The sequence below is a fragment of the Arachis stenosperma genome, chromosome 1 (genome assembly GCF_014773155.1).
Source record: "Arachis stenosperma cultivar V10309 chromosome 1, arast.V10309.gnm1.PFL2, whole genome shotgun sequence".
NCBI classification, from domain to species: Eukaryota; Viridiplantae; Streptophyta; class Magnoliopsida; order Fabales; family Fabaceae; genus Arachis; species Arachis stenosperma.
The window spans coordinates 94001297-94145475 of record NC_080377.1 but is presented as its reverse complement, the minus strand read 5'-3'; the positions used below and the strand labels follow the sequence as shown (position 1 = coordinate 94145475).

The window sequence follows — 144179 nt, the reverse complement described above, 5'->3', positions numbered from 1 at the left end:
GACCCTTGAAGATGAAAGAATAGTTGAAAGGAGTTGTCATAGAAAGAAAAACATCGAGGATGAGTACGATTTTATACTTAAACAACTGGACAAAGCAGCAATTTTTAAAAAAGAAGAAGTGGTTGCAGACTTAAGAGATGCTGTACCTCCATTGGAAAGTCCAGTCACAGAGCCTCCTTCCACGGTGTTTGATGTTGATGTTGAGAAGAGCGTACAACCTCCAAGGCAAATCATGGTTGAAGATTTTGTAGAGGTTGATCAAGAGGTAGAAGATGTCAAAGAAGAGCACAAGGGAGTGGAGCTTGAAATTACCTTGCCAAAGTTGCTGGAAAGCCCTCCCCCTAAGTTGCCATCATCCTTCACAACATTCAAGTGGGTAAAATTCATATCCCTTAGCTTTCTAATTCCACTTGAATATGGGCTACTGGAGACGGATGGTCAACTTAGAGCTCTTTGTAACATTAAGAGTAAGAGGAAGATGGTCAGTGGTACGAATTGTCCTGCAAGGTTCATTATAATTGGAAGCTTCAAACGCAATGGTTGGTGTAGAGCTCAATTGAATGGGTCTAGGAAGTTGTTTGGCCACTTACGTGAGAATTCAGACTGCTTGCCACCCGGATGGAACAATATTGCTCAACCAAAAGACGGGTGCAAAGGCAAGGTCTGGGACCCCGGAATCCATTCTACCAGTTACCACTCTTGGGGCCTTGTCACTTGCTTTAACTTGCTTGAAGGCTTTCTGCGCCTTGTTTGGGATCCCAGAGGCTATTGGAAGTACAAACATTGGTGGAGATTCCTGGATCAATACAAGCACCACCCTAGCAGGAAGCTCATCAAATGTCCAACTTAAGGACTATAACTAAAAGTGCTAGGTGAGAGACAACCCACCATGGTATGATCGTTCCTTTTGTAATTTTAATTTTATTCAGTTTTATTTGTTTTTGAGTTTTATTTTATTTTATTGAACCTGGAATCATGCATAGCATTCACATTAAGCATTGCATTCTGCATACTGCATAAAAAAAAGATGCCACGTGACGCGATCGCATCAGCGACGCGTCCGCGTCGCAAGGAGAGGGGAGAAAATAAAAATGAACAGAGAGTCACGTTGGAGCGTGGCTGGAGGCGTGCCAGTGGCACAAATCGACCCACGCGACCGCGTCGCTGACGCGTCCGCGTCGCTGACGCGTCCGCGTCACATGGGCATAATGACCTCCCACGCGACCGCGTGCCCTGATTTTCGACGTCAAAAAGGTGCATGGCCGAAAGTTGTGCTGGAATTGGGCTGGACTCGTGCTAGAAGCCCAAGCCCTCCCACGTGACCGCGTGCCCCACGCGGCCGCATCGTTTTTCCAAAAATGGCCATCCACGCGATCGCGTCACCCCAATTTTGGCAAATAAATTAATTTGAACAGAGAGTTGTGCTGGTGCGAGGCTACACTCACGCCAGAAGCATAACATGGGTCACGCGACCGCGTGACCGACGCGACCGTGTCAATCAGTATCAGCGCAAGTCACGCGACCGCGTGCCCCACGCGTTCGCGTCGCTTGCGCCGCACAACATATCCCAATTTGCCAAATATCTTATCTTTTCTTCCCCAATCCTAATTTTTCCTCCCTCCTTTCTTCCTTACTTCTTCTTCCCTTCTTTCCCTTCTCATTCTTCTTATTTTTCTTTTTATTTTATTTTAATTTATTTGCATATCTCATTCATTGCATTTTAAATTTGTGCATATTTTTCTTTTCTTTTTTGAATTTTTTTTTATTTTTCCATTGGTGTTAAAAAAAATCTTTTCTTATTCAGCTGTTGCATCTTTTCTTGAATTTATTTTGGTAACTTGTTTTACACTGTTGAGCAATATTATTTAAGTCAATGTTAATCTTTTATATTTTTTGTATTAATTTTGCATTGACATGAATTTATATTGTCTTACACTCTCTTCCCCATTGTTGTACATTTTGTACTACTGGCATGCCATGGCTTTTATTGTTTTCTCACGTACATGTTGAAGCTTCCATGTAAATGAGACCCTTATTATCTGGCATTAACACCCATCTTTTAATTTCTATTTTTATTTTTGGGTTACTTTTCTTCCCTTTTTCTTTCAGGATGGCCACCAGGAAGAGAACCGGAAGACGATCACATGGGAGAGACAAACAAGTTCCTACGCACATTCCTTAATGAGAAAAGCGTCAGTTGAAGCAGCCCGTCCACCTGCACATCTCAGCATGCACCGAGGACAATGCAATCTTTAAGTGTGGGGAGGTCGATACCGACTTCCAGTGGTTAGTTACCTTCTTTTCAACACCAATACTCTATTTTCTTAATTTGTTAGTTGTTGCATTTACATGTTTGATTGCATATTTGTTTGATTTTTTGCATATTTTACCACTTGGTTAAAGTAATATTTTCTTTTTCAAGAAACCTTTTAAAAGTATTTCACTAATTTGAATAAAATTTTTGCTTACACTTGTTTGAAGAAATATTATATTAGAACATGGTTTAGAGCTCGAACACACATAACCTGTGAAATTTTTAAGCCTATTTGAATTGGTTGCATTTTTCAACCAATATTTTATTTTTGATGTGTGTATTTTTCTCTCTAAAATTGTGATCTTTGTCTTGCTTGATTCTATATTTCCATTGTTTAATGTATGCATGCACTTATATGATTGACGCCTTTGTTTCACTAAGCTTACATACTAATATGGCCTTAACCTTTTCATTATCTATTGCAAACTAATTTTGAGCCTATTTTACCCCTTTGTTCTTTATTTTAGCACATCATTAACTGTAAGCGGAAAACAATAATGTCCTTAATTTGAATCCTTGGTTAGCTTAGACTAGTGAGAATGCTTATGAATTAAGTGTGGGGAAGAGTGGGTTTGGAAACATCTGGTTTGAGAATTGAGTATGTTAGAATTTTCTGAAAATGTGAAAAAATGTTTAGGACATGTTCATGCATTCAATAAATTAATCATATGCATTGAAATATATATATATATATATATATATATAAAAGAGCAAATAAGAAAAAGGGGACAAAATGCCCCAAAGAAAGTAGTGAAGGCAATGCATATGTACTGCACTTAAAATTAGAATGCATGAATATGTGAAAAACATGGTTAATGGATGGCTAGATGTTGTATTATGATTACATGGATTGTTTAAGTTAGGTGGGAAAGTTTCAGTTAATTAAGGATTCAAATTTTAGTCCACTTGGCCAAATACAATCCTACCTTGACCCTAACCCCATTACAACCCTTAAAAGACCTCTTGATTTGTGTATTGGTGCATTAAATTTTTGTTGATTGTTAGATGAAGAGCAAGCTATAGAAAGCAAGATTAGTAGAGAATTGAGAGAATTGACCCTAGACACTTGAAAGTTAGAATGATATACACTACCAAGGGTTCAGTGCTCAATTCTATGTTCCCTGCTTTCATGAGCTATCTTCTTCTTGCAAGTTATTTGTATTGTATTTTGTGATTTGAATTAGTGAAATCCAGTTCATATTTGTCTTGAAGAACTTATTTATTTTTAACCAAGTAGGTAGAAACATTTTGCATTTAGTTGCATTGCATGACATTCCATCACTTTAACATTAATTATTTACCTTGGATTTAGCATGAGGACATGCTAGTGTTTAAGTGTGGGGAGGTTGATAAACCCATATTTCGTGAGTTCTTTTATGCTTAATTTGAGTGATTTATATAATTCTTCACCTACTTATTCACATTAATTGCATGGTTTTACTTTCCCTTCCTTATTATGTCGTATTGTGAAAAACATGTTTCCTAAGCTTTAAAAATTAATTATTTTAATTACCTTTATTTCCATTCGATGCTGTGATTAGTGTGTTGAGTAGTTTCAGATTTTCTAAGGCAGAATGACTTAGAGGATGGAAAAGGAAACATACAAAAATGGAAGGAGAAAGCAAAACGGAGCTTTAAGGAAACTGGTGTTCACACGATCGCATGGACGACGCGATCGCGTGCCAGAAGCGAAGATTCAGCGACGCGGCCGCATGACTGACGCGACCGCGCGCCTTAAGCAGAACGCATATGACGCGGTCGCATGACTGACGCGACCACGTGGCAAGGAAAAGCTCTGAATGACGCGACCGCGTGACCCACGCGGACGCGTGACAGAGGCCACGCACCAGAAAATTACAGAACACGCCCCAGCGAGTTCTAAAGCCCTTTTTGGCCCAAATCCAAGTCCAGAAAGCATAGACCAGAGGTTATAAAGTGGGGGAATGCATCCATTCATAACGAGGCTACTCATAATTCACTTCTCATGATTTAGATTAGTTTTGAGAGGGGTTCTCTCCTCTCTCTCTCTTAGGATTAAAAATTAGGATTTTTAGAAATTAGGATTTATGACTTCTCTTAGCTCTCTAGAGTGACTCTCGATCCAGGTTCAATATTCCTTTTTCTATTTAAATCTCTCTTTTATATTTTGATTACTCTGAAGCTTTTATTATGTTTGATTGATGTTGCCCAATTGGCTGTTGATATTTTCCGTGTTAGAATTGACATTTTTATTTAATGATATTTGAGGTATTTCAGTTTACTATTGCTCTCTTTCATTTATGTTATTGTTGCTTCCCATCTGAGGATATTTTTACTCTAACAATTTTACTTTTTCCCCTTTTGTCCTTGGTTAAATAATTGGTAACTCTTGATTTGTCAAACTCACTGTTGATTGAAAATTGGAATTAATTCATCCACTTAACTTGCCTCCATAGTTAGAGGTTAACAAAGTGGGATTAAAATCCAATCTTCATCACAACCGATAAATCTGCACTTCCAATTTATCATACCTTGCCCAAAAGTTTGCTTTATAGCATTTATTTATTTTAATTGCCATTTAATTTATTTGCTATATTTATTCCTCATTCTCAAAACCCCAATTTTACATTTTTCATAACCAATAATAAGAACATACCTCCCTGCAATTCCTTGAGAAGACGACCCGAGGTTTAAATATTCGGTTATCAATTTTAAAGGGGTTTTTTACTTGTGACAACCAAAACGTTTGTATGAAAGGACTTTTGAAGGTTTAGAAACTATACTTGCAACGAGGATTTATTCGCAAATTTCTAGACCACGCAAAAGTTCTCTCATCAGATTTTACCGGAGGGCTTTGAATTGCCGCCCCCCCCCCCCCCCGATCGTATTTCCACCCTTTCTGGGTCCCAACAAAACCATTTTTCAAACTCCTTTCAACTCAATTTCAAAATCAGAACAACTTCAATATCTTAAATCATTTTCAATTTAAATTTATTTTTCTACAAATCAAGCTCATTTCCAATATTATAACCCATTCCAAATTCCAATTCATTTCCAACAAAGTCAACTAACATTTTCTCAAACACTTTCCAACATTTTCAAACCCAAGTCATTCACAAATCTTAAATCATTTTCCGAAGTCAAACTAAATCTAACATCAAATCACTTTCCAATTCTCAAATTATACTTGATAAATATTCGAATCGAATTTTTTTCAAATTAATCTTTCATTCACTACCTCAATATTCAGAACAAGCCACAGGCAAGTAAGCAATCCCATTCATTCAAGGCAGTTTAGTTAACCTCATAAGACTCCATAATTACCAAAAATATTTACTCGCCTAAATATCAATTTATAACAACACTTAAGAACTAAAAATGAGTTTTAATAAACACGCCCCTACCTTGATTAACCGAGTTCGCACAAATTTATCATGATAATTCTCTCTCCTTTTGATTCATGGCAGCAGCTGCGACTCTCACGCAATTGGAAAGGCAGTGGCAGCAACCGGAACAGCGATAATGTTAGTCTTCACAACAGTGGCCATGGTTGCAGCAAAATAGAAGATTCAAATTGGATAGGAATTTAAAAGCAATTACAACCCTGGGGATTCAAGATAGAGTAAGGACTAGAATTAAAATCAAAACATGGGAACCATAGCAGTGATAAAACAGAACATACAAATTGACCAAACCTAAGGAGAAGATCAAACTAGTACCAAGATAACAAAATCAGAACTAGCAGCAGCTTCAGTAGTTTCCTGATGGCATCAACACTATCCCCTATGATGGTTCTAGCAACAAATAGGAAAAATAAAGTAACAGTACTAATCAGAGACATTGGTTTCCTTAGTTTGAACAGGAGAAAGACAAAGGAACAAGATGGAAGCAGAGCAAGGATTAAACCTTACAGTTTCAAGAACGGAGGAATTGGAACCAAAACAACAACTCCAACGTCGGCTCAATCAACAGGACAGGGCGCAACAGCAATGGTTTCAATCTAATCGATGGCAGCAGCAGTGACGGAGTAGGATGGCATGAGAACGGACCTCGTCCTTCTCCCCCTTGCGCATTTCTGCTCCTCTGTCTTTCATGCATCTCTCTTGCTTTCCACTCTCCTCTGCCCTAATCAACGATGACTGTGTCTATGGTGACGAAGGCTTCGGCGGTAACGATGAAGTATGGCGGCGCGTCGGTGGCCAGGGAAGCACCGCGACAACAAGGCATCACCTCCCTCTTGCGCGACGCTCCTCCTGGTTCCCCCACTCTCAGGCGCGACTCTTCCTCTCCAAACGACGCGATAGCAGCGGTGGCACCAAGTCTCGCGACACTGTTCCTCCCTTTCTCCTTTGAGCTTGACAACATCGGACCCACGGTGGCGGCGACAGTGAGGATGAACATGCAACCACAGTAGCGGCGGTGCTCCTTTCTCTCCTCTCCTTCTCTCCTTCGGCTCCCCACTCCTCTACCCTCTCAGTTTTCCCTCTTCTCTTTCTTTTTTTCTTTTTCCTTTCCTTTTTTTTCCTCTATCCGTAGGTGTTGTGGGTGTGTCTGTGTTAGAGAAAGGGAAAGGGGGAAATGACGACTAATTTAGTAGAAATTAGGGTTATGTTTGTTTTTGTTTTAGCAATTTAGGGTTTAATTTGGATTTTGGTTATTTTTAATCAAATCAGGATATAGTGTGTTAATTTGAAATCTAATTTAATATTTAAAATTATTTTAAAATATTATTTGTTGTATTAAAATATTAATTGGTTTGAAATCAAATTCTCTAATTGAATTTATAAGATAATAAGATTAATTTTCTTTATTCCTAAAATTTGAGTTATTAAATCATAGAAATATCAATTATTTGATTTAAGTCATATAAATATTCTTGTCATTCCCGTAACTACTAATTTTGTAATTTAAATATAGAAAATAATTCAAAAATTATAAATTTAGGTAAAATTCTAATTAATTATCAAAACCTGATTTAATTTTTGATTTAATTGGCTTTAATAAAATAATTTCTGAAAATAAAATTTCTAATGAATAAATGAATTGAAATTAATTCACAATAAGATTTATTTGAAAATTTTGGGTCTTACATTCTACCCACCTTATAAAAATTTTTGTCCTCGAAAATTGATACAAAATAAAAGAAATTTCATATTACTTCACTCTTGAACTTATTTAAAGAAAAGGCAAAAAGTTTTCAGTATATATATACATATAGTTTCAAATAAACAGGTTTTTCATATGGCACAAAGGTATAAAAGGTATAAGTGTTATGCGAAACAGAAGTTACAAGATAGGCTTGATGTATAAGGTGATATATTTCGAATATGTGATGGTAAAGCAAGATGGTAAAAAGTTATAAAAAAAGTCGGGGTTGAAACGATATGCTTAATGTCCATATATTAAACTCATACCAACTTCTGAGATTCAACTATTTAAACTTCAACATAACTTATCTCCACCATTCTTAACCGTACTTCATTGAGCAACCCATCCAAAGGTTCTCGATTTTGTCAAACACTTCGCAAACCTTACTACTGGTCATAAGGCCCACATCAACAAAACTCTTTCACATAAAACAAGGTTTCACAAGATACTAAAACTAATCACGAGTATACTCAGAAGGTTAATAGACCATAGAAAAGAAAGAAAAATGACAAGGACGTGTTCGCGAAAATTTGAAAGAATGAATGAAATTGCAGGTAAACAATGATGTTCAAACAATGAAGTTCACCAGAAAGAAATCAATTAAAAATTTCAAAGATAACTTTTGGATCAAAGAAATTCAATAGGATCATTAAGAAGGAAATTAGCGTATTAGTTTGAAACATATCCAAGCTGAGTTGAAGAAGTATAAGATTTCATAGAAAAGGAATGATTAAAGACTATGGTGACACATTACTGTAGAACAATTTCAAATGATCACGAGGTTTCATAGTTCATGAAGGAATATGGAATCAATAGCTGTGTTGCAAGAGTTTTAATATAGTCAGAAGTGTAAACAGTCAAGATATACGTAAGGTACAAATGGTAAAGCAAGGAAATTTAAATTACATTTCAAGAAAAAGAAGGAGGAACGACACCTCAAATTGAACGGTACAATTTAGAACACATGAGGTAATACAACATAATAAAAAAGAGCACTTTACCTTTCCAAAGATTCAAGGGTCAGCTTTGTACCCAAATCAATTTCAATGTTATGTTAAAGAATACAAGATTTCACAAAGAGAAGTATAATAACAAGGATAAATATTCTTAAAGATCCAAATAATAGTTTACAAATAAGAGGCTGACGTATGGGGAGATTAAAGAACTTCAATGGAGACGATGAGAAGAGAATGGTGCATTCGTTAGAATTGAATTTAAGCTGAATCAAAGTACAAGATTCACAAGAAAGTGACCAGAGTCAAGGACGTCATTTACCAAATCCAAGGGAAAGTGTAGGAGCGCAATTAATTGAAAGGTCCACAGGGAATAGATAAACTTAAGAGGAAGATTATCTTACCTAGTAAAAAGAGAAGATATGAAATAAGCAATTAAGGAAACTGAACAAGGTATAGATGTTTGCGTTACCTTGAAACTTTGCGATTCCTTACACTTACCAAGTTCACTTTCTGAGCGCACAAATCGTGTCCTTAAAAACTAACACATAAGAAATATTAAACTTGAGAAGATTACAAATGACACAAATAGTATTTGCAAGAAATTGGGAGAATACTCAAGCTCGTAGTTGAATAAGGATGATACTTTGCAAGAATTTAAAAGAACACGTGTGATTATCAACAGAGAAGGATGTATATAAGCAATGAAGTGTAGTATAAAGGGAGTTAATTCGAAAGCTTAAGAAAAAATTTTGAATCAAGAGTTTTGACATGGGCAATAATAGAAATGAGAGTACAACAATTTAGAACAACTTCAAATTGAACCTAAGGAAATTGGTTTATCTTTTTTAAAGAAAGTATATAATATTTTTTTCAAAAAGCTAAACAAAGGTCAATATTATGTTATGCTAGATCAAATTCAAATTAAGATGATTTGTGTGAAGTTTATTAAATGAAAATTAATTGGGATGAAAACAGAAATTTTCTTTTAGGAAATTTGAAGAGTTCGTAGATATATATATATAGGAAATTTGAAGAGTTCGTAGATATATATATATGTGTGTGTGTGTGCATAAAAATTCAAATAATGTTGCTAAAGAATAAAATTATGCTCAAATGAGAAAACCTAAGGTAAGGTATTCTTGTAAAAATAAATAGAAATAAGTAGTACTTTTAAATAGAAACATGCTTTAACTTTATATAGAAATTATTCATTTTTGCGAGGAAGTATTTATAAAATCAAAGGTTGCCGTATTTAGAATTCAAATAATAGTCACAATTAGAATCAAACAGAAAAAGGACCAATGTAGAACTATTTTCAAAAGAGATCCTAAAATAAAAGTTGTAGAAGAAAACTACTAGAATTGATACATTTTATTAAAATAAGGTTAATTTCTATCATTTTTACAAAGAAACATAAAACCAAAGATGGTAATCCGAGCAGGACACACAATAGATGCAGAACACAAAACAGGAGAACTAAATCGCATAATCAATTTACTACGAATCGCGACTCTTAAAATTTCGAATGATTTAGGAATCAAGGATTATGCATTGCACCAAAACTAATTTGAGAACAAATCAACAAATACCAAATTTATGAATAGTGTCAAGGTTAAATGTTGCTTAAAAATTCAAGCAACAATTAGGAACATGATTAAACAAGGATGTATATGGATAAGAGATATGGTAGAAAAATATTCAAAACACATTTCAAGAAAGAGATCAAGAACTAGAGATTCAAATAAAATTGATAAAGAAAAAGATAACGTCAAGCACGAATATAGATTATACGTCAAAACAGAGCTAATCTCTAGAACTTAGTTTCTAACGTTCTCAAAACTCGCGACTCGCGTTATCTATGACTCGCATATCGTCTATGATAACCCATTAGTACTTACATATACATAATTCACTAGTGTTAAGCCGGCCAAACTTAATACCAGAAAATTATGCAATGCAAGACTAATGGCATTAATCAATAAACCATCATGTACATAAAGCTCTAATTCTCATTATTCAAACAAGACCTACTACATGACAGACTCTCAGAGTATGCAATTGAAGCATAGTCGGTCCATTTCTCAGGCTCTACAAGAAAAACCGCTTTGATACCATAATTTAACACCCTCACTACCAGAATGCCACGCTTCTGGCTGCACCACTCTGATAGCAAGGAGTATTACGACTACTTTATATACTAAATATTAACATAGAAGCCTGTGACTCAACACCGTATCGCTGATTTCTTTGAAAACCGGAAATAAATACTTTATCTTAAAAAACACAAATAGGCATAGATACATATACAAGACTTCTTACATAATATATATATATATATATATATATATATATATATATATATATATATATATACATACAACTCATATCCCTCTTACAAAATTGTAATAACAAAGACGAGGGAAGAAAATAATCTAATTAATACAACAGCATATAACCAAATGCGGTACAACTCTCCTTAATGCTTCTTCATCCGGTTCCTGAAAAGGTAAAACTGTAAGGGGGTGAGAACCTAACCACACGGTCTCACCACGGAGTTTCAAAGTTGTCATAAGAATATATTTAATAAGAAAATTGTTTTCAAGCTTAGTGATTAACATTGCCTTATGAATCGTTTAAAACCAACAGGTAAGCGTTCAAAACCTTTTTAAAGAAATAATTGTTTAATCTTTCAGAAATCTGAAACCTTTCCTTTCTTATAAGAAAATCTCAAAAAGAAACCAACCACGCAATCAAACAACACAATCATTAATTCAGCACTAAAATTCATTCTCAAATATAGCACGTCAGGACAAACACAGGCAAGACAAACAAGGAAAGCACAAGTAGGTAGCAGTTACAGCAAATAGTTCAAGTAGCAGTTAAGAACAGTTTAGCAATTAGGCAAACCAAAACAAGTTCAAATCCAAGCAAAGCATACAAATGCATATGATGCATGCCTGTCCTATGGCTGATGAGGCTCATCTGTCGGTTATCCAGCCAACCCGACAAGTTTGGATTGTCCTTAGACTGTCCCCCGACGTACATCTCCAAGAGTCTATGCATAGATTTTTCTCAAATAATCAATATTGCTCAATGGGGGTAACATTCCCGGGAATTTATATAGTGCCCGGTCACACTTATGTCATAGGGTCAACAGAGTATCGAGTTTTCAACCTGGTACACGTGGTAGAAAGCCATGCTACTTTATCCAGGGAACCTCATATCTCAGACAATTCAAATTCATAAGCCATGTGAATGATTCAAAGTTCATATCTCAACATTCTCAACATTCTCAATGTCATAATCACTCATCAATCCAAATCTCCTTTTCAAATTTATTTTAAAACCATATTTCAAAGAAAATCCTCATTATCCTTCCTTTTATTCCATCCATTAATAAATCCCAACTCAAAACATATTTCTTTTTCTGATAAATGAATCAATCTTAAAAACATATAATGTTTAAGAACAAATCTTTTTAATTAAATACTTTAAATAAAACTTCTAATTTTATAAAATTTCGGCAGCATCTCCTCTAAAACTCGGACACTGCCACCCTTTCTAAGTCCCAACAAAACCATTTTTCAAACTCCTTTTAACTCAATTTCAAAATCAGAACAATTTCAATATCTTAAACCATTTTCAATTTAAATTCATTTTTCTACAAATCAAGCTCATTTCCAATATTATAACCTTTTCCAAATTCCAATTCATTTTCAACAAAGTCAACTAACATTTTTTCAAACACTTTCCAACATTTTCAAACCCAAGTCATTCACAAATCTCAAATCATTTTCCGAAGTCAAACTAAATCTAACCTCCAATCACTTTCCAATTCTCAAATTATACTTGATAAACATTCGAACCGAATTTTTTTCAAATTAATCTTTCATTCACTACCTCAATATCAACTCAATATTCAAAACTAGCCACAGGCAAGTAAGCAATCCCATTCATTCAAGGCAGTTCAGTTCAACTCATAAGACTCCATAATCACCAAAAATATTTACTCGCCTAAATATCAATTTATAACAACTCTTAAGAACAAAAATTAGTTTTAATAAACACGCCCCTACCTTGATTAACCGAGTTCGCACAAATTTATCTTGATAATTCCCTCTCCTTTTGATTCATGGCAGCAGCTGCGACTCTCACGCAATTGGAAAGGCAGTGGCAGCAACCGGAACAGCGATAATGTTAGTCTTCACAACAGTGGCCATGGTTGCAGCAAAATAGAAGATTCAAATTGGATAGGAATTTAAAAGCAACTACAACCCTGTGGATTCAAGATAGCGTAAGGACTAGAATTAAAATCAGAATATGGGAACCATAGCAGTGATAAAACAGAACATACAAATTGACCAAACCTAAGGGGAAGATCAGACCAGTACCAAGATAACAAAATCAAAACTAGCAGCAGCTTCAGTAGTTTCTTGATGGCATCAACACTATCCCCTACGATGGTTCTAGCTGCAAATAGGAAAAATAAAGTAACAGTAGTAATCAGAGACATTGGTTTCCTTAGTTTGAACAAGAGAAAGACAAAGGAACAAGATGGAAGCAGAGCAAGGATTAAACCTTACAGTTTCAAAAACGGAGGAATTGGAACTGAAATAACAACTCCAACGTTGGCTCAATCAACAGGACAGGGCGCAACAGCAATGGTTTCAATCTAATCGATGGCAGCAATGGTGGCGGAGTAGAATGGCATGAGAACGGATCTCGTCCTTCTCCCCCCTTGTCGCGTTTCTGCTCCTCTGTCTTTCATGCATCTCTCTTGCTTTCCACTCTCCTCTACCCTAATCAACGTTGACTGTGTCTGTGGTGACGAAGGCTTCGACGGTAACGATGAAGTACGGCGGAGCGTCGGTGGCCATGGAAGCACCGCGACAACAAGGCGTTACCTCCCTCTTGCGCGACGCTCCTCCTGGTTCCCCGTCTCTCAGGCGTGACTCTTCCTCTCCAAATGACGCGATGGCAGTGGCGGCACCAAGTCTCGCGGCACCGTTCCTCCCTTTCTCCTTTGAGCTTGACGGCATTGAACCCACGACGGTGGCGGCAGCGAGGATGAACATGTGATAAACCACTATTTCATGGTTTATATTGTATTTAATTGAGTGGTTTTATCAAGCTTTTCACCCACTTATTCATAGGATTTGCATGATTTTACAATTCCTTCCTAGTTTAGTTCTATGATTGAAAACATGCTTCTTTGATCTTAATTTAGCTAATCTTAATCCTCTCTTATTACCATTCGATGCCTTGATCTGCGTGTTAAGTGTTTCAGGCTTCATAGGGCAGGAATGGCTTAGAGAATGAAGAGGAAGCGTGCAAAAATGGAAGGAACACAAGGAATTGAGGAGATGACCAGCGAGAAGTCACGCGGTCGCATGGCTCACGTGACCGCGCGAAATAGAAGAAATCAAAGTGATGCGTTCGCATGCCTGACGCGACCGCGCGGATTGGAATCTGCACGGACGACGCGAATGCATGGACGACGCGCACGCGTGGTACGAAAAACGCTGAGTGAGGCGATCGCGTGGACGACGCGGACGCATGACGTGCGCAATCTGCAGAATTACAAAAGTCGTTGGCAGAGATTCTGGGCCGCATTTCAACCCAGTTTTCGGCCCAGAAACACAGATTAAAGTCAGGGAACATGCAGAGACTCAAGAGGCTACTCATAACTCACAATTTTAAGTTTTAGATGTAGTTTTTTAGAGAGAGAGGTTCTCTCCTCTCTCTTAGGATTTAGGATTAGGGTTCTTAAAGGATTTAGGGTTTCAACTCTTCATCAGGTTTAATATTCCTTTTTACTTTATATTCCTCTTTTACTTTCAGATACTTTAATGCTTGTATTAGTTATGTTGCCTATTTGGCTTATGAACTTTTCATGTTAGGATTTTCTTAATTAATATAATTTGAGGTATTTCAGACTTATGATTGTTTTCTCTAATTTATGTTATTGATGCTTGGGCTCTATCCAAATTATTTTCATTCAAGTAGATTTTATTCCCTTTTGGCTTTGGTTGATTAATTGGTAACTCTTGAGTTATCAAACTCATTGTTGACTGAAAATTGGAATTCTTTAAGAATTAATTCGAGTTCCACTAACTCTAGCCTTTCCCAAGGAAAGACTAGGACTTGAGGAATAAAAAATAATTCATCCACTTAACTTACCTTCATAGTTAGAGGTTGACTTAGTGGGAGAAAAATTCAATTCTCATCACAATTGATAAGGATAACTGTGATAGGACTTCCAGTTCTCACACCTTACTAAGAGCTTTACTAGTTATTATTTTGACGACTTGTTATTTTACATTACTTGTTCAACCCTTTTGAAAACCCCAAAATATACCTTTGCATAACCAATAATAAGAACATATCTCCCTGCAATTCCTTGAGAAGACGACCCGAGGTTTAAATACTTCAGTTATCAATTTATTTAGGGGTTTGTTACTTGTGACAACCAAAACGTTTGTAAGAAAGGACTTTTATTGGTTTAGAAGTTATACTTGCAACGAGAATTTATTCTGAATTATAGACCACACAAAAGTTCTTCTCTTCAAAATGGCATCGTTGCCGGAGAATTGCAAACGTGTGCCTTATTATTGGTTATTGTAAATATTTTTTCAAAAAAAAATCAGATTTTAAAAAAATTTTATCTTATCTTATCCTTTTTCAAAAATTATATCTTTTTCAAAATATTTTCTTTTTGTTAGTTTTTGTTTTTATTTTCTCTCACTACTATGAACTCTCACCCCTTTGGCTATGAGTCTGATTACAACTATGTTGCAGGAAGAGGAAGCTATAACAGGAATATGCATCAAGGTCAAAGCAATCAAAGATGGATGGAGCCAAGAGGATCTGATCAACCCTTTAGGCAACAACACCCTCCTAGATATTACAAACAAAGACCATTCTACAATGCATACCAAGCTGATAGATATGGTGGACCGCCTAGTAGCTACCAACAAGCCCCACCGTGTGCTCAGAGACCATCCTCACAACATAACTATGAACCACCACACTCACAAGCCCCTTTCCACCATTCACCTCTATATGACCCCAATCCTTATTCACCACACCAACCACCATATGAACCATACCCAGAACCACCACCTCAATATACACCATGTCCATATTCATCAAGCCAAGAATCACAGGCTCGCTTTGAAGAATCAGTAGATCAATTTTATGCAACTCTTCATCAACTGAAGCAAGTAATAAATCAATTATCTTCCAGACGTTCGGACACTTAGGAAATCCCCATGGCTTCATGTAGAGAATCTAATGAAGAATGTAGGATAGAGGAGAAGTTAGAAACTCTGGTGGACAGTGAGCAGCACAATTTTATATTGGAACAATTGGAAGAAGCTGCACCTGCCATTAAAGAGGAAGAAGTGGTTGAAAACTTAAGAGATGCAGAACCTCCATGGGAAAGTCAACTTATAGAGCCTCCTTCAAAGACGTTTGAAATTGATGTTGAGAAGGGTGTACAACCTCCAAGGCATCTCATGGTTGAAGACTTTGAAGGGGATGATCAAGAGATGAATTCAATCATTAATGAATTCTTATCTACATTTGAATCCTATCCCATTGGACTTGACATGGAGATTAAAGAAGAAGAAGCATAACCTCCCATGCCCTTGGTAAACAATGAAGAAGAGATTGAATTGGAAGAAAGCCACCAAGAGAAAGAGGTTGAAATTGAATAAGCTTACAAAGAGGTGGAAGCTGTCAGAGAAGAGCACAAGGGAGTGGAGCTTGCAAATTCATTAGAAATATCTCTCCCAAGACCATTACCATCCAACACAACATTCAAGTGGGTAAAATTCCTATCCTTATCCTTTACTTTCCCACTTGAATATGGGCTACTAGAGACGGATGGTTAGCTTAGAGCTCTTTTTGGCATTAAGAGTAAGCGGAAGATGCTCAGTGGTAAGAATTGTCCTGCAAGGTTCATTATGGTTGGAAGCTTTAAGTTTAAATACAAAGGTTGGTGTACAGCTCAATTGAATGAGTCTAAGAAGTTGTTTGGCCGCTTTAGTGAGAATTCAGACTGCTTGCCACCCGGATGGAATCATGAGAATCAACTTGAATATGGGTGTAGAAACAAGATTTAGGATCCAGGAATATATGAGGATCAATTTTGGGAGCTCAAAGCTTGTGAAGAACTCCATCAAAGCTTGAGGAATTTACTTAGTATGGATAAATCTTATTGGAAGACCAAGCATTGGTGGAAGTTTCAAGATGAGTTCAAGCATAAGCCACCATGACAAGGAGCTCGCCAAATGTCCAACTTAAGGACTTTAACTAAAAGTGCTAGGTGGGAGACAACCCATCATGGTATGATCGTTCCTTTTTCAATTTTAATTTTATTTAGTTTTGTTTGTTTTTGAGTTTTATTTTATTTTATTGAACCTGGAATCATGCATAGCATTCACATTAAGCATTGCATTCTGCATACTGCATAAAAAAATCGCACGCGACGTGACAGCGTCGCTGACACGTCCGCATCGCAGGTGCTTTAGGGAGAAACGAAAAGTGAACAGAGAGTCACGCGAGAGCGTGGCTGGAGGCGTGCCTCTGGCACAATTTGACCGACGCGACCGCGTCGCTGACGCGTCCGCGTCATGTGAGAAAAATGCCTCCCACGAGTCCACGTCACCCACGCGAACGCGTGCCCTAAAATCGACGTAAAAAGGGTGTATGGCCGAAAGTTGAGCTAGAATTAGGCTGGACTCATGCTAGCAGCACAAGCCCTACCACGCGAACGCGTGCCATACACGTCTGCGTCGTTTTTCAAAATAACCCATCCACACGATCGCGTCACCCACGCGACCGCGTCACCCTAAAATTTGGCAATATGAGTTTCAAACAGAGAGTTGCGCGGCCACGAGGCTGCACTCGTGCTAATAGCACAACGCGTCCACATCATTTCATAGAAGCGCTATCCGCGCGAACGTGTCACTCACGCGTCCGCGTCACAAGCGGCGCACAGCTTATCCAGATCAGCCAAATATCTTATCTTTTCTTCCCCATATCTAAATCTTTTCTTCCCTTCTTATTTCTTTCTTCCTCCTTTTCTTACTTTCTTTTTCTTCATCTCTTTAACTTCTCATCTCTCTTCACTTCCATTCATTCAATTTATTTGCATACTTTCATTCATTGCATTATTTTCATTGGTGTTGAAAATTAATTTGGGTCATTATTTCTTATATTTTGCTTGTGGATTGTTAAGAAATTATTTGATAATTATATATTATTTTTTTTAAGGGTGCTTGCATGTTCAATTTAATACTCTCTATACCTTATTAAACATGCATACTAAGTGTTTGTGAAAAAGCCCGTATGGCATTGTGCATTCTTCATTATTCTATCCTTCTACTCTAATGCCTGTTTTTCATAAAACCCTTTCCAATATTTTATTAATTAAATATGATTGTTAGTACAAACGTTATTGTTAGTTTCTCACGACTAATAATACATTATGGCTTTTAATGCTTGATTTATGCTACTCATGCCTTTGCCAGCATGCCAATAAACATCTTGCATCTAATTGCCTCAATTTATCATGCCCTATTTCCATTGTTGTCCTAATTTCATGGAGTCGCGACCATGTGTTAACGACATTCTTCTTTACTTTGGCATGATTATCACTCATACTGCCCTCCTCTCTGCTCTATCCCTTTGACTTCATGTCCCTTTCTCTTCTCCCTTTTCAGGATGGCCACCAGGAAGGGTAAAGAGAAAGCTACTCCCAAACCACCGGCAAGGAAAGGAACAAAAAGAGCACTAACTGCGGAGCCACCCATTCACCTGTACATCTTAGCACGCACCGAGGACGGTGTAATCTTTAAGTGTGGGGAGGTCGATACTGATCTCCATGGGTTAGTTACTCTTCTGTCTCAACACCAATGGTTTATTTTCCTTGTTAGTTGTTGCATTTGCATGTTTGTTTGATTTTGTGCATATTTTACCACTTGGTTGAAGTAATATTTTCTTTTTCAAGAAACTTTTTATAGTATTTCACTAATTTAAATTAAAAACTTTTTGAAAAACTTGTATGAAGAAATATTATTTTGGAACATAGTTTAGAGCTCGAACACACAAAACCAGTGAGATTTTGAGCCTATTTGATTGGTTACACTCTATCAACCAATATTTTATTTTTGGTGTGTGTTTTTCTCTCTAAAATTGTGATCTTTGTCTTGCTTAATTCTATATTTCCATCATTTGATGTATGCATGCACTTATATGATTGAAGCCTTGTTTCACTGAGCTTACATACCCATATGGCCTTACATTTTATTATCCTTTGCAAACCTATGTTAAGCCTATTTTACCCCTTGTTCTTTACTTTAGCTCATCACTAACTCTAAGCGGAAAACAATAATGTCCTTAATTTGAATCCTTGATTAGCTTAGACTAGTGAGAATCCTCATGAATTAAGTGTGGGGAAAAGTGGGTTTGGAAACGTTTGGTTTGGGAATTGAGTATGTTAGACTTTGTGTGAAAATATGAAAAATGTTAAGAACATGTTTATGAATTCAAAACCTTAATCATATGCATTGAAAAAAAAGAAGTGAAAAAGAAAAAAAAAATGCAAATAATAAAAGGGGACAAAATGCCCCAAAGTAAGTGTTGGTATCAATGCATATGTACTGAACTCAAATTTAGGATGCATGAATATATGGAAAACACAGTTAATGGGAAGTTAGATTTTGTATTTTAATTAAATGAATTCTTAAGTTAGGTGGAAAGTTTATGTTAATTAAGGATTCAGATTTTAGTCCACTTGGCCAAATACAATCCTACCTTGACCCTAACCCCATTACAACCCTTAAAAGACCTCTTGATTTGTGTATTGGTGCGTTAAATTTTTTGTTGATTGTTAGATGAAGAGCAAGCTATAGAAAGCAAGATTAGTAGAGAATTGAGAGAATTGACCCTAGACACTTGAGAGTTAGAGTGATATACACTACCAGTAAGGGTTCAGCGCTCAATTATATGTTCCCTGCTTTCATGAGCTATCTTTTTCTTGCAAGTTATTTGTATTGTATTTTGTGATTTGAATTAGTGAAATCTAGCTAATATTTATTCTTGAAAGATTTATTTACTTTTTCACCAAGTAGGTAGAATCATTTTAGCATGTAGTTGCATTCACATTCATATGTTGCATTGCATGAGTCTTGCCTTTTCCTACTCATTTATTTAGTCTCCTTGAGTTTAGCATGAGGACATGCTAATGATTAAGTGTGGGGAGGTTGATAAACCACTATTTCATGGTTTATATTGTATTTAATTGAGTGGTTTTATCAAGCTTTTCACCCATTTATTCATAGGATTTGCATGATTTTACAATTCCTTCCTAGTTTAGTTCTATGATTGAAAACATGCTTCTTTGGTCTTAATTTAGCTAATCTTAATCCTATCTTATTACTATTTGATGCCTTGATCTGTGTGTTAAGTGTTTCAGGCTTCATAGGACAGAAATGGCTTAGAGAATGAAGAGGAAGCATGCAAAAATGGAAGGAACACAAGGAATTGAGGAGATGACCAGCGAGAAGTCACGCGGTCGTATGGCTCACGTGACCGCGCGAAATGGAAGAAATCAGAGTGACGCGTTCGCATGCCTGACGCGACCACGCGGATTGAAAGCTGCACGGACGACGCGAATGCGTGGACGACGCGCACGCGTGGTACGAAAAATGCTGAGTGACGCAATCGCGTGGACGACGTAGACGCGTGACGTGCGCAATCTGCAGAATTACAAAAGTCGCTGGCAGAGATTCTGGGCCGCATTTCAACCCAGTTTTCGGCCCAGAAACACAGATTAAAGTTAGAGAACATGCAGAGACTCAAGAGGTTATTCATAACTCACACTTTTAGGTTTTAGATGTAGTTTTTTAGAGAGAGATGTTCTCTCCTCTCTCCTAGGATTTAGGATTAGGATTCCTCTTAAAGGATTTAGGATTTCAACTCTTCATTAGGTTCAATATTCCTTTTTACTTTATATTCCTCTTTTACTTTCAGATACTTTAATGCTTGTATTAGTTATGTTGCCTATTTGGCTTATGAACTTTTCATGTTAGGATTTTCTTAATTAATATTTGAGGTATTTCAGACTTATGATTGTTTTCTCTAATTTATGTTATTGATGCTTGGGCTCTATCCAAATTATTTTCATTCAAGTAGATTTTATTCCCTTTTGGCTTTGGTTGATTAATTGGTAACTCTTGAGTTATCAAACTCATTGTTGACTGAAAATTGGAATTCTTTAAGAATTAATTCGAGTTCCACTAACTCTAGCCTTTCCCAAGGAATGACTAGGACTTGAGGAATAAAAATTAATTCATCCACTTAACTTACCTTCATAGTTAGAGGTTGACTTAGTGGGAGAAAAATCCAATTCTCATTACAATTGATAAGGATAACTGTGATAGGACTTCCAGTTCTCACACCTTGTCAAGAGCTTTACTAGTTATTATTTTGACGACTTGTTATTTTACATTACTTGTTCAACCCTTTTGAAAACCCCAAAATATACCTTTGCATAATCAATAATAAGAACATATCTCCCTGCAATTCCTTGAGAAGACGACCCGAGGTTTAAATACTTCGGTTATCAATTTATTTAGGGGTTTGTTACTTGTGACAACCAAAACGTTTGTAAGAAAAGACTTTTGTTGGTTTAGAAGCTATACTTGCAACGGAAATTTATTCTGAATTCTAGACCACACAAAAGTTCTTCTCTTCTACATGCAACCACAGCAGCAGCGGCGCTCCTTTCTCTCCTCTTCTTCTCTCCTTCGGCTCCCCACTCCTCTACTCTCTCTGTTTTTTCTCTTCTCTTTCTTTTTTTCTTTTTTCTTTCCTTTTTTCTCCTCTATCCGTAGGTGTTGTGGGTATGTCTGTGTTAGAGAAAGGGAAAGGGGAGAAATGGTGGCTAATTTAGGGGAAATTAGGGTTAGGTTTTTTTTAGTAATTTAGAGTTTAATTTGGATTTTGGTTATTTTTAATCAAATCAGGATATAGAGTGTTAATTTGAAATCTAATTTAATCTTTAAAATTATTTTAAAATATTATTTGTTGTATTAAAATACTAATTGGTTTGAAATCAAATTCTCTAATTGAATTTATAAGATAATAAGATTAATTTTCTTTATTCCTAAAATTTGAGGTATTAAATCATAGAAATATCAATTATTTTATTTAAATCATATAAATATTCTTGTCATTCCATAACTACTAATTTTGTAATTTAAATATAGAAAATAATTCAAAATTTATAAAATTAGGTAAAATTCTAATTAATTATCAAAACCTAATTTAATTTTTTATTTAATTAGCTTTAATGAAATACTTTCTGAAAATAAAATTTCTAATGAATAAATGAATTGAAATTAATTCACAATAAGATTTATTTGAAAATTTTGGGTCTTACAAATATATCCATTGTAATTAATTTTCTTTGTCAATCTGTTATCTTTTACATAACAAACAATATCCATATTGAATATATTATTTTCATCATAAGTCATACATAATTGATTGATAATTCTATATATAAAAATACTCATATGGTAACTAAATACCATATTGTTATCTCGCTAAAGTTAATTCTCCTATGATTATGTGAATGTAATTCTCCTATCATTATGCGAATGTATAGCTCTATCAGATGAAAATTGATTGGATTCCATTTACGTTCGAGGTAGGTGATCTTTTAGGCATAATCACGATAGTTGAGAAAGGTTTGAAAAATGCTAACAATACAAATACTTTTATTTTTAATACCCAATAATAATATATAAATTAGAATTAATATTGTTCCGTACAAAATCATAAAATGTATAGCATACTCAACACATATTCAATCCGTATTAACTGTCATTGTTTATCAGTTACATTATGACAAATCTGGTTATTAAAAAAGATTAAAATTAACTTAAATATACACAATATTATTTTATGCTTTTCATTTTTATTTTATTATCATAAAAAGTCATACATATTATAAGAGAACCTCATCTTTTTACTAACGGTTCTTCCATTCAATGGTTTCTATAAAAAAAAAGGCATAATAATATTGTATTTGGCAAGAGTATATGGGATTTTGAAAGGTTGAAGCATAGGTTTAGTCCTAAACATATTCGTAAATAAAGTGCAGAGTAGATAAAACGATAGCTAATAAAAAAGAATAAATTATCTTTTGTATCCATGAAAGATACAAATGTTGACAAATGTATCCATATAAGAATAAAACGACAATTGTACCCACGGAAGATAGCTTCCATGTGCTAAGAATACCTAATGAACCAATTGTGTAGCCAACGTCCAGGTACTCTTGGCACACGGAAGCCATCTTTCGTGGTTATAATTGTCGTTTTATTCTTATATGGGTACATTTGTCAGCATCTGTATTTTTTATGGGTACAAATGGTAATTTATTCAATAAAAAAATAAATGGATAAAGCTTTCTCAATACTAACCGTCGTAGTGTATGACAAGTGTTCTATAATTTTTTTGGATTTAATTGTTTCTTTATTATTATATGTTGTTCTATTTAATTTATGTTTAAAAGACTTGTGATAATCATCTTATCATGGTAGTGTAAAACTTGAAAGTATTATATTTACTTTGTATACTCTTAAATCTCATGTCCTTGATGGATATTTGTGATTGAGTAATTATTAAAAGAAATAATTGGTTTAATATCTATTTTATATTCTATTTAAATTATAATAATGAGTAAATATTTTTTTCAAAATAAATAATGCGATTTTTTATAAAAACAACGTTTAAATAATTATAAAATTAGATTATATCACAGATGATGATAAATATTTTGATATTAGATATGCTATAAAATAAATTTTTAAGAATATTATGTTGTATTATATAATTTAGTTATACTTTTTTATCTTCAATCTATATTATTTAGATTGACATATTTTTTGTAATACCCTAACTTTTAGCACGTCATGATCATGCCAAAAATAAGGCATTACTAACCTGTTTTTCTTATTAACTATTTAATATTGAACCTTTAGTTCGATATCGCGTTTCAGTTTTTAAGAAAATTTCAGAAATTGATTTTAGTAATTAAAATCACATAACAAAAGATCTTCAAATAATAATAATCACATAATTATTAATAATAATAGATGCTATACAATTAAATTCAATATAAAACTCAAATACAATACCTATCCCTCTAGATAAAATAAAAACCCTGAAGCAACAAGGGCGAGGGAACTCTATAAAAACAACAGGAATCACAAATAAATCTACTAATCGTCCGCAGCTTCATACTGAATCTTCAGACCTGTCACTGAAAGGGTGGAAGATTTTGGAGTGAGAACAAACCACACATTCTCAGTAGGGAATGAGAATGCCGTAAAAGTAATGAATTTAATGCAAATAATCAATTTACTTAGTAAAACTATTTTGTTAAACCTTTGGAAATACTTTTATTTCTACTTTAGATAAATAATTACTTTTCTTTAAATTCCTAAACTCAAAACATATTTTAATTACAAAATTAGTCATACTAACCATCTCTCAGCCACATAACCATATTTCAACCACAACATCTCACCTCAATACATCTGATCAAATTAACATATCCAGTAACCAACAATTTCTCAAACAAGCTTGTAACAATATCCACTATCATTGAGTAAATCTCAATTCCACAACAATCACATTTTCACAACCTCAATCTAAGTTTAATTCCACCAATTAATCTCTCATAACAACCAAACCAGCCATATTCACAGTAATAATCCATACTCAATCACATTACTTTTTATATATATATATATATATATATATATATATATATATATATATATATATATATTACAATATCCAATTAACTTTGTAGGCATTTGATAAATCTCATTTGTAGGGCTTATCTTATGCTTGATTTAGGGGATTTTATAACCCTTTACCCACATTTATGCAATGAAATAGCATGGTTTTGTATATTCTCCTTTAATTGTGCTTAAGAGTGAAAACATGCTTTTTAGGTCTTAAAATAAATAAATTTAATTCACCTTGATTCCATTAGATGCCTTGATATGTTTGTTAAGTGATTTAAGGTTTAGGAGGCAAAGATTGGATCAAGGGAATGAAGAAAGAAGCATGAAAAGTTGGAGAACTCATGAAGAAATGAAAGAACCGGAAAGCTGTCAAGCCGACCTCTTCGCACTTAATCGACCATAACTTGAGCTACAAAGGTCCAAATGATGCGGTTTCAGTTGGGTTAGAAAGCTAACATCTGGGGCTTCGAAACGATATAAGATTTGCCATAGTTGCTACATGTATGGTGGCGCGCACGTGCATAGTACGCGCACACGCCATTCCTGCCACCTGGTTCACTTAAAGCAAAACGTGGCCAGCGAATTCTAAAGCCTTGTGGGCCCAATCCAACTCATTTCTGATGCTATTTAACCCAAGGAATGAAGAGGGAAACACATGTTAGTTACCATTATCATAGTTTAGTAGTTAGAGTTAGTTTCTAGAGAGAGAAGCTCTCACTTCTCTCTAGGATTAGGATTAGGATTAGTTCTTAGATCTAGGTTTTAATCCTTCCTTTCTTCCACTTCTATCTCTCAACTTTTTGTTGCTATATTCATCCTCTTCTACTCTTTTGTTGTAATTTCCTTTAGGTTGTTCTTATATTTTGTTGTAGATCTAGTATTGTTCCTTCTACTTTCTTTCAATTCAATCAAGGTAATTCATAATAAATGTGTTTCTTTTAATTGTTGTTATTAATTCATTGCAATAAATGTTGTTAGATTCTATTCATGTTGTCAATTTGCTTTGCTTTTCTTTTGTGCCTTCCAAGTGTTTGATGAATTGCTTGGTTGGATTTTAGTGTAGGTTTTGTTCCTCTTGGCCTAGGTAGAGTAATTAGTGACTCTTGAGTTATCTAATTCTTTTGTTGGTTGATAATTAGAAGTTGCTAATTGATTTGAATGCCTCTAAAGCTAGTCTTTCCTTTAGGAGTTGATTAGGACTTGAGGAATCAAATTGATTCATCCACTTGACTTTTCTCCATGGTTAGAGGTTAACTAAGTGGGAGCAATACACAATTCTCATCACAATTGAGAAGATAACTAGGATAGGACTTCTAGTTCTCATATCTTGCCAAGAGCTTTGTTAGTTGTTAGTTTATTGCCTTTGCCATTTATAATTCTTGTCTATAATCTCAAAAACCCTAAAATAACTCACAACCAATAACAAGACACTTCATTACAATTCCTAGGGAGAACGACCCGAGGTCCAATACTTCGGTTTATAAATTTAGGGGTTTGTTTTAGTGACAAACAACTTTTTGTATGAAAGGATTAGTGATTGGTTTAGAAACTATACTTGCAACGAGAATTCATTTGTGAATTCTAAACCGTCAAAAATCCAATCATCAGCATTCTAAATTAAAAACGTTTAACTTTAAAAAAAATAAATCTCCTACCTCCGTACAAAATCAAAGTCAACGAAGATTCTGGAGAAGTTTTCTGACCAAACTGCTGATGAAAAAAAATGTCAGAAATCGTTTGTGCCTCCTAGAACTCCAATTGGCTGAAGTCAAGAGGAAGGAGAACTACGTTACTGTCAGATTCCACTGAACAAAAATAACGTCAATGTGTAGAGGAGGACGATATAAACACTTTTACTAGATTAAATTTTTTATTGAAGTTACGGATTGCAAGAAATTAAAATCGGAAATTCACAGTTTCCGTGGAAGCATCACATTCTCTCTCGGCCTTTCTTTTTCTTTTCTTTGGGTTTATGTTATATATATTCATGCACCTAGTCCACGTTTCCTTCTTTTTCTTTTGCCTTTTGGTTTTCGGTAAAGTAAAGAGAAGGAAATGGAATTATATGATGATTAAGGTGCATGTGTCCTTATAAATATGCAGGCATGTAAATATCTACGTTTAACTTTTTTTTTTAACTTTAATAATAATAATAATAATAATAATAATAATAATAATAATAATAATAATAACTAAATAATTTAAATTTTGTCTAATCAAAATAATTTTTAATAAATAATTTAAATTTAATAAAATAATTAGTAATTAAATTAAACTTCAATAATCATAAAATTGTATTTAATTATTTTTGTTAAAATAATACTTTTCTTAAAAATTACATTTTAATATAATATAATAATTTACAAATAGTCAATTATTTAATTTTTAAAAATTTAGGTCTTACATCCTACCCCACTTATAAAAAATTTTCGTCCTTGAAAATTGATATAAAATGAAAGAAGTTCAAACTAACTTTACCTTTGAACACAATAGGGAAAAAAAAAAAGCAAAATATTTTGACATATATAAGATGTAACATATAAGGAAGAAGCTTTAAGGTCTCAACATCTAAATATACTTATACATTTTTCAAATCCAGGATATTCTTATGGCTTAAAAATATAGGAAAAAAGTCTGGCGGAAAGCGGAAGACACAAGATAGGCTCGATACAAGGCTGGTATTAGAATGATGGGTATATCGTTTGCACACTGAACTCATACCACCTTTAGAGTTTCAGCTGCCTAAACTTCAACATGACGTAACTTCACCATTTTCAACCATACCATATTAAACAGATTCTCCGTGAATTCTCAACCTCATCAAACATTTCACAACTTACTAACAGGAACAAGTCTAACATCAACAAAACTCCTTCACAAGAATCAAGCTCCTCAACATCCTGTGACATCACACACTTACAAACTCCACCTTCCGCATCCGCACAACGTATCCTAAAGAACTAACATATCGCTTGCCATATCTAACGATCGCACGTGTCACCAAAACAAGTCTCAAGTCACTCAAAAGGATACAAGACCTTAGAGAAAGGACAAGCAATAAGAAAAATGTTCACCAAGATTTCTACGTTTCTCTTTGATGCATCAACGAGTCCAAAGTTACATCAAAGAATACATGAGCCAACAAAAGGAGTTTAAATAGCACAAGGTAGATATCCAAAGAATCGCATGTTACTCTAAAACAAACTTGAGTTACCTAAAAGGATATCAAACTTAGGAAGAGAAGAACAAAATTTATGGACGGAGTTCATAGAAATTCAAGAGAATGTTTAAGAACACTATCAGGCAGGAAATCATTCATAATGTAAGGTTTGAAATAAGAACTTCAAAAGGACCAAATTCAATCAGAATGAGATATACATAAGATGCAAGACATGAAGGAAAAGAACCAAACCGTATCTTAAGAAAAGCAAATATATCAGGGAATTCAAGTAAACGTATGCAGTTAAGATCAAATGAAAATAGCATATGAACAAGGAAATTGGGGAATAATTAGTTCACTATTTTCAAGAAATAAACCCCAAATAAAACTTCAAGATAAACCATGGAAGAACAAGATACGTGACCGAGCAATCCCGAGATGCAACTTCTAACGTTCCAAAAACCCGTAATTCGCATCACCTATTAATTCTATTTCATCTATGATAATCCACTAGTGTTTCTGTATACACAAATCATTAGTATTAAGTTGGCCAGACCTAATACCATGAGAGATGCAACATCGACTAACAATATTAATCAATAGACAATCATGCATCTGAAACTCAAACTCTTGTCATTAAGACAAGTCCTATTGCATGACAGACACTCAAAGTATGCAATGAAGCATAGTCAGTCCATTTCCAAGGCTCTAACAAGAACGAACTGCTCTGATACCATAATGTAACATCCTAACTTTTAGCATGTCATGATCGTGCCAAAAGTAAGGCATTACTAACCTATTTTCCTTATTAACTATTTAATATTGAGCCTTTAGTTCGATATCGCGTTTCAGTTTTTAAGAAAATTTCAGAAAATTGATTTTAGTAATTAAAATCACATAACAAAAGATCTTCAAATAATAATAATCACATAATTATTAATAATAATAGATGCTATACAATAAAATTCAATATAAAACTCAAATACAATACCTATCCCTCTAGATAAAATAAAAACCCTGAATAAACAAGGGCGACGAAACTCTGTAAAAACAACAGGAATCACAAATAAATCTACTAATCGTTCGCAGCTTCATACTGAATCTTCAAACCTGTCACTGAAAGGGTGGAAGATTTTGGAGTGAGAACAAACCACACGTTCTCAATAGGGAATGGGAATGCCGTAAAAGTAATGAATTTAATGCAAATAATCAATTTACTTAGTAAAACTATTTTGTTAAATCTTTGAAAATACTTTTATTTCTACTTTAGATAAATAATTAGTTTTCTTTAAATTCCTAAATTCAAAACAGATTTTAATCACAAAATTAGTCATACTAACCATCTCTCAACCACATAACCATATTTCAACCACAACATCTCACCTCAATACATCCGATCAAATTAACATATCCAGTAACCAATAATTTTTCAAACAAGCTTGTAACAATATCCACTATCATTAAGTAAATCTCAATTCCACAACAATCACATTTTCACAATCTCAATCCAAGCTTAATTCCACCAATTAATCTCTCATGCATAACAACCAAACCAGCCACATTCAAAGCAATAATCCATACTCAATCACATTACTTTTTATATATATATATATATATATATATATATATATATATATATATATATATATATATATATATATATATATATATATTTGCAATATCCAATTAACTTTGTAGGCATTCTAAATTAAAAATGTTTAACTTTAAAAAAATAAATCCTCTACCTCCGTACGAAATCAAAGTCAACGAAGATTCTGGAGAAGCTTTTTGATCGAGCTGCTAAAAAAAATGTCAGAAATTGTCTGTGCCTCCTAGAACTCTAATTGGTCGAACACAAGAGGAAGGAGAGCTACGTTACCATCAGCTTCCACCGAACAAAAATAACGTCAACGTATAGAGGAGAACGATACAAACACTTTTATCAGATTAGATTTTTTATTGGAGTTACGGATCGCAAGAAATTAGAATTGGAAACTCACGGTTTCCATGGAAGCATCACATTCTCTCTCGGCCTTTCGGCCTTTCTTTTTCTTTTCTTTGGGTTTATGTTCGGTGTAGAATGAAAGAAAATGAAGATACTTAAGGCTAATGGTGATTTGTATATATATATATATATATATTCATGCACCTAGTCCACGTTTCCTTCTTTTTCTTTTGCCTTTTGGTTTTCGGTAAAGTAAAGAGAAGGAAATTGAATTATACGATGATTAAGGTGCATGTGTCCTTATATATACGCAGGGATGTAAATATCTACGTTTAACTTTTTTTTTAAACTTTAATAATAATAATAATAATAATAATAATAATAATAATAATAATAATAATAATAATAATAATAATAATAATAATAAATAATTTAAATATTGTCTAATCAAAATAATTTTTGATAAATAATTTAAATTTAATAAAATAAGTAATAATTCAATTAAACTTCAATAATCATAAAATTGTATTTAATTATTTTTGTTAAAAAATAATTTTTTTAAAAATTATATCTCAATATAATATAATAATTTACAAATAGTCAATTATTTAATTTTTAAAAATTTGGGGTCTTACATTTTTTAAAAGGGTTATTCAATTTTTTTTAAATTATTAAATCAAATCAATTAAAATTTATATCATAGTTAAACTCAAACTTTTATTTATTTTGTTATATTATATATATATATATATATATATATATATATATATATATATATATTAAATTCTTTGATTAAACACTTATTTGATTATGAAATGATATTATATGTTACTTTTATATTGGTAACAAGTGTAATAACCCGTGCCATGCACGTGATAAGATTAAAATTATAATTTTAAATTCTTTTGTTATTAATTTAAATTATAATAATTTGATTAATAAAAATATAACATATTATGTATTGTTTGTTTTTTCTTAATCTAATATTAAATGTATTAACTCTAAAATAGTTATTAATTAGTTTTAGTAATTTACTTTTTTCAATAAATCAAACATATATATTCAATGTGACCATAAATAACCTAGTAATGCTTAGATCCACCAACAAATTTTTATATATTGTTTTACTATCAAGTAAGAACATATCAAAATCAGCTCAAAATAAATAATAAATTATTAGAGAATTCTAATGCACAAAATTCTCTAATAAACAATAAATAATTTAAACCCACTAAATAACTCAACACTTTTATTTGATACCTGCAAAACATATACCTGAAATAATATTATATCAATGTTAGTATACAGTTTTACAATCATCGACCGTATTTACTATACGTGACTCATTCTTAAAAGTGATTCTACATACGTGTGCAGTCGAAAGATAAATTACTGGAATTTATTTTATTTTTCTAAATTACTATAATTATGCATTATTCATTAAATGCTACTTGTAATATAATTGTAATATTGTAATATAATTATAATAAATATATTTTTCTAAAATAAATTTAGAAGAAAGAATAGTGCTTTAATTTTGGAAGGAAAATGAATTCATGAGGAATTGACACTTCGCTTTTATTAGTTGATAATGTATTAAATATTGATTTTATATAATTATAATAAAGATATTTTCCTAAATTAGTATAATCATGCATTATTCGTTAAATGTTAATTGTAATATAATTATAATAAAGATATTTTTCTAAAATAAATTTAGAAGAGAAAATAGTTATTTCATTTTAGAGGAAAAATGAATTCATGAGAAATTGACACCTCACTTTTATTAGTTGGAGGAAAAATCCAGTTTTAGTATATTTCTTGTTATTATATATTTTTCTCTAATCATATATCCACTATTTTCTTTCATTCGTTTCAGCATTTTGAACTTGGATTTAACTTATCGTAGTTCTCACTTCTCAGTCATTCTATTAGATATAGTTGATAACTATTGAAATTCTTTTATTAATATAGGAAAAAATATATTATTATATGATAGAATTTATATGAATATATTTTGTTATTAAATACACAAATTTAATGTAAAATAAAATTAAGCATAAAAAAAGCAAAGAAAATAAAATTAAAATAGCAAAAACGATAAAAAGATTATTTTTACAATTTTGTTTTGTCATTTTTATGTATAGAAGATTAGAAAATAATAAACTTTTGACTAAATTAATTTTGTATTGTTGTATTCAAATTAAATAAGTAATAAATTATATTATTTTAATTTATTCCTTAAATTATATATCATAAAAATCAAATCAATATACATAATTTTAAATTATGATATACTTAAATATCTAATCAAATTAATTAGTTTATATAATTAATGCATCATAATGAATTGTATTTAATGAGTTAAACAAAATAAATTAAGAAACACTCTCAGAAACATGCTACGTTGACTCTATCATTAAATGTAAAAAATCGATTTTTATATAATAGAATCGATCATATAATAGACGGCGAAAAAGAGAAAGATAAACATTTTACATCCTAGGTTGTTTTATTTGGATGTTGTAATGTGGGTATCACATTATTTTACTTATTTTACCCTATGGACCTTTTTGCAACTTTATTTCAATATCAATAGAATTTCACTATCTTTTAGTAATAAATTAAAATCTAAAATAAAATTGAAAAAAAGTAAAGAATATAAAATTATTGATTGAAATTTTACTTTTTTTGTTATTATAATAGGTATTTTTATTTAATATACCAACACTGTATAAAATTAATCGTAAAAAAAAGTATAAAATATAAATAAATATACTGAATTAAGAGATAAAATTATATTTGTTGTCTCATTTTTACTTTTAGCAGCACAATAGAATATCATGTAGTCAACATAATTTAAGATGCAAATTATAATTAATTATACTTTTTATTTTGAAATATTAAAATTAATCTTAATATAAATAAAAATAATTTAATATATTAAATAAATTAATCGAATAATATAAGTTAACTATTTTTTGATTAATTTTGTTATTTTTTTCTGATTATCTTTAAAATTACGATTTTTTTTTAAATTTGATCGTGAAATAAAATTAGAGTTGTTGGTCTACACCATTAAAAAAAATAATACTATGCAATTACATTTGTACATATAACATGTTTCTAAACTTTTATATGCAAAACTTAAGATTCTGTCTTTCTTTGTTTATGTCATTAATAAGTATTATTTACAATGATTCGTATTGATTTAAAAGCTTAAAAACTTTTGTACGTATTAATTTTATATTTAATATTAAAACATGAAAATTTATTATGTTATTTTACTATTAATGTATGTAGCATTACATTATAAAATATAAAAATTAAAATGATTATTATATAGTTTAGATAGATTGAACTAAATATAAAAATATAAAACAGAATTGTATTATTAAATTTTAATAATTTTAAATAGTTAATAATATAAAATAAGATACAAGTGACTATTTATAATTGAATAGTTTTGGTTGATTAGACTAAAAAAATCAAAAAACACTCTAAATAAAAAGCCAAATTAACTTTAATATTAAATTCATTAATACAATTTTAATTTTATATAATATTTAGATAATAGATTAGTAAAAACAAATGGAAGGATGACTTTAATTAGTATTTGATAAAATATTCATTTAGAATAATTAAAAAAATAAAAGTATGATATTATTAAAAATAATACATTTTTATGTTTAAAATATATTTAAATAAAATATTTGTAAAATATAAAATTTAGAATAACATAGCTTCATGAATATTAATCATTCATCATTATGAACTAACATAAAATTATAATACAATTTATTGACAAAAAATAATTAACAATTAATATTAATAAATATAAAAATCATCCAAACACTTTGATTAAAAGTATGAGTGGTTAATTATTATTTACAAGTGTATTAACCCGTGCCATACACGTGATAAGATTGAAATTATAATTTTAAATTATTTTATTAAGATTAATTTAAATTATAATAATTTGATTAATAAAAATATAACATGTTATGTATTATTTGTTTTTTCTTAAGCTAGTGTTAAATATATTAATTCTAAATAGTTATTAATTGGTTTTAGTAATCTACTTTCTTCAATAAATCAAACATATATACTCAATGTGACCATAAATAACTTAATAATACTTAGACCCACCAACAAATTTTTATATGTTATTTTACTGTCAAATAAAAACATATCAAAATTAGCTCAAAATAAATAATAAATTATTAGAGAATTCTAATGCACAAAATTCTCTAATAAACAATGAATAATTTAAATCTACTAAAAAACAACTCAACACTTTTCTTTGATGCAAGCAAAATATATACTTGAAATAATATTATATCTGTAAAACCCGGTTAATTAACGGCTAATTAACCCATAAATGAGAATTTATTCTAGAAAGCCTAAAATGTGATTTTTATGGCTAAATGTGATAGAGGAGATTGAGACGAGAATTTCGGTACCAATTTTGTAGAATTCGGACCAAGATTGGACCGAACGGGCCAAACCGGGCCAACCGGACCCAAAGTGGGCCCTTGGCCCAACATAACTTAACCAAAACCCTAGTTTTCAGCACTCTCTCTCCTCATTTGTTACACACACAAGCTGAAATGGTGGAGAGGAAGGGAAGAACATTCTCTCAACTTCTCTCTCTCACTCGATCTTCAAATCACCATAACTTTTGATCTAGAGCTCCGATTGCCGCCCCGTTTGCGGCCACGCGTTCACCGCGGAGAGCTCTACAAAACCCATATAATCAATCTTGAGGTAAGCCACACCTTGCTGTTCGAAATCTCAGCCCCTATTTTCGAGTTTCATGGGTTAAATGTTGAGATTTTGGGTTCTTTGATGTTATAGGACCCAACTCTCTTGAAGGAGAAGGTTAATCTTGTCTCCTTGGACCTTGGGTGAGGTAAGGTTCTCAACCCTAGTGTATTTTGTTGTTTTATGATGCTTGGGTTTTGAGATGTTGTGTATGGGTATGATGATTGTGGCTTAGGTTGTGTATATGTGAATATTGGAGTTTGATTGGTGACTTTGAAAAGCTTGGAAAAGGTTTGGTGGTGAAAAATCTGCTCTTGGAGGTGTTGAGGCCTTGTGAGCTTGAGGATAAGTGGTTTAGAAGTGCTCCGGTGGAGCTTGGGAAATTCGGCTAAGGTATGGTTTCGGTTTCCCGTATCTATATGTAATGTGGTAGGAAATACTTAGGCTAGAGGCCCTAAGATAGGCATTGAATGGTTGATGTTGTTGAATGATTGAGATATATGATGTGGTCATATATGTGATGATGAGTATTGATGCCTTGATAATATGATGTATGAGAAATATGCATGTTGAGATATATGCTTAATGATTGGTTATGGTTGAATTATGGGTGAACCATGTTGATGGTGAGTATGATGTTGATTGTGTACATTAATGGTTTATTGGAATTGGTGTTGTTGAAACTTGGCATGAGGAATAGTATATGATATGTCAATATGTTTGGGTTTGAGCCACTTGGGTGAAGTGGGCTAAAATGATGAGATAGTGATTGTGTATTTTGTGGTAATGTGTCAATGTGTGAGTTGAGGAGGCTTGATGTTGAATTTGATACATTTTGAATTGATTGATTTCAAAGAAAGGGGATGAAATTGGCATGTTTTGATTGACTTTGAAAGGAGTTGAAAATGGTTTGTTTTGAAAATGGCATATTGTGGTTTTGTATGAAAATATGGTTTTTTTTGGGCATACTTTGACGGGACATAACTTGGACTACGGATCCTCGTTTTGTATCAAACCTGTTTAGAAATGAAATTGGATCCGGGATGTCCATACCGTTCGAAGAACGGGTGAAAAACGATTTAAAATGAGGAAGTTATGTCCGTTGGAAGATTGGGGTTCAAATCTGTAAATTCTGCAGCTTTTAACTTAGAAAATTTTTAGCAGAATGAACCCTTGCGCGTGGGCGCACCTGGCGCGTGCGCGCCGATCTTCCGAGAAGTGCCATCCACGCGTATGCGTGATGTGCGCGGGCGCGCCGATTGTGCTGCACCCAATGCCCGGTCATTTTCCGAGAGTTATGCCAGAACGTGCCTGTGTTGTGCCTGGGGCACGAGAACACCCGCGCGTACGCGAGGTTGACGCGTGCACGTCGATGGGCAAGTTTGGAATCCACGCGTTAGCGTGCATGACGCTTGCGCGTCGATGAGTTTTTGAGGCCATCCACGCGTGCGCGTGGAGTGCGCGTACGCGTGGCCCTGTTTTCATCCCAAAGTTGATTTTTGAGTTTTAAAAAGCCAAATCTCATACTTCTAAGCCTCCGATCTCACCATTCATGTCTTAAATCATCCTACTATGCCTAGCTATTAGTAAGGGGCTAGTGAATGTGATAACTTGCAAGTGAAGCAAGGGAAAAATGTATGATCAATGAGGATCAAGATGATTATGTGAGATGCGGAGGATGGTGGTGGAAGTGTTTGTTATGCCATGGGCCGAAAGGCTATAATTGTTAATGAAATGGCTGGTTATGGATTTAACCATGAGCCGGAATAGCTGTGTATGCTATGAATATTGGCTGGTTCTGGATTGAACCGTGAGCCGGAATGGCTGGTATGGATGTTGATCCATGGATGAGAATTCATGCATGTTGATGCTGAATTATTGATAATTGTGAAATTGCACTTCCACTATCTGAGTACGAGTTTCCTTGGGTAGTAGCAGTGGCTAGCCACCACGTGCTCCAGGTTGAGACTCGAAGCTCTGTTAACCCTATGTTGTAAGTGTGGCCGGGCACTGTGAAAGGCCCGGATGAGCTCGAACCCCCATAAATATTCACCAGTGAGGGTGAAGGATATGGATCATGTTTATGATCACGTTTATAACGAGTATAACTCGAGTTTGGGGATGCACGACAGAGGGACAGTCCAATGGTTAGCGACCAGGACTTGTCGGGTTGGCTATATAACCGACAAGATGATATCATCGGCCACTAGGGACAGGCATTCATCATATGCATACTATGTGAATTGTTTGAGATTGCCTATTTGACTGCATACTACTTGCTAATTGTCTAAATGTCTTAACTGCTCCTATTTGTATATTCTTTGTCTGATAATTGTGTTTGCTATAATATACTCCTGCTGGTGGTTGGGCGGTTTGAAGGAATTGGAAAGGGAAGTACTAGTTAGACTGAAGAATCTTTAGTCAGATGCCCTTATATGGTTTAGCTTGTTTATAAGCTTTGATATTATCTGGAGGAAGTTATAGGATTGCCTTTGGCTTTCCTCCATTATTATGTATTATATATGTGGAAGCTGTTACCATGCTGGGGACCTCTGGTTCTCACCCATGCGGATTTTGTGGTTTTCAGATGCAGGGCGTGAGGTTTCCCGCTGAGGCATGCTGGAGACTTCTATACTTGCGAAGATCCTTTGTTCTCGGGGCTATTTTTGGTTTATATGTTTTGTTTAGATACTTTTATCTCCATTAAATAATACGAACTGTGATGACTCCTTTTACGGAAGAATTTTGGAGAATAGATTTTATGTATTTGTGTTCCTTTGGGTTTCCTTTGGGGTTTTCCTTATTTTATCATATGTATATATTGCTATGCTCGGACCGGTTATCTTCGCAGCCGGATCTTGAGTCTTGATATTCCTGTTTTTGACACTCTTTTGTATATATATAATCTCGCGTTGATTTATCCTTGTTCGTCACGTTATCGATCGGAGTGTTGCGCTTTTGAGTTGCGGTTTTTGTTTACCACTTTTTCTACAAAGGCTCCTAGTTATAATCAATCATTCATACTACTATACGTACTAAATTTTTATTTTAGAGGTCGTAATACCTTGCCATCTCTGAATTATGACTTAAGCATAAGGCTAAGTATGGTAGGGTGTTACATTATGGTATCAGAGCAGTTCGTTCCTGTAGAGCCTGAGGGATGGACTGACTATGCTTCTGAGCATTCTCTGTGTGTGTGTTATGTGCTATTAGTATATCTACTTGATATAATTGGCATAAACGTTCATGAGCATGCATTTGGGACTTTGAAGTACTAGACTTCCGATATTGAGACTGATCAACTTAATATCGATTGTTTGGTATGTATAGGGACCAGATGGTGCCTCGTGGACGCGGTAGAGGTAGTGCGAGAGGTCGTACGAATGCTCGTGCACCGGAGAATAACCCTCATGACCCGGTGAACTTCATGACTGCGTTGGAGAACATGGCTGCTGCTATGCAAGCCACTGCTGAGGCTCTTGGTCAACAGATGAACAACCATGGTAATGATGGAGGTGGAGTTCAGGGCCCAATGACACTGGCAAACTTTTTGAAGGTTAATCCACCTAAGTTCAAGGGAACTACTAGTCCGACTGAGGCTGATACATGGTTTCAGGCTATAGAGCGAGCGTTGCAAGCGCAAGTGGTGCCTGAAGGACAGCGTGTCGAGTTTGCTACCTATATGCTTGTCGGTGAAGCGTCGCATTGGTGGCAAGGTATCCGACGTCTTCTGCAGCAGGGTGATGACTATATCACCTGGAATGTCTTTCAAGAAGAGTTCTATAAGAAGTACTTTCCGACTTCTGCTAGGACGGCTAAGGAACTTGAATTGTTACAGCTGAAGCAGGGTACTATGTCCATATCAGAGTATACTGACAAGTTTGAGGAGTTGTTCAGGTTCTCTCGTATGTGCCAAGGGACTCCGGTGGACTATGAGGAATGGAAGTGTGTTAAGTATGAAGGAGGACTCCGGAGTGATATCTTCAGTTCAGTGGGACCAATGGAGATTAGGACTTTCTCCGAGTTGGTGAACAAGTGTAGGGTTGCTGAAGAGTGTGTGAAAAAGGCAACCGCTGAGAAAGGAAGTCAAAGGGGATCATTCCCACAGAACCGAGGGAAGAGCTTTGCACCTAGAGGTTCGTCTTTTAAGAGAGGAAGCTCTTTCAGGAGGCCCAACAACAATAACTCCCAAGGAAAGAAGTTTGGGAAACAGCCTCAGAATGATCAAGCTTGCACTAGGTGCGGGAGTCACCATCCGGGAGCTCCATGCAAGGCCGGATGGGGTTTGTGCTACACTTGTGGAAAGGCAGGGCATAAAGCTGTGAATTGTCCTGAGAAGCAGAAACAAGGTGCTGGAAAGGCACAACAGACTGGTCGGGTGTTCACCACTTCAGCTGTAGGAGCTGAGGGATCCGAGACACTTATTTGAGGTAACTGTGAAATGAATGGTCAAATTTTAAACGCTTTATTTGATTCGGGAGCATCACATTCATTCATTGCATTTGAGAAAGCTCATGAGTTAGGATTGAAGATTGTAACCTTAGGTTATGACCTAAAGGTATATAATGCTACCCATGAAGCCATGGTAACTAGGCTAGGATGTCCGGAAGTTTCCCTTAGATTCAAGCAGCGTGATTTTGTTCATGATTTAATCTGCTTGCCGATGATTGGTCTTGATCTTATCTTGGGGTTGGACTGGTTATCTAAGAACCATGTTTTACTAGATTGTTCTACAAAGTCGGTGTACTTTATGCCGGAAGATACAGAAGGGCCGGTCGTGGTGAATAACTATTACTTGAATTCGATGATGGTGAATTGTTCCGGAACCGAATGTCAGGGTATCTTGTTGTTAGCCGCGGGTGTTTCGGGTGATGATCAAAGGTTGGAGCAGATTCCGGTTGTGTGTGAGTTTTCGGAAGTGTTTCCCGATGATATTGATGAGTTCCCACCTAACCGAGAGGTTGAGTTTGCTATTGAGTTGGTGCCCGGGGCGGGACCAATCTCAAGTGCTCCCTATAGGATGTCACCGTTAGAGATGAACGAGCTAAAGTCTCAGTTAGAGGATTTGTTGGGAAAGAATTTTATACGACCAAGTGTTTCTCCGTGGGGTGCTCCAGTGTTACTGGTGAAGAAGAAGGATGGGAGTATGCGGCTCTGTGTGGATTACAGGCAGCTGAACAAGGTTACAATAAAGAATAAGTACCCATTGCCGAGGATTGATGATCTCATGGATCAGTTACAAGGAGCTGGAGTTTTCTCTAAGATTGATTTGCGATCCGGTTATCACCAGATAAGGGTGAGGGGTGAGGATATCCCTAAGACCGCTTTCAGGACTCGTTATGGTCATTACGAGTACACTGTAATGTCTTTTGGGTTGACGAATGCTCCTGCGGTATTCATGGATTATATGAATAGAGTCTTCCGTCCGTTTCTGGATAAATTCGTTGTTGTCTTCATTGATGACATACTGATTTATTCCAAGACTGAGGAAGAGCATGCGGAACACTTGAGGACCGTATTGCAGATTCTAAAGGAGAAGAAACTTTATGCAAAACTGTCTAAGTGTGAGTTTTGGAAGAGTGAGGTGAAGTTTTTGGGCCATGTGGTGAGTAAGAAGGGAATAGCAGTAGATCCAACTAAGGTGGAGGCGGTGATGGATTGGAAACAACCAACCACCATAACAGAGATAAGGAGTTTTCTGGGTTTAGCTGACTATTACCGAAGATTCATCAAGGGCTTTTCACAGATAGCTTTGCCAATGACGAAGTTAACCCGAAAAGACACTCCGTTTGTTTGGACTCCTGAGTGCGAGGAGAGCTTTCAGACATTGAAGAAAAAGTTGACTACTGCACCTGTGTTAGTGTTACCCGAGCCGAACGAGCCTTTTGAGGTGTATTGTGACGCCTCATTGAAGGGTCTAGGGTGCGTGCTGATGCAGCACCATAATGTGGTGGCGTATGCCTCACGACAGTTGAGACCTCATGAGGTTAGTTACCCTACGCACGATTTGGAACTCGCTGCGGTCGTGTTTGCCTTGAAGGTGTGGAGGCATTATCTCTATGGGGTTAAGTTCCAAGTTTTCTCTGATCATAAGAGCTTGAAGTATCTCTTTGATCAGAAAGAGCTCAATATGAGGCAGAGGAGGTGGATGGAATTGTTGAAGGACTACGACTTTGAGTTGAATTACCATCCGGGAAAAGCGAACGTAGTGGCGGATGCGTTAAGTCGGAAGTCGTTATATGCGGCTTGGATGATGCTTCAAGAGGAGAAGTTGCTCAAGGGATTCGAGAGTCTGAATATTGGTGCTCGAGAAGTATCCGGAACCTTGTGTTTGAGCCGATTAGAAATCTCAAGTGATTTTAAGTCCGAACTCCTAAAGGCTCATCAAAATGATGAAGCATTATGGAAAGTGTTACCGGCCATTGAGCAAGGGAAACAGTGGAGAGTGTCGGAAGAAAAAGATGGGTTATGGAGATTCAAGGGTAGAATCATTGTGCCGGATGTTGGCACTTTGAGGCAAGATATTTTAAAGGAGGCACACAAAAGCGGATTCTCCATTCACCCGGGAAGTACTAAGATGTACCATGATTTGAAGGCGATGTTTTGGTGGCCGGTATGAAGAACGTGGCGGAATATGTATCAAAGTGCTTAACTTGTCAAAAGGTAAAGATTGAACATCAAAGACCTTCTGGGATGTTGCAACCTTTAGAGATTCCACAATGGAAATGGGAAAGTATTGCAATGGACTTTGTGTCTGGATTGCCAAGGACTAGGGCTGGTTTTGATGCTATTTGGGTGATTGTGGACCGACTGACGAAGTCAGCTCACTTTTTGCCCATTCGGATGACTTACACCCTTGAGGAGCTAGCACGGTTGTACATAAAGGAGATTGTGAGACTTCATGGTGTACCTGCTACTATAATCTCTGATAGAGATCCTCGTTTCACTTCAAGGTTTTGGGGTGCATTTCAGAAAGCTTTTGGAACCCGATTAAGCTTGAGCACGGCTTACCATCCTCAAACAGATGGTCAATCTGAGAGGACGATCCAAACACTAGAGGATATGTTGAGAGCTTGTGTTTTGGACCAACCAGCGAGTTGGGATCGGTATATGCCATTAGTGGAGTTTGCATACAATAATAGTTATCATGCGAGCATTGGAATGGCTCCGTATGAGGCCTTGTATGGGAGGAAATGTCAATCTCCGCTATGTTGGTATGAAGCTGGAGAGAAAGGCTTGTTGGGGCCGGAAATGATAGCTGAGACTACTGAACAAGTCAAGAAAATCCGTGACAGGATGCTTACGGCGCAGAGTCGTCAAAAGAGTTACGCCGATCAAAGGCGAAAGCCCTTAGAATTTGAGGAAGGAGACCATGTTTTCCTTAAGGTTACTCCGACTACTGGAGTAGGTAGGGCGATTAAGGCAAAGAAGTTGAATCCTCGATACATTGGTCCATTTCAGATCCTAGAGAGGATTGGACCGGTGGCGTATCGGATGGCTCTACCACCTCATCTTTCGAACCTGCACGACGTGTTCCACGTGTCGCAGCTTCGGAAGTACACCCCTGATGCTAGCCATGTATTGGAACCTGAATCAGTTCAGTTAAGGGAAGATTTGACGCTTCCAGTGGCTCCGGTCAGAATTGATGATACTAGTATCAACGGTTGCGTGGAAAAGATGTTTCACTAGTCAAAGTGGCATGGAGTCGAGGCGGTGTTGAGGAACACACTTGGGAACTTGAGTCAGAGATGCGATCGGATTATCCGCATTTATTCTCAGGTAATTGCATTTGAATTTTGTGGGCAAAATTCCCAATTAGGAGGGTAGAATGTAAAACCGGTTAATTAACGGCTAATTAACCCATAAATGAGAATTTATTCTAGAAAGCCTAAAATGTGATTTTTATGGCTAAATGTGATAGAGGAGATTGAGACGAGAATTTCGGTACCAATTTTGTAGAATTCGGACCAAGATTGGACCGAACGGGCCAAACCGGGCCAACCGGACCCAAAGTGGGCCCTTGGCCCAACATAACTTAACCAAAACCCTAGTTTTCAGCACTCTCTCTCCTCATTTGTTACACACACAAGCTGAAATGGTGGAGAGGAAGGGAAGAACATTCTCTCAACTTCTCTCTCTCACTCGATCTTCAAATCACCATAACTTTTGATCTAGAGCTCCGATTGCCGCCCCGTTTACGGCCACGCGTTCACCGCGGAGAGCTCTACAAAACCCATATAATCAATCTTGAGGTAAGCCACACCTTGCTGTTCGAAATCTCAGCCCCTATTTTCGAGTTTCATGGGTTAAATGTTGAGATTTTGGGTTCTTTGATGTTATAGGACCCAACTCTCTTGAAGGAGAAGGTTAATCTTGTCTCCTTGGACCTTGGGTGAGGTAAGGTTCTCAACCCTAGTGTATTTTGTTGTTTTATGATGCTTGGGTTTTGAGATGTTGTGTATGGGTATGATGATTGTGGCTTAGGTTGTGTATATGTGAATATTGGAGTTTGATTGGTGACTTTGAAAAGCTTGGAAAAGGTTTGGTGGTGAAAAATCTGCTCTTGGAGGTGTTGAGGCCTTGTGAGCTTGAGGATAAGTGGTTTAGAAGTGCTCCGGTGGAGCTTGGGAAATTCGGCTAAGGTATGGTTTCGGTTTCCCGTATCTAATATGTAATGTGGTAGGAAATACTTAGGCTAGAGGCCCTAAGATAGGCATTGAATGGTTGATGTTGTTGAATGATTGAGATATATGATGTGGTCATATATGTGATGATGAGTATTGATGCCTTGATAGTATGATGTATGAGAAATATGCATGTTGAGATATATGCTTAATGATTGGTTATGGTTGAATTATGGGTGAACCATGTTGATGGTGAGTATGATGTTGATTGTGTACATTAATGGTTTATTGGAATTGGTGTTGTTGAAACTTGGCATGAGGAATAGTATATGATATGTCAATATGTTTGGGTTTGAGCCACTTGGGTGAAGTGGGCTAAAATGATGAGATAGTGATTGTGTATTTTGTGGTAATGTGTCAATGTGTGAGTTGAGGAGGCTTGATGTTGAATTTGATACATTTTGAATTGATTGATTTCAAAGAAAGGGGATGAAATTGGCATGTTTTGATTGACTTTGAAAGGAGTTGAAAATGGTTTGTTTTGAAATGGCATATTGTGGTTTTGTATGAAAATATGGTTTTTTTGGGCATACTTTGACGGGACATAACTTGGACTACGGATCCTCGTTTTGTATCAAACCTGTTTAGAAATGAAATTGGATCCGGGATGTCCATACCGTTCGAAGAACGGGTGAAAAACGATTTAAAATGAGGAAGTTATGTCCGTTGGAAGATTGGGGTTCAAATCTGTAAATTCTGCAGCTTTTAACTTAGAAAATTTTTAGCAGAATGAACCCTTGCGCGTGGGCGCACCTGGCGCGTGCGCGCCGATCTTCCGAGAAGTGCCATCCACGCGTATGCGTGATGTGCGCGGGCGCGCCGATTGTGCTGCACCCAATGCCCGGTCATTTTTCCGAGAGTTATGCCAGAACCGTGCCTGTGTTGTGCCTGGGGCACGAGAACACCCGCGCGTACGCGAGGTTGACGCGTGCGCGTCGATGGGCAAATTTGGAATCCACGCGTTAGCGTGCATGACGCTTGCGCGTCGATGAGTTTTTGAGGCCATCCACGCGTGCGCGTGGAGTGCGCGTACGCGTGGCCCTGTTTTCATCCCAAAGTTGATTTTTGAGTTTTAAAAAGCCAAATCTCATACTTCTAAGCCTCCGATCTCACCATTCATGTCTTAAATCATCCTACTATGCCTAGCTATTAGTAAGGGGCTAGTGAATGTGATAACTTGCAAGTGAAGCAAGGGAAAAATGTATGATCAATGAGGATCAAGATGATTATGTGAGATGCGGAGGATGGTGGTGGAAGTGTTTGTTATGCCATGGGCCGAAAGGCTATAATTGTTAATGAAATGGCTGGTTATGGATTTAACCATGAGCCGGAATAGCTGTGTATGCTATGAATATTGGCTGGTTCTAGATTGAACCGTGAGCCGGAATGGCTGGTATGGATGTTGATCCATGGATGAGAATTCATGCATGTTGATGCTGAATTATTGATAATTGTGAAATTGCACTTCCACTATCTGAGTACGAGTTTCCTTGGGTAGTAGCAGTGGCTAGCCACCACGTGCTCCAGGTTGAGACTCGAAGCTCTGTTAACCCTATGTTGTAAGTGTGGCCGGGCACTGTGAAAGGCCCGGATGAGCTCGAACCCCCATAAATATTCACCAGTGAGGGTGAAGGATATGGATCATGTTTATGATCACGTTTATAACGAGTATAACTCGAGTTTGGGGATGCACGACAGAGGGACAGTCCAATGGTTAGCGACCAGGACTTGTCGGGTTGGCTATATAACCGACAAGATGATATCATCGGCCACTAGGGACAGGCATTCATCATATGCATACTATGTGAATTGTTTGAGATTGCCTATTTGACTGCATACTACTTGCTAATTGTCTAAATGTCTTAACTGCTCCTATTTGTATATTCTTTGTCTGATATAATTGTGTTTGCTATAATATACTCCTGCTGGTGGTTGGGCGGTTTGAAGGAATTGGAAAGGGAAGTACTAGTTAGACTGAAGAATCTTTAGTCAGATGCCCTTATATGGTTTAGCTTGTTTATAAGCTTTGATATTATCTGGAGGAAGTTATAGGATTGCCTTTGGCTTTCCTCCATTATTATGTATTATATATGTGGAAGCTGTTACCATGCTGGGGACCTCTGGTTCTCACCCATGCGGATTTTGTGGTTTTCAGATGCAGGGCGTGAGGTTTCCCGCTGAGGCATGCTGGAGACTTCTATACTTGCGAAGATCCTTTGTTCTCGGGGTTATTTTTGGTTTATATGTTTTGTTTAGATACTTTTATCTCCATTAAATAATACGAACTGTGATGACTCCTTTTATGGGAGAATTTTGGAGAATAGATTTTATGTATTTGTGTCCCTTTGGGTTTCCTTTGGGGTTTTCCTTATTTTATCATATGTATATATTGCTATGCTCGGACCGGTTATCTTCACAGCCGGATCTTGAGTCTTGATATTCCTGTTTTTGACACTCTTTTGTATATATATAATCTCGCGTTGATTTATCCTTGTTCGTCACGTTATCGATCGGAGTGTTGCGCTTTTGAGTTGCGGTTTTTGTTTACCACTTTTTCTACAAAGGCTCCTAGTTATAATCAATCATTCATACTACTATACGTACTAAATTTTTATTTTAGAGGTCGTAATACCTTGCCATCTCTGAATTATGACTTAAGCATAAGGCTAAGTATGGTAGGGTGTTACAATATCAATGTTAGTATTCAGTTTTACAATCATCGACCGTATTTACTATACATGACTCCTTCTTAAAAGTTATTCTATACACGTGTGCAGTCGAAAGATAAATTATTGGACTTTATTTTATTTTTCTAAATTATTATAATTATGCATTATTCATTAAATGCTAATTGTAATATTGTAATATAATTATAATAAAGATAATTTTCTAAAATAAATTTAGAAGGGAGAATAGTACTTTCATTTTGGAGGAAAAATGAATTCATGAGGAATTGACACCTCATTTTTATTAGTTGATAATGTATTAAATATTGATTTTATATAATTATAATAAAAATATTTCTTTAAATTAGTATAACCATGCATTATTCGTTATATGTTAATTGTAATATAATTATAATAAATATATTTTTTTAAAATAAATTTAGAAAAGAAAATAGTGATTTCATTTTAGAGGAAAAATGAATTTATGAGAAATTAATACCTCACTTTTATTAGTTGGAGAAAAAATCCAGTTTTAGTATATTTTGTCATTATTATACATTTTTCTCTAATCATATATCCACTGTTTTTTTTCTTTGTTTCAGTATTTTAAACCTGGGTTTAACTTCTCGTAGTTCTCACTTCTCAGTCATTCTATTAGATGTAGTTGATAACTATTGAAATTCTTTGATTAATATAGGAGAAAAATATATTATTATATGATAGAATTAATATGAGTATATTTTTTTATTAAATAAACAAAGTTAATATAAAATAAAATTATACATAAAAAAAGTAAAGAAAATAAAATTAAAATAGCAAAAGTGATAAAAAGATTATTTTTATAATTTTGTTTTGTCATTTTTATGTATAGAATATTAGAAAATAGTAAATTTTTAACTAAATTAATTTATATTTGTTGTATTCAATTTAAATAAGTAATAAATTATCTTATTTTAATTTATTCCTTAAATTTATATATCATAAAAATTAAATCAAATAATTAATATACATAATTTTAAATTGTGTGATACTTAAATATCTATTCAAATCAATTAGTTGATATAATTAATTCATCATAATGAATTGACTTTAATGAGTTAAACAAAATAAAACAAAAGTATGCTATGTTGATTCTATCATTAAAGGTAAAAATTCGATTTTTATATAATAGAATAGATAATATAATAGACGGCGAGAAAGAGAAATATAAACATTTTAGATCCTAACTTATTTCATTTGAATATTGCAATGTGGGTATCATATTATTTTACTTATTCTACCATATGGACCCTTTTGTAACTTTATTTCAGTATCAATGGAATTTCACTACCTTTGAGTACTAAATTAAAATTTAAAATGAAACTAAAAAAATAAAGAGTATAAAATTATTGATTGAAAAATACTCTAAATAATAAAAAGTCAAATTAACTTTAATATTAAATTCATTAATACGATTTTAATTTTATATAATAGTTAAAAAATAGATTAGTAAAAGCAAATGGAAGAATAGCTTTAATTAGTATTTGATAAAATATTCATTTAGAATAATTAAAAATATAAAATTATGATATTATTAAAAATAATACATTTTTATGTTAAAAAAATTATATTTAAATAAAATATTTATAAAATATAAAATTTAGAGTAACATAGCTTCATGAACATTAATCATTAATCAATTATGAACTAACATAAAATTATAATATAATTTATTTATGAAAAAATAATCAATAATTAAATTTATAAATATAAAAATCATCCAAACACTTTGATTAAAAGTATGAATGGTTAATTATTATTCATTATTAATAATATTTTGTTCATAACAAAAACTAAAAATATAATTATTCATATTTAGATTTTAGAAAAATAAACGTATAAGTAACAAATGATCTATTTTATCATGTATATTATAAATTAATGAATTAAACGAACTGATATCATGAATTATAATTAATTAATTGGTATAAATTATAATAAATTATATGATATTTAAAAAGAAAATAAAATGAATAAAAAAATAAAAAGAAATAGAAAAATAGAAGACTACAATAAAATAAATTGAATGTAAGTTTTTTTTTTCATTTTTACAAATTTTATATCACATCCGCTTCAATAATAATAAATAAAAATACATCAACTTAATATATAAGAAAAAATGATGAGATAAAATCATAACACAATTCTAAAATAAAAGCTTAAATTAAACCATAATATCGTTGCACAACACAAATTAAAAGTAATTTCACACTACAATATACCACACAAATAGATAAATGACTTAAGCTTAATTACGGATTTTTTTATTTATGCAAACATGATAACACCATGGTCTATAAATGCTTAATGGATAACATATCATATATTGCTCTGAATGATGAGCACGGCCGCACGGGAGTTGAAGAGTGTGTGCTGATTTGTGTCCATGGTAGTTGCCTTCTTATGACGACGCCTCATAGGAAGAAAAAGAATTGTTGTAAAAGCTACCCAATGAAAGAGTAATTGGTAAATGAATGATATTTTTTTCTAGCATATATGGTCTTTTATAGTGCTAAAATAAAAATAAAATGAATAAATTTTGTATTTTTATATTAGAAATAGAATTTGATATTTATCTTAATAAAATTAAATAACTAATTAGTTATATTTAAATAAATAAAATAAATTAAATAAAAATATTTTTAAGAATTAATCAAATCAATTAGTCAATACAAATAATTAGTATAATTAATTTTATTTGATTTATTGAATTCAAAAAATAAATTAGAAAATAATTGATTGAATTAATTAGTTGATATGATTAATTTATTATAATTGATTGGATTTAATGAATTAAAAAAATAAATAGAAAAACATAGGAGACAATGATTTTTTTTTAACTAAATTAATATGTATTTATTGTATTTAATCAGTATAAATAATAAATCATCTATCTTATTATGTATCTTATAAATTAATGAATTAAAATAATTGATATAATGAATTATAATTATTTGATTGATATAAATTATAATAAATCATGTCATATTTAAATAATTAATTTACTGTAATAAATTGTATTCAATGAGTTATAAAAAATAAATTAAGAAACACGCTAAAAAGTATGTTACGCCCATCATGAAGTGTAGAAATTCAATTTTATATAATAAAAATATACATTCTTATATATGTTATAGAAATATAATTTGATTCCATGAACTTGCTTATTTTTTTTAACTTGCCACCTATATTCAGCATGAAATTTTAATTTTTCTAAAATAAATTTAGAAGAGAGAATAGTACTTTTATTTTGGAGAAAAATAAATTCATGAAGAATTGACACCTCGCTTTCATTAGTTGATAATGCATTAAATATTAATTTTATATAATTATAATAAATATATTTTTCTAAATTAGTATAATCATACATTATTCATTAAATGTTAATTGTAATATAAATATAATAAAGATATTTTTCTAAAATAAATTTAGAAGAGAGAATAGTGCTTTCATTTTAGAAGAAAAATAAATTTATGAAAAATTGACACCTCACTTCAATTAGTTAAGGAAAAATACAATTTTAGTATATTAAGTAGAAGTATATTATTATTAAAAATATTTTCGATTGATAATTGATAAATAATTTAATAATGTATTAAATATGAATTTTATATAATTATAATAAAGATATTTTCCTAAATTAGTATAATTATGCATTATTCATTAAATGCATTCATTTTGGAGGGAAAATGAATTCATGAGGAATTCACACCTCACTCTTATTAGTTGAGAAAAAATTTAATTTTAATATATTAAGTAGATTATATAAATAGAAATACTTGTTAAATATATATAAAAGAGGAGATATATAATTATATATTTATAATTGCTATGTATATAACAGATATAAATTGTTATAGAGACTTACTATAATTAGATTAAATTTAATTATAAATGTAAATAAATAAAAGTGATAATAATTAATATTTTTTTTTCTTTTTTACATTTAATATTTACCGTAAATATAAAAAATATTGAGAAAAAAGTAGATACTGACTTTATTTTATTTTATTTTACGTCATGGATTTCTTTACTAAAATTAATGGAGGAAAAAAAATCTTTATGATTATATATCAATCTCAATCACAATAAATAAGATGAATCGATTGACCAACTAACAAATTTAATAGGTAAATGTTATTTTCCATTTATAGAAAAAATGACGTAACATGCATGCGTATATTAATATATGAAGAATATATACCCAAAGTTTTAAAATCTTTAAAAATATTCGATTGTATTATCCTTCAAGTCAAAAAATTCATCCTTTATTTTCATTAAATATTTATATTAATTCAATTAGATAAGTGTTTTAATAAAGAAAAAGATTATTATTATTATTATTATTATTATTATTATTATTATTATTATTGAATAATAACGATAATTATCGTTATTAATATTAAATTGGTTATTAATATATATATATATGTGTGTGTAGAATTATCATTAATATTAAATTAGTTATATATATATATATATATATATATATATATATATATATATATATATATATTTATTGTTGCTTCTATAATCGTACAATAATATCTTCTTTCATTTGTTAACTAATTAAACTTGGTTACTTATATTAAATATATTTAATGATTACTAAAAATTAATCATATAATTATCATTATTAATAATTAATTATTAATAATTAATTTATATTTCTTTAAAATATAATTTTTTATCTTTTATTATTATTATTATTATTATTATTATTATTATTATTATTATTATTATTATTATTATTATTATTATTATTATTATTATCACCATTAAGATAATAACTTGTCACTAATAAAATTTTAGGATAATGAATAAAAAAATAGAATTACATCAATATAATTAAAATTAATATAATTAAAATAGTTAAAAATATTTTTGATTGATAATTAGGTTAATAATACATTAATTATTAATTTTATATAATTATAATAGAGATATTTTTTTAAAATTAGTATAATTATAAATTATTCATTAAATGCTAAGTATAATATTGTTATATAATTATAATTAAGATAATTTTCTGAAATAAATTTAAAAGAGATTAGTATAATTATAATAAAGAGATTATCTTAAATTAGTATAATTATGTATCATTCATTACATACTAATTATAATATAATTATATCAATTAAAGATAATTTTTAAAAATAAACTTAAAAGAGAGAAATAGTGCAATCATTTTGGAAGGAAAAATAGGTTAACGAGAAAGTGACACCTCATTTTCATTAGTTTGGGAAAAACCCAGTTTTAGTATATTAAATAGAAGTAGATTGATATAAATTATAATAAATTATATAACATTTAAAAAGAAAATAAAATGAATAAGAAGAAAATAAAAATAAATAGTATACAATAAAATAAATTGAATGTGAGAGTTTTTTTTTGTACATTTCATATCACATCCGTTTCAATAATAATAATAATAAATAAAAATACGTCAACTTGATATCTAAGAAAAAATGATGAGATAAAATCATAATACAGTTCTAAAGTAAAAGCTTAAATTAGAACATAATATCATTACACAACACATATTGAAAGTAATTTCACACTACAATATACCACAAACAGGTAAATGACTTAAATTTAAATACGAAACATTTTTTATTTATGCATACATGATAACACCATGATCTATAAATACTTCATAGATAACATATCTTATATAGCACCGAATAATGAGCACGAAAGTTGGAGAGTGTGGTAGTTTGTGTCCACGATAATTGTCTTCTTGCAACAACGCCTCATAGGAAGAAAAAGAATTGTTGTAAAAGCTATCAAATGAAAGAGTAATTGGTAAATGAATGATATTTTCTTATAGCATACATGGTCTTTTATAGTGGTAAAATAAAAATGGAAGGAATTAAATTTTATATTTTTATATTAGGAATAGAATTTGATATTTATCCTAATAAAATTATTATTATCATCAATATAAATGGGTTAACAATTTGCCACTAATAAAATCATTGGATAATGAATAAGAATTAGAAGGATATGAATATAATTAAAATGAATTTAATTAAAATATTTAAAATTAATTTTGATTGATAATTAGTTTAATGATGCATTAAATATTGATTTTATATAATTATAATAAAGATATTTTCCTAAATTAGTATAATTATGCATTATTCATTAAAATAATTAAAATATTTCTGATTAATAATTGATAAGTAGTTTAATAATGCATTAAATATTGATTTTATATAATTAAAATAAAGATATTTTCCTAAATTAATATAATTATGCATTATTCATTAAATACATTTATTTTGGAGGGAAAATGAGTTCACGAGAAAGTGACACCTCACTTTCATTAGTTAGGGTAAAACCCAATTTTAGTATATTAAGTAGATTATTAATAATATTTTGTTCATAATTAAAACTAAAAATATAATTATTCAGATTTAGATTTTAGAAGAATAAACGTATAAGTAATAAATAATCTATTTTATCATGCATATTATAAACTAATGAATTAAACTAACTGATATAATGAATTATAATTAATTAATTGGTATAAATTATAATAAATTATGTGATTTTTAAAAAGAAAATAAAATAAATAAGAAAATAAAAAAATAGAAGAGATAAAAGACTATAATAAAATAAATTGAGTGTGAGAGTTCTATTTTTTTTTACAAATTTTATATCACATCCGTTTCAATAATAATAAATAAAAATACATCAACTTGATATCTAAGAGAAAATGATGAGATGAAATCATAACATAGTTATAAAATAAAAGTTTAAATTAAACCATAATATCATTACACAACACAAATTGAAAGTTATTTCACACTATAATATACCACACAAACAGGTAAATGACTTAAACTTAATTACGAAATTTTTTTTATTTATGCTTACATGATAATACCATGGTCTATAAATACTTCATGGATAACATATCATATATTACTCTGAATGATGAGCATGGGAATTGAAGAGTGTGTGATGGTTTGTATCCACGATAGTTGCCTTCTTGCGACGATGCCTCATAGGAAGAAAAAGAATTGTTGTAAAAGCTACCTAATGAAAGAGTAATGGGTAAATGAATGATAATTTCTTTTAGCATATATGGTCTTTTATAGTGGTAAAATAAAAATAGAAGGAATAAAAATTTATATTTTTATATTCGTAATAGAATTTGATATTTATCGTAATAAAATTAAATAACTAATCAATTATAATTCATGTATTTAAATAAATAAAATAAATAAAATAAAAATATTTTTAAGAATTAATCAAATCCGTTAGTTGATAAAAATAATTAGTATAATTGATTTTATTTGATTTATTGAATTCAAAAAAAATAAATTAGGAAATAATCGATTGAATTAATTAGTTGATATAATTAATTTATTATAATTGATTGGATTTAATAAATTAAAAAAACAAATAGGAAAACATATGAGACAATGATTTTTTTAACTAATTAATCTGTATTTATTGTATTTAATCATTATAAGTAACAAATCATCTATGCTTAAAATAATTGATATAATAAATTACAATTATTTGATTGATATGAATTATAATAAATCGTGTGATATTTAAATTGTATTCAATGAATTATAAAAAATAAATTAAAAAACACTCTTAAAAATAGTGATGGATCCAGAAATTTTAAATAGTGGGAGTAAACATATAGCATATAAAAATAATAAAAAATATTTATAAATATATCAAAATATATAAAAAATAAATAATATAAAAATATTAAATATTTTTATGTAATCATTATCAATATTAATATATTGATAAATAATAATATGGTTATTAATTTATCTTTCTGTAAATTAAATATAATAATAATAATAAATAAAATTAATCAAAATATAAATACGTTATCTTCTAATCAATAATAAAAGTAAAATATATTTTTTATGAATTATATACATACAATAAATGATATTTTAGAAAAAAAATTTATACTAAATTTCTCATGTCCTCATTATATATTTTATAGATTATTTAATTATTATTTAATTATTTAATAAAAGAAGGACAAAAAATTAATTTCAAATAATAATAATAATAATAATAATAATAATAATAATAATAATAATAATAATAATAATAATAGACTTTGTTACTTAAATAAAAGTATAAAATGCGTTAATATTTTAATTGATTTTTATTTTAATTTATGTTTGAGAACTAATCATCAAAATAGATATTCAATACAAAATTTTTCAATTTACTGATAAATATTAAAGTGAAATTGAAAAAAAAAATAGAGATATAACCTTTAACTAAATAAATTTATTAATTAAATAATGTTAGAATAATATTTTGTTTTTATTAAGTTAGTTTAATATATAATTTTTCTTATATTTTTAGATATAAATTAGAGTCTAATTTTAATTATTGATAGTGTAAAATATTTTTATATAATTGTTTAATTATGTCTATTTTTTGGATTATAATTTAGGTGAATACAATCAATATAAAAGATAGTTATTTTTTATGATATGATATTACGTCATTGAATATTTGTGTAAAACTACTTTACACTAACAGTATATCAAAATTATAAATTGTACCTCAAAAAAATTAACTTTAATGAAAAACGAAGAATACATTCTTATTCTATGAAGTAGTAAAAGAAAAATAATAAATATAAAATTATGAGTTGACTCTCAAATTTAGATTCATGTACCACATAAAAATACTATATATAAACTTTAGTAAAACAAAAATAAATATGTAAATTATTTATTATTAAGGTAATTTTTTTATTATATACAGTAATTACACATCATATATTAATTTTGTTAAAATTATATAATTTTTCATAATATGATTAGAATCATTATCTTCTATCATAATCAGAGAAATCCCAGACAATGAATAAGAATATTATACCTTATATACATAGATTGAAATAGAAATATATGTCTTGAAATTTAGAAATATAAATTCTATTATATCTTTCTAAACAAACCTAAACAACTCTACACTAATAGCCCGTGCCATGTCGTATTTTTCAAGACTTATATTTAGGAACATATAGAATTTTAATAATAATACACGGGTAATTGAAATAGTTTATACACGGATTTTTCAAGTTATTATTATTATTATTATTATTATTATTATTATTATTATTGGATAATAAATAAGAATTAGAATTATCTTAATATTTTTAAAATTAATATAATTGAAATGACTAAAAATATTTAAAATTATTGTGCGTTATTAATATCATAAAATTTGTTCATTTTATGATTAGATTCAAATATTCTTATCATGATTACTATGGTGCAATTATCATATCATTATCATATATTATTATTATTGTTGTTATTATTATTACTATTATTATTATTATTATTATTATTATTATTATTATTATTATTATTATTATTAAAATGATTAAAAGTATTTTCAATTAATAATTGATAACTAGTTTAATAATGCATTAAATATGGATTTGATATAATTATAATAAAGATATGTTTCTAAATTAGTATAATTATGTATTATTCATTAAATATTAATAATAATGTAATTATAATAAAAATATTTTTTATAAAATAATTTAGAATAGAGAATAGGAAAGTTCATTTTGGAGGAAAAATAGAGTCACGAGAGATCGACACCTCACCTTCATTAATTAGGGGAAAACCCAATTTTAGTATATTAAATAGATTAAATTTCAATTACTATACAAATATTATATTTTAAGCAATTGTATATTTTATTGTTATTTTAAAAATTATTATATAATTTTAAGATCATTTAATTATGTTTATTTTTTTAAAAGCATTGTCATTATTAGAGAGTAATTAATGTTTGTAATGGTCTAAAATTAAAAAATAAAAATATAAAATATTAATATACTGAGTTTTTGAAGTATAAATTTTGAAGTAAATATATGTGATTATAATTAATGATCATAATTAAAAATCTTTACTTATTTCAATTTGTTCAAGACATGTTTATTTTAAATTTTAATTTTTTATTAATTAGTATTTTTTATACATTAAATTATCATTAATTTATATAAATTAAAATGTATAACTTAAAAAAATAGATGTCTAAAAAATAAAAAAATATTTTTTTTTGTTAGCGAAAAATTTATGTCGCATTAGCTTTTTCTTTTGGCATCATATCTTATATTTTTACTATAATTAAAAATTAGAGGTAAATTATTAAATATAAATTAGTAAAAAAAATATAATACTTAATAAATCATCATAATCACATTTAAAAGTATTTAAGTTAATTTTATATAATAAAAATGATCTACTTCAAAAAATATATGTATATAATTTACTAACAAATATATAATATATTTATTATAATTTTTTATTTTTATAAAAATATCATTGTATTAAAGTGATGCATTTTAAAGATGTATAAATAAAATTTTTTTAAAAAAAAAATTAAGATAGCAAATGCAATTTTATTTTTATTTTATCTTTAATATTTAGTTTTAATTTTACCTTTAGAGATTCAATATGTTTCAATTAAACCATTAGGATGAATAACATTAATTATAACTAATTAATTATATTATCTGACTTGACCAAAATTAAATAAACATTAAATTATTTAATAAATAATAAACAAATAAATAAAATAAATAAATTTAATTTGAATTATTTTTTATATCTAGAAATCAGAATGTACTTTTATATATTTTGATTAATTATTTTTAAAAGAGTTACTATTTTATTTATTAACCTTTTAAATTTTTTATAATTTTTCATAAAATTTTATTAATAGGTTCTTTTTCACAATGTTTTTCTTGAATTTTTTAACAAAAAATATATCTTAATTTTTTTCTTTCATCTTTTATATTCATTGATTATACTATTTTTTTTACAGTGTATTTTTATCAACTACATGTATTATTTTTCTATTTTTTTTACTTTTTTTAATTATTTTATTACCTTATTTTAATTATTTATTTTAATTTCACTCCTCATATGTTTATTGTATTTCACTTTATCTTAACTTCAATTTCATAGTTAACTTTCAATTATATAAAATTCAATAGTTTCTTTCAAAATATACTTAAATATATTATCGATTATATACAATCATTATGATAAACAAATAAATATAAATTGAATATATAATTTAATTTTTAGTTAAACTAAAAACTAAATAAATTGTCAGAAAAATAGCAACCAATTTTATTTTTAATTTCTGTATAATTTATTTAAAGGTAAAAATCTCTCTATAACCACTAACATCGCCGATAGCAAAATTATAAGTCTCTATAAAATAAAAATAAAAAATATATATAATTTTAAAGTTATTAATCATAGACTATGGATAAATTTTAAAAAAAATTATGGATCAACATGTAATTTTTTTATATATTTTTTTTCTAAAATTTTTCAGACTTATCAATATTTAAGTTGTCTATACATCACTTCTCAAAATATTATGATTTCACAAGTTATAATATGTGGAGTAAATCACCTTTATAAACTATTTGCAAACCAATTTTACGTATATCTACCAAAGTAAAAAAAAATTATGCGCATGTCTCGATTTACATATCTATGTAAATCAAATTTATGGAGTTCGAATTATGTGTTTTCGTAGTAAATCGAATCTATAAAATTCGAATTACTTGGTTGCTATCTATGCTACTAAATCAAATGAAGGATATTCGATTTACAATGAGCTCGATTGCTATTAAGTGAGTATAAATCAAACCTTATTGCTTCGATTTAGCATGGATCATATAAATAGAAATTTATAGATTCGATCTAGTAGGGGATGACATAATTCAAATTCATTGAATTCAATTTACTTTCGAATCACAATGTCAAGTAATTCGAATCCTATAGATTCGATTTATTACTTATTACCCTAATTCGAATTCATTAAATTCAATTTATATAGAAATGTAAATGGAGATAACTAGGTAACGTTTTTAGGTTTGGGGAATTTAGGTAATTTTGAGGTGACTTTAGTTTATCAACATAAATTAACCTAATATGTTATATTAGTTATTGTTATATATATATGAAAAATGTGACTTATTTATGCATTGTTTGGATTAAAAGAATTTATAGGGAAATAAAATACGGGAGAAGAAAATAGATGAAAAAATTAATTTTTTATTGTTTGGATCAACAAAAAAATTAAATGAAAAACATAAAAATGTATGTGGAACTCATGTAAATCTTTTCTCTTCAAAGTTGCGGAAAAAAACTTATGCAGAAGTGCAAACATGGGTTAAAATACAGAGTTACCATTTGAATTATAATTTATATATAATATATAAAAACATTAATATAATTTTACTCCATTATAATTTTTTCTCTTCTTATTTTTCCTTCCATCCAAGCAAAAGAAATTTTTTTCTCTATTTTCTTTCCATTCATTTTTTCTTCATCTAAACACACATACAAAAATATACTTTTCTTTCCAATTTGTTTCCTCTCTTTTTCTTTCTTTCTATTTTTTTTCCTCTTATTTTTTATCTTATATTCAAATTAAACAATAACTTAGTGTTTATCTATTTATCTTCTATTAATATTGTTATAACAAGGATACATGTGACTGTATAAAAATGATATAACCTAAACTTTGATTATCTGAGAATTTATTAAGTGGTTAGAATAGCTCCACGTCACAAACCAATTAATGCTAGCAATAGGGATGATAACAAAAATAGCCAAAAAAGGTATTTATAGGGATTACTCGCATTTTGGGGCTAGATGGAGACTCATAAAATCCTAACGACCTGCCACCCGAAAATGGATGGGGACTTGGGGTGACAACGGGCCAAAATTCGTCGGGCTAATCCACATAACCTAACAAAAAATGAGGGTTGGGCTGAAAATTTGAGACTGTCAAACTTAAAAAGTCCGCCTACCCTGCACCGCTTAATCCATGAGCTTTGGCGGGTTTTGGTGGGACGGTGCAGGTTTTTCCGCTGGGCCAAGCTTTTATTTTGTCAAGACCATTTTTTTACAAATTTTTATGATGTTATTAATTTACAAGAGGATGAAGATGATAATTAAAGATGTTCTAAGTTATATTTTGGAGTATGTTTTTATGTTTGATTGATTATAAACTTGAAGATATTTAATTATATATTTTGGATAATATTTGTTCTGCTTTGGACAATATTGATTTTATTATTTTGTTTCAAAAATTTTGGTTTATAATTATGTTTATTACATATTTATAGTTATAATTTTTTTATATTTTTAAAAATTATAAATTTATTAAAATTATTGTGAAATTATATATATTGTTTAATATTTAATGATTTATAAAAAAAAGGAGAGCCCGCCAACCCGCCAACCTATCATTAAGCGGGGCGGGAGAGAAATTTAAGACCGCCTTACTAGGCAGGACAGGACAGACTAGCCACTAGATCGCGGACTTTTGGCGAGACAGGGCGGATTTTCCTGTTTGTCACCCCTAATGGGATACAGACATAAGTACCTACCCCATAGAATAAAATTATTAATTTATCCTAATTTATATATACATAAATTCAATTTAGTAACCATAATTTCTGCCTCAAATTTGAATTCTTCCTTTTTTTTTCAGACTCGTTCTCAGCTTCGATCCTCTCACTCTCTAACTCACTTTCTTTGCTTCTCAAATTCATCACTACGTTGCTCAGTATCATTCCAAAAAATTATGTTATGTTATTATGTTGGAATATATTTTTATGTTTTCTCCTTTTGAAATGTTATTTTTCATAACGAATATGTTATAAATTGTGTTGAATTATATTGAACTAATTATTTTATAATTATTATATTATGTCTTTTTGTGTTAATTTTTTTCAAAAGTTTACCGAGGAGATCTGCATTCCTTAAGTGATAATTAATTATTAAACAAGAACTTGCAATGATGGAAAAGGAACGTGAGCATTTTTTTAAATAGGAGGGATGGGAAGGGGCTTCTCACGCTCCTCTAAGTACTCATTACTATATCTAACTAGCAACGGAGATCCAATCTGAGTCGATTTAAGAAGGGACGCGTGGACTTCATCCGCATTGGGCCTTTAAGGTAATGAACCTAAGTCGGATTTGGGACCCTAACAATGGATTTTAGTTAATCTTACTTGCATTGAGGGCTTACTAGTTCCAAATATACCTTGAATTAATATTTTGAGTCATTGTTATAGCAAATACTATACTATTTAATATTATAACACTTAGTATATGTAAAAGTTGAATATATTTACAAGACATTTTTTTAATTCAAATTAAAAAAATTAATTATCTCTTTTTTAGTTTTAAATATTATTTTTTAATGTAACGAAAAGATAAAAATAACAATAATAACTCACATAATTAAAAAGTACCTACCCCATAGAATAAAATTATTAATTTATCCTAATTTCTATATACATAAATTCAATTTAGTAACCATAATTTCTGCCTCCAATTCGAATTCTTCCTTTTTTTTTCAGACTCGTTCTCAGCTTCGATCCTCTCACTCTCTAACTCACTTTCTTTGCTTCTCAAATCCATCACTACGTTGCTCAGTATCATCCCAAAAAATTATGTTATGTTATTATGTTGGAATATATTTTTATGTTTTCTCCTTTTGAAATGTTATTTTTCATAACGAATATGTTATAAATTGTGTTGAATTATATTGAACTAATTATTTTATGATTATTATATTATGTCTTTTTGTGTTAATTTTTTTCAAAAGTTTACCGAGGAGATCTGCATTCCCTAAGTGATAATTAAACAAGAACTTGCAATGATGGAAAAGGAACGTGAGCATTTTTTTAAATAGGAGGGATGGGAAGGGGCTTCTTACTCTCCTCTAAGTACTCATTACCATATCTAACTAGCAACGGAGATCCAATCTGAGTCGATTTAAGAAGGGACGCGTGGACTTCATCTGCATTAGGCCTTTAAAGTAATGAACCTAAGTCGGATTTGGGACTCTAACAATGGATTTTAGTTAATCTTACTTGCATTGAGGTCTTACTAATTCCAAATATACTTTGAATTAATATTTTGAGTCATTGTTATAGCAAATACTATACTATTTAATATTATAACACTTAGTATATGTGAAAGTTGAATATATTTACAAGACATTTTTTTAATTCAAATTAAAAAAATTAATTATCTCTTTTTTAGTTTTAAATATTATTTTTTAATATAACGAAAAGGTAAAAATAACAATAATAACTCACATAATTAAAATAGATAATTTCAATATATACATGACATTATATATATCAAAAGATTATTATATATGATATATTATTTTTTTTTCTATGAAGATTATTTATATAATTTATTGAACAATTTTTTTATCTTAATATTTAATAAATTAACAGACAAAATATTATTTAACATACAAAATAAGTAATTTAAGTCATTATCTAGGACAATAAATATAATAGTGTAAATATTTATTTATTTATTTATTTATTTATTAGTAGTAAAAAATATGTAAATACTATAAACTGATATTTTTTTTAGTATAAAAGCAATAATAAAGTTATTAATTAAGTTAATTACCTAATTAAAAAATTATGAAAATTTATTTAAATAATAATAATAAATAAGATCACTATTTTTATATATTACAAAATTTATGAAAAAAAATTTTGGATAATAAACCAATCCTTAATATATTGTAGATTAATTCTGTCAAAAAAAATAAATAATTAATACATTGGATATTATTATTTACGTACTAATATAATATATATATATTATCGATTATTAAGTTTATAATTAATTTTTAATCTAATTTTTGGTAATTAAAATTTAAATGATTAAAATTATTAAATGCTAAACATTTTGCATCTAACTAATTTATTTTTTTATTGAAATTAAAAAAAAGAGTCATTAATCAATTCTAAATTTAAATTTAAATTTGAGTAAGAAAATAAAAAATATTTTAAATTTTATCTCACTAACCAGAATTAATTTTAAGACAAGAAATTATTTTACACATCATATATATATTGTGGGATAATATGGTCATTTACTATTTTTTAATGATAAATATTGTCAAATAAAATAGTGTAAGAAATTAGAAGAAAATGTATTTATAAATTTAGAAAATATTAATTTATTTTTCAATAGAATAAATTATATATTGAATAACAAAAGTTATTATTGGTTTCTCTTCACACTAACTAATACTCAACTATGGTGTTTCGGTACACCATATTATCAAGAAATATTAATCGATCTAATAAAACTTTTGTAATGACATAAGTTTATAAATTTAAAAATTTAAAAATTATTTCATAAAATATGAAGTTTTAACAAGTAACAATGTTGATCATATTGTTTTGACTTTAAGAATGAATACAATACCAACAAATAAAATTATCCTAAGTAAATTTTAACAAAGACAAAAGTCCATAAGTATTGCTATTAATGAAAAATTAATCTATTTTAAAGACAAATACAATTTTTTTCTGCGGATTTTCTAACTCGACAAGTCGAGGATTAATCCACCACATATTGATTCTCTATTTATTAAGGGTGAGATTCGAACTCCAAATACTTGCTTAAGCAGACAAATGAGATAACCATTCAACCAATTCAAATTGATTAAAATAAATATTAATTATTTTTAATATTTTTAAATTGTAAATTATTTATAATAATAATTACTATATATATTTTTCATTTAAATTTTAATAAATTTTTTTATATAATTTTATATATTACCCCATGTAGGGCACGGAAACATACACTAGTATACATTAAAAATAAATTAAACAATACATGTATTTATACACAGATATATAGTGGTTAATAGATAATTTAACATTTAATTTTTTATATATACATATTATTTTTTATTATAAAAATTATTATCATATTATATCAATTTTATCTAGGGATGGCAATACCACCCGAATCCGCGGGTACCCACCCCGCCCCTACCCGCTCCGCACCGGGGCAGATTTTTAGTGGGGCGGATTCTTGGGAGGGACGGGGCGGGGTGGAGTCGGGTTTGTAATACCCGCCCCGCTATATATATAATATATATAATTTTAATATATAATATGTGTAATATATGTAAAATAATTAGTGAATGATTAATAATATTGTATCATATTTAAATTTTTACTTTAATTTGTGTTATGTGTGTGATGATAGTTATATAAATTTTGAAATTTAATCTTATTTATTGGATTTTAATAATTATAGGGGCGGGTAGGGGAGGGGCGGGTTAGGGTTCAACGTTTTACTACCCGCAGATAGAAGTGGGGCGGATTCTATGTGGATTGTTGTACGGTGGGGCGGGTTGGATAGAACAAAAACTCGCCCCTACCCACCGTGTTGCCATCCCTAATTTTATCCTTACTACCAAAATTTTTTGGATCCGTCACCGAGTCTTAGGGTTTGTTTGGGTGAGCTTCTAAGAAAATATCTTTTTTCGAGTTATCTTTTTTTAAAAGATCTTATAAAGAAGTAAAAGTAATTTTATGTTTGGATATCTCATGTAAAAAAGGTCTTTTTATCTATCAATTATGTTTGGGTATAACAATATAAAAGTACTTTTTTGTTTATTTATTACATAAAAAACATCTTTTTTTAAGAAAAAAAGATCTTTTAAAAAAAGATGTAAATTACAGCTTCTCAAAAAAGATCTTTTTTGATTTTACTAGTACTTTTACTTTTACTACTAGAAATTTGCCAAACACGTTAAAAAAGATCTTTTTTTAACAAAATAATGACACCCAAACATGCACTTAGAGTGAATGTTTGGGAAAAAAAATCCCAACATCAAATACATTTTTTTAATATTCACAGAAAATTATTGTGCACCAAAGATTCACTAAATATCCTTTTTTTTTGTTATTTTTATCCGTCTAAACTAAATATGCTTGAACTCAGTTATAACAATTTTCCAATTCAATTAATATTCAAGCAACACATATAGTCAAATTCATGAATATACTTACATTTGTGTACCAGTAACAACCGAAGAATTCTGTACCATAAATCCATTAAAAAGTACAATAGTCAATAGGGCATATCCAAAAAATCGGAACCCAAGAAGTAAAATTATGCTTACAGAATTACCAATTAATCACGTTAACTAAGTTCTGGCTCTATCACAAGCCAACCCTAATACATACCACAACAAGCTCTGGCAACTTCTACCAAGCTGCTTCCTCGGTTCCTCCCAACTAGCACAGTGCTGACTGCTGAGTGTTAACATGCTCCTCAATCAATTAGAATATCTGTATCTCTACATCTGTACACTATAAATGGCCTTTTTTTTTTTAATTTAGACACATTGATCTTTACGTCTAAATACACTTTTAAAAACTCGGGTGAACGGATTGGCGAAGAAGCCGGTGTCACAACAAAAGGTGACATCGACTGACAAAGAGGAAGGAAGTTGTTTTCACGAGTCACGACTGGCAGTGGCGACGCCGATCAGAACGCGGGCAGATTTGACGATGAGAAATTGAGAATTTAGAGCTCCTTCCACTTCGATTCGGTTTCCTAATTTAACTAATTTCTCCGTACACAACTCCGTTTCCATTTTACGGCGTTTACCGCCATGGAAGCCACCGACGACGCAGAATCCCCCGCACCGATTGTACGAAACTCCTCACATCTTTCTTTATTTCCTCAATTTTATATCATTATTATTCTTAAATTGATCTAGCTTCAATATTTGATATAGTTGCATTAGGCAAAGAATTTGAGTAGGGTTCACTAGAATTTCCTTGTTTATATGAAGGTATTGGTAAGTGAACTGGTTTCCTTGCCACTGCACAAAGATATTAATATAGTGAATATGTATTTGATCAACCCTAGGTCAATCTGTATTGGTATACTGGAAATAATTTAGTAAATTGGGAAAAGCATTGATTTGGACCCATTTCCTTTTCTTCTAGGTTCCTGAAGATAACTATGAAATGTGTTTTCCTTCACCATCCTGAGTTAATTCAATTATTAGTTTCATTGATATTATCTAATTTCCTTTACCAGGCCTCCCCAAAGTTAGCGGGAACTGTTAACTGGGGTACAACAACTGTTATTGGAATATTTGCTGGCATGTTATACGGCGGTAGCAAGGAGGCAGCTGCTTCTGTTGTAAGTTCTGATTACAAGAGGCCTCGATTCCTTTTTCTTCATTTTTCCCCCACATATGGCTATGAGAGTGTTTTATGCTGAATACAAAACAGGTGTTACGGCTAACATCCAGACTACAATCATGGATTTCATTCTTTACATTATAGAATTCAATGTTGCGTGTAACTCCATGTATAAAAGTGATCTTCTTTTGCATACTGTTAGATGTGTCATGAATAACACTTTGGTGTTGATGTCGAAAGAATTTTTTTTTTTTTTTGGTGGATGCAGAGGATTTATTTTCCTTGAAAAACTACTTGTATATAACGCTAAGCTACCTTCCATAACATGGTAAGAAACTATTTAGAGTTAAATGTACTTGAACTTTATCTTTGATATTGTTTATTCATAATCCAAAAAATGTTAGAGTTTTTGCTCAATCCTTCTTGCTTGATGAGATTTATTTTCTTAGGGAACTAGTAACATCAGAAGGAAGGTGTAAACCAATCCATTAGTGTACCAAAAGATGTCAAAAGATTGTCTAATCCCGTCAACAGGCTGGCATAAAGGTATACTTGATCCATTTGTAGGTTTTCAAGAGCTTAAGCTAGAAAGGCTGGAGTTGTTTTAATTTGTTGAATTGCAATTGCAGTACAAAGAATAACTGAGTACTTACTTTCTTAAATGAATGCAAAGATGTTTCTGTTTTGTCACAATAGATAGTATATATCCTCTTTATTCATGTCATCTAATGTGAAGTTTCACTCTTTTGTACTATTTGTATAAGCTTGTTTTCGTTTTAATGCATTGCTATGAAGTTGAGGAGATAAATACCTGACCCACTTCAATAATCAATAGATGGAATGAATGCTAATATCTGAAAGCAAAAATAAACCTTGCTAGCATTTTCTTTAGACAGAGAAACAAAACCCATGAACATATTGCTATGGTTTATCTTTTCTTTGTTGATTAAACATTCTGTTGTCAAGTATGTGAAGGTGGAGGTTTTTATTCTTTATTATCCAATTTTAGTCATGGTATTTATAAGTTCCTAATGTTTTGCTAGAGCAAGGATGCAGAAGTGAATTGAAGCTTGGAAGTACAGAAGACAAACGTGAGCAATATCGTTTGATGAGAGATGCTATGGAGAAACGGTTAATTAGGGTTACACGGGGCTCAATAGTTGGAGGGGTACGCCTTGGAATGTTCACTGCTGCATTTTATGGCTTACAAAATATACTTGCAGAGCAGCGAGGTGTGCATGATGTTTTTAATGTTGTTGGTGCTGGTTCAGCTACTGCTTCAGCTTTTGGTTTAATATGTAAGAAATGATACTCTGCCACTAGACTCTTTATAACATTGACTGAATCACAAAAACAATTCATTTTTCATTCATTTCATTGTATTAATAGATTGTTTCCCTTTTTAGTGCCAGGATCACTACGTTGGCGAGCTAGGAATATGATGCTAGGATCAGTTTTGGGAGCAGCATTTTGCTTTCCTCTTGGTAACACAGCTATATTTCTTGATACTTTGTCAGCTCAGATTGCTAATGTGACTTTTGCAGATACATAAGTTTCATATATAATATGTTGTTGAATATAATGCTGTTAGAAGCATCACTTGATGCTCAACCTGGTAGCAATCTCTCATATTCAACCAAGTTTTCACTATATTTGTTGAGAGTCTTGTCTCATGATACGTTGGCAGGTTGGCTCCATTTGAAGCTGATAGAAAAAGCTAATGAAGGGAATCAAGCTGCAAATGAAAACTTAGATAAGAGAGACATAAAAAGTGGTGTTAGTGCTGCAATCGAAAGGCTTGAAAGCAATTTACACAAATGAAAGCTATTTGGCTACACAGGCATGCCTTCTTGTTTATATTTTTAAGGGTGGTCAAGTAATCATGCAATGGAGGATGTGACACAACTTGGAATGGAATGGCATTGATGTTCACTTAATAGGAGAAACAGTTGTATTAATTAAATAATTTCGTTGACCAAGTTGAGTCACACAGTTCTTCCATATGAAATTATAATGCTATTATTAGTTTGTTATTATGTTTAGTCTTGTTATTATGACTTATGAGGCTATTGTGGTATGAACAAAGTCTGTTGCAGTGCCAATAGTATCTTGAATGATAATCATCCCCCACCATTAGATTTTTGTAGGATTTTGGTTCAGGCTCTAAACTCCTAGTTTCTACCGTGTCTCGAGGCAAAATCATAGTGGTGAAATCTGCGACATTGATGTGGCCATTGACTTGTAAAAAAGTTTAAAGCTGTTTGCTGACAAAAGAAATATATGGAATTCTTATTCCATTCTTTTCTTTCGAACTGGTTTGGTGAAATTGCGGACATCTATTATCATCCAAATTAACTTCCAGGTTTAAAAAAATATTAAACTGACCCCAACAATTAACTGTTCCTTTCCTTTTTTTTTTTTCTGGAATTACAAGAACAGCATAAATTACAAGTTTATAATCACCTAAAAGGGTCTGCATGAAAAGAAAAACTGCTGACAAATTCTCAACCACGTACAGAAAAGGTCATTCCAACCAACTAAAATAATATTTTTTTATTTAATATGGATTAAATTCCTTTAGAATGAAAAAAAATTAGTAAAATAAAATAAGAATTTAATTATGAAAAACACACATGATGATTACAGATTCAATAGCGATATAATTCCGTATTTATCAATTTTTTTTAGAAAATATTTTTTCCTAGCACTGCATTGGCAGATGCGATTAAAATACGAGAATAGCAGTAAAAAATTTTCAACTAAAGAGCGAATATTTTCAGCTAATATAAACTTTTTAAAATTATTTTTTATTTTAATTCTAAATTCTAAACCTTTAACCTTATATTTTAATTTTTAAATGTTAAAAAATTAAAATAAAATACTAATTAATATTAACTAATTAAAAATTAATTCTTATATTTCTCAGTAAAAAATTATCTAAAAAAGCTACATGAAACTGCAATAAATATTTATGGGAATGCTGGAATCATACCCCTAATATTTGTGAGGGCACAACAGAGGGATCAAATTAATAATACAAAATTGCACCTAGCCAATGTCATAATAACATGAATAAAGTTCAACATCGAAATAAAATACTTAACTAACTCTAACCAAGTTGTTATAACAATTTTTTAAATTACGCGTCTCTTTCTCTGTTTCCTTCTTCTTCTTCTCTTCTTCTTCATCTCTTCTTCTTCTTCCAAATTCGCGAATGCAGGTTCTTTTTCCAAATTCGCACACACAGATTCTTCATCTTCCTCAGTGTTGCGTCTTTTTCTTTTTCTTTTCCTTTTTTGTTATCGTCATCACCAATAACACTAATATTTTGCAAACATCTTGATTGGATCTGATTTTTTTTTATGGCATCATTAAATAATTTCGGTTCATTTTTTACTTTATTTTGGTTCATTTATGTTAATTGAGGTTTATTTGACGCTGTTGATAAGTATTGACCAAATCTTTTATTCCTTAAGTAATTTCGGTTCATTTCTTAGTTTAATTGAGGTTCATTTAGATCCAGAAATAAATATGATGTGTTTTTGTTAATGATTGAATCTTATTGACTGGTTGTTCAAATCTGAACTAATTTCGATTCATTTGTGTGCCAATTGAGGTTCATTTGATGTTGTTGATAAGTATTTGACCAAATTTTTTAGCGAAAAAGAATGAAATTATTCATTATCACTTTATTCAATTGTATTAGATTCTACTATATTTCATTCAATTAGTTCAGTTTTGAACAACCAATCAAAAAGACTCAATCATCAACAAAAACACATCGAATTCATTTATGAATCCAAATGAACCTCAAATAAACTAGAAAATAAATCGAAACTACTTAAAGAATAAAAAACTTGGTCAATACTTAACAACAACATCAAGTAAACTTCAGTTAATTCACAAACGAATCGAAATTAGTTCAATTTTGAACAAACAGTCAAAAAGACTCAATTATCGACAAAAACACATCCAATTTATTCCTGGATCCAAATAAATCTCAATTAAACTAAGAAATAAACCGAAATTACTTAAGGAATAAAAAATTTGATCAATACTTATTAGCAGCATCAAGTGAACCTCAATTAACATACAAATGAACCGAAATTATTTTAGTTCTAAACAAACAGTAAAAAATACTCAATTATCAATAAAAACACATCGAATTCATTTCTGGATCTAAATGAACCTCAAATAAACTAGGAAATGAACCGAAATACTTAAGAAATAAAAACTTGGTCAATACTTAACAACAACATCAAATAAACATCAGTTAATTCACAAATAAATCGAAATTAGTTCAGTTTTGAACAAGCAGTCAAAAGTCTCAATCATCAACAAAAACACATCCAATTCATTACTGGATCCAAATAAATCTCAATTAAACTAAGAAATGAACCGAAATTACTTAAGGAATAAAAAATTTGATCAATACTTAATAACAGCATCAAGTGAATCTCAATTAACACACAAATGAACCAAAATTATTTTAGTTCTAAACAAACAGTCAAAAAGACTCAATCATCAACAAAAACGCATCGAATTCATTTCTGAATCCAAATGAACCTCAAATAAACTAGGAAATGAACCGAAATTATTTAAGGAATAAAAAACTTGGCTAATACTTAACAACAACATCAAGTAAACTTCAGTTAATTCACAAATAAATCGAAATTAATTCAGTTTTGAACAAGTAGTAAAAAAGACTCAATCATCAACAAAAACACATCGAATTCATTCCTAGATCCAAATAAATCTCAATTAAACTAAAAATTGAACCGAAATTACTTAAGGAATAAAAAATTTGATCAATACTTTTCAACAGCATCAAGTGAACCTCAATTAACACACAAATGAACCAAAATTATTTTAGTTCTAAACAAACATTCAAAAAGACCCAATTATCAACAAAACACATCGAATTCATTTATGGATCCAAATGAATCTCAAATAAACTAAGAAATAAACCAAAATTACTTAAGGAATAAAAAACTTGGTTAATACTTAACAACAACATCAAGTGAACCTCAGTTAATTCACAAATGAATCGAAATTAGTTCAATTTTGATCAAGTAGTAAAAAAGACTCAATTATCAACAAAAAAAACACATCCAATTCATTTCTGGATCCAAATAAATCTCAATCAAACTAAGAAATGAACCAAAATTACTTAAGGAATAAAAAATTTGATCAATACTTATCAGCAGCATCAGGTAAACCTCAATTAACACACAAACAAACCAAATTTATTTTAGTTCTAAACAAATAGTCAAAAAGACTCAATCATCAATAAAAACACATCGAATTCATTTTTGGATCCAAATGAACCTCAAATAAACTAGGAAATGACTCGAAATTATTTAAGAAATAAAAGACTTGGTCAATACTAAACAACAACATCAAGTAAACTTCAGTTAATTCACAAACGAATCGAAATTAGTTCAGTTTTGAACAAGCAATAAAAAAGACTCAATTATCGACAAAAACACATCCAATTCATTCCTGGATCCAAATAAATCTCAATTAAACTAAGAAATAAACCAAAATTACTTAAGGAATAAAAAATTTGATCAATATTTATCAGCAACATCAAGTGAACCTCAATTAACACACAAATGAACCGAAATTATTTTAGTTCTAAACAAACAGTAAAAAAGACTCAATTATCAACAAAAACGCATCGAATTCATTTCTGAATCCAAATGAACATCAAATAAGTTAGGAAATGAACTAAAATTACTTAAGGAATAAAAAACTTGGTCAATACTTAACAACAACATCAAGTGAACCTCAATTAATTCACAAATGAATCAAAATTAGTACAATTTTGAACAAGCAGTCAAAAAGATTCAATTATCAACAAAAATACATCCAATTCATTCCTGAATCTAAATAAATCTCAATTAAACTAAGAAATGAATCAAAATTACTTAAGGAATAAAAAATTTGATCAATACTTATCATCAGCATAAAGTGAACCTGAATTAACACACAACCGAACCAAAATTATTTCATTTCTAAACAAACAATCAAAACGACTCAATCATCAATAAAAATACATCAAATTCATTTCTAGATCCAAATGAATCTCAATTGAAAGTAAGAAAAGAAAAAACACAGCAACAATAGCAATAAAAGAATGATGATTGAGAGAAAATAAACGAAAAAGAAGAAACGCAAAGAAAGAAGGAAGAACGCGAAGAAGAAAAAACGAGAAGACGAAAATGAAGACGAAGAAAGATGTGTTGCGTTATTGAAACGCATGTGTATACACAATGTAATGAAAGTAGTTTTTGTTAAATTTGAGCCAACTTGATTGGACTTGGTTACCAAAAACATTTGGATGTGTAGGTGGACTGTAATAACATTAAGTAACCGTACATACAGAAAAACCTAACCAAATTCGTAAATATCAACAAATAACTAAAGGAACAACGGAAACAACGGAAATGGCAGCCGCATAGCGCTCTTCATCTGCCCACTGCAACGACAAGTTTTGCTCATTTGTCATGGTTGACATCAAAAAGCCACCAGTGTCTCTACTTCACCCGCCACAGGGTCCCCCTGAACTTGTGTTTGTCAGTTGTGCAGCTTCAGCAAATAAATCAAATAAAATACTGTGTTGTTCTTAGCCTGCAAACACCAAGGAATCAACCTTAGAATCTACGAAATTAAAGGAAAATCTTTTGATTAAATATAACTGACTAGGCTCGTTCCATAGAGATCCACCATGTTTTCATTGCGGCTACAACTATCCAACTATCTCTGCCTGATAGGGAAAAATCATGGATGTATTATTATCTAATTTGTACCCAACAAGAGTAAAAGTCTATCTAGGCATAACTGGAGTCAACAAATAGCTTTTTTTGGCCAGGCTCAATCTTGTAAGTAATTATGACTGAAAAAAGAACCTCCGGTCAAATCTTTTACCAACTACATTTCAGTATAGACTGGCCAATCTAATAATAACCAAGTCTCATTCTATTAGAAAATGTGGCCGGTGTTAATAAAGAGTTAACCTTTCTGGCACACTCAAGAGTAGAAGTGACATTAAAGCAATATTTCTCATATCGAACAGGTGATATGAAAGAAATTACCATTCATTTGGTTAGGCAATGCACCCTCTTGCACTTTCTTTCCCATTCTTTTTACTGCTGCAGCTGAACCATAAACATTGTTAATAATGATACTGAAAAGAGAATCATCTGTCCACGGATAATTTTAACAAAATGCTGGGTAGCTTTCCTCCTAAAACTATCACACAAAGGGTATGCTAATGCAACTATGCATCATGGTATAGTCACCAGGCAGACGATGCACCTTTATTGCAGACAATCATACCTTTAAATCTTCTTTTCTTATTAGCTCTCCTTCTCTTCCTCTCTTCCTTTGTAAGCTCTGTTTCTTCCTTAATATCACCTTTGCCTTCAAACACCTCCTCCGGAGCCAGCATAGCTGCATCTGAGACAGCCACAGGTGCAATCTGCCCATGGAAAGTGTATCACATTGTAAGACACTAGTAGCTGGAAGAAGCAGAAATTAAATTGATATTGCAAGGTAATAGCTCTTTACTTCTTCCATTGCCAGAGCAGGCACATTAATTTGAACAGACATGTCCTCTATAACCTGCCAAGTTCAACACAAGCCAATTAAGACGACAAAAAATAGCTAGTGATCTGCATATCTATGAAGGGCAACCTGCAGTATGATATAATACCGGTTTTGGAGCAAAACTGAAATGAGCAAGGGCGTCCAATTTCAGTCCAAGTTTCTTGAATAATACGCTTGCCTGATCACAAATAAAAGGCATTCAATAGAACACATCAGAATTCAGAAAAAAGAAAAATTACCAAGTAATGGAAGCAGAAAATAATGTAAAGCAATTGAGACTTCCACCTGTTGCTTCTGTTCATCTCTGAATGACAATGGTGCAGAAGTGGGGTCCTCCTTCTCAACATACTCTTGCTGTCCACATGCAAAAACAGTAACTAAAGGTCAATTTTTTATGTCGAGACATTAAGAATTGAAAATAGCAAAAGAAATACAGACCTCATAAATTTCTGCAAGACCCTTCTTGCTTTTATTGTCATCCTGTAATCATCACCAACATGATTTGCCCAAGTAAGCAACATAAACTAATATAGCTGGATAAGAAGCCGAACCCCATATATTTATTTCAGAAAATGAAGGCTTACCAATTCTTTAACTTCCCGTGGCACTTTAGATGGCAATTTAGGAGCTCTTTGGACATCATTAAAATTCCCCTATAATATACAAAAATCCAAATTAAAAAACCACATATATTGTAGACCATTTGCAAATCCCACCAGCTCACTCATTAATGGTTCATAGTCTCTCAATTATCATCTTAAAATACCCAGCATTTTAGAGATAGTCAATATATTTATCACCATTCAAATATCTGCTTCCACCCTTGTGGAGATAACAAGGTGCGTTATAGTACAAGTCTGAGACCAAATAACTTCAACACGTTAACTTACCTCAGTGATCCTTTTCTTGATCATATCCTCAATTGAAGCTGTAACCTCCTCAGTAATTACAGGAGCAGGTCTGACATTATGCTCAAAGTCTAGATCAACCTCCAATGCACTATTCTTGGGTCTCTTTGCAGCAGTTACCTGTTATAGAATCGGGAAAGAATAATCTCATCCATAGATTGATAAAGATGGACTGTAAATTCATTAAACAAAATGTCAGGTTGTGAATAAGGGGCTCTTGTATTACCTCACCCTGCATAGTCCAGGTTTTTGGCTCTAAGTTAGCTTTCTCCATCTGCTCTATCTTCGAATGAATTTTCTCCAGTTGCTTTTGATGAGTAGAAGCAGTCCCTTTATTCTATATGCACAAATAAAAATTAGAATATAAATTATTTTAAAATTAATCTCATTGTGGATGTGGGTGTTTCTGTGAGTGTATAAAGAATGTTGTACTTGTTTCTTAAATTCCATATCATCATCTTCCTCATCGGAATCTTCAGATTCCTGATGCAATTGAGCTTTCATTTTTTTTGAGTATTTTCCCTTATCTCCAAAGAAGTCTTCATACCTAAAAGGCAATGGACCCAAAAGATAAACTTAGAATGCCAATATTATGCAAAACATCTAGATTGGTAAGTCTACCATGATTTCATGGGTTTATTTTTTTCTCTTATTTCTTTTAATTTTTTCATTCTTTTTTATTATTTTATTAAATAAATGTTACTTTGTTTTTCCAAATAAGTGACAAACATACTTCTATCCGGAAGGCACAGTGAGAGAGCAAAGGGTAGTGTGAAGAGTGATACTCTTAAACAGAAAATATGCAGAGGAAACGTAAACTAGAGAAGAGAGATTAGACATGAACTTTGTGAATTCAATGAGCGATACAATTGCATTAAAGTGTATCTTCCCTTTACACCAGAGAGTCTCTATTTATAATAGAAGTCCCCGAAGACATGTTACCCAAGAAATCAGAACAGAAAGCTCAACATCTAACAAACTAATTTGAACTGAAGTTTGTTTTCTTGAGACTTTTCTTGAACACTATCTTTACTATTCTCAACAGGTAGGGGAGACAAGTGGCATTTAGTAGTAACCCGGACTACTGAGCAAGTAACTAAAACCTATTTTGAGATAAAGCAATTTGGAATTTGGACGGGAAATATTTTAGTTTAATTACAATTCGGAAGTGTTATGTAGCACTAGAGGTAGTCCCTTTAGTTACATGCAAGAGATAGATAGATTCAAAGAGTTGCAAAATTGACCAGCAGCTGCGAGCCAGTTGCATAATACATGATTGATAACAACACTTGAAGGAAACCATTAAAGCAAATCTATCACAGACAACCCAAAGAATAAATACATGGTAAATAGTGATAAGTTAAATACTGAAAACCTAAGCAAGAGTTATAAACTGCTCATCCCAACCACAGTGCTCAAGAGTCAAGAAGACACCATAGAAGAGATCCACACCTAAGGATGAAAAATATATAATATCCTACAAAAATTACTAGGCATAAAGGAAATATGGGGCTCCTATGACTCAAGAGTTAATGGTAAAGGGCATCAATTAGCTAACTTGATTTCCTTCGGATTCCTCAAGCTGCAATTAAGGTTAATTACAATGTAAATGAAAAAACTCCAGTTCACCTTAATCAAAGTATTTTCAATTTCAGTTTTGCAGATTATTTTTTAAAATAAAAATTCAGTTTTGTAAACTAAAAAGAAAGGGAAATAGAAGGTAAAGGAATCAAAATATTTTCAACTTTGCAGATTTTTCCCTTTTTAATTTTATCCTTTTTTTATTGTTTTGTAGATTAAAAAGAAAGGGAATAGAACACTATGCTAACACTCAGCAGCAAATGGAAATTCCATGTTTCACACCCAGCCAGCATGGACTCATGGTCTACCAAGTGCCAACAAACTATTCAGCTTAGAAGAAGCTGATCCAGAATTTACAAACTAGTACCAGGCTTGGGTAAACAGGATTAGTTATCATTTAAAATGTGATTTTCTTTGCAGTAAATGCAATCAACGTGGACTAATGCAGGTAAAACAGTTGAAACAAAGGAGAATATATGCATGTAACCTTCAAAGTATGACGGTAACAAAGTTAACTGACTAATTTTCATCATCATCAGCTGAAGATAATTTGGGTTTTGAGGCTTGATTGCTCCACAAGTTAATCAGGCAATTTATATCATATTGTCAAGTGACAAGCATTAAACATTAAAATAAAACATACTTTATACTTACTAGTTACTACAATAGGTATAGAAGTCCTACCAACTTTTGCCAGATCATGACACGAGAATTTTATTTAGGAATAATGTGGAAAATAGATCATTAAGATTAAATACAGAAATTTAAAGCTTTTATTTGTGCATTTCTTTTGGCCCATTAGTGAAATGACAGATTCAGTTATATCATGATCCAAACCAATCATTTGGGTTCTCATGTAAGGAAAAGAATAAACACCTTGCATTTTCCATGTCCCCTGCTGCATCTTCGTCGCCAAATCCAAACTCAGCATCCTATGTAGACATAATAGAACAAAGTCAGAGACGATTGATCTAAAAACCAATTAAAACAATAAACAAGCAACCGGATAGGCAGATACCAAGAACTGAACTTTATCAATATGCAGTTAGCAGTAACAATCATTTATGCAACAAATAACAAGATAAAATAAACCAACAAAAACCAATAGCTTCCAGACTATATGCATTCTAGCAGCTACACACAGCTCCAAAATTGGCTTGGTTCCAAGATGTAGAATCTATATTGAATCACCATTTGACAGGATTACAAGGACTTGGACCTACCTTTTTCTTTATTTAAATTTCTAATACATAATTTTACATAGGAGTATCAATAACTAGTTATTTTGTTAATAACCACTTGCATTTTCTGCCGAATTCTTAATTCAATGTAAAGACGGTTTTCAGTGCTGGTTATCCAGTTACAGAAGCGACCGATAGGATTTCACTCTCGCGTCTCTCTAAAATTACAGTCATGGTTAAATCTTGGTTTTTATAATTATCAGTCACACAGACAGAGAGAATAGAAAACGAAAACTACACTAATAACACACTAACCTCATCACCTTCCTCCTCCTCCTCCTCCTCGCCATCATCATCATCTTCAGTGTTTTCCTCATCATCAGCACCCTTCTTACCTTTCGTGTCTTCCTCGGCTTTCTCAAAATTCTCCTCCTCCTTCTCTAGGTACTTAGCCAATTCATCTATCTTCAAGAACTTATCCTCAATTCTACCATCACCAGCTTCACCATCTTCACCTTTCTCCTCCTCATCCTCCCCCTCGCTCTCTTCTTCATTGTCACTCTCTCGACCCTGCTCTTCGTCTTCATCCTCGATATCCATCCCCTCTTCTCCTCCCTTCCCCTCACCTTCTTCATCATCCTCCAATTCCTCATCAAAACCGTCGCTTTCCTCCACCCAATCCTCTCGTTGCTCCTTCTCCACTTTCTTCCCCAAAGGAACCTTCAGCTTCGAAATCTCCTCAGGATTTTTGGCAAAGTGCTTCACCTGGCGGCGGAGGGAGGACAGAAGAGGCTGCGATTGGAGATCGATCTGCTGCCATATCTGCTCGGCGTCGAAACCATCGATGAGGAGCTGATCGAGAGGCGATTTCGGACAGAAAGGTCTGAGGGCGGAGAAGAGGTGGCGCGACGCCGCACGAGCAGTTTCCGAGAGGGCGGGGATGGGTGCAAGGAATGAAGGTTGGAATGTTGCTATAAGACGCCGTAGGGCTTCTTCGCCGGCGTCTTTTGAGTCTGCCATGGGTGAGTGCAGTAAGAAGAAAAGTAACCAAAGAATGATGGCGGGGAATGGGTTTAGGGTTTTAGGAAGCTAGGAATTGACTAAAAGCCGAAAACTCTGCGTTTCGGCGGAAGGAAAAGAATAATTTGGATGGATAGTTTTTATTTTTTGCTAATCTATTATTTATTTTTTAAATTTATTAGATAAATATTTTTTTATTATTTTAATATTGATATGATCTTATTTATATTATATTTTATTAAAATTAAAATTATTATAAAAAATTTTTAAAATATTAAATTATAAAAATACGTAATAAAAAAGTATATATATATATATATTTCAAAAAATAATAATAATAATATTATTCTAATTTAAAAAAATTATATATAAACTAAAATATATTTTAGTTATTTACAAAAGATAATTTTTAATTAAATTTTATAAATATTTATATTTGTCTTCATATTTTTTAAGTGGTAGGCTGAAATATAAATCTGAATATGAAGAAGTCTTCATTTTCTTATAAATAATAAAAAAACTGAAAAAATGAGAATGTTTATTTCTTTTTATTTTTAAATATCAAACTACAAAAATAATTAATAAACAAAATAGGAGAATATAAAAATTGTGTACCTGACAGAAATTTTCGTAATTATTCATATATATCCTTATTTTAATAACTTTTTGAATCTTCAAAAACGGTCAGATTTATCTATCTATCTATCCTATCTATCTATTCTATTATATAAACGGGCCTGCTACACATACAAGCCTACAAGCAACCAAGTTGGCCCAGCCCAAACACGAATCACGCGCATGAAAGAGAGATAAGATGCCGCATCCAAATCACGCGCTCAGCATTCGAACGGTTACGTATGGGAGACTCTTCCACTTCTTCCATTTCTCAAGGCACTTTCAAAACAACGAAACCCTCTCATTTTCGAGCGAAAATCAAGTTTCAAAATATAGAAATCGTAGTTCGAAAACTGCATCAAAACACCATCAACCTCTCTGTGAAGAATCTGAAGAAAAAACAAACCAAGAATACTCAACGTAAGTCCATTAAAATACTGTATATTTTACTTTTCTTCTACGTCGTTCTGCTAGGGTTTACTATTACTCTTGCTTCTTTGTTATACGTCGTTCTTCTAAGTTATACGTCGTTCTTCTAAGTTCTACGTCGTTCTACATTGTTATTCTAAGTTCTCTTGCTATTTTTGTTGATTTTTGGGGGTTTATTCCGTAGATTCGGGGGTGTAAACTGCTTAACCTTGTAATGTGGCTTTATATTAAAGCATGGTTGAGTGATACCTGTCTGATATCTATATGGATGTATCTGAATAATATCTATGGGTGTATCTCACTGTAATCAATGGGTGTATCTTGCTTGACATGTTTGGGTGTATCTGAATAATATCTATGGTGTATCTCACTGTTATGAATGGGTGTATCTTGCGAATATCTGGCTGTATCTCATATATATGGGTGTATCTTACTGTTATCAATGGATGTATCTTAATTGTTATCAATGGGTGTATCTGAGTCATATATATATGGGTGTATATTACTGATATCTTTGGGTGTATTTTTAGTTTCAGAGAAAATGGCAGCAAGAAACCAAACCAAAGACCTGAAATGTGCCACACATCTCCTGAATGATAAGTTCAGAAACATGACTGAGGAGAAGAAGGCAATTGTGAGGGATCTTGGATTTGGTGGGTTGATGCACATCCCACCACTGAGGGTGGATCACCAACTCTTAAGGGAGCTGGCAAAAAACTTCAAACTTGGGGAGAACAAACTGAAGACAGGATATGGTTCTTTCCATATAACCCAAAAAAAAATAGGTGATGCGCTTGGCATCAATGCAACAGGTAATTAGCTCAAAATTATAGATGTATATTAAGTTTTTGCTTGGGTGTATATTAACCTGATGCTTGGGTGTATTTGAACCGACTTAAATGCTTTGTTGTCTTCCTTTTTGTAGGAGATCTATTTTCTGAGAAAGTTGACTACAAGAAACTTTCTGATGATGACAAAATAATTTATAGAAGATTCCAGGGTAAGACCCTCAAAAGTCTTACCGATGAAATGATGGAAATCGGCGTTGGCAACGAAGAGGAACGCCTGATGTTCAAGAGGATATTCATCCTCTACATACAGATGGCGTTCCTTTTGCCAACGACGATAAACAAAATATCGCCCGTGCACCTGGTCCCGATTTTTAAGATGGACGGCATAAAGGAGAGAAACTGGGGGGGCATGTTTTGACCTTCATGATCAGGGGCATAACAGACTATCAAGAGAAGAAGAAGAAGGCAATCAATGGCTGCCTCTTCGCCCTGATGATAATCTACTTTCACCTTTCAAAAAACAAAGGGAAGAATAGGGTTGAAAGACCACCAAAGCCATGGATTGCCAACTGGACTAAGGAGCAGTTGGTGAAAAGAATGAATGAAGAGAGAGAGGAAATTTTGGTGAGTAATCATAATAAGTTGGTGTACTTTATTTACCCGAATGGTGCTAACTAAAATATCTCATGTTTCAGGGGATTCTGAATTTGGCAGAGACAAAAGAAAAAATGAGAAAAAAAGAAAAAAAAAACAAAAAGAACAAGAAATAAAAAAAACAAAAAAAAGGAAGGCGAGCTCAACATCGTCTTCGGAGACAGAAACTACCGACAGTGACACTTCTACCTCTGAGTCTGAGGCTCAAGAAGACTCGGAGGATTCGGGAATTAAACACCCCGTCAAAAAGGGAAAAAAGTAAGTACCATACTTGGGTGTAATTTCTTTTTGGGTTTGGGTGTATTTTGTTTGTCCACGTTGGGTGTATGTAGTTTATTAAGCAAGGTGTGTTTCGTTTGCTGCATTGGGTGTATATTGTATACTCAGTTGGGTGTGTCTCGTGAATTCAATTGGGTGTATTTTTAGTATGTTCTAAATGATGATTGTTTGCCTGCAGAATGGACTCAAGAAAAAGAAAGCAGAGGCAAGAGGACTCAGATTCTGATTCAGAATCTGAATCTGAACCAAGTGACGAGTAATGTCCTAAAATTATTACTCCTTTCTTTTGGCTTCGTTATAAATATTTCGTGTATTAACTGAAGCGTCTGTTATTGACTTATAGGAGCGAAGAATCATCACCTGGGAAGAAGGAGAAGAAAAAGAAAAAAACAAAAACAACACCAAAAGAGTAAGCACTTCTTTCATTAATATTCTGTGATAAAATTAATTTTTTATTTCTGATTGGTACTGTTTTTTTTTCCACCCAGAACACCACAAAAAAAGAAAAAAGTAGTTGTGGAGGATTCACCTCCTGAAGAAGATCAATACTTTTACGGGTACAATACCTCGTAAGCTATCCTACAGTCTATCATCGTAATTATTTTTATTAACGTCTTATTTTATGAATGTAGTGAGACATATGAAATATCGAGTGACGAACTCGATGAATTGCAAGGGGAAAACGTTCATAAATCTGCTGCAGAGGGGTATGTCTTGTTGTGCTGTGTATTTGAGATTTTGGTGTCTTTTGTTTGCTAATAATTGTATCTTGTTTCGCAGGGACAACCAGGCTGACCTGCGATCGACAGAAGGTCGCTATGTGTCCTCTGAAACGTAAGAAGCTTTATTATTTAATAAATTCTTGTTATCGTGATTTGGATGTATTCTGTGAAACAATATGGGTGTATTTTGTGCATTAAGTTGGGTGTATCTTGTTCACTAAGTTGGATGTATATTTCTTTTGAATAACATGAAATCTGTTTAGACTACCGGCTGTCAACTTGGGAAGTGATGATACTTCCTCTCAAAGACGCACACAACAGAGTAGTGTAAACCAGCCGTCTCAGAGCATGTAATTTCTCTTTCAAATAACCGTTACTTTTCTTCTTCTAATAACTTCTACTTCTAATTCTGTATATATTTTTTTTAGAAAAAAAAGCCCTTTATTATTTTATTCAAGAAAAAAAAGGCAGCAAAAAAAAACAAAAACTGCAACTATGTAAGTTCTCAAAAAACAAAGCCCGTCTTCTTTTTGAATTGTTCGGGTGTATTTGTTGACCTTCTTTGGGTGTATTTTAGGTTGACTCCGGATGATTCGAATATGATGGTTGTTAGGGAACAAACGCCGTCGGAAGCGCTTGCAATGTGAGTTATCCAAGAATATTTCAACCTTATAACCTTATTATTTTCAAATACGTTGTTAACCTTTCATTTTTATTCTTGTTTAGAGTCCCGATCCAGTTTTTTGTGCCGCCATCACAGCAAACAACCACTGACGCAGATTCCGAACCAACCCCTATGCTACAGATTGAAGGGGCTAGAGAAACGTAAGAAAATAGTATTGGGTGTATATTTGTTTAGAGTTTGGGTGTATATTTGCTAAGAGTTTGGGTGTATACTCTTCCTGATCGATTTTTTGTAACTGTGCAGCACTCCTGAAACCCCCAAACAACATCAAGAAACAACACCCAAGCTTCCCCCAGCTCCAACAAAAATGTAAGTTAATTAGACTAGAATCAATCTTTGCTTGTCATCCTTATATACTTATTCTTACTCTTATTCTTATACATAATGATGCAGTCATCCAGACGCCGAGGACGCTGCTGCCCTGTTGATGATGGCACGGACAGCAAGCTATGTTCCTAAAACAGATCCGGGGATGCCATCATTCAGCCTCGGATTGACAGATTCAAGCCAGGAGGGGGCGTCGACGCAGGAGACAGAAAGGGAAAAATCTCCAGGAACTGCAACTATGCTAGAACAATTGGACAGTTTGGTCCAAAAGATAGCAAGCAGTGCGTCAAAGGGAAAAGACGAAAGTCCAAAAATTCAGAGGGAGACTGGGGGAGAAAGTTCTGCTAAGTTTGAAACCCCAGGGGGAATAAATCAAATTCCGGATGATATGAAAGAAAAGTGCTACATCTGGGGGACGAGACTGAAGGAAGATGCAAAGGGCAATACTAACGAGTTTGAGGAGATATGCACTCTGACTGGCCAAGGAGAATACATTTTGATGAGAACGCACCTTGCATCCCTCCAGGCAAACAGTGATATAGAATCTCAGGTAATTTTAGACTAACATTAATGATTTTACACCAAAGTCAACTGCAATGTTTATTAATTTAAAATTGATTTCTAGATTGTATCTGCCATCTGCCTCATCCTAAACCAGAAAAAGGAAAAGAGGTTTCAGGCACAAATATACTGTCCCCCCCCCCCCGATATTGTGGTAAGTATTACTTCTACGAACTTTGGGTGTATTTTATGGTTTGATTTGGGTGTATTTTTCTAGCTTAGATTGGGTGTAAGTTGTGTATTTTCATATTTTCATTTCTTGTATTGCAATTCTTGCAGAGCATGGCACTTTCGGATCACCCAAGGGGGGAATTCATATCTCCGAAAACGAACAGAGAATTCAGGGTGGAAGCCTACCCCAATTTCATTCCATTCATAGATAGAAAAAAATTAAGTTCGCATCCATATGTAAGTTTTTGTTTCGTAAATTTGTTAGTACGCTTATTTACTTATATGCCAAATAAAATAACAGACTGTTGAAATGTGGCAATCTTTCAGATTTTTGCTCCTGTTTGCCACTCGGGACATTGGTGGTTATGGTTGATAAATACAAGAACGCGGAAATGTCAAATACTTGACCCGCTACACAAAAAAGCTCCAAGCCATGAGAGAAAGGACATTAATAAATTCACTGTAAGTTTCCTCTGTCTTCTTTACTTTAATAGATACGTCTGTTTTGAAAGTTGAGTTGGGTGTATATTCCATATTCAATTGGGTGTATATTCCATATTAAGTTGGGTGTGTCTTGTCCATTCATACGGGTGCATTACTGATTTGTTTTGGTATTTAAGGGATATGTATTTTCAAGATTGATAACATATGCCGGCGGGAAACCTCTCGAGAAAGGCGAGAAGGAGAAGGAAATTAAAGCGCCATATGTTAAAATTTCAGGCCAAAAAACAAGGTATAAATTTGTGACTCTGAACATTAAACTTTCCTAAATGAGATTTGTAATTTATTTTCTTCGTTTTCAGCTATGACTGTGCTATCTACGTAATGAAGTGGCTTGAGTTAATAGAGCCGGAAAACATTAAAAAGGGGAAGTATGAATGGGATAATTGGACACAGGTAACTGTCTTTAGAACTATATAACTCTGTATTACTTTACTAAATTAATATTTCTGTTTAAACATAACATACTTTTTAATTGTAGGAGGAGGTGGACCACTATAGAGTGGAGTATGCTTCCCGGATACTATTCAGTGAGTTGAATACACAGAGAGATTGGGCAATTAGAGAGAGTAGTGATATAAGACTGTCGAAGCCATCCTCTGTATTATTGAGTCCGTTTTGTCAGATTAATTCTGCTGATATAGAAACTGGGTAGTTTGTAAATTGAACAAATGATGTAAATATTTGCCATTTATCAACAACTTCTATTCCATGTATGTTTTTTCCCATAGTTAAACTATCTGTGCTGATAAACTGTCTGTGATGTATTCAAAAACTGTATTACAGGTGGTAAAACATAAAGCAAAAAATCAAAGCATACGCATATTGTAAACTGTTACACCCAACGCAAGTCTAATAATACACCCGAGGTTGAATAAAATATACACCCAATTGTCTGTGCTGTATTCAAAATGAATGAATTACATCTACTAAAATATGAAAAAAAAAATCAACTGAAAAATACGCCCATAACCTGTGAATTTTTACAGCTTTTGTTCTATATGTATCTATATATGTGTCTATATGTAAATTGTCAATTCACAAAAATACACCCAAAGGTAACAGAAATTTTACACCCATACTCTTTATAACTATACACCCAAAGAGTTATCCGCTGCTGCTGGTACCCTGAACTGATAATTTATAACTTGTCCCTGATATTGGCTGCAACTTGAATGCGCCGCTGATGCAGCATCAAACAGGTTTATCTGAATATAACAACACTCACGCATTAGCTAAACTATTAACTAGAAAAATATACTCAATCGCCACAAATCTAAAGAACATTACATTTACCTCGCTTAAAACTTTCGTCTTCTTCTTCTTTGTGGCATTTGCAATCTGTTTCTCCAGCTTTGAACCTAGCCTGTTTTTTGGACGTCCTCTTGTTCGAATCCTTGGCGGGCTTTGAAGCTCGTTAACGGATTCCAAGTTGGCGTCTTCGTGGGATAAAGAAGATGTCCCCTTCCTTTTGGCTTTTAGTGCTTCCATCTCGGCCATGACGTTATCGTACGCACGGTGCAGAATTGCAGTCAGCTCCTCCGATTCGGAGGTAAATTCGCAAATATTTTGCGAACGAAAAACCAGTTGGTTGAACCTCTTGCTTCTAGGCTCCATTAGTGGCTCGTCGTGGCTGCTCTTGATGTGTGTGTGTCGCCTCTTTACCTTCTTGCTCCATCGTTCCAGTATGTATCTAGGGGGCACTTGGCTTACTTGTTCGAAGCTTAACACGCTTAGTGCGTGACGGCATAGTATCCCTCTCGACTCGAATAATAAGCATTGGCATTTTACCTCGGCTGCAACTGAGTGGTAGGTAACCGCGAACTTGTCGAATATTGAGCTGGAAACTTGTTCTCCAACTTCGTATACTGAATAGCCTAGAGCGGAATTCTTTAATCTGGTGATGCAATTCGCCTTTCCTCTGAATTGGGCTTGGACTTCCCTAAACTTTGCGTGGGTGTACGCATCTTGAAACTGAGCTTCGATGGAGGATTTGGTTGCACACGGTATGACCGTATGAAAATCTGCAGCATCTGATTCTCTCTCTGCTTGCTCCCTGCTTCCGAGGCAATTATCATACTGTTTGACGAACTGAATGAGCGAGCTGTTCCGGGTGATGTACTTGTTAAAAAATGAATGCATGCTCTCGCTCCTTTGTGTGCTTCTCATCCCTGCCCAGAAGTGGTGGTCCAGATAGATAGGAACCCATATGTGACGGTCTTCGTACAGATCTGCATAATACACCCAAACACACACAGTAAAATACACCCGAGAGATCGTACAATTTACACCTCTGCTGCAGATTTTAAAACACATTACCTGAAAGCCACTTGTTGTCCGCAAGACCAAAATTCACCAGAAAATCGTTCCAATTCCTATCGAATGAGTCTTTGCTGTGAGAGTTCCAAACAACATGGCTCATTTGTTGTTCGATATCGGCATGTCCCTTGTACCCGTTTAATTTGCTTGGAATCTTCTTCATGATGTGCCAAATACACCACCGGTGAACTGTTGTTGGCATACAGGCCTCTAGAGCCCTTTTCATTGATGCGCACTGATCAGTGAGAAAACCTTTCGGAGCGTTTCCTCCCATGCAACGAAGCCAGCATTGAAATAACCATTTGAATGAATCAATTTCTTCGTTCTTCATCAAAGAGCATCCGAGAAGTGTTGACTGACCGTGGTGATTCACCCCGACAAAAGAACCACAGACCAAATTATACCTGAAACGAATTACCATGGTCCAGAATGCAAAATCATTAGGTACACCCCAACAAATGCCTAAAAATACACCCAATTACACAGCCAATATACACCTCTGCTGCGGATTCGTAAAAATAAATTAATTTAGCATCATAAACAGCGACAGTTTGTTACCTGTTTGTATTGTAGGTGGTGTTGAATGAAATGACGTCTCCGAAATACTCACAGGCGGCTCTGCTTCTTGCATCAGCCCAAAAGGCCAGCTTAATCGATTGATCCTCCTCGAGTTCGAGCTCAAAAAAGAAATTCGGATTCTTCTCTTTCATCCTTAACAAATATTTCCCGAATTCCTTTGCATCTTCTTGTTCGGAAACATTCCGCACTTCCCTGGTAATGTAATTCCTCACGTCCTTTTCGATGAAATTTAACTCGCGGTGACCCCGGCAGCCGCAACAAATGATTGGTAGGTTTTGCTTGGTCTGATACCGGCCTCGTCGTTATTCTCTATCGTACGACGAATGGACATGCTTAGTTCCCTGTGCTGTTTGAGCATCTCTGCTTTGCTTGGACAGCAGGGGTGTGAATGATCCAGCACAACCTTTGAAATGATCCAAGCACCGACATCCTTCAATGTGTGTATATAAATTCTTGCAGGACAGTTTAAACCGGCTGTCGGATTGGTCTTCTCGGTTGGAGATATTTTAGATTTCCATTTTCCCTCTCTGCTACATGTAATCAGTTGATTCTTAATCTCGTTTCCCTTCCTATTTGTGCACCGAACTCTTGTAGAGAAACCTGCAGCCTTGGCGTAGTTCCTGTAAAATTTTCCGGCATCTTCAAGTGTCGTAAAGGTCATTCCGACCTTCGGAACAAGCTCGTCATCAACAACAGAGAGAGGCTGCACAATAAACCGTGTCAGAACTGTGAATACACCCATAGATATGATACAAATACACCCAATCATGTCTAATGTGATACACCCGAACCGAAACAACTCAACTACAGAATGACATTTAAAGCCATAAACTGTCAATACACAAGCTGCAGAATACACCATGTCAAAAACTAAAAACACACCGAATCATGTCTGATATAATACACCTGAACAACAACAACTCAATTAAAAATAACAAAAAACCAGTAAAGTGTATATACACCCACACTTATAGCTAAAATACACCCAAAGAAGAAATTGATCTACACCCGAGCGTCTGCTATAAATTCCAGGTAATTAAACAATGTTCAGCAATTTTTAAACTACACAATGCTATACAAATTACTGTAAATCAAACCTCAGGAACTTCGTTAGATTCAAATTCATAATCCACATCGCCTGGATTCAGCATAGAATCTGAGCTTGAAGGATCCATTATCTTCAAAACGAGTTCGAACTTTGTTTTCAGAAAACAACAAATCAAGAGAGAAAACGAAGCTCGAGTTGCAGAGAGAGAAAAAGAGAACGTAAACGAAGAACATACCAGTGAGAAAAGAAGACGAAAAGATCGATGGAGAAGAATGAGGGAAGACGCGCAAGAAGAAGAACAACCAAATCTCAAAATAACGAAAACGAAGAAGGAAACAAATATTTTAAATTTGGAAGTTAGATATACGCGGCATATTATATAGCGCGTGTAATCAACGAAGGTGGAGGAGCGCGTATTTTAAATTTATCGTTTAATAAACTTGTAAAGCATACAAGCCCTAATGGCTTGTATGCAGAGCTTTTCCGTTATATAAAAATTGGATGTCTGCATTTAATGATGGAGCTGACGTGGCATGCTCTGGAGAGTGTTTCCCGATTTAATTATTTTAACTCATTCAATACAATTTATTACCATGACTTAATTATATAAACTAATTGATTTGATTAGATATTTAAATATTAATATAATTTATTATAATATATATTACTTAATTAAATTTACTACATTAATTGTAATTTGTTATATTAGTTAATTAATTTATTCATTTATAAAGTCTTAAATAAAATAAATAATTTATTGTTTATTCTAATTGAATTCATTAAATTTAATTATACATTATATACGAACTAATAATAATTTGTAAATCACTTTATATTATATATGTATTAACAAAATATTATATACGTCTTAATGTGTTAATTAAATATTATATACGCACAGAAAAATAAATACAAAGATGATTTATATAATATTAATATTATTATATTAGCACGGTGTTTTTTTTTGTTTTGATATCATATAGTATTGATCATGATAATATTATTATATAGTATTATATAAACTTTCTAATATTAGTATAGAAAATTGAAAAATTATTCCTTATGGCAATCATTCTTAGTGGAATAGTGTGTCTCTTATATAGTATTGATAATTGTTGCTTAATTTAAAGTAATTGTATGTTGGTATCTTAAATTTATTTTCAATAATGACCTAAATATATAAATCTAATTGAATTGAATGATTATATAAAATATTTTATATTATTAATATACTAAAATTAAATTTATTTTTTGGTACCAAATTTTATAGGTAAATTTTATACAAGATTAAGTTATTTTTTTTATTTGTTTTATCTATGTTACTTTATTTAATTTTAAGTGGCGTCATATTTACAATTACCGCCAGTATGATATTTTATAAAATATGAAAATCATTTTTTTTATAATTTAAATATCAATGTTTGAATAGAAGAACTTAACAGACGAGAGAGAGAGGGGGAAATTTACCTAGAAAAAAAACTTGCATGAGAATGGTGGCGACGGGCTCAACAACAACAGTAACGGGATGAGCAGCAATGATGACATAAGCTGTGAACAGTGACGGACCCAGAAAAATTTAGTAATGGGGACAAAAATATAATAAAATTTAGGTCTAGATATTTTTTTTGCTTCCCACGATATTCAAAAGTTAAGGACTAATCTGTCATGAATTTGAATTCAATTTAAGAATCTACAATTGGCCGGCGACGAGTTGCTATACATACGAGACAAAATTCGAACCCTCAATACTTATTTAAGCTGACGACTAAGTTGATCACTTGATCAATCTAAATTGGTTTAGATATATTCAAAATTTAAAATTAGAACTATCTAATACATATTGATAAGAACTAAAAATATACACATAATCATTATTATAATATTTAAAATAATAAAAATATAATTTCATACGCATAATATAATATCTAAAATAACAAAAAAATATTTATAAGGACCTTTTTTATTTTTAACATGATTAAATATTATTTTTATATATATTTTTTTAAACAATTATTTTACTTAATCGTCAAATCTATTTATTATAATTTTTATAGTATAAATAAATTTTTTAACCAAAATAATTACAGTATATTAATACATAGATAATATATTTTTATATCTTAAACAATTTTTAAAAAATTACTAATAATTTAAGTTGTATTTAATTAGAAAACTAACTTTTAATTTAATTATTAATTAATTAACTAATATAATATAATTAATTATCACTAATTTTGAGTGTATTTATTTATTTTTCATACTAAATCAAATTTAACAATATAATTATTATTATGTGTTAAGTTTAACAAAATATTTTTTAACATAAAATACAAAAGAACTATTTATATTTTATTTTGAGACAAATATAATATAATAAGTGGTATATATGTATATAAGTATTAATTTTTTTAAAAAAATTTGTGGGGGCAAATGCCCCCTTTATATTAAACGTGGATCCGTCTCTGGTTGTGAAAGAAGATGGGAGTTGTGAATAGGTAAGCAGTGATGGACTCAGCAACAACATGACAGGAGCTATGCGGTTTTTTGTGAAGAAGTTGAGAAGAAGAAGATTTTAGGTGAGGATGATTGAGTTTATCTTGCATGGCTATAGAGTATAGACTGAAGCTATGAATCATGTGTGATGTGAGGCAAATCCTAATTCCTAAAAAGAGTTTATATGTATATATTCGGGGCGGGTACACCCTAAACCCGACGATACCTATCTTGAGCAAAATCTGCCCCGACTCGAGTCAAGTTGTTACCCTTTCATCCGGGTATGGACAGGTCGGGTACCTGCGTATTCAAAAACTCCTGCCAAGTCTAACCACGTATTGATACTCCTTTTATTAAGGGTTTATCACTAGCCAATGAATTGCTATATACACAAGGCGAGATTCTAACTCCTAATAGTTGTTTAAGCGGACGAGTGAGATGATCACTTAACAAACTCAAATTGATTAAGATAAATACTAATTATTTTTAATATTTTAACTAGTGTATGTTCCCGTATCTTGTACGGGATAATACATAAAATTATATTAAAAATTTTATTAAAAAATTAAATAATATATATAGTAATTATTATTATAAATATTTTATAAAATTATAATTAAAATCAAACTCTCAAAATTTTTAATATTAAAATGTTAAAATAATTAGTATTTGTCTTAATCAATTTGAATTTATTAAGTGATCATCTCATTCGTCCGCTTAAACAACTATTAGAAATTAGAATCTCACATTGTGTATATAGTAATGTATCGGCTAGCGTTAAACTCTTAATAAATGGAGTATCAATATGTGGTTAGACTTGGCAGGAGTTTCCGAATACGCGGGTACCCGACCCGTTCATACCCGGATGGAAAGAGTAATAACTTGACCCAAGTTGGGACAGATTTCGCTCAAGACAGGGTATATGGTCGGGTTTAGGGTGTACCCGCCCCGAATATATACATATAAATACTTTTTAGGAATTAGGATTTGCCTCACATCACAGATGATTCATAACTTTAGTCTATACTCTATAGCCATGCAAGATAAACTCAGTCATCCTCACCCAAAATTTTCTTCTTTTCGACTTCTTCACAAAAAAACTGCATAGCTCGCATCATGTTATTGCTGAGTCCATCGCCGCCTACCTATTCACAACTCCCATTTTCCTTCACAGTCAGGGACGGACCCACGTTTAATATAGAGGGGGCATTTGCCCCACAAATTTTTTTAAAAAAATAATACTTATATACATATATACCACTTATTATATTATATTTGTCTCAAAATAAAATATAAATAGTTCTTTTGTATTTTATGTTAAAAAATATTTTGTTAAACTTAACACATAATAATTATATTGTTAAATTTGATTTAGTATGAAAAATAAATAAATACACTCAAAAAAGTGATAATTAATTATATATTAGTTAATTAATTAATAATTAAATTAAAACTTAGTTTTCTAATTAAATACAACTTAAATTATTAGTGATTTTTAAAAATTGTTTAAGATAAAAAAATATATATCTATGTATTAATATACTGTAATTATTTTGGTTAAAAAATTTATTTACTATAAAAATAATAATAAGTAGATTTGACAATTAAATATGAGATAATAAAAAGTAAAATAATTGTTTAAAAATATATATAAAAAATAATATTTAGTCATGTTAAAAATAAAAAAAGTCCTTATAAATATTTTTTGTTATTTTAAATATTATACTATGTATATGAAATTATATTTTTATTATTTTAAATATTATAATAATGATTGTGTGTATATTTCTAGTTGTATTAGATAGTTCTAATTTTAAATTTTGAATATATCTAAACCAATTTAGATTGGTCAAGTGATCAACTTAGTCATCCGCTTAAGTAAGTATTGAGGGTTCGAATTTTGTCTCGTATGTATAGCAAATCGTTGCCAGCCAATTGTAGATTTTTAAATGAAATTCAAATTCATGACGAATTTGTCCTTAACTTGTTGAGTATTGTGGGAAGCAAAAAAAAATATCTATACCTAAATTTTATTATATTTTTGTCCCCATTACTAAATTTTTCTGGGTCCGTCACTGTTCACAGCTTATGTTATCATCGCTGCTAATCCCGTTACCGTCGCTGTTGAGCCCGTCGCCACCTTTTTCCTGCCGAGTCCCTTTTCTCTAGGTAAATTTCCCTCTCTCTCTCTCTCTCTCTCTCTCTCTTTCTCTATCTTTCTCTCTCTTATTATGAGTCTGTTAAATTCTTCTCTTCTTCTTTCACAGACACATCACTTAGTCGCCTTCGCTATGAGCCCGGACGTTGCCGTTGCAATTTCATTTGAGTCTGTCACCGAATAAAATAGAATTTTTATTCAAGTTAAAAATAGACATGCATGAGATCATTTTTGCATGTAATATCTGAATTTTCTCATCCAAATTTGATCTATGTGGTTGAGTATTTTAGTATGGGATTATCGTAGTTTTGTTGTGACACTAATGTCATAAAAATTTTGGTAATTTCATGACAAATATATGAGATAGACCAGATTATGAAAGTAATAAGAGAAATAACATTCAGATTTGCGCGTAAAATTTATAAGAGGTTTTCTCAAGAAAATATATATTTATAACCCAAGTACGTAGAAGATTGTTAGAAAATTATTATTTCTTAATATATTTATGGATAATACATATATTAATTATAATTGTAAATTAAGTAATTTCATATTAAATGACTTATACAACGGTGATCTCATTTATTGTCATAAATATTGAATTAAATAAGTTATTATTACTTTTGATTTAGATAAATGAGATTAAAATCATAGATACTATTTTATTTAAGTTTTAGGGTTTATTGAGTGTCACACTCAAATATAAATAATGACTTTAGAATTTTGGTCTCCAACACATCAAACCCGCCTTTGTAGCTCTTTTCCCACAGTAAAATTAAGATTCAGCCCTATCAAAAATATAGAAGGTTTTAGTTGACGAAAATCAAAGAACCACAAGAGTCAACTCTCTGATCTCAATCATACTCTCAAATAAAGAGACGCTTCCACGCTCTTAGTTATATTTTTTAATGAGTTAACATGAATGATCTTGAGGTTGAGAAATTCTAAAATTTTCAGCTAAAATAAAAATTTTATTCAATCAAATGATAATAAATAATTTTATTGAATTAATTATATTAATGTGATCATTGGATGATAAAGAATGCTAGAAAAATAAATAAATAATATTTTAAGAGTATAGAAATATTAAATTATCATTTCAAGTTACTTTTTTAATCAACGATAATAAATATCTAAAATTAATTAAATTTTTGCAAAAATTATACACCTAAAACTATTTCATTTTTTCAAAAATCTTTTGATAATACAATGGTTCAATGAGAGGTTGACTATTAAGAATTGAGTATAATATTTTTAAATTCGTATTTTCAATAAAAAATATACTTAGTTTTATCAATTCTAAATAATTCTATATTCACTATTACTTATCCATCTAAATAATTTTAACATTGATAGAATATTATTTTTAGATGCAAAAAATTTAAAATATATTTATTCTATTTCAAAAATTAATATTCATATTTAACTTAGAATTCCAACAAATATGACAAAAAATATTATATTTTTTAGTTAAAAAATTAAAGTAAAATATCTATAAATATATTTTTGTACTTTAGCTTTAGATTTTTCAAAAAAATTTGGCAAGTTAATGGAATCAAATCATATTTCTATAACATATATAAGAATGTATATTACACATAAATAAAAAAAATTAGGTATAGTAAGAACAAATACATAAATTAAAATAAAATTTAGAAAAATAAGAACCAATAAAATATTGAAGGAAAGAAATATAAATAGAAGAGAAATAAAATTTTTAGATGGAAGAGAAATAATTTAATAAATTTTATGTGTATATAAAAGAAGAATAAAAAGAAGATATACAGTGCTTTATTTAATTTAGCAAGATTTATGGGAATAAACACATAGAATAAGAGAATAAAAAATGATAATAAAAAGAAGCTAAACATCTGAATTAATATCAAAAAATAAAAAATAATAAAATAATGATAATCTATCATAATCTTAATCTTTTAATATAATTAATTAATAATAATATAATTAGTCTACTATAATCAATTTTGTTACTCACTTTAACCTTATTATTCATTTATTGTATCTAAAAAAGTATATAATGTCACACTTATTTTTAAAAAGATGAAACTCTTCAAATACACGGTATAATATATAATTTAAGAACAATAAAATAAAAATATCTAGAATTTTATAATAGTATTTAAAATTTTCAATGACCATAATACAAAGTGTTTAAATCGACCAAATAAATTCAATAGTTATCCTTTGCACATCTTATTTAAATTTGAATCTTAAAATTTACTTTTATCTTTTTTTTTCTAATATCAAATATTTTTTATAAAAAATAGAGAAAAAAATTTATTAGACCAAAAAAATATCCGATCAAAAAATTATTATAAGGAGATTTATAATTAGAGAAGAAAAGAATAAAAGTATTAATAATAATTAAGGAAAAAAAACGAAGCTTTTATTAAAGAATGTTAGAAAAGAAATAATAAAGTTCATATTAATAATAATAATGCTGAAGAATGATGTTGCTGCTTTAGACTTTTAACCTTCGTCTTTGGCCATCTTTTTTTCTGTTCTTTGCTTTTTTTTTAAATTATCAAGTCATAAAAAAATAAAGAACAATTCAAGAAAACGAAAACAGCAAGATAAAAAACAGTAAGATCAATAGTAACTATACAAATCAAAATACATAGGAGAAAAACAAACTATTATATGATAAAATTAACATGAGTATATTTTATCATTAAATAAACAAAGTTAATGCATAACAAAATTACATGTAAAGAGAAAAAAAAAAGAAAAAAGAGTTAAAATATCCAAAGTGATAAAAAGATTATTTTATAGAAGACTATAAAATAATGAACTTCTAACTAAATTAAACTGTACTTATTATTATTAGAAAGGGTAAGAGAGAGCAGTAGAGAAAATGTTTGTGTGTATTCAAGTTGTGTAAAATAATACAATATAGAAGGGTCTTTATAGGTGCTAAGAGAATCGAAATAATAAAGACGTAATATCCTATAATAAATATTTAGATATGTTAAATAATGCTAATTGATCTATACTATATGATATTAAAACAAAAAAGAATCACCGTGCTAATATAATATTATCAATATTATATAAATTATCTTTGTATTTATTTTTCTGTGCGTATATAATATTTAATTAACACATTAAGATATATATAATATTTTCTTAATACATATATAATATAAAGTGATTTACAAATTATTTTATTGAATATTATAAATTAGAGTAATCTATAAATTATTATTAATTCGTATATAATGTATAATTAAATTTAATGAATTCAATTAGAATAAACAACAAATCTATTCTTTTTATTTCAGACTTTATAAATGAATAAATTAATTAACTAATATAACAAATTATAATTAATATAGTAAAATTAATTAAGTAATATATATTATAATAAATTATATTAATATTTAAATATCTAATCAAATCAATTAGCTGATATAATTAAGTCATGGTAATAAATTATATTGAATGAGTTAAAATAATTAAATCGGAAAACACTCTCTAGAACATGTCACGTCAACTCCATCATTAAGTGCAGACATCCGATTTTTATATAATAGAATAGATATTAAAAATTTTGAGAGTTTGATTTTAATTATAACTTTATAAAATATTTATAATAATAATTACTATATATATTATTTAATTTTTTAATAAAATTTTTAATATAATTTTATGTATTATTCTGTATAAGGTACGTAAACATACACTAGTTCACTCTAAAAATAAGGATTAAGTATTGATTTCGTCCTTAAGATCGGACGCCAAAATCAAAATCATCTCCCATTTTTTTTGTTATTAAAATTATCCTAAACATTTTAAAACATTATAAAATCGTCTTTTTTATTTTTATTTTATTTTATTTTATTTTATCAAATGATCCTTAATAATTAATATAAATAATAAAAATAATATTAAAAAATAAAAACAAATCCCCTCCCCCCACCTGCACCCCACTCCGTGTCTCTTCCCTTTCTTCTCTCCCCATCCCCTTCTTCATACCCCCTTCTCAGCGCACCCCACTCCGTATCTTTTCTTCCCATTCTCTATGCATGCCACCAATGGACTCACGATACTGCGTCAACCATAACTCACCACTAATTCTTTACCTTCACCTCTTTGACCCAACCCATATTCCTCACGCCCACTACCGTTACAAGACACTCTTCCGTGACGACGCCGTTTCTGAGCCGTTAACCGAAACGCTTTTTCCGTGGGACATCCGGCCTTCTCCTCCGAAGGTATATTCCCGCGGCGAGTTCTCTCTCGACCAGGCAGTTGATGCCTTCGACAACAACGGTTGGTGGTCCGGCGAGATCACTGGCAGGCTTGGACCTCACCATTACTATGTTTATTTCCGTACAACCAACGAAGAGATCGCTTATCCTTCTAATAAGATTAAGGTTCATCATGAGTGGGTTAACGGCGACTGGATTCTCTCCCAAAGAGAGCAACCACAGCCACAGCCACTGCAGAATTAGCAACAACAGCTAGGTCAACAATTCAATTGACTGCGTTGATCCACCGGTTAATAATTCTTGGTAAATCAGATCTACTGAAGAAAAAATACTGAGAAAGAAAAGGAAAGAAAAGGAAGTAGAAGTTATATAAGTATCGTTAGTATTTGTTAATTTTTTAGGGTGTTCTTTCAAAGATTTTCGTTTATAGGTGAAGGACTGAATTGTTTTTTCGATTTGAAATCATGGACGGAGAGTTTTTTTTTTCAGTTTTACATGGAAAAGAAAAAAGGGATTGAATTTCTAGGGTTCGGAATTTTGTTGAAGAGGCCTCATGTTCTCTTCATGCGTCAAATTTGGTTCACTTTTATTAATTGGGATCAATATCTAGTGTTATATCGAGAGTCGGGGGTTATGAGGAAGGGGATGGGGAGAGAAGAAAGGAAAAAGGTACAGCAGTGGGGGTGGGCGAGGGGGAGGGGAAGGGTTTTGTTTTTATTTTTTAATATTATTTTTATTATTTATGTTAATTATTAAGGGTAATTTGGTAAAAAAAATAAAATTAAAGTAGAAAAAGATGATTTTATAACGTTTTGTAACGTTGACGATGATTTTAATAACAAAAAAAGGTTAGGAACGATTTTGATTTTTGCTTCAGAACTTAGGGACGAAAACAATACTTAACCTTAAAAATAACTATATAAATACTTTAAGATTATTCAATTAAATTGATTCCTTAATACAGTAGGGACAAATTCAATTAATTCAATTAATTATAGATTTAATGAAATAATTTAAAAATAAAAATTATATTTAAAAATAAATATAAAAATTTTATAAGTTATTTAATTTTTAAGACGTTCAAAAATTATAAATTTAAATTAAATAAAATATTAAAAAATTTATTATGTTTTATTATGTGTAATAAAATTAAGATAAATATTTATAAATATTATAAAGTTTATTTATTTATTTTAATAACAGTATTTAATTTAAAGCAAATATAAAAATTTATATTCAAAGTATTTTTTTATTTTTATTCATAATTCTAATAGATAAAAAATATTTTTTTTTAATTTTATATTCATAAGTCTAATAGAAAAAATATTTTGTTTTTTAAATTTTATATTCAATTTATTAAATTATTTTTAATTTTATTACTATTTTAAATTATTAATGTATACTTTTATTATATCTTCTTATTGTATCACACACTATTATTTTCTCTTACTATTATTTCTATCGCACACTATTATTACCTTATTCTCCTTTTTTATTTTCTTCTTCTCCTCGCATCTTCTCTTCACTCGATCGTAATTAATTATCACCAAGTATTATTATCGCAACTTTAAATATTGTCTATCACTTTGATCTATAATAATTTATTATGTAAACTTTTATGAGTCGTTGAAGTGTTGTTAAAAGAATTGATTTTTGTGTCTTTTGAATATCTAAATGTATAAAAACAATAACTTTTTCTTAATGTGGGTTTTAAGTTGTGTACGACATAAAACATTCAAAATTTTTAACTAATATAATAAAAATAGTACATTATTATACGCTTTTAACTAACAATTATAAAGTTAAGCTGCAATTTAATATAGGCCCTAAGAATAAAAGACGGTCATTGCTTCTTATATTTGACTACTATTATATAAGTTGTACGTTAGTTTAATTGTGTAAATTAAACTATATTTTATTATTTTATTTTGCATATTTTGAAATAATGCGATCCTACTATAAGGATAATATTAATTTTCATAATCTAATACGAACCTTTTTACTATTTTGTTTGTCACTTAAATAGTATCCAAAAAAAAGTTAGTTAAAGTGAAACACGGTATAAAGAGAATCAAAAAAAAAATTTTGAATTTAGAGTTCTAATATGTTTCTTAATCATCACTTGATACAACTCATATTTAATAGGTTAGTAAAAAATTCTTAATCATCAGAACTCTACATCGTTAATTGTTTAGGAAATAAACATATCAATATTTTAACAAATCATTGGTAGTTGTAATTTTTTTTTGCGTCTTGTTGTGTCAATCAAATAAGAATTTAATTTTAATGTCCTATTAGTGTAAAATAGTTTTACACGTGCATCTAATTAAGCAACGCTATCAAAATTAAACTCATCAAATAATCTAGGTTATATGTCAAACAAATAATATTGTGAAATACAAAATTATTAAATTTTTTTTGTATAATTTATTTAATTTAATATAAAAATAAATATTTATATACTCAAATTTTAATTATAATACTTTACATAATCAATAATTTAAAAAATTAAAAAATAATATCATTAAATACAAAGTAGTTAAAAAAATGAGATTTAACTAAAAGGTAAATATTGATGCACTCAAAATTTAAAAAAAATATTTTACATAATCAATAATTTAAAAATTTAAAAAATAATTTATCTTGTACAAAACCGTTTAAAAAAAAGAAAAGAGTTAACAAAATAATTTATGATAGTTTTTCAGTTCATTATTGATAGGTATATACATGTCAAAAAAAATTAAAAAACAAATATCAGATAAAAAAATAATATTTATTTTAAATTAAATTGATGAGAGAAAACTTTCTATGTGAAAAACAGATTAAAAATATATAAGAATTAATACAGTTTGGTAAGTAAATTGAAGAAAAAGGAAAATGAAGTTGAAAGTTATGCATGAAATTAATAAAAAAGGTATAAAATTTGCAATTGTAGTGAATGAAAGCGAAGAAAAGATGGAAGCGATATAATCACGATGTTGAAGGAAGGAAAATGATGGCAACAGTAATGTTACGACCTGGCCCAAGAAAGAACTTGGGCGTACCCGACCCGATCACTACCCGACCTCAACGGTCAGGTGACCCGAACCTGTCCGACCCACGCATCCTTCCGGGACAGCTGGCCACCACAGCTGTACAAGGAAACTTCGAAGAAGGTGGGTTCTGCCCTCCTGGGGCTCACATCTGACATGGTATATAAGGGAAGGGTCCTACCCTCCCCCAAGGTACGTCACACTTTCCACCTAACCTATTCCCCGCCTGCACACTAGCTGACTAGAGCGTCGGAGTGTCTTTGCAGGTGGCACCCCCTCTTTCCTTCCACCACGAGAGCTCGGCTACCTGGTAGATCCGAACCCAGCACGGCCACGATCGAAGAGTCCTCACCCCCTCAAATATCCACCCGATTTGTCCGGTAACCGCCCACCGAACATTGGCGCCGTCTGTGGGGACTGTTATGGAAGTTGTGCCGGGCCTTGGAGACCAAGGCCGAGCAGCCGGCGCAGAGGCGGCAGCCTCTGTCGCATCACCGGGAGGACGACGAAGGTCCCCCCGGCAACACATCGAACCATGAACAAGGACGCGAGAGACGCGACCTTTCGGAGGAACTGGCGGCGACAGCGCCGGAATAATGCAGGAGCTACGCCACAGAGTCCAGAATCTGGAACGACAACTAGCTGATCAGGAGCACGATCGACGGACCACCGATCCTACGTACTCCCCGTCTCCAGAGAGCCGGGAGAGAGATTCCCACCGAAGTCACCCCCGGCACGCCTCCGCTTCCAGAACGGAAGCGGAAAGCACCCGAGAAGACTCTCCCATCCCGAGAAGACGAAACAACACAATCATCTACTCCCGAGGTAAGGAAGCGTACCACACGGGACGAGATCGCGAGGGCGGGGAAGGAAGGCTTGCGAGGACGCGGCAACCCGTGATAATGGGCGCCACCCCGTTCCATCGGTCCATCCTTGAGGTTCGGTTGCCGAAGCACTTCGACAAATCGACGGACATGAGGTACGACGGAACTCAAGACCCTCTGGAACACCTCACGGCTTTCGAGGCTAGAATGAATCTGGAGGGAGTAGGGGACGAGGTGAGTTGCCGGGCCTTCCCGGTCACCCTAGCCGGACCCGCGATCCGATGGTTTAACGGCCTCCCGCAGGGATCCATCTACGGATTTTCGGACATCAGCCGTGCCTTCTTGGCTCAGTTCACAACGCGGATAGCAAAGGCAAAACACCCGATCAACCTGCTCGGGATAACCCAGAGACCCGGGGAGCCGACCAGAAAATATCTGGATCGCTTCAACGACGAATGCTTGGAAATTGACGGCCTAACCGACTCGGTAGCCAGCCTTTGCCTGACGAACGGCCTCCTGAACGAGGACTTTCGAAAACACCTTACCACGAAACCGGTTTGGACGATGCACGAGATCCAAACGGTGGCTAAGGAATACATAAATGACGAAGAAGTCAGCCAGGTCGTGGCCGCCAATAAACGGTACTCCGGCTACAATCAACCTAGGCAACAGGGTAACGGAGAGAGACATAAGGAACAAGCCAAGGAGGGAGGGCCGACCAAGGCACACAGATCGTTTCCCCGAATCGGGAAGTTCACCAAGTACACTCCACTCACTCTTCCCATTGTGGAAGTTTACCAGCAAATAGCCGAGAGAGGGATCTTGTCGAAGCCCCGACCACTCAAGGACCGAACGGGGGGGAATAAGAGCCTCTACTATGACTACCACAAGGGCTACGGACACCAAACACAAAACTGCTTTGACCTGAGGGATGCATTAGAGCAAGCAATAAGAGATGGCAAACTCTCTGAATTCTCTCATCTCATAAGGGAACTGAGGAGACAGCAACGCGACCAAGACAGCGAAGAGGCCAAGACCTGAGCGGCAAAGCGGCGACAAGAGCCAGAAGACAAAGACCACGGTCTCACGGTGATAAACGTAGTAACTGCCAAAAACTCCGCGCCGAGGTCTAGGTCAGCTCACAAGAAAGACGCCAAAATCCTGGCGGTCTCCTCCACCCCAATGCGAAGTTCTAAGAGGCCCCCATGCGTCTCTTTTGGCCCTGAAGACCAATGGTTCGACGAAGCACCCGAGAATCCACCTATGGTTATCACGGCCAGGGTGGGAACCGGCCTCGTCAAACGGATCCTTGTCGATACGGGGGCAGACTCGAACATCATGTTTCGCAATGTGTTCGATGCTCTAGGATTAAGGGACGTCGACCTATCATCGCACCAACACGGGGTCATCGGATTAGGCAACCACTTCATCAAGCCAGACGGAGTAATATCCCTGCCAATCTCTGTGGGACAGGCACAGGGCCGGAGATCGGCAATGGCCGAATTCGTGGTTCTCCGAGATTCCACAGCCTACAACATCATCTTAGGGAGAAAGACGATCAATGATGTTGAAGCGATAATCAACACGAAGCTTCTAGTCATGAAGTTTGTTACCGACGATGGGTCCGTAGGGTCCATAAGGGGAGATTTGGAAACGGCGGTCGCTTGCGATAATGCCAGCTTGTCCTTAAGGAAGAAATCTAAGGAAGCGTCGGGGGTGTTCCTAGCTGACCTAGATGCCAGGGTGGACGACAAGCCCAGACCGGAACCAGAAGGGAACCTGGAAAGGTTCAGGGTCGGCGACACGGAGGAAAAGTTCACGTTCGTCAACAGGAACCTCCCACATGAATTGAAGGAGCCCCTGATAGAAATGATCAGGGCCAATGGGGATCTGTTTGCCTGGACACCGGCCGACATGCCGGGCATAGACCCCGAAATTATGTCACATCGCCTGGCCGTGAAGTCGGATGCGCGCCCGGTAGCCCAGCAGAGACGAAAGATGTCGCGGGAGAGGGCAGAGGAGGTGGCCAGGCAGACGGCCAGCCTGCTAGAAGCAGGTTTCATACGAGAACTAGACTACTCGACATGGCTCTCGAATGTAGTTCTAGTAAAAAAGCACAGCGGCAAATGGAGAATGTGCGTAGACTACTCCGACCTTAACAAGGCATGCCCAAAAGATTGTTTTCCCCTCCCCAACATAGACGCACTCGTCGACGCTGCGGCAGGCTACCGCTATTTGAGCTTCATGGACGCCTACTCCGGCTACAACCAGATACCGATGCACCGTCCCGACGAGGACAAGACGGCGTTTATAACGCCGGAAGGAACCTTTTGTTATAAGGTGATGCCCTTCGGGCTGAAAAATGCAGGAGCAACATACCAGAGGCTGATGAACAAGATATTCCACGACCTCATAGGCAAGACTGTAGAGGTCTATGTGGACGACATTCTCGCAAAGACAACGCGACCTGATGACCTCCTGAATGACCTGGCAAATGTATTCGCCTCTCTCTGACAACATGGCATGAGACTCAATCCCCTCAAATGTGCCTTCGCTATGGAAGCTGGAAAGTTCCTAGGATTCATGATAACCCAAAGAGGGGTAGAAGCTAACCCGGAGAAATGCCAAGCGGTCCTCCAGATGAAGAGCTCGAGTTGTATCAAGGACGTCCAGAGATTGGCAGGACGACTGACCTCGCTATCCCATTTTCTCGGAGCCTCGGCAGCAAAGGCCCTACCTTTCTTTAACCTCATGAAGAAAGGGATAGCGTTCGAATGGACGCTGGTGCGCGAAATTGTGAACAATACTTTTCACAACTCTCATAATCCCCGGTCATGAACTCCAAAAACTTGGTAGTTCAATTCCATGGCACTACACAACTTCGCACAACTAACCAGCAAGTGCACTGGGTCGTCCAAGTAATACCTTACGTGAGTAAGGGTCGATCCCACGGAGATTGTTAGTATGAAGCAAGCTATGGTCATCTTGTAAATCTTAGTCAGGCAAACTCAAATGGATATGATGATGAACGCATAAAACATAAAGATAAAGATAGAGATACTTATGTAATTCATTGGTAGGAACTTCAGATAAGCGCATGAAGATGCCTTCACTTCCGTCTCTCTGCTTTCCTACTGTCTTCATCCAATCCTTCTTACTCCTTTCCATGGCAAGCTCGTGTAGGGTTTCACCGTTGTCAATGGCTACCTCCCATCCTCTCAGTGAAAGCGATTGCATATGCTCTGTCACAGCATAGCGGAATTCAGCTGTCGGTTCTCGGTCAGGCCGGAATAATATCCATCGATACTTTTGCGTCTGTCACTAACGCCCCGCCTGCTAGGAGTTTGAAGCACGTCACAGTCATTCAGTCATTGAATCCTACTCAGAATACCACAGACAAGGTTAGACCTTCCGGATTCTCTTGAATGCTGCCATCAGTTCTCGCCTATACCACGAAGACTCTGATCTCACGGAATGGTTGGCTCGTTTGTCAGGTGAGCACTCGGTTGTCAGGCGATCAACCATGCATCGTGCAATCAAGAATCCAAGAGATATTCACTAGAGCCTTGGTTGCTTGTAGAACAAGAGTGGTTGTCAGTCACCTTGTTCATAAGTGAGAATGATCATGAGTGTCACGGATCATCACATTCATCAAGTTGAAGAACAAGTGATATCTTAGAACAAGAACAAGCGGAATTGAATGGAAGAACAATAGTAATTGCATTAATACTCGAGGTACAGCAGAGCTCCACACCGTAATCTATGGTGTGTAGAAACTCCACCGTTGAAAATACATAAGCATAAGGTCTAGGCATGGCTGAATGGCCAGCCTCCCAATGATCTAAGATAGCATAAAACGAAGATAGCTACCAAAGTCCTCTAATAAAATAGTAAAAGGTCCTACTTATAGAAAACTAGTAGCCTAAGGTGTACATAGATAAGTAAATGACATAAAAATCAACTTCCGGGCCCACTTGGTGTGTGCTTGGGCTGAGCAATGAAGCAATTTCGTGTAGAGACTCTTCTTGGAGTTAAACGTCAGCTTTTATGCCAGTTTGGGCGTTTAACTCCCATTTGGGTGCCAGTTCCAGCGTTTAACGCTGGGATTTCTTGAGGTGACTTTGAACGCCGGTTTGGGCCATCAAATCTTGGGCAAAGTATGGACTATCATATATTGCTGGAAAGCCCAGGATGTCTACTTTCCAACGCCGTTGAGAGCGCGCCAATTGGGCTTCTGTAGCTCCAGAAAATCCACTTCGAGTGCAGGGAGGTCAGAATCCAACAGCATCTGCAGTCCTTTTCAGTCTCTGAATCAGATTTTTGCTCAGAACCTTCAATTTCAGCCAGAAAATACCTGAAATCACAGAAAAACACACAAACTCATAGTAAAGTCCAGAAAAGTGAATTTTAACTAAAAACTAATAAAAATATACTAAAAACTCAACTAAAACTACTGAAAACATACTAAAAACAATGCCAAAAAGTGTATAAATTATCCGCTCATCATAACACCAAACTTAAATTGTTGCTTGTCCTCAAGCAACTGAAAATCAAATAAGATAAAAAGAAGAGAATATGCAATGAATTCCAAAAACATCTATGAAGATCAGTATTAATTAGATGAGCGGGGCTTTTAGCTTTTTGCCTCTGAACAGTTTTGGCATCTCACTCTATCCTTTGAAATTCAGAATGGTTGGCTTCTTTAGGAACTCAGAATCCAGATAGTGTTATTGATTCTCCTAGTTAAGTATGATGATTCTTGAACACAGCTACTTTCTGAGTCTTGGCTGTGGCCCAAAGCACTCTGTCTTCCAGTATTACCACCGGATACATACATGCCACAGACACATAATTGGGTGAACCTTTTTAGATTGTGACTCAGCTTTGCTAAAGTCCCCAATTAGAGGTGTCCAGGGTTCTTAAGCACACTCTTTTTGCCTTGGATCACAACTTTATTCTTTCTTTTTCTTTCTTTTTCTCTTCTCTTTTTTTTTTCGGTTTTCTTCTTTCTCTCTTTTTTTTATTCACTGCTTTTTCTTGCTTCAAGAATCATTTTTAATGATTTTTCGGATCCTCAGTAACATGTCTCCTTTTTCATCATTCTTTCAAGAGCCAACCTTCATGAACCACAAATTCAAGATACATATGCACTGTTTAAGCATACATTCAGAGAACAAGAGTATTGCCACCACATCAAAATAATTAAACTATTATAAAATTCAAAATTCATGCAATTCTTTCCTTTTTTCTCAATTAAGCACGTTTTTATTCAAGAAAGGTGATGGATTCATAGGACATTCATAACTTTAAGGCATAGACACTAAGACACTAATGATCACAAGACACAAACATGGATAAACATAAGCATAAAATTCGAAAAACAGAAGAGTAAAGAACAAGGAGATTAAAGAACGGGTCCACCTTAGTGATGGCGGCTCTTTCTTCCTCTTGAAGATCCTATGGAGTACTTGAGCTCCTCAATGTCTCTTCCTTGTCTTTGTTGCTCCTCCCTCATGATTCTTTGGTCTTCTCTAATTTCATGGAGGATGATGGAGTGTTCTTGATGCTCCACCCTTAGTTGTCCCATGTTGGAACTCAATTCTCCTAGAGAGGTGTTTAGTTGCTCCCAATAGTTTTGTGGAGGAAAGTGCATCCCTTGAGGTATCTCAGGGATCTCATGATGAGAGGGGTCTCTTGTGTGCTCCATCCTTTTCTTGGTGATGGGCTTGTCCTCATCAATGGGGGTGTCTCCTTCTATGTCAACTCCAACTGAATAACAGAGGTGACAAATGAGATGAGGAAAGGCTAGCCTTGCCAAGGTGGAAGACTTGTCCGCCACTTTATAGAGTTCTTGGGCTATAACCTCATGAACTTCCACTTCTTCTCCAATCATAATGCTATGAATCATGATGGCCCGGTCTAGAGTAACTTCGGACCGGTTGCTAGTGGGAATGATTGAGCGTTGGATAAACTCCAACCATCCTCTAGCCACGGGTTTGAGGTCATGCCTTCTCAATTGAACCGGCTTGCCTCTTGAATCTCTCTTCCATTGTGCGCCCTCTTCACATATGACTGTGAGGACTTGGTCCAACCTTTGATCAAAGTTGACCCTTCTTGTGTAAGGATGTTCATCTCCTTGCATCATAGGCAAGTTGAACGCTACCCTCACACTTTCCGGACTGAAATCCAAGTATTTCCCCCGAACCATAGTAAGATAATTCTTTGGATCCGGGTTCATACTTTGATCATGGTTCTTTGTGATCCATGCATTGGCATAGAACTCTTGAACCATCAAGATTCCGACTTGTTGAATGGGGTTGGTAAGTACTTCCCAACCTCTTCTTCGGATCTCATGGCGGATCTCCGGATATTCACCCTTTTTGAGTGAAAAGGGGACCTCGGGGATCACCTTCTTCAAGGTCACAACTTCATAGAAGTGGTCTTGATGCACCCTTGAGATGAATCTCTCCATCTCCCATGACTCGGAGGTGGAAGCTTTTGCCTTCCCTTTCCTCTTTCTAGAGGTTTCTCCGGCCTTGGATGCCATAAATGGTTATGGAAAACGAAAAAGCAACGCTTTTACCACACCAAACTTAAAAGGTTTGCTCGTCCTCGAGCAAAAGAAAAAAGAAGAGAGTAGAAGAAGAAGAAATGAGGAGAAATGGAATGGCTTTGTATTCGGCCAAAGGGGAGAGAGATGGTGTTTAATGTGTGTTAAAATGAAGGAGTGAAGGAGGGTTTATATAGGAGAGGGGGAGAGTGTTGTTCGGCCATTTGAGGGTGGGTTTGGGTGGGAAAGTGGTTTGAATTTGAATGGAAGGTTAGGTGGGGTTTTATGAAGGATGGATGTGAGTGGTGAAGAGAAAGATGGGATTTGATAGGTGAAGGGTTTTTGGGGAAGAGATATTGAGGTGATTGGTGAATGGGGGAAGAAGAGAGAGTGGTGGTGGGGTAGGTGGGGGTCCTGTGGGGTCCACAGATCCTGTGGTGTCAAGGAAAAGTCATCCCTACACCAAATGTTGCTCAAAATCACGTTTTGAGCCATTTCTGGCGTTAAACGCCGGGCTGGTGCCCATTCCTGGCGTTTAACGCCAGGTTCTTGCCCTTTTCTGGCGTTTAACGCCAGTCTGGTGCCCCTTTCTGGCGTTAAACGCCCAGAATGGTGCCAGACTGGGCGTTAAACGCCCAACAGCTAACCTCACTGGCGTTTAAACGGCAGCAACATCTTCCTCCAGGGTGTGCTGTTTTTCTTCCTGTTTTTCATTTTGTTTTTGCTTTTTTCATTGATTTTGTGACTTCTCATGATCATCAACCTACAAAAGAAATAAAATAACAAAAGGAAATAGTTAATTATAAAACATTGGGTTGCCTCCTAACAAGCACTTCTTTAATGTCAGTAGCTTGACAGAGGGCTCTCATGGAGCCTCACAGATACTCAGAGCCATGTTGGAACCTCCCAACACCAAACTTAGAGTTTGAATGAGGGGGTTCAACACCAAACTTAGAGTTTGGTTGTGGCCTGGTAGCGCGAAATTGTGAACAATACTTTTCACAACTCTCATAATCCCTGGTCATGAACTCCAAAAACTTGGTGGTTCAATTCCATGGCATTACACAACTTCGCACAACTAACCAGCAAGTGCACTGGGTCGTCCAAGTAATACCTTACGTGAGTAAGGGTCGATCCCACGGAGATTGTTAGCATTGAAGCAAGCTATGGTCATCTTGTAAATCTTAGTCAGGCAGACTCAAATGGATATGGTGATAAACGAAAATAATATAAAAGATAAGGATAGTGATACTTATGTAGTTCATTGGTAGGAATTTCAGATAAGCGCATGAAGATGCCTTCCCTTCCGTCTCTCTGCTTTCCTACTGCCTTCATCCAATCCTTCTTACTCCTTTCCATGGCAAGCTCGTGTAGGGTTTCACTGTTGTCAGCAGCTACCTCCCATCCTCTCAGTGAAAATACGTCCCTGATGTTCTGTCACAGCATAGGCTAATCATCTGTCGGTTCTCGTTCAGGCCGGAATAATATCCATTGATACTTTTGCGTCTGTCACTAACGCCCTAGCCTGCTAGGAGTTTGAAGCACGTCACAGTCATTCAGTCATTGAATCCTACTCAGAATACCACAGACAAGGTTAGACCTTCCGGATTCTCTTGAATGCCGCCATCAGTTCTCGCCTATACCACGAAGACTCTGATCTCACGGAATGGTTGGCTCGTTTGTCAGGCGAGCACTCGGTTGTCAGGCGATCAACCATGCATCGTGCAATCAGGAATCCAAGAGATATTCACTAAGCCTCTAATGCTTGTAGAACAAGAATGGTTGTCAGTCACCTTGTTCATGGGTGAGAATGGTGATGGGCGTCAATCATCACCTTCATCAGGTTGAAGAACAAGTGATATCTTGGACAAAGAACAAGCGGAATTGAATAGAAGAACAATAGTAATTGTATTGATACTCGAGGTACAGCAGAGCTCCACACCTTAATCTATGGTGTGTAGAAACTCCACCGTTGAAAATACATAAGAACAAGGTCTAGGCATGGCCGAATGGCCAGCCTCCCAAAGTGATCAAAAGATCTCTAGAAAAAGGTTCCAAAGATCCGAAGATTCTTAATACAATAGTAAAAGGTCCTACTTATAGAAAACTAGTAGCCTAAGGTGTACAGAAATGAGTAAATGACATAAAAATCCACTTCCGGGCCCACTTGGTGTGTGCTTGGGCTGAGCAATGAAGCATTTTCGTGTAGAGACTCTTCTTGGAGTTAAACGCCAGCTTTAGTGCCAGTTTGGGCGTTTAACTCCCAATTAGGTGCCAGTTCCGGCGTTTAACGCTGGAATTTCTTGAGGTGACTTTGAACGCCGGTTTGGGCCATCAAATCTTGGGCAAAGTATGGACTATTATATATTGCTGGAAAGCCCAGGATGTCTACCTTCCAACGCCGTTGAGAGCGCGCCAATTGGGCTTCTGTAGCTCCAGAAAATCCACTTCGAGTGCAAGGAGGTCAGAATCCAACAGCATCTGCAGTCCTTTTGAGTCTCTGGATCAGATTTTTGCTCAGATCCCTCAATTTCAGCCAGAAAATACCTGAAATCACAGAAAAACACACAAACTCATAGTAAAGTCCAGAAAAGTGAATTTTAACTAAAAACTAATAAAAATATACTAAAACTAACTAGATCATACTAAAAACATACTAAAAACAATGCCAAAAAGCATACAAATTATCCGCTCATCACAACACCAAACTTAAATTGTTGCTTGTCCCCAAGCAACTGAAAATCAAATAAGATAAAAAGAAGAGAATATGCAATGAACTCCAAAAACATCTATGAAGATCAGTATTAATTAGATGAGCGGGGCTTTTAGCTTTTTGTCTCTGAATTGTTTTGGCATCTCACTCTATCCCTTGTAATTCAGAATGATTGGCTTCTTTAGGAACTTAGAATCCAGATAGTGTTAATGATTCTCCTAGTAAAGTATGATGATTCTTGAGCATAGCTATTTATTGAGTCTTGGCTGTGGCCCAAAGCACTCTGCCTTCCAGTATTACCACCGGATACATACATGCCACAGACACATAATTGGGTGAACCTTTTCAGATTGTGACTCAGCTTTGCTAAAGTCCCCAATTAGAGGTGTCCAGGGTTCTTAAGCACACTCTTATTGCCTTGGATCACAACTTTATTTCTTTGTTTTTCTTTCTTCTCTTTTTTTTTTCTTCTTTCTTTTTTTTTCGGTTTTTTTTTTTTCGTTTGCTTCCTTCTTTTTCTTGCTTCAAGAATCATTTTTTTATGATTTTTCAGATCCTCAGTAACATGTCTCCTTCTCATCATTCTTTCAAGAGCCAACATTCATGAACCACAAATTCAAAAGACATATGCACTGTTCAAGCATACATTCAGAGAACAAAAGTGTTGCCACCACATCAAATTAATTAAACTATTATAAAATTCAGAATTCATGCAATTCTTTCCTTTTCAATTAAGCATGTTTTTATTCAAGAAAGGTGATGGATTCATAGGACATTCATAACTTTAAGGCATAGACACTAAGACACTAATGATCACAAGACACAAACATGGATAAACATAAGCATAAAATTCGAAAAACAGAAGAATAAAGAACAAGGAAATCAAAGAACGGGTCCACCTTAGTGATGGCGGCTCTTTCTTCCTCTTGAAGATCCTATGGAGTGCTTGAGCTCCTCAATGTCTCTTCCTTGTCTTTGTTGCTCCTCCCTCATGATTCTTTGGTCTTCTCTAATTTCATGAAAGATGATGGAGTGTTCTTGATGCTCCACCCTTAGTTGTCCCATGTTGGAACTCAACTCTCCTAGGGAGGTGTTTAGTTGCTCCCAATAATTTTGTGGAGGAAAGTGCATCCCTTGAGGAATCTCAGGGATCTCATGATGAGAGGGGTCTCTTGTGTACTCCATCCTTTTCTTGGTGATGGGCTTATCCTCATCAATGGGGTATCTCCTTCTATGTCAACTCCAACTGAATAACAGAGGTGACAGATGAGATGAGGAAAGGCTAGCCTTGCCAAGGTGGAAGACTTGTCCGCCACTTTATAGAGTTCTTGGGCTATAACCTCATGAACTTCCACTTCTTCTCCAATCATGATGCTATGAATCATGATGGCCCGGTCTATGGTAACTTCGGACCGGTTGCTAGTGGGAATGATTGAGCGTTGAATGAACTCTAACCATCCTCTAGCCACGGGCTTGAGGTCATGCCTTCTTAATTGAACCGGCTTTCCTCTTGAATCTTGCTTCCATTGTGCGCCCTCTTCACATATGATTGTGAGGACTTGGTCCATCCTTTGATCAAAGTTGACCCTTCTTGTATAAGGATGCTCATCTCCTTGCATCATAGGCAAGTTGAACGCCACCCTTACACTCTCCGGACTAAAATCCAAGTATTTCCCCCGAACCATAGTGAGATAATTCTTTGGATTCGGGTTCACACTTTGGTCATGGTTCTTTGTGATCCATGCATTGGCATAGAACTCTTGAACCATCAAGATTCCGACTTGTTGAATGGGGTTGGTGAGTACTTCCCAACCTCTTCTTCGGATCTCATGGCGGATCTCCGGATATTCACCCTTTTTGAGTGAAAAGGGGACCTCGGGGATCACCTTCTTCAAGGCCACAACTTCATAGAAGTGGACTTGATGCACCCTTGAGAGGAATCTATCCATCTCCCATGACTCGGAGGTGGAAGCTTTTGCCTTCCCTTTCCTCTTTCTAGAGGTTTCTCCGGCCTTGGATGCCATAATGGTTATGGAAAAATGAAAAAGCAACGCTTTTACCACACCAAACTTAAAATGTTTGCTCGTCCTCGAGCAAAAGAAGAAAGAAGAGAGTAGAAGAAGAAGAAATGAGGAAGAGGGAGAAGGTGGTGTGTTCGGCCAAGAAGGGAAAGAATGGGTGTTTAGGTTGTGTGAAAATGAAGGGTTGAAGAAGGGTATATATAGGAGAGAGGGGGAGTAAGGGTTCGGCCATTATGGGTGGGTTTGGGAGGGAAAGTGGTTTGAATTTGAAGGGTGAGGTTGGTGGGGATTTATGAAGGATGGATGTGAGTGGTGAAGAGAAAGATGGGATTTGATAGGTGAAGGGTTTTTGGGGAAGAGGTTTTGAGGTGATTGGTGAGTGGGGGAAGAAGAGAGAGAGTGGTGGTGGGGTCCTGTGGGGTCCACAGATCCTGTGGTGTCAAGGAAAAGTCATCCCTGCACCAAGTGGCATCAAAATTCACGTTTTGAGCCATTTCTGGCGTTAAACGCCGGGCTGGTGCCCATTCCTAGCGTTTAACGCCAGGTTGTTACCCTTTACTGGCGTTTAACGCCAGTCTGGTGCCCCTTTCTGGCGTTAAACACCCAGAATGGTGCCAGACTGGGCGTTAAACGCCCAACAGCTAGCATTACTGGCGTTTGAACGCCAGCTTCTTCTCCTCCAGGGTGTGCTGTTTTTCTTCCTGTTTTTCATTCTGTTTTTGCTTTTTTCATTGTTTTTGTGACTTCTTATGATCATCAACCTACAAAAAAAATAAAATAACAAAAGAAAATAGTTAACTATAAAACATTGGGTTGCCTCCCAACAAGCGCTTCTTTAATGTCATTAGCTTGACAGAGGACTCCCATGGAGCCTCAGAAATACTCAGAACCGTGTTGGAACCTCCCAACACCAAACTTAGAGTTTGAGTGTGGGGGTTCAACACCAAACTTAGAGTTTGGTTGTGGCCTCCCAACACCAAACTTAGAGTTTGACTGTGGGGGCTCTGCTTGGCTCTGTTTGAGAGAAGCTCTTCATGCTTCCTCTCCATGATGATAGAGGGATGTCCTTGGGCCTTAAACACCAAGGATTTTTCATTCACTTGAATGATCAACTCTCCTCTATCAACATCAATCACAGCCTTTGCTGTGGCTAGGAAGGGTCTGCCAAGGATGATGGATTCATCCATGCACTTCCCAGTCTCTAGGACAATGAAATCAGTAGGAATGTAATGGTCTTCAATCTTCACCAAAACATTCTCTACAAGTCCATGAGCTTGTTTTCTTGAATTGTCTGCCATCTCTAATGAGATTCTTGCAGCTTGCACCTCAAAGATCCCTAATTTCTCCATTACAGAGAGGGGCATGAGGTTTACACTTGACCCTAAGTCACACAAGGCCTTCTTGAAGGTCATGGTGCCTATGGTACAAGGTATAGAAAACTTCCCAGGATCCTGCCTCTTTTGAGGCAGTTTCTGCCTAGACAAGTCATCCAGTTCTTTGGTGAGCAAAGGTGGTTCATCCTCCCAAGTCTCATTTCCAAATAACTTGTCATTTAGCTTCATGATTGCTCCAAGGTATTTAGCAACTTGCTCTTCAGTGACATACTCACCCTCTTCAGAGGAAGAATACTCATCAGAGCTCATGAATGGCAGAATTAAGTCCAATGGAATCTCTATGGTCTCATTTTGAGCCTCAGATTCCCATTGTTCCTCATTGAGGAACTCAGAGGAGATTGGTGCACGCCCATTGGGGTCTTCCTCAGTGGCGTCCACTTCCTCTCTTTCCTCTCCATATTCGGCCATGGTTATGGCTTTGCACTCTCCTTTTGGATTTTCTTCTGTATTACTTGGGAGAGTACTAGGAGGGAGTTCAGTGACTTTCTTACTCAGCTGACCCACTTGTCCTTCTAAATTCCTAATGGAGGACCTTGTTTCATTCATGAAACTTTGAGTGGTTTTGATTAGATCAGAGACCATTGTTGCTAAGTCAGAGGTATTCTGCTTAGAACTCTCTGTCTGTTGCTGAGAAGATGATGGAAAAGGCTTGTTGGTGCCAAGCCTGTTTCTTCCACCATTATTGTTATTGAAACCTTGTTGAGGTCTCTCTTGATTCTTCCATGAGAAATTTGGGTGATTTCTCCATGAAGAATTATAGGTGTTTCCATAGGGTTCTCCTAGGTAATTCACCTCTTCCATTGAAGGGTTCTCAGGATCATAAGCTTCTTCCTCAGATGAAGCTTCCTTAGTACTGCCAGGTGCATTTTGCATTCCAGACAGACTTTGAGAAATCAAATTGACTTGTTGAGTCAATATCTTGTTCTGAGCCAATATGGCATTCAGAGTATCAATCTCAAGAACTCCTTTCTTCTGATTAGTCCCATTGTTCATAGGATTCCTTTCAGAAGTGTACATGAATTGGTTATTTGCAACCATTTCAATTAGCTCTTGAGCCCCTGTAGGCGTCTTCTTCAGATGAAGAGATCCTCCAGCAGAGCTATCCAAAGACATCTTGGATAGTTCGGAGAGACCATCATAGAAGATACCTATGATGCTCCATTCAGAAAGCATGTCTGAGGGACATCTTCTGATTAATTGTTTGTATCTTTCCCAAGCTTCATAGAGGGATTCTCCATCCTTCTGTCTGAAGGTTTGGACTTCCACTCTAAGCTTACTCCATCTTTGAGGTGGAAAGAACTTTGCCAAGAAGGCATTGACTAGCTTTTCCCAAGAGTCCAGGCTTTCTTTAGGTTGAGAATCCAACCATATTCTAGCTCTGTCTCTTACAGCAAAAGGGAATAGCATCAGTCTGTAGACCTCAGGGTTAACCCCATTAGTCTTGACTGTGTCACAGATTTGCAAGAATTCAGCTAAGAACTGATGAGGATCTTCCATTGGAAGTCCATGGAACTTGCAATTCTGTTGCATTAGAGAAACTAATTGAGGCTTAAGCTCAAAGTTGTTTGCTCCAATGGCAGGGATAGAGATGCTTCTCCCATAGAAATCAGGAGTAGGTGCAGTGAAGTCACCCAGCACCTTCCTTGCATTGTTGGCATTGTTGTTGTTTTCGGCTGCCATGGGTTCTTCTTCCTTGAAGAATTCGGTCAGGTCCTCAACAGAGAGTTGTGCTTTAGCTTCTCTTAGCTTTCTCTTCAAGGTCCTTTCAGGTTCAGGATCAGCTTCAACAAGAATGCCTTTGTCTCTGCTCCTGCTCATATGAAAGAGAAGAGAACAAGAAAATGTGGAATCCTCTATGTCACAGTATAGAGATTCCTTGAAGTGTCAGAGGAAAAGAGAAATAGAAAGAAGAAGGAGAAGAATAATTCGAACTTTAATTAGATAAGGTTCGAATTGTGCATTAAGAAGGAGTGGTACTCCATAAATAGAAGGATGTGAGAAGGAGGGAAGAGAATTTTCGAAAATTCAATCAAAAGATTTTGAAAACATTTTGAAAAACACTTAATTGATTTTTGAAAATTGAAAGTGGAAAAGAAATCAAATGATTTTTGAAAAAGATTTTGAAATTAGAAATTAGAAAGATTTGATTGAAAACTATTTTAAAAAAATGTGGTTAAGAAGATATGATTAGTTTTAAAGAGATGTGATTGAGAAGATATGATTTGAAAACAATTTTAAGAGATATGTTTTGAAAACAATTTTAAAAGATTTGATTTTGAAAATTAATGACTTGCCTAACAAGAAAAGATATGATTCAAACATAAAACCTTCCTCAACAAAAAAAAAAAGGCAAAAAATGTTCAATCAAATCATTAATTGTTAGTAAGTATCTTTGAAAAAGGAAAGAAATTGATTTTGAAAACAATTGATTGAAAAGATATGATTTGAAAAAGATTTGATTTTGAAAAACTTTGAAAACTTGAAAAAATTTGATTTTGAAAACAAAATCTTCCCCCTAGCACCATCCTGGCGTTAAACCCCCAGAATGGTATACATTCTGGCGTTTAACGCCCAAAATGCTACCTCTTTGGGCGTTAAACGCCCAACCAGGTACCCTGGCTGGCGTTTAAACGCCAGTCTGCCTTCTTCACTGGGCATTTTTGAATGCTCAGCTTTTTCTGTATAATTCCTCTGCAGCATGTTCTGAATCTTCAATTCTTTGTATCATTGACTTGAAAAGACACAAATTAAAAGTATTTTTGGATTTTTAATAATCAAAATGCAATAAGAATCAAATAACAATGCATGCAAGACACCAAACTTAGCAGTTTGTATACTACTAACACTATATGAGACACATAAACACTCAAGCCAAAAGAATTCAAAGATCAAAACAAAGAAATATATGCATGGATTCGAAAAAATATGATATAAACATGCATTTGACACTAAACCTAAGATGAGACTCTAGACTTAAACAAGAAATATTTTTGGATTTTATGATTTTTTGAATTTTTTTTTTGTGTTTTTCGAAAATTAAGTGGAAAAAGATATCAAAATTCTTAATGAGAATTCCAGGAATCAGTGCAATGCTAGTCTAAGACTCCGGTCCAGGAATTAGACATGGCTTCACAGCCAGCCAAGCTTTCAAAGAAAACTTCGGTCCAAAACACTAGACATGACCAAAGGTCAGCCAAGCCTTAGCAGATCACTGCTCCAAAAGCAAAATTGATAAAAATCAACAAGCTCTTGTGGTGATAAGTTGAAACCTCGGTCCAATCAGATTAGACATGGCTTCTCAGCCAGCCAGATTTCAACAAATCATCATGAAACTCTAGAATTCATCTTCAAGAATTTCGAAAAAAAAATAAATACCTAATCTAAGCAACAAGATGAACCGTCAGTTGTCCAAACTAGAACAATCCCAGGCATTGTTACCAAAAGCTTGCTCAAAACTTGAACAATCCCCGGCAACGGCGCCAAAAACTTGGTAGCGCGAAATTGTGAACAATACTTTTCACAACTCTCATAATCCCTGGTCATGAACTCCAAAAACTTGGTGGTTCAATTCCATGGCATTACACAACTTCGCACAACTAACCAGCAAGTGCACTGGGTCGTCCAAGTAATACCTTACGTGAGTAAGGGTCGATCCCACGGAGATTGTTAGCATTGAAGCAAGCTATGGTCATCTTGTAAATCTTAGTCAGGCAGACTCAAATGGATATGGTGATAAACGAAAATAATATAAAAGATAAGGATAGTGATACTTATGTAGTTCATTGGTAGGAATTTCAGATAAGCGCATGAAGATGCCTTCCCTTCCGTCTCTCTGCTTTCCTACTGCCTTCATCCAATCCTTCTTACTCCTTTCCATGGCAAGCTCGTGTAGGGTTTCACTGTTGTCAGCAGCTACCTCCCATCCTCTCAGTGAAAATACGTCCCTGATGCTCTGTCACAGCATAGGCTAATCATCTGTCGGTTCTCGTTCAGGCCGGAATAATATCCATTGATACTTTTGCGTCTGTCACTAACGCCCTAGCCTGCTAGGAGTTTGAAGCACGTCACAGTCATTCAGTCATTGAATCCTACTCAGAATACCACAGACAAGGTTAGACCTTCCGGATTCTCTTGAATGCCGCCATCAATTCTCGCCTATACCACGAAGACTCTGATCTCACGGAATGGTTGGCTCGTTTGTCAAGCGAGCACTCGGTTGTCAGGCGATCAACCATGCATCGTGCAATCAGGAATCCAAGAGATATTCACTAAGCCTCTAATGCTTGTAGAACAAGAATGGTTGTCAGTCACCTTGTTCATGGGTGAGAATGGTGATGGGCGTCAATCATCACCTTCATCAGGTTGAAGAACAAGTGATATCTTGGACAAAGAACAAGCGGAATTGAATAGAAGAACAATAGTAATTGTATTGATACTCGAGGTACAGCAGAGCTCCACACCTTAATCTATGGTGTGTAGAAACTCCACCGTTGAAAATACATAAGAACAAGGTCTAGGCATGGCCGAATGGCCAGCCTCCCAAAGTGATCAAAAGATCTCTAGAAAAAGGTTCCAAAGATCCGAAGATTCTTAATACAATAGTAAAAGGTCCTACTTATAGAAAACTAGTAGCCTAAGGTGTACAGAAATGAGTAAATGACATAAAAATCCACTTCCGGGCCCACTTGGTGTGTGCTTGGGCTGAGCAATGAAGCATTTTCGTGTAGAGACTCTTCTTGGAGTTAAACGCCAGCTTTAGTGCCAGTTTGGGCGTTTAACTCCCAATTAGGTGCCAGTTCCGGCGTTTAACGCTGGAATTTCTTGAGGTGACTTTGAACGCCGGTTTGGGCCATCAAATCTTGGGCAAAGTATGGACTATTATATATTGCTGGAAAGCCCAGGATGTCTACCTTCCAACGCCGTTGAGAGCGCGCCAATTGGGCTTCTGTAGCTCCAGAAAATCCACTTCGAGTGCAGGGAGGTCAGAATCCAACAGCATCTGCAGTCCTTTTGAGTCTCTGGATCAGATTTTTGCTCAGATCCCTCAATTTCAGCCAGAAAATACCTGAAATCACAGAAAAACACACAAACTCATAGTAAAGTCCAGAAAAGTGAATTTTAACTAAAAACTAATAAAAATATACTAAAACTAACTAGATCATACTAAAAACATACTAAAAACAATGCCAAAAAGCATACAAATTATCCGCTCATCATGGCCTCCCAACACCAAACTTAGAGTTTGACTGTGGGGGCTCTGTTTGGCTCTGTTTTGATAGAAGCTCTTCATGCTTCTTCTCCATGGTGATAGAGGGATATCCTTGAGCCTTAAATACAAAGGATTTTTCATTCACTTGAATGATCAGTTCACCTCCATCAACATCAATCACAGCCTTTGCTGTGGCTAGGAAGGGTCTGCCAAGGATGATAGATTCATCCATGCACTTCCCAGTCTCTAGGACTATGAAATCAGTAGGGATGTAATGGTCTTCAATCTTAACCAAAACGTTCTCTACAAGTCCATAAGCTTGTTTTCTTGAGTTGTCTGCCATCTCTAGTGAGATTCTTGCAGCTTGCACCTCAAAGATCCCTAGCTTCTCCATTACAGAGAGAGGCATGAGGTTTACACTTGACCCTAAGTCACACAGAGCCTTCTTGAAGGTCATGGTGCCTATGGTACAAGGTATTGAAAACTTCCCAGGATCTTGTCTCTTTTGAGGTAATTCCTCCCTAGACAAGTCATCCAGTTCTTTGGTGAGCAAAGGGGGTTCATCCTCCCAAGTCTCATTTCCAAATAACTTGTCATTTAGCTTCATGATTGCTCCAAGGTATTTAGCAACTTGCTCTTCAGTGACATACTCATCCTCTTCAGAGGAAGAATATTCATCAGAGCTCATGAATGGCAGAAGTAATTCCAATGGAATCTCTATGGTCTCATTTTGAGCCTCAGATTCCCATGGTTCCTCATTGGGGAACTCAGAGGAGGTTGGTGCACGCCCATTGAGGTCTTCCTCAGTGGCGTCCACCTCCTCTCTTTCCTCTCCATATTCGGCCATGGTTATGGCTTTACACTCTCCTTTTGGATTTTCTTCTGTGTTGCTTGGGAGAGTACTAGGAGGGAGTTCAGTAATTTTCTTGCTCAGCTGACCCACTTGTCCTTCCAAATTTCTGATGGAGGACCTTGTTTCATTCATGAAACTTTGAGTGGTTTTGATTAGATCAGAGACCATTGTTGCTAAGTCAGAGGTATTCTGCTTAGAACTCTCTGTCTGTTGCTGAGAAGATGATGGAAAAGGCTTGCCATTGCTAAACCTGTTTCTTCCACCATTATTGTTATTGAAACCTTGTTGAGGTCTCTCTTGATTCTTCCATGAGAAATTTGGATGATTTCTCCATGAAGAATTATAGGTGTTTCCATAGGGCTCTCCTAGGTAATTCACCTCTTCCATTGAAGGGTTCTCAGGATCATAGGCTTCTTCCTCAGATGAAGCATCCTTAGTACTGCCAGGTGCATTTTGCATTCCAGACAGACTTTGAGAAATCAAATTGACTTGTTGAGTCAATATCTTGTTCTGAGCCAGAATGGCATTCAGAGCATCAATCTCAAGAACTCCTTTCTTCTGATTAGTCCCATTGTTCACAGGATTCCTTTCAGAAGTGTACATGAATTGGTTATTTGCAACCATTTCAATGAGTTCCTGAGCCTCTGTAGGCGTCTTCTTCAGATGAAGAGATCCTCCAGCAGAGCTATCCAAAGACATCTTGGATAGTTCAGAGAGACCATCATAGAAAATACCTATGATGCTCCATTCAGAAAGCATGTCTGAGGGACATTTTTTGATTAATTGTTTGTATCTTTCCCAAGCTTCATAGAGGGATTCTCCATCCTTCTGTCTGAAGGTTTGGACTTCCACTCTAAGCTTACTCCATTTTTGAGGTGGAAAGAACTTTGCCAAGAAGGCATTGACTAGCTTTTCCCAAGAGTTCAGGCTATCTTTAGGTTGTGAATCCAACCATATTCTAGCTCTGTCTCTTACAGCAAAAGGAAATAGCATCAGTCTGTAGACCTCAGGGTCAACCCCATTAGTCTTGACTGTGTCACAGATTTGCAAGAACTCAGCTAAAAACTGATGAGGATCTTCCATTGGAAGTCCATGGAATTTGCAATTCTGTTGCATTAGAGAAACTAATTGAGGCTTAAGCTCAAAGTTGTTTGCTCCAATGGCAGGGATAGAGATGCTTCTCCCATAGAAGTTGGGAGTAGGTGCAGTAAAGTCACCCAGCACCTTCCTTACATTGTTGGCATTGTTGTTGTTTTCGGCTGCCATGTGTTCTTCTTCCTTGAAGAATTCGGTCAGGTCCTCTAAAGAGAGTTGTGCTTTGGCTTCCCTTAGCTTTCTCTTCAAGGTCCTTTCAGGTTCAGGGTCAGCTTCAACAAGAATGCCTTTGTCTCTGCTCCTGCTCATATGAAAAAGAAGAGAACAAGAAGATGTGGACTCCTCTGTCACAGTATAGAGATTCCTTGAGGTGTCAGAGGAAAAGAAAAATAGAAGAAAGAAGGTAGAAGAATTCGAACTTGATGAGATAAAGTTCGAATTGTGCATTAAGAAGGAGTAGTACTCCATAAATAGAAGGATGTGAGAAGGAAGGAAGAGAATTTTTGAAAATTAATTAGAAAGATGTCAAAAATATTTTAAAAATTGATTGATAATTTTCAAAAATTGAAAGTGGAAAAGAAATCAAGTGATTTTTGAAAAAGATTTTGAAATTAGAAGTTAAAAAGATTTGATTGAAAGCTGATTTTGAAAAAGATGTGATTAAAGAGATATGATTGAAAAGATTTGATTTAAAAACAATTTTAAAAGATATGTTTTGAAAACAATTTTTTTAAAAGATTTAATTTTGAAAATCAATGACTTGTCTAACAAGAAAAGATATGATTCAAACATTAAACCTTCCTCAACAGAAAAGGCAACATATTTGAGATGTTCAATCAATTCATTAATTGTTAGTAAGTATCTTTGAAAAAGGAAAGGAATTGATTTTGAAAACATTTGATTGAAAAGATATGATTTGAAAAAGATTTGATTTTGAAAAGCTTAGAAAACTTTAAAAAAATTGATTTGAAAAACAAAATCTTCCCCCTTTGCCATCCTGGCGTTAAACGCCTAGAATGGCCTCCATTCTGGCGTTTAACGCCCAAAATGCTACCTCTTTGGGCGTTAAACGCCCAACCAGGTACCCTGGCTGGCGTTTAAACGCCAGTCTGTCTTCTTCACTGGGCATTTTTGAATGCTCAGCTTTTTCTGTATAATTCCTCTGCAGCATGTTCTGAATCTTCAATTCTTTGTATTATTGACTTGAAAAGACACAAATTAAAAATATTTTTGGATTTTTAATAATCAAAATGCAACAAGAATGAAATAACAATGCATGCAAGACACCAAACTTAAGATGAGACTAGTGTCTCAACAAGGAACATAACATATTTTTGGTTTTTATGAAAATTTTTTTGATTTTTTTGTGTTTTTCGAAAATTAAGTGGAAAAAGATATCAAAATTCTTAATGAGAATTCCAGGAATCAGTGCAATGTTAGTCTAAGACTCCGGTCCAGAAATTAGACATGGCTTCACAGCCAGCGAAGCTTTCAAAGAAAGCTTTGGTCCAAAACACTAGACATGGCCAAAGGCCAGCCAAGCCTTAGCAGATCACTGCTCCAAAAGCAAGATTTGATAAAAATCAACAAGCTCTTGTGATGATAAGTTGAAACCTCGGTCCAATGAGATTAGACATGGCTTCTCAGCCAGCCAGATTTCAACAAATCATCATGAAACTCTAGAATTCATCTTCAAGAATTTCGAAAAAAAAATACCTAATCTAAGCAACAAGATGTACCGTCAGTTGTCCAAACTGAACAATCCCCGGCAACGGCGCCAAAAACTTGGTGCTTGTTGCCGGATCTTGGCACTGATGTTACCGGACAAAAAAGCTTGCTCAAAACTTGAACAATCCCCGGCAACGGCGCCAAAAACTTGGTGCGCGAAATTGTGAACAATACTTTTCACAACTCTCATAATCCCCGGTCATGAACTCCAAAAACTTGGTAGTTCAATTCCATGGCACTACACAACTTCGCACAACTAACCAGCAAGTGCACTGGGTCGTCCAAGTAATACCTTACGTGAGTAAGGGTCGATCCCACGGAGATTGTTAGTATGAAGCAAGCTATGGTCATCTTGTAAATCTTAGTCAGGCAAACTCAAATGGATATGATGATGAACGCATAAAACATAAAGATAAAGATAGAGATACTTATGTAATTCATTGGTAGGAACTTCAGATAAGCGCATGAAGATGCCTTCCCTTCCGTCTCTCTGCTTTCCTACTGTCTTCATCCAATCCTTCTTACTCCTTTCCATGGCAAGCTCGTGTAGGGTTTCACCGTTGTCAATGGCTACCTCCCATCCTCTCAGTGAAAGCGATTGCATATGCTCTGTCACAGCATAGCGGAATTCAGCTGTCGGTTCTCGGTCAGGCCGGAATAATATCCATCGATACTTTTGCGTCTGTCACTAACGCCCCGCCTGCTAGGAGTTTGAAGCACGTCACAGTCATTCAGTCATTGAATCCTACTCAGAATACCACAGACAAGGTTAGACCTTCCGGATTCTCTTGAATGCTGCCATCAGTTCTCGCCTATACCACGAAGACTCTGATCTCACGGAATGGTTGGCTCGTTTGTCAGGCGAGCACTCGGTTGTCAGGCGATCAACCATGCATCGTGCAATCAGGAATCCAAGAGATATTCACTAGAGCCTTGGTTGCTTGTAGAACAAGAGTGGTTGTCAGTCACCTTGTTCATAAGTGAGAATGATGATGAGTGTCACGGATCATCACATTCATCAAGTTGAAGAACAAGTGATATCTTAGAACAAGAACAAGCGGAATTGAATGGAAGAACAATAGTAATTGCATTAATACTCGAGGTACAGCAGAGCTCCACACCTTAATCTATGGTGTGTAGAAACTCCACCGTTGAAAATACATAAGCATAAGGTCTAGGCATGGCCGAATGGCCAGCCTCCCAATGATCTAAGATAGCATAAAACGAAGATAGCTACCAAAGTCCTCTAATACAATAGTAAAAGGTCCTACTTATAGAAAACTAGTAGCCTAAGGTGTACATAGATAAGTAAATGACATAAAAATCCACTTCCGGGCCCACTTGGTGTGTGCTTGGGCTGAGCAATGAAGCAATTTCGTGTAGAGACTCTTCTTGGAGTTAAACGCCAGCTTTTATGCCAGTTTGGGCGTTTAACTCCCATTTGGGTGCCAGTTCCAGCGTTTAACACTGGGATTTCTTGAGGTGACTTTGAACGCCGGTTTGGGCCATCAAATCTTGGGCAAAGGATGGACTATCATATATTGCTGGAAAGCCCAGGATGTCTACTTTCCAACGCCGTTGAGAGCGCGCCAATTGGGCTTCTGTAGCTCCAGAAAATCCACTTCGAGTGCATGAAGGTCAGAATCCAACAACATCTGCAGTCCTTTTCAGTCTCTGAATCAGATTTTTGCTCAGAACCTTCAATTTCAGCCAGAAAATACCTGAAATCACAGAAAAACACACAAACTCATAGTAAAGTCCAGAAAAGTGAATTTTAACTAAAAACTAATAAAAATATACTAAAAACTCAACTAAAACTACTGAAAACATACTAAAAACAATGCCAAAAAGTGTATAAATTATCCGCTCATCAGACGCCCGCGTGCGAGGAAGCTTTTAGGCATTTCAAGGAAATCCTGGCGGCACCCCATGTTCTCGGAAAACCAAAGGTCGGGGAGCCGCTGTACCTGTACCTCGCCATAACAGGAGAAGTCCTGGCCGGGGTTCTGGTAAGAGAAGAAGGGAAGGCTCAACAACCGGTCTATTTCATGAGCAGAGCCTTACAAGGGGCAGAATCAAGGTACAGCAAACTGGAAAAGCTAGCTCTAGCACTCTTGACCTCTTCACGGAGGTTAAAACAATACTTCCAAAGTCACCGGATAGTCGTAAGAACGGACCAAGGGATCCGACAAGTGCTCCAAAAACCCGACCTGGCAGGAAGGATGATGACTTAGTCCATCAAACTTTCCCAATATGACATACGGTACGAGCCCCGGCAAGCAATCAAGGCGCAAGCAATGGCAGATTTTTTAGTAGAAGTAACAGGAGATCCAACCGAAGAAACGAGCGCACGGTGGAAGCTCCACGTAGACGGGGCCTCCCACCAGACCTCTGGGGGTGCCGGGATCATCCTGGAAAGCCCGGTTGGAGTCGTATACGAGCAGTCGATCAGGTTCGAATTCCCCGTCTCGAACAACCAGGCAGAATACGAAGCCCTCATAGGGGGCTTAACCCTAGCAGCGGAAGTCAGAGCAACAAGGCTGGAAATATGCAGCGACTCGCAGGTCGTCACCTCCTAGGTAAACGGGAGCTATCAAGCCAGAGACTCATTATTACAAAAGTACTTGGAAAAAGTCAAGGATTTGAGCCAAAAGTTTGAGGAGGTCACGGTCCACCACGTGCCCAGAGAAAGGAACACACGGGCAGATCTCCTATCAAAATTGGCCAGCACTAAACCGGGAGAAGGCAACCGATCTCTCATCCAAGGTATGACGAGGGAGCCGGCGGTCACCCTACATCTATCAAGGCTAGGTTCTTCATGGCTAGACCCCATCACCAGCTTCTTAGAAAATGGCAAACTCCCCGACGACGAAAAGGATGCCGCGAAACTGAGAAGGGAAGCAGCCAAATACGCGGTCATTCAAGGACAGCTATTCAAGAAAGGGCTCAACCAGCCCCTACTGAAGTGCCTACACCCCGACCAGACGGACTACGTCCTCAGGGAAGTCCATGAAGGCTGCTGTGGACATCACATAGGGGGCAAAGCCTTAGCAAGAAAGTTAGTCCGGGCTGTGTACTATTGGCCATCAATGATGGCAGACTCTAAAGAATTTGTCAGGAAATACACCAAGTGTCAAGAGAACGCCAATTTCCACAGGGCACCGGCCTCCGAGCTAAGCCTGTTAACGGCCTCCCGACCATTCGCACAATGGGGAGTCGATCTACTGGGACCTTTCCCAGTTGGCCCCGGACAAGTCAAGTACCTTATAGTCGCCATTGACTACTACACCAAATGGATAGAGGCTGAGCCGCTGGCCAGCATATCCTCGTCCGATTGTAGAAAATTCATGTGGAGGCAGGTGATAACGCGATTCGGGATCCCGGAGATCGTTATCTCAGACAACGGCACACAGTTTACCGACAAGAAGTTCACGGAGTTCCTCACCGGCCTGGGTATAAGACAGAAGTTCTCCTCGGTAGAACACCCCCAAACGAACAGACAGGTGGAGTCCGCGAACAAGATTATCCTGTTAGGGCTAAAGAAGCGACTGGATAATAAAAAAGGCGCTTGGGCAGATGAGCTCGCCTCGGTCCTCTGGTCTTACCGAACAACCGAGCAGTCCTCCACCAAGGAGACCCCCTATCGACTAACATACGGGTTAGACGCAGTAATACCCGTAGAGGTCGGGGAACCGAGCCCGCGACTACTTCTGAAAGGAGTAGGGGAAGCCGTGGAGAAGGACCTGATAGACGAAGCCAGAGAAATGGCCCATCTGACGGAAACAGCGCTGAAACAAAGAGTGGCACTACGCTACAACGCCAAAGTGCTCAAAAGAGAGTTTGAACCAAATGATCTCGTCCTAAGGCGCAACGACATCGGCTTGTCGATCCTAGGAGAAGGCAAACTGGCAACAAACTGGGAAGGCCCCTATAGAGTCAAAGAAGTGATGGGTAAAGGCGCTTTCAAGCTGGAAAGGCTCGATGGCAAAGAAATCCCAAGAACGTGGAATGCGAGCAACCTGAGAAGGTTTTACTCCTAGCACATGAGGCGACATACCGACCACCCGAGCTAAGTATTTAACGCGTCTGAATTGTACTTTTCGTTAGGGCATTTTACGCAATTTCCGAATAAAATATACTTGTGCAAATTTTTTCTCTCTTTTGTTTTGTTCCACTACGCAAGCGAAAACCTCCCCCACTCAACAACAACGCACGGCCCCGGGACTGATCACCCCGGAAACCCATCAATCACCACAATACGAAACGGCTATACGTAAAGCCACGATTCGGCTCAACCAACTTAGCCGAAATATTACCAATACGGTAAAACAAATGACAACCGCAAACCAATAACGGTGAATATAAACGACTACACAACCAGACGAACAAAAAAGTGTTGATTATAATAACACGGGCAAACAACCCGGTAAAACAACAGTTCGCAAAAGCCAAAACGGCCAACCAAAAGTTTCATACAAGTCGTAAGGAATCATTTTTTGGGAACGTCAATAATCTTGCCGTCTTTGATCACCTTGAAAACACCAATTGCTGACGTATCGAAGTCAGGAGCAACAACTTTGACCTGAGCTTTAAGGGCCTCCTCCGTTGCCAGGATCGCACCCTTCCCCTGCTTGACGACGTCTTTGTACTTTGTTTTTAACGCTGTTAGTTCAGCTTCTACGGCTTGTTTCTCCTTCTCCATCGCGGTCACCCGTCCTTGTGCCGCGCCGACCTGACTCTCTAAAGTCATTTCGTGCTCAACAAGACGTGAAATCGTAGCGTCTGACTCTTCCAACTTCTTCTCAGCGGCAGCGACCTTCTTCTCAGCAGTAGTTGCCTTCTTCTCGACAGCGTCAAGCTTCTCATTAGATTGGGTCAGCTGCTCCCGGAGAGTCTCAACTTCGCGTTTAAGCTCGTTATTAGCCTTTCCAGCAGATTCCAACCTCCTGCGAAGAGATTCCATCCCAGACAGCTCGAACTCGGCTTTCCGAGCTATCACTGCGCCTCGCAAGAGGGTACGATATATCCACCTCGCTTGCCCGGCAAGGGATGACTCATGAAAATGCTCTTCAGTACCAGGAATCAGCTGAGAATCTATAAAGTTCCCGGCGTCAAAATTCTTCTCCATGACAGTAAGAACCCCCTCAGGACTGCTGGACATCTTCCTCTTCCTTTTGAGGCTAGGAACCTCCTCCACCTCGTCATCGGCATCAGGGTTAGACGTCGAACCCCCAGTGCCGACCACTTCGCGGAAGGGGAAAACGTGAACCACCTTGTCACCTTGAACCGAGACACCCTGAGCTGAGGTGCCGGTCTCGTCGACCGCAGCCCCTTGCTCGGAAGCGGCCTTGTCCTTCGGGGGAGCAGCAGAGTTCTCATTACCTCCCTCGTCGTTACTCGCGCACAGGAAGGTTTGGAATAAGTTAGGGAGACCCGTTATCTCGGCAGACATTCCCACTGTAAAAAGAAAAAGAAGTCCGTTAGTCGCAATGAGTTATTAGGAAAAGCAAGAAGCTAAGAGACAAAGCAAGCAAAGATTTCTCACAAATATAGCTCCGACCGGCCTCCCGGTCACCCATGAGGAGGTGAAGATTCACGTGATTCCTCCTAAAGATTGCCAGCAACACTTCGGCAATCCTCCTGTCCACCGCAGACATGCCCTTATAGGATACTTTAACAAAGGCATTGGATCCTGCCCCGAAGCTCCAATAAGTCGGGATGAGGTGTGCCCCCTCCAACGACAACCAAAAGGGATGATGACCTTTGACTGGGCGGACCTTGAAATATTTATCCTTAAATCCATGATAGGAGTCCTCAAACAGACCAAAAATCCTCCGACCTTGGGCAGACCGGAAGGACATGAACCCCTTCTTATGTTTCCCTTCCTTCGAAGGGTTTGTAAGATTGAAAAAGAAAAGAAAAACATCTACAGACACCGGTAGCTCGAGATATTCACAAACCATCTCGAAACAGCAGATTGAAGCCCAGCTGTTCGGATGCAACTGCGACGGCGCCACGGAAATCCGACTTAGAAGCGCCATTTGGAAGGCGGAAAATGGAATACGAACCCCCACTTGAGTAAACATGGATTTGTAGAACCAAATCCAGTCGGCAACTCGGGGAGCGTGGAAATTGAGCTCATACAAGCGCTCATGAGGAGCCGGGACGAAAACGTCGTAATTGGCCTCCTCGTCGGTCCCTCCGCACAAGTACACATTTTGACGGAACTCGGTGAGCTCCTCCTTGCCCATTTGGTTGGGAGAGTCCTTTACGTCAGAGACAACCCAGGCGTAGGGGTCATATACCGCGGGAGAAGGGGAAGCCCGGGAGGCGGTGCGAGCCATACCTACATAGGGGGACCATCCAGTCAGTCTAAGAGGTCGGGTGCTCGGAGCGAATACAGAAGCTACCCCCACACTACTCCCCAACTAAGGCTAAACACAATTAAAAACGTAAAAGGTCCAAACAAAGTCACACTAAGAATGGCAACCCCCCTAGGACCTAAGATCAACCATCATGCAAGATAAACATACGGCATGCACAAAAAGAAGTAATGGCAGAAGCAAAAGAATGACAAAAAGATAAAGGAAATTACCTGTGCTGATAACAAAAATCTGGAAAGAAGGCAGCAACAAACGCCCTGGAATTGATAAGGAAGAAGAAGAGGGAGGATGGCAGAATTGGAATCGGAGGAGATGATCGCCAAATGAATCCCAAAAGCACTACTGAACAGTTTTAAAACCACCATCAAAGGGAGCGCGAAAGTCGAGGGGCATATCAGTCTTTGCATAAAAGGCTTTAAACCCATTATGAGCATTTAATGCTTGGCGCGAAAAATGAGGCAGTAACTAATCACCCCAGCAGCAAACAGGCATGCGCGAAAGGGGCACGTCCTCCCCACGGACGTCCGAATTGGCGACAACACAAGAGGTCAGGAACGTCGCGTCACCAACAGCCCACGCGGCTGTTGCTCACGCGTCGGAGGCACTGTTACAACCTGGCCCAAGAAAGAACTTGGGCGTACCCGACCCGATCACTACCCGACCTCAACGGTCAGGTGACCCGAACCTGTCCGACCCACGCATCCTTCCGGGACAGCTGGCCACCACAGCTGTACAAGGAAACTTCGAAGAAGGTGGGTTCTGCCCTCCTGGGGCCCACATCTGACATGGTATATAAGGGAAGGGTCCTACCCTCCCCCAAGGTACGTCACACTTTCCACCTAACCTATTCCTCGCCTGCACACTAGCTGACTAGAGTGTCGGAGTGTCTTTGCAGGTGGCACCCCCTCTTTCCTTCCACCACGAGAGCTCGGCTACCCGGTAGATCCGAACCCAGCATGGCCACGATTGAAGAGTCCTCACCCCCTCAAATATCCACCCGAGTTGTCCGGTAACCGCCCACCGAACAAGTAATAATACAGAAAAGTGCACTTAATGGTGAAAGGAGAAGCACTAAAAATTGAATAATGAGATCAAATTATTTTTTTCCTCCTTTTATACATGGCGTCGAAAATCAACATTTGGCATAGTCATTATCTAGTTCAAAATCACAAAACTCATCCAAATAATTGTTATATAGAGAAGCACATTCAGAATTGGAAAGAAAAATAAGAAAAATTGAAAACGATCAAATTAATTAAAGTAACTGACACATGTACAGAAGAATCTCTATCATTAAGGACAATATTGGAAAGAAAATTTGGATAGGAAAATTTCGTATCGGCATTATATATACTAGCGGCTCAATAGGCACGATCGTGCCTGTTCAGCCGCTTTTCTATTATTCTTAAAAAATTAATTTTATATTTTTATTTACAAAATTTGAAATCTAATAAAATTATTTAAATATTAAAAATGAAAAATTTAAAAACAAAAATATTTTTTAAAATTATTTAACTTTTAGAATATATAAAATTTATAAATTAAATAAAAAATTAAAAGATTTCATTATATTATTACTATGTATTAAAAAAATCAAAATAAAGATTAAAAAATATTATTTACAAATGGATTATTTATAAATGTTATTAGGTTTATTTATTTATTTTTAATAGTATTTAATTGAATTAGAGATAAAAAATTATATTTAAAGTATTCTTTATTTTTATGCATAATTCTAATTAATAAAAAATAATTTTTTAATTTATTATTCAATTTTTAAAATTATCTTTAATTTTATTATTTTTTTAAAATTGTTAATTTATATTTTTATGATTGTTTCAATGCCACTGTATATTATATGGTTTTCCTTTTTTGTCTTTTTTTCTTTTCATTTTCTCTTCACTATATGGTTATTAATTATCACCAAGTATTATTATCACGATTTTTAATTTTGCCTATCACTTTGCCTTATAACAAATTATTCTGTTAATTTTTTTGAATTGTTGAAATTTTGTTAAAAGAATTATTTTTTTGTCTTTTGAATATCTAAATGTATAAAAATTATAATTTTTTTCTTGATGTGCGTGTTAGTTGTCTTATTTTATTCGATTAAGAAGAAATTTAGGACAAAAAACATTCAAAATTTTTGCTATATTAGCAAAATCTGATGTCGATAATTCTAAAAATCAATATAAAAATATATTATTTTTAACTAAATAATAAAAAAATAAAAATACATCATTGTAAATTTTTTAATTAATAATTATAAATTAAAGTCACAGTTTAATATAGTACCTTGGACAAAAAATAATCATTGTTATCATACTTGACTACTACTATATAAGTTTTATGTTTATTTTATTATGCACATTAATTAAAATGTATTTTATTATTTTATTTTGCATATTTTCAAATAATGTCATCGTATTATAAATGTGAGATTAATTTATCATTTGAATATTATTGCTAACAAATAGTTATTTAAAGTGAAACCATATATAAAGAGAAATAGAAAAATTTTGTAATTTGTAAGACCTCTAAATTTGTAAAAGTTATTAAATTATTATGATGTATTATATTTATTTAAAACTACATTTTAGATATTTTTATATAAAAATTGAGTAAACTCTTATTTATTATTTAGAATTTTTATAATTGAAAAATAATAAGTAATTTATATGCCTTAATTTTAATATATAAATTTTTAACCTTATTTTATAAATGAAAGAGAATTAATCTAATTATCATAAATTTTTGCTGAATTAGTGTTTATTCGAAAATAGATTTCAAGTTAATAATAAAATGGTTTTTTAAAGATAATAATTTTATATTAAATTTTACTTGGAATTATTACTTAACCCTATTATCTTATTAATATTTTTATTTTATAGAAATCCTAATTCTTACACAACAAACCCTAGCTTTAATATTTTCTTTTTCCCCTTTTTCCCAGCCGCCATTTCCCTTTCCTTTTCTCATATTCTAGAAACGCAAGCAGAACAAAAAAATAAAGAGTAAATACCCATAGTAGTCCCTGAGATTCACGCAATTACTCATAGTAATCCTTAAGATCCCGATTTCCCTATTGTAGTCCTCCAGATAGAGCTCCGAGCACTCAAACTAGTCCCTGGCCATATTTCAGGTGATGACTCATCACCGGAGCGCTGACGTGGCCTAGGATTGCCACGCTGGAGTGCTGCCAACGGCTAGCTGAGCTGGATAAGTTCCAATTTTTACCCAGATTGGTCCTTCCTAGTATAATTAACCCTAAATCCCCAAATTCTCATACACCTCCCCTCTTCGTCTTGTTCACCTCTTCTTCTTCTTCTTCTATACACTTGTTCCTGTTCATGCATCTCATCCGGGGCTGCTACTCATGTCGATGATGGGTGGAGGTAGCACTGCAGGTGGAAGCTCTGTTCGTTCCCCATCTAGCTGGAATCGGACTAGAACGCAAACGAAGAGCAGAAGATTGGCCCCGCCAGAATGGTGCGGCTGTGGCTGTAGGCCAGTTCTCAGATGGTTTGGCACAGATTCGAATCCGAATAAACCGTTCTATGGCTGTCCCAATTATAATGTAGGTTAGAATAATCACTTGTGTTACTGTTATTCTCCTCCCCTGACTGTTCTTGTGTTGTTATGATTCTCCTCCCCTGACTGTTCTTGTGCTGCTCCTCTCTAAACTTTGATCCTTTATTGGTTGCAGACAAGTGGGAAGAGATGGTGCAGGCTTTTTGTGTGGGCAGATTCTGTGAATGAGGAACAGGTTGAAAAGTCAGAATCGTGTGGTGATGAAGTGAAGATCAACCTTGATTGGAGGCTTCGAAGGTTGGAGGAGGATGTCCAGATGCAAAAAGTGATGACCCAGTTGTTAGTGTTAGCTGTGTGTGTATTGACAGTGTTGTTGGTGATCCTGTATTGTAAATGATGAATGAATTGGTGGTTTTGGGTTCCTTGTTATCAACATTTGTAAAAATCTGCTTCTTGATGGAATGAAAAGTGCTATTAACTATGAAATTGTTGTTAATTTAAATTCCATTGTGTATGAAAAAAATAAAGAAACTGCTTCTTGAATGGTAAACCACATAGCATAGTATATTAACATAAATTCTATTGTTTATCAAGAAACAACAAAAGTTGACTGTAAAAGGCAGCCTAGAAACCATGTTGCTGCTATCTGTAGTTTCATTAAAAGCAAGGCCAAAGCATACCAAAAAGGCCTTTGCATCACAGTTCACCATCTAGTCATTATACGATGGAAAATACTAATAACAAAACACAAAACAGAAACTCCTAAGTACATATATCTAAAGTATTCAATTCTTCTTTCTTGGGAGCTTAAATCCTGGCGTTGGGATGAACTGCATCAAGTTGGCAAACTTTGAAGATGTTGCTGAAGATGCACCCTACAAGGGATTCACTGTTGGTGCGGTTGGCTGATTAGAGGATCGTCTTCGTGGTGACAGCTTCGAAGGTCTTTTCGGTGCAGGATCCTATAGGAGAAATAAGTGGCATTAAGTATTATTTATGCATGGAAATAACAACATACTCAAATGTAAAATTTTAGTTACCTTTTCAGAATCCTCTTGCTCAGAAGCAAAAGGCTGAGTTAATTCGATCTCTTGGGGATTGCTTCCCAAATCTGCTTGGCCAGAAACGTCTTGGGGCTACTGAACAGGCATCTCAGGCACAGTATGAACTTCATCATTTTTCTTCTTCTCAGCCACCTCGGCGGCAGCGGCTGCTGCTGTAGCAGCAGCATCAGCATCTCTTTTCTTTTTGCAGCCTCTCTTTGTATGCCCCTTATTACCACAGTAACTGCATGTAAAGGCACCCAACTGTCTCTTTAGGTGTACACCATCTGCAGTGTTGCCTGAGAGTTTTGGGTCAACTTTAGGCTTCTTAGTTCCAAAACCACTCTTCTCGTCCCCATCCATCCTCCTCTTCATCTTTAGTTTTCCAGGTTTTGTATTGATTTTAGGGGCATGTGGCCTGTTATAGTCCTCTGCTTTTTCCCACATTGGTTGACCCAGAATTGGATTAATGTGGTGGTTATAAGTTTCCTTGTATGAGTCCATGGTCAGCCATCTGTGACAGAAGACTTTGGCTGTTTATTCACACGAGATAGGGCAGCACAAGCGTGCACACATGGGATACCTGCAGGTGCCAAACAGTGAGATGAGCCATGATAATAGTTATGGTTGAAGAAAGTAAAATGCATAAACACAATTAACTTACCCGTTAGCATCCAAAATTGGCATGTGCACAATCTCTTTCCTATGTCCACAACATGGTTGGTTGGATGTCCGTGCACCTCAAATTTTTCGTATCCGTTATCCCCAGTCCAAATAGGCTTCCAATGCTTGGATTATTTCCTCACCTTTTTCAGCCTACTCTTTATAACAGGTGTGAGCTTCCCAGTGTGATTCTGCAGCTTTACCTTGTTTTTCGCTTTGGTTCGCATAACAAACATCCTTACCTCCTCCAGCAATGTTATGATGGGTTTGGCTCGTGCATCCTTGATCTTAGCATTGAACACTTCGCAGGCATTGTTACAGATGCTATCCAATTTCGGCTTATGGCTGAATAAGCTTTTGGTCCAAGCATCCATCGGCCACTTCTCTAAGTATGCCCAGGCATCCTCATTTAACCTTTTGATTTTCTCCATTCCATCCCTAAATTCTTGGTATGTTGTTGCCCTTGCACATTCCCACAGAAGTCCCCTTAGCTGTAAGTCCTTCCAGTTCTTGTTGAAATTTTTCCATAAATGCCAGACGCAGAAACGGTGATGCACGTCAGGCATCACCGCTTTCACTGCTGATATCAGTCCCTGCCAGATTCAGTAAATGTTACACACATAATGGTCCCTGACATTATAATCGTAACACATAATAGTCCCTTACATTTGATTACTATCCCCATAATAGTCCCTACAATTGAAGGTCCCCCTATAAAAGTCCCTAACGTTTAATAGGACAGCCAGATTAATGAGAAACCAGTAATTACAAGTTCTCCATAAAATGCATTACAAGCATAATGAAAGCACAATTCTTCAAGTAAGCATAACAACACAATGGTTTTCCTAATAGCTAACCATGAAGATCCAATCATCTCACAATTAATGCAGATAAGCAAAACAGCAAAATTCTTAACAAAATAACTAACCATCGTACTCGAATGGAAGCTACAGTTCTTCAAGTAAGCATAACAACAGAATTGTTTCCCTAATAACTAACCATGAAAATCCAATGATCTCACAATTAATTCAGACAAGCATAACATCAAAGGTCTTACCCTAAAAACTAACCATCAAAATCCAATGAAAGCACAATTATTCACAGTAAGCATAACAACACAATTCTTAATATAAGATCACATAAAATCAAAGCAAGACATTCAAATTAAATCACACCTTTTGCATATCCGATATGAAGCACCAGTCATGCTCTTTATAATGCCCCAAGTCCTGATGAAGTAGCTCAAGAAACCATCTCCATGTCTCTGTATTCTCCACTCTGACAATAGCCTAGGCTATGACGTAGATATGATGATTTGCATCTAACACCACGGCTGACAAAATCTGTCCACCAAACCGGGTCTTCAGGAAAGCACCATCCAGACCTATCAAAGGATGGCAACCAGCCTTGAACCCGTTTTTGCAGCCACTTAAGCATATATACATTCTATCAAAGGTAACTTCACCATCTGGTTGGGGGGTGGTGCATATTTGTACAGTGGAACCGGGATTAGTCTTCAACAGCGTCATACCATAATCCCTAACCATCCTATATTGCTCTTTCTCATCCACATACACTACACTTCTTGCATCCATTAATGCCCTGGATATTGAGTTTTTATTCAGTGTCAAGTCAAACCGTGTCTTGAAGTAAGTTGTAGCCTCGCAGTGTCTAAAATTTGGATACTTTCTCACCTTCTTCACAAGCTTGCTGCATACCCAATTCCTGTTGGCAGCCCTATTCTTGTCCTTTCTTGGGCAAGTGTGGTCATCATTGAATGTCTTAATTTGCCAACATGTGTCTTCATGGTCTCTTGATGCATAAGCCACCCATGGACACTCTTTCACCTTACACACCGCCCTGCACCTAATGTTATCATTTTTCACTATCTTTATGCTTCTACCCTCTTGGATTGTATATTCTCTCACAGCTTCTCTAAATTCCCATTTAGTTCCGAACTTCATGCCTACCTCAAGGTGCAGCTCTCCAAACCTTGCACCCTCCCTAAACAGCGGACTTGCCTCTTCAGATTCATTTCCTTCCTCCAGCTCATCTTCTGAGTTTGGAGGCGTCTTCATCTCCTCCGAGTGCCAAGAATTGGTGCCATCTGAGTCAACACCTGGGTCTAGTTCATCCTCTACCCCTTCATGAACACAACCCACAAAACCAAGGTCAACCTCAGCGTCGCTCACCTCCTCCACCAAACCATCGTCTTCATGTAATATCTTCTCCTTCCCTTTACCTAGTGGACTATCATTTCTCTTACCCACCGTAGCATGTGTCATGTTTCTCCTAATCCTACTCCCAGTTTTAGGATCATTCCCTGTAGCCTCAGAATCAGAGGAACTACCCTCATCCGGACCTGGCTTGAACATGCTATCCTCTTCACTATCAGAGGAGTCAGAAGATACATCAAAGGGAACTTCATTGTTAAACACTTTGCTAGTAAATCCTCTAGCAGCAGACCGTGTACATGGTCTCCTGGAAATACTTGGTCTCTTGGACAGTTTTTGCTTCTTCCTCTTATCTGATTTGGTGTTCTGACTGGATTTCGTGGGCTGGCTGATTTTGGTGGGCTTGGTGGGCTTGGTGGGCTTGGTGGAGTTGGTCTTCTTCAGAGGTTTGGTTTTCTTGGAAGGATTGGCAGTTTTGGAGTGTGATGGTTGTGATTGCCGTGGAGATGTTCTGTTTTTTTTGGGACTGGATTTGCAAGAACTGTTGGGTACAACCTTAGGGATAGGAGGAGCAACTATGATTGCATGAGTCTCTGTAACTGGGGGACTCACATCAGTCTCTGTACCTGCATTACATCCCTCTCCACCATGATCATCCAAGTACACAACTGTGTTATCTCCCTCTAACACCTCTGGCACTGACACTGTATGCTCGAAATATATATCAATCAATCCCTCATTTGTCCTAGCACAATTCACCATCTCTCTTATCTCTTTGTCACTGTTTACATTTCTCAACCCCTTCTCCAAACATTTTCCAGGAACATGCCACCAGCACTGTTTAATGTCATTGTACCCAAGCTCCTTATGGTAGTTCCGTATGTAGAACACATCTAGAGTATCAGTGTCTAGATCACCTAAACAGGCATTGTTGTCCGGAGAATATATCATAATTCCTTCTGCATTTTTTTTAAAGTCACCCCCATAATGAAACATGATGTCCAACTTCTCCTCCATCTGCAAGAAATTTAAAATTTTTACAATATATAGGGAGAATTTGAAAGCCTACTCATGCATTAAAAAGGAAAAATAATCACCACAAGAAAACATTTTTTCCAAACCTCCATACTTCTCCTTGTTTCTTCCTTGTTTCATTCGGGTATTACAGCAACCCCACAAACCCCAACCAAGATTCAAACCCTAGACACTACAATGACACCAAAACTCCAGAACCTCAACAACACTGACCAATGCTATCATCAACCAACACTGTATTCAAAATGCAAAGTAAAAAAAAAAAAGGTTACCTTGAGTCCGATCACAACGTCAGAACCTCGTCTTTGAGGTGAAGGAAGGGAAGGGAAGAGCAACAACAACTTCTAATCAGATGACTTCTTCTCTCAAAATTTTGTAAACCCAGCAAATACAACCTTACGGCTACGCCATTGATGGGGAGATGAAGAAGAACTCAGAGGGTGGAAGAAGAAGAGACGAAGTGTTTGTCTTGGTGGAGAAAACTGTTTTTCATAATAAGTAACAACTATACAGCGTCGTTTTTGGCTTTCAAGGGCGCCAAACCCAAAACGACGTCGTTTTGGACACGTCCCACGTGGCAATCCTAGGCCACGTCAATGCTCCGGTAATGAGTCATCACCTGAAATATGGCCAGGGACTAGTTTGAGTGCTCAGAGCTCTATCTGGAGGACTACAATAGGGAAATCGGGATCTTAGGGATTACTATGAGTAATTGCGTGAATCTCAGGGACTACTATGGGTATCTACTCAAAAAATAAAAGAAAGAAAATCAAAACGAAAGAAAGAAAGAAGGGGAAGAACGAATAGGGTGAGAAAAGGGGAAGAGGGAAAGTAGAGGAGGAGGAACGGGGAAGAGAGAGAGAGAGATCTGAAGGGAGAGGGAGACTGTGATTGGCGCCACCGCTGCTTAGCCCAGCTGCTGTGCTTCCTGTCGCCGCCAAAAGGAAGAGGGGGAGAGAGCGTCGTCGAATAGAATGCGAGAAGGGAGAGGAGCTGTGTTCTGTTGTTGACGTCGCGCGACCGCCACACCACCGTGCTGTGCGGAGTCACCGCCGTTGCCTCGAGCCTCGCCGTCGTCGCCCTCGGCCCGAGCCTTTGCCTTTGCCGTCATCGATGGGGTCGAATCTGCCGCCAGTTTGAGCTGAGAGGAAACGCGAATAGGAGAGAGAACAAGGGGCTTTGTGGGAGCTCCGCCACTGCCCAGCCGCCGTCGTAGGAGGAACGTCCCGCCACCACCGTGCTCCGTCGCCATCGAAATTGGAAGATCCGTCGGTAACTCTGCTTCTTCCTTACTTAAAATCTGTTCCACTATTCTGATTATTATTGGTGTTTCCGCTACCTTGATCACTTGGAGTGACGCTACTGCCGCTAGGACGGATGTTCGGGTCAGATTTCTGTTCTTCTACCACTAGGAGCCGACACCGGAGCTGCTCCTAATGATTCTGGTTGGATATCTTTTTTGAGTCTAGCTCATTTACATATTTTACTATTTTTTCCATGCTTATTCTATTTCAATTTTTGAATATATATTTTGTTTGGGTTTCTTGAAGTTGTTTCAGCTACTGTAGTTTCAATTTGTAATAATGCGGTTGCTATCAGAGGCATTAGAGATTGTTGCTATTTTCGTGGGGTTAGTGCTATCGCTGCTGCCATGAATTGAAAGGAAAAGGGATTATCATGATAAGTTACTGGTGTGCGAAATTGTGATCACTACTTTTCACAACTCAAATAATCCCTAGTAATGGCCCCAAAAACTTGGTGCTCAATACCATGGCATAAACACAACTTTGCACAACTAACCAGCAAGTGCACTGGGTCGTCCAAGTAATAAACCTTACACGAGTAAGGGTCGATCCCACGGAGATTGTTGGTATGAAGCAAGCTATGGTCACCTTGTAAATCTTAGTCAGGCAGACTCAAATGGGTATAGTGATATACGAATAAAGCATAAAGATAAGGATAGAGGTACTTATGTAATTCATTGGTAGGAACTTCAGATAAGCGTATGAAGATGCCTTCCCTTCCGTCTCTCTGCTTTCCTACTGTCTTCATCCAATCCTTCTTACTCCTTTCCATGGCAAGCTTATGCAAGGGTTTCACCGTTGTCAGTGGCTACCTCCCATCCTCTGAGTGAAATGTTCAACGCACCCTGTCACGGCACGGCTATCCATGTGTCGGTTCTCAATCAGGCCGGAATAGAATCCCGTGATTCTTTTGCGTCTGTCACTAACGCCCCGCCTTCAGGAGTTTGAAGCACGTCACAGTCATTCAATCATTGAATCCTACTCAGAATACCACAGACAAGGTTAGACCTTCCGGATTCTCTTGAATGCCGCCATCAGTTCTTGCCTATACCACGAAGACTCTGATCTCATGGAATGGCTGGCTTGTTTGTCAGGCGAGCACTCGGTTGTCAGGCGATCAACCATGCATCGTGTATCAGGAATCCAAGAGATATTCACCCAATCTAAGGTAGAACGGAGGTGGTTGTCAGTCACACGTTCATAGGTGAGAATGATGATGAGTGTCACGGATCATCACATTCATCAAGTTGAAGAACAAGTGATATCTTGGACAAAGAACAAGCGGAATTGAATAGAAGAACAATAGTATTTGCATTAATACTCGAGGTACAGCAGAGCTCCACACCTTAATCTATGGTGTGTAGAAACTCCACCGTTGAAAATACATAAGAACAAGGTCTAGGCATGGCCGAATGGCCAGCCTCCCAATGATCTAAGATAGCATAAAAATGAAGATAGCTACCCAGATATATCTTAATACAATAGTAAAAGGTCCTACTTATAGAAAACTAGTAGCCTAGGGTGTACAGAGATGAGTAAATGACATAAAAATTCACTTCCGGGCCCACTTGGTGTGTGCTTAGGCTGAGCAATGAAGAAATTTCGTGTAGAGACTCTTCTTGGAGTTAAACGCCAGCTTTAGTGCCAGTTTGGGCGTTTAACTCCCATTTAGGTGCCAGTTCCGGCGTTTAACGCTGGAATTTCTGAGGGTGACTTTGAACGCCGGTTTGGGCCATCAAATCTTGGGCAAAGTATGGACTATCATATATTGCTGGAAAGCCCAGGATGTCTACTTTCCAACTCCATTGAGAGCGCGCCAATTGGGCTTCTGTAGCTCCAGAAAATTCACTTCGAGTGCAGGGAGGTCAGAATCCAACAGCATCTGCAGTCCTTTTCAGTCTCTGAATCAGATTTTTGCTCAGGTCCCTCAATTTCAGCCAGAAAATACCTGAAATCACAGAAAAACACACAAACTCATAGTAAAGTCCAGAAAAGTGAATTTTAACTAAAAACTAATAAAAATATACTAAAAACTAACTAGATCATACTAAAAACATACTAAAAACAATGCCAAAAAGCGTACAAATTATCCGCTCATCACAACACCAAACTTAAATTGTTGCTTGTCCTCAAGCAACTGTAAATCAAATAAGATAAAAAGAAGAGAATATGCAATGAATTCCAAAAACATCTATGAAGATCAGTATTAATTAAATGAGCGGGGCTTTTAGCTTTTTGCCTCTGAATAGTTTTGGCATCTCACTCTATCCTTTGAAATTCAGAATGATTGGCTTCTTTAGGAACTCAGAATCCAGATAGTGTTATTGATTCTCCTAGTTAAGTATGATGATTCTTGAACACAGCTACTTATTGAGTCTTGGCCGTGGCCCAAAGCACTCTGTCTTCCAGTATTACCACCGGATACATACATGCCACAGACACATAATTGGGTGAACCTTTTCAGATTGTGACTCAGCTTTGCTAGAGTCCCCAATTAGAGGTGTCCAGGGTTCTTAAGCACACTCTTTTTGCCTTGGATCACAACTTTATTTCTTTCTTTTTCTTTCTTTTTCTCTTTCTTTTTCGTTTTTTTTTCGCCTCTTTTTTTTTTTATATTCACTGCTTTTTCTTGCTTCAAGAATCATTTTTAATGATTTTTCAGATCCTCAGTAACATGTCTCCTTTTTCATCATTCTTTCAAGAGCCAACATTCATGAACCACAAATTCAAAAGGCATATGCACTGTTTAAGCATACATTCAGAAGACAAAAGTAATGTCACCACATCAAAATAATTAAACTGCTATAAAATTCAAAATTCATGCAATTCTTTTTCTTTCTCAATTTAAGAACATTTGTTTATTTAAGAAAGGTGATGGATTCATAGGACATTCATAACTTTAAGGCATAGACACTAAGACACTAATGATCACAAGACACAAACATAGATAAACATAAGCACTAAAATTCGAAAAAACAGAAAATAAAGAACAAGGAGATTAAAGAACGGGTCCACCTTAGTGATGGCGGCTCTTTCTTCCTCTTGAAGATCCTATGGAGTGCTTGAGCTCCTCAATGTCTCTTCCTTGTCTTTGTTGTTCCTCTCTCATGATTCTTTGATCTTCTCTAATTTCATGGAGGATGATGGAGTGTTCTTGATGCTCCACCCTTAGTTGTCCCATGTTGGAACTCAATTCTCCTAGGGAGGTGTTTAGTTGCTCCCAATAGTTTTGTGGAGGAAAGTGCATCCCTTGAGGAATCTCAGGGATCTCATGATGAGTGGGGTCTCTTGTGTGCTCCATCCTCTTCTTAGTGATGGGCTTGTCCTCATCAATAGGGATGTCTCCCTCTATGTCAACACCAACTGAATAACAGAGGTGACAAATGAGATGAGGGAAGGCTAACCTTGCCAAGGTAGAGGACTTGGTCCAACCTTTGATCAAAGTTGACCCTTCTAGTGTAAGGGTGTTCATCTCCTTGCATCATGGGCAAATTGAATGCCAACCTTACACTTTTCGGACTAAAATCCAAGTATTTCCCCCGAACCATAGTAAGATAATTCTTTGGATTCGGGTTCACACTTTGATCATGGTTCTTGGTGATCCATGCATTGGCATAGAACTCTTGAACCATCAAGATTCCGACTTGTTGAATGGGGTTGGTAAGGACTTCCCAACTGGTGTGCGAAATTGTGATCACTACTTTTCACAACTCAAATAATCCCTAGTAATGGCCCCAAGAACTTGGTGCTCAATACCATGGCATAAACACAACTTTGCACAACTAACCAGCAAGTGCACTGGGTCGTCCAAGTAATAAACCTTACGCGAGTAAGGGTCGATCCCACGGAGATTGTTGGTATGAAGCAAGCTATGGTCACCTTGTAAATCTTAGTCAGGCAGACTCAAATGGGTATAGTGATATACGAATAAAGCATAAAGATAAAGATAGAGGTACTTATGTAATTCATTGGTAGGAACTTCAGATAAGCGTATGAAGATGCCTTCCCTTCCGTCTCTCTGCTTTCCTACTGTCTTCATCCAATCCTTCTTACTCCTTTCCATGGCAAGCTTATGCAAGGGTTTCACCGTTGTCAGTGGCTACCTCCCATCCTCTCAGTGAAAACGTTCCTATGCTCTGTCACAGCATAGGCTAATCATCTGTCGGTTCTCGGTCAGGCCGGAATAGAATCTAGTGATTCTTTTGCGTCTGTCACTAACGCCCCGCCTGCTAGGAGTTTGAAGCACGTCACAGTCATTCAATCATTGAATCCTACTCAGAATACCACAGACAAGGTTAGACCTTCCGGATTCTCTTGAATGCCGCCATCAGTTCTAGCCTATACCACGAAGACTCTGATCTCACGGAATGGCTGGCTCGTTTGTCAGGCGAGCACTCGGTTGTCAGGCGATCAACCATGCATCGTGTATCAGGAATCCAAGAGATATTCACCCAATCTAAGGTAGAACGGAGGTGGTTGTCAGTCACACGTTCATAGGTGAGAATGATGATAAGTGTCACGGATCATCACATTCATCAAGTTGAAGAACAAGTGATATCTTGGACAAAGAACAAGCGGAATTGAATAGAAGAACAATAGTAATTGCATTAATACTCGAGGTACAGCAGAGCTCCACACCTTAATCTATGGTGTGTAGAAACTCCACCGTTGAGAATACATAAGAACAAGGTCTAGGCATGGCCGTGAGGCCAGCCTCCCAATGATCTAAGAACTAGATGTCCAAAGATTTCTCCCTAATACAAATAGCAAAGGGTCTTATTTATAGAAAACTAGTAGCCTAAGGTTTACAAAGATGAGTAAATGACATAAAAATCCACTTCCGGGCCCACTTGGTGTGTGCTTGGGCTGAGCAATGAAGCATTTTTGTGTAGAGACTCTTCTTGGAGTTAAACGCCAGCTTTTATGCCAGTTTGGGCGTTTAACTCCCATTTTGGTGCCAGTTCCGGCGTTTAACGCTGGGATTTCTGAGGGTGACTTTGAACGCCGGTTTGGGCCATCAAATCTTGGGCAAAGTATGGACTATCATATATTGCTGGAAAGCCCAGGATGTCTACTTTCCAACGCCGTTGAGAGCGCGCCAATTGGGCTTCTGTAGCTCCAGAAAATCCACTTCGAGTGCAGGGAGGTCAGAATCCAACAGCATCTGCAGTCCTTTTCAGTCTCTGGATCAGATTTTTGCTCAGGTCCCTCAATTTCAGCCAGAAAATACCTGAAATCACAGAAAAACACACAAACTCATAGTAAAGTCCAGAAAAGTGAATTTTAACTAAAAACTAATAAAAATATACTAAAAACTAACTAGATCATACTAAAAACATACTAAAAACAATGCCAAAAAGCGTACAAATTATCCGCTCATCACCAACCTCTTCTTCGGATCTCATGTCGGATCTCCGGATATTCACTCTTTTTGAGTGAAAAAGGGACCTCGGGGATCACCTTCTTCAAGGCCACATCTTCATAGAAGTGGTCTTGATGCACCCTTGAGATGAATCTCTCCATCTCCCATGACTCGGAGGTAGAAGCTTTTGCCTTCCCTTTCCTCTTTCTAGAGGTTTCTCCAGCCTTGGATGCCATAAATGGTTATGGAAAAACGAAAAAGCAACGCTTTTACCACACCAAACTTAAGAGGTTTGCTCGTCCTCGAGCAAAAGAAGAAAGAAGAGAGTAGAAGAAGAAGAAATGAGGAAGAAGGGAATGGCTTTTGTGTTCGGCCAAAGAGGGGAAGAAGTGGTGTTTAGGTTGTGTGAAAATGAAGGAGTGAAGATGGGTTTATATAGGAGATGGGGAAGGGTAAGGTTCGGTCAAGTGAGGGTGGGTTTGTGAGGGAAAGTGGTTTGAATTTGAATGGTGAGGTAGGTGGGGTTTTATGAAGGATGGATGTGAGTGGTGAAGAGAAAGAAGGGATTTGATAGGTGAAGGGTTTTTTGGGGAAGAGGTATTGAGGTGATTGGTGAATGGGTGAAGAAGAGAGAGGGTGGTGGGGTTGGTGGGGATCCTGTGGGGTCCACAGATCCTGTGGTGTCAAGGAAAAGTCATCCCTGCACCAAATGGCATGCAAAATCACGTTTTGAGCCAATTCTGGCGTTAAACGCCGGGCTGGTGCCCATTTCTGGCGTTTAACGCCAGGTTCTTGCCCTTTTCTGGCGTTTAACGCCAGTCTGGTGCCCCTTTCTGGCGTTAAACGCCCAGAATGGTGCCAGACTGGGCGTTAAACGCCCACCTGCTAGCCTTACTGGCATTTAAACGCCAGTAAGTTCTTCCTCCAGGGTGTGCTGTTTTTCTTCCTGTTTTTCATTCTGTTTTTGCTTTTTCAATTGATTTTGTGACTTCTCATGATCATCAACCTACAAAAAACATAAAATAACAAAAGAAAATAGATAAAATATAACATTGGGTTGCCTCCCAACAAGCGCTTCTTTTATGTCAGTAGCTTGACAGAGGGCTCTCATGGAGCCTCACATTTTCTCAGAGCAATGTTGTAACCTCCCAACACCAAACTTAGAGTTTGAATGTAGGGGTTCAACACCAAACTTAGAGTTTGGTTGTGGCCTCCCAACACCAAACTTAGAGTTTGACTGTGGGGGCTCTGTTTGACTCTGATTTGAGAGAAGCTCTTCATGCTTCCTCTCCATGGTGATAGAGGGATATCCTTGAGCCTTAAACACAAAGGATTCTTTATTCACTTGAATGATCAGTTCGCCTCTATCAACATCAATCATAGCCTTTGCTGTGGCTAGGAAGGGTCTGCCAAGGATGATGGTTTCATCCATGCACTTCCCAGTCTCTAGGACTATGAAATCAGTAGGGATGTAATGGTCTTCAATCTTCACCAAAACATCCTCTACAAGTCCATGAGCTTGTTTTCTTGAGTTGTCTGCCATCTCTAATGAGATTCTTGCAGCTTGCACCTCAAAGATCCCTAGCTTCTCCATTACAGAGAGAGGCATGAGGTTTACACTTGACCCTAAGTCACACAGAGCCTTCTTGAAGGTCATGGTGCCTATGGTACAAGGTATTGAAAACTTCCCAGGATCTTGTCTCTTTTGAGGTAATTTCTGCCTAGACAAGTCATCCAGTTCTTTGGTGAGCAAAGGGGGTTCATTATCCCAAGTCTCATTTCCAAATAACTTGTCATTTAGCTTCATGATTGCTCCAAGGTATTTGGCAACTTGCTCTTCAGTGACATACTCATC

General features: G+C 34.9%; 3 protein-coding genes, 1 long non-coding RNA gene, 2 other non-coding genes and 1 pseudogene across 7 annotated transcripts; 6 read left to right on the top strand and 1 right to left on the bottom strand.

The window, feature by feature from the left end:
- The first annotated feature begins 63503 nt into the window (after positions 1 to 63503).
- LOC130960745 (uncharacterized) lies at positions 63504 to 66900 on the top strand (annotated as a pseudogene).
- Positions 66901 to 70773: 3873 nt separating this feature from the next.
- Positions 70774 to 76943, bottom strand: LOC130965276 (M phase phosphoprotein 10). Of its 2 annotated transcripts, none has more exons than XM_057890052.1 (13): positions 76145 to 76943; positions 75525 to 75580; positions 73500 to 73614; positions 73294 to 73404; positions 73050 to 73187; positions 72744 to 72812; positions 72598 to 72639; positions 72445 to 72513; positions 72266 to 72337; positions 72121 to 72174; positions 71890 to 72031; positions 71646 to 71708; positions 70774 to 71181 (listed from the first exon to the last, which is right to left on the bottom strand). In XM_057890052.1, exons 1-13 carry the CDS (start codon positions 76847 to 76849, stop codon positions 71177 to 71179), a joined length of 1641 nt encoding a protein of 546 aa, XP_057746035.1. In that variant the 5' UTR covers positions 76850 to 76943; the 3' UTR covers positions 70774 to 71176. The 2 variants fall into 2 exon arrangements, with proteins under 2 accessions (XP_057746035.1, XP_057746106.1); XM_057890123.1 differs by having other exon boundaries at positions 71646 to 71702.
- Positions 76944 to 81096: 4153 nt separating this feature from the next.
- Positions 81097 to 81486, top strand: LOC130963379 (uncharacterized). The gene is made up of 3 exons (XR_009079806.1): positions 81097 to 81164; positions 81268 to 81333; positions 81418 to 81486. It is a non-coding gene; the product is annotated as an uncharacterized LOC130963379 (long non-coding RNA).
- A 13659-nt stretch (positions 81487 to 95145) lies between these two features.
- LOC130945630 (protein AGENET DOMAIN (AGD)-CONTAINING P1-like) lies at positions 95146 to 96033 on the top strand. The gene has a single exon (XM_057874339.1). The coding sequence runs from the start codon at positions 95225 to 95227 to the stop codon at positions 95651 to 95653; it is 429 nt and encodes a 142-aa protein (XP_057730322.1). The 5' UTR covers positions 95146 to 95224; the 3' UTR covers positions 95654 to 96033.
- A 3005-nt stretch (positions 96034 to 99038) lies between these two features.
- Positions 99039 to 100307, top strand: LOC130982226 (uncharacterized). Its single transcript, XM_057906129.1, has one exon. The coding sequence runs from the start codon at positions 99039 to 99041 to the stop codon at positions 100305 to 100307; it is 1269 nt and encodes a 422-aa protein (XP_057762112.1).
- A 12804-nt stretch (positions 100308 to 113111) lies between these two features.
- Positions 113112 to 113219, top strand: LOC130952344 (small nucleolar RNA R71). The gene has a single exon (XR_009074529.1). It is a non-coding gene; the product is annotated as a small nucleolar RNA R71 (small nucleolar RNA).
- A 5540-nt stretch (positions 113220 to 118759) lies between these two features.
- LOC130956477 (small nucleolar RNA R71) lies at positions 118760 to 118867 on the top strand. Its single transcript, XR_009077132.1, has one exon. It is a non-coding gene; the product is annotated as a small nucleolar RNA R71 (small nucleolar RNA).
- Positions 118868 to 144179: the final 25312 nt, after the last annotated feature.

Excerpts from the sequence above, each read along its gene's own strand:
- LOC130965276 (XM_057890052.1), bottom strand. The coding sequence starts at position 76,849 with ATGGCAGACTCAAAAGACGCCGGCGAAGAAGCCCTACGGCGTCTTATA. Across the intron at positions 72,813-73,049 it reads TCAAGAAAAGGATCACTGAG|GGGAATTTTAATGATGTCCA; the intron begins GTAAGTTAACGT and ends TGTATATTATAG. Across the intron at positions 72,640-72,743 it reads CACGGGAAGTTAAAGAATTG|GATGACAATAAAAGCAAGAA; the intron begins GTAAGCCTTCAT and ends TGATGATTACAG.
- LOC130945630 (XM_057874339.1), top strand. The coding sequence starts at position 95,225 with ATGCCACCAATGGACTCACGATACTGCGTCAACCATAACTCACCACTA.
- LOC130982226 (XM_057906129.1), top strand. The coding sequence starts at position 99,039 with ATGCAGGAGCTACGCCACAGAGTCCAGAATCTGGAACGACAACTAGCT.